This window comes from Carassius gibelio, chromosome A17 (assembly GCF_023724105.1).
Source record: "Carassius gibelio isolate Cgi1373 ecotype wild population from Czech Republic chromosome A17, carGib1.2-hapl.c, whole genome shotgun sequence".
Lineage (NCBI taxonomy): Eukaryota > Metazoa > Chordata > Actinopteri > Cypriniformes > Cyprinidae > Carassius > Carassius gibelio.
Window position 1 is genome coordinate 2684802 of NC_068387.1, and position 114759 is coordinate 2799560.

Genomic DNA, 114759 nt, shown 5'->3' on the forward strand with positions numbered 1-114759 from the left:
TAAAGTTGTTAAATATCTTAAAATAAATAGAAAATAAAAAATGTTTTTATTTACTTTTTTAATTTTTTTTTAACTTTCAATCAATCGCATTTAAATCATTTCGCCAGTCATCTCATGTGTTTAAGAGTTTAAATATGATAGTTTAAATATAATGTCGTGGTAAAGCCCTACACGTCGCACTGACGATGTTGATCAAGCGCGCGATGTCTGGCGCAGTATACAGTGAAGTGATGTGTAGGGACGGGCTCTAGGACCTGAGTGAAACCAGCCACAGACAGAGAGAGAGAGAGAGAGAGAGAGAGAGAGAGAGAGAGAGAGAGAGAGAGAGAGAGAGAGAGAGAGAGAGAGAGAGAGAGAGAGAGGGGGTTCACTGCGCACGGCTTCATCATCATCATCATCCTCCAGACAGCGCAGACACTCGCAGCGGCTCGCCGAGCGTTTAGAGCCGCTCATGATGCGCAGGATTCGGGCCAACGCCATCCTCATCCTCACCGTGGCCTGGATCCTCGGCACCTTCTATTACCTGTGGCAGGACAGCAAACCTTCCTCATCCTCCTCTTCCTCCTCCTCGTCGTCGGGCTCCCAGCTGAAGAACCACGGGCAGAAAGCGAGGCTGGAGGAGCGCACTCTTCCTCTGATCGTGAGTGATGATGATGATGATGATGATGATGATGGGCTGCATGCTGATCACTGCTGCAATGCACGCGTTTATCTGTGTTTCTATGATAATGTCTCGAGCTGATGTATGGAGCCTGTGTGTGTGTGTGTGTGTGTGTGTGCGTGTGTGTGTGTGTGTGTGTTTGTGTGTGTGTCAGCATGATGTCAGGTGCATGTAAGAGGCTTTTCCTTAATCCAGCTGCAGGTGTGTGTGCATGTGTGTGTGTGTGTGTGTGTGTGTGTGTGTGTGATTGAGTGTGTGTGATCCATGTTTCCTTTGTAAGGGTTTAACATACTCCAAACTGTTCAGGCTATCAATAACATCCTGTGTCCCTCATCTTATTTGCTCTGGATTCACATTGGGATTCAAATTTAAATTTGGAGAGTATTTTTATTCTAGATGCCAACATTCCAAAACGAATTTGGAACATAGCATTCACGGTATTTAGATTACTGCTCAAACTTAACCCCGTCTCTGACATATGAAATAATAGTCAGAATATGTGAGGGGAAAACAGAAAAGTACAAACTGAGCGAAAATATGCAAGTTGATGCAGACGCTGATATTTATGTGACTAAAAAGTAAGATGTAATTCTGAGAGCTTGTAAATCTAGATCTTTCTTTATAACAGTACAGCAGATACTAACATAAAATGATAAATCAGTCTTCACTCTCTAGAATATTTCTTAGTAAGATTCAAAACCTGATGATAAAGGATAAAGTATCAATTAGATGACAGAAGGCTTGAAGTAGATTGTGTGCAACAGATTTAAGAACGTTTTGATCATGTTTATCATTTAGATGCCTCAAATATGATACAGTAGGATATAATTAATTAATATAAAATGCCACCAAACCTGACTGATGCTATATAACCGGTGTTGATATGGTTGAGGAAGCTCTGCTTTATTATTTTCAGATGCATAACTCAGGTAATTTAAATAGACACAGCTAGGCTGGTGGAGTGGAATCATCAGGAGTTGTAGATATTTGCAGGTGATCGGAGTCATCTGTGCTCTACGGCTGTTTTCTGTTTGTTGTGCTTCTCACAGTTTGTCTCCACATTCATCAGGTCGAGAGAAAACACTCTGGTTTTACTCCTCAGACGTCTGCTGGCTTCCTAAAACGAATGCGTAATATGCAAAGTTTTGCGATTTGTTTTGAAATGATTCTACACATGCAGAAATACCACAGGGTCAATGCATGCATGTGAGCACTAGAAGAAGAAAAGAAGATCAAACATCAGGAGAGGAGTGCTGTGTCCTGAGCTCCATGGAAACAGCACAACCACATCAATATGTGTTTATCAGTGCTCTCGATTCAACCGTTATCCTGGAGGAAATATCAGACTTCTGTCTTTACACGTGTATTTACACCACTGGTTTCATAATGATTACAGATCATGGACAGATCTCTGTAATGTCACGAAGGCTAAAATATATATGTCTATTTATTTATATTGGCTAATGCAATTTAATTACAGCAAGTGTGATGTACAGATATGTGCTGAAATTTTATGAAAATGTTTTCATACAATATTTACAAAACAACTTTTTTAATTATGCGATATTTGACAAAAAAAAAGATTAGTAGTAGTAGTAGTAGTAAAAATATACATATTACTGAATAAACAAAACAAGAAAAATAATAAGAAGTAGTGGTAATGATAACAATAATTGTATTTTTACATTACAACAATAACATTAAAATACTACTATGTATGGCTATTTTAATTTCTTTGTTTTCCAATATTAAATCATCAAACTTTTATTTTGACTGAAAACTGTGGAAGCCTTTTTTTATTTGAAAAGAAAATGAAATAAAAAATAATTGGGTAACACTTTAGAATAGGTAACACCTATTAGTTGCTTATTAGCATGCATATTACTAGATTATTAGCCATGCATTAGTGCTCATTAAGAACATATTAATGAGTTATTCCACTTGACCTTATTCTAATCTTACCCAATACCTAACAACTACATTACTAACTATTAATAAACAGCTTATTATGAATTTATTGAGAAAAATGTCGTAGTTAATAGTTAACAAGTGTTACCTATTCTAAAGTGTAACTTTTTTTTATTTATCTCACATTTCAGACTATTTTTCTTCCAATTCGGAGAGCTAGGAATTGTGAGATATAAAGTCAGAATTGCAAAATATAGCATTCATTTCTATTCCATGGCAGAAGCGAGCTTCCATACTATAGTCAGTGAATAGTGGATTACTGTAAAGCCTCAGTTTTACGACAGAGAACATCTGGAAGGTGATTGGCCTAACATCTGAGGCGTGTGAGTTTGTAACCGACTCTAGAAAGCGCTAACACTACCATCAGTGAACGCTGATCACCTTAAAATGCTCAACTATTAGAGCCTTAAGCATTCAGCAGCGCTGGTCTTGTCCAGGCGTTCGCTGACCGCTGTGAACTGATAGTGATTCTCTACTGTAGCTCCAGTTATCCTGCTATCCATTAGCCTGCTCTGATATCTGATCTGCCCTTGTATTCGTGCCTCTGCCTGTAAAACAAGATGAAATGATTGTCCACTCTGCCCGTTCACTCTATCAATGACAGAAATGCATTTACAAGTCCTGAAAGAAAAGGATAGCCTATGTGGATAAATTAAATCAATTGGGGTGCTTTATCACAGCAGTAATTCAGGCGTTTTATGGCCAGTGTCTCTGGAGCATCGTTGCACGGCACATGTATTTATTTCTCTGAGCTAATGGCAGATCCTGTCTTTACTGAGGCCTGTTCGCAGAGCATCAGTCTCCGCTAATGTTCTTTTATAAGAGGAACAAACACTGAAATATCAGCGCAAGCATCTCTCTCTCATGCTCTCTTTGGATCTGTTTAGGAAGAGTTATTTGATCAGTGGATTTATTTGCTGTGCCTTTTAGGCAAAGCGGAGTGAGCAACATTTGCACATTTTTTCCCAGTATCGTTTGCATGGTGCTCCCAAGCGCAAACTGATTATGTTAGCGCTCTTCTGCTAATGGCCTGGTTTGATTTTGTTGTACTTTTCCAATTGATGCATGTAAACAGCCAGCCGCTTGGACACACACAACACAAACCAGATGTCTCATATCAGGGATATCTCGACTGAGGGCTTGATCGCTTCTTGTGTTGTTATACAATAAATCAAATCAGTGAGCATATTAACGTCTTTGTACAAATTATCTACAAAATCAAGCTTTCTGTAAGTAAAACTGAAACCATTTTTTCCTCAAAATTTCTCAAAATAAAAAAGTTTGATTAAAAAAGAAGGCAAACAGTTGTCACTGAATGATTATGTGGTATTTGAGAGGAAAAACCATGTCATTTGCAGGATACGTGATGTATCTCCTCCAGACTCAATGCACAAAGAACAAAGCAAATGTTTCAGAAAAAATGTTGTAGTTGCTGTTCATCAGCCTGAATAACAGATAGACAGTGTGCTGTGCATCTGTTGGCTTCCACCGCAGATGTGCTCTGTCATAGCCAGTGGCATGTGCATCTCATTAGCCCCGTTCAGAGCTGCTGATGGAATTAAACATGAGAACATGAGATTGAGGACACATTTAGAGCAGCCTGCAGCTTCATAGCAAGGTGATGGCTTTCACACCTGAGGAATGTGTGGGAAAAGCATAAACTAGCAGCTTCAGCAAAGGAAACTAAAGCACATGTCACTGACCATGACACAGTCTGCAGCGGTGAATGTGGAGATAAAAACTCACTGATATGTGACATTATTGCATCTGTTTTAGGGTGATTGCAATTTATACGAAAGCTTGTTTTGCGCCACTGAATAAAAATGCACAATTTTTACTTTTTTGCTTTTTTGCCTTTGCAAAACATCTCACAATTCTGAGAAAAAAATCCGAATTGCAAGATAAAAGTTGCAATTATCAAGCTTGGAAACAAGCTTCCACCGATTTAAATGCAAGTACATGTGATTTAAAACAAGTAGGGCAATTCAGCAAACATAATAATAATAATAACGAGCATTATTATTATTAGTCTGCAATTCGTTTTAATAATACTAATTATTATTTTTTATTATTATTTAAATAAAATGCAGCCTTTTTGATTTATTAATTGCTATAAACCATATTGCTAATCTGATAATAATAATAAATATTATTGTTAAAATGAAACTGAAGCCACTAAGCCATATCTCAATTTAAGTTTTAGATTAGATTAGATTACATTAGATTAAACTTTATTGTCACTGCACATATAAGGTAAAAGGCAACGAAATGCAGTTAGCATCTAACCAGAAGTGCTATAAACAGTAAGTACATAATATACAAGTTCTACAATATGTACAATAACTATGCAGATACATATTATGGACATAATTTGTAGATTATAAATACTATCAGCATGATATACAGATGCCAATCACTGTGGTGTCGTCTGCAAACTTAATGATGGAGTTGGATCCATGCACAGGCTTGCAGTCGTAGGTGTAGAGGGAGTAGAGGAATGGGCTCAACACACAGCCCTGTGGTACGCCAGTGTTGAGTTTGATGGTGGTTTTATGCAGTCCTAAATCTGTCAAATGAATGCAATTAATGCTGAAGTGGAAGAACCATTGCAGACGTAAGAATTTAGCTTCTACCAAGACAAATTGCAACAGCAAGTGCTAGAACTCATGCAGATTCAAATGTCTATCCTTCCATCAAATGTCAATAAATACAGATGCGTTCTCAACTGTGCATACTGGTGCCTTTTCTGCCCTTTCTGAAGTGAAGTCACAGCAGGTGTCTGAACAGAGGTTTGGATAGAGCAGATTATCCTCCGAGTGCATTATATAGCATCTGCTGCTCTTTCTGAGTGTTTAAGGAGTGTAGAGGGATTTCCACCTCTGTTTCCGCCTCTCTCTCTCAGGACATGAATGCTTCACACTGTATCTCCGGCTCACATCTTGAGTCTCTTCTTCTTTGAGCCCCATTTTGTTGAAACAATTCTTAAAAGAGATGCAATCATGATTCTACATATCATCTAGATATCATCTTTCAAGGTGATCTCTACCTGAGCATCATACATAATACAGTATATGACTCATTAAAATGGACTGGAAACAAACACTGGTAAACTATTAATCGTCTTATTGGAAAGAATGTACAAAAAAATTATTGTGGCTTTTAAGACTCAGTTTTCTTTTGCATCATCCATAGAGAACTCCGTTTCTCAGTATTTCAGCAATGTCTGAAAATCTTTCAGCAGTTGTTTTTGGTTGTTGTGTTTTTGAATCTCAATTATTAGACTGTGGCAGAATTGAAAATTCAACTAAAAGTGTTCAACTAATTTTAAACAAAATATATGTAGGCCAAACTGAACAAGGGGTACAAAGGGATGTTTTTGCAACACAAAGTTAATAATTTTTTTACATTTTACAAATGAAATGCTATGTGATATGTACATTTAGAAAATGTAGGAGATTTTTTTCACTGATGTTATTACTAATAGCACACCACTAATCAACAAATTGCATGATTTGATCATTACAACAAACGGTGCAGTCAGGTTATCTGCTGAGTTTACTACTTCATTACAATTTGTTTTAATACACACACACACATGCATATATATATATATATATATATATATATATATATATATATATATATATATATATATATATATATATATATGCATCAGCCCAGCTAACCCAGTTTGCCTGAACAACCTTGAAGTTAAAAATTGGTGATTTGTGTGACTGAGGTTTTATGTTTTTAAATGACTTCACCCATTTTTTCTTTTTCTTTTCTTCTCTTTTCTTCACCCCAAACGAACACAAACTAACAATGAACAATATTTATTTTCCACTTAAAAAAATATAGATTCTATTGACTATTTCATATGTCAGTCTTAACAGGGTTAATAATATGGTAGTACAATTATGTTTTATTATAGTACTATATTTCATCTCAGTTAGCACTCTGCAAGTGAGACATTTATTTAACAGCAGCATCACCAGTGGATAATCCAGCATGTGTGTGTGTGTGTGTGTGTGTGTGTCAGGTGACTCATGCACCAAAGCTGGAGCAGCAGGGTCAGCTCTTGGGCCAGTTTGATGAAAAGGCTTTTCTGTCCAGTAAGCAGCTGAAGACAGGTGAGGATCCGTACAGAGAGCATGCGTTCAACCTGCAGGAGAGCGACCGGCTGGGCAGCGAACGCGCCATCAGAGACACACGCCACTATAGGTAACATGTTGCCATTTGTTACATATTTTGGGCTGATTTAATTGAGCATTCAGCTACCAATAGGAGTGTAGTACTCTAAACTCTGTTTAACATATTTTACCATGTGCAAATCCATTCCTTATGGCTGTGTGGTGAGCTACAGTAGATTTAATATTGACAAAGAAAGCCCTGATTCACTCTGTGTGTTTGCTGCATTCACAGATGTGCTTCCATGACCTTTGACCCTGACCTGCCGCCCACCAGCATCATCATCACTTTTCACAATGAGGCGCGCTCCACCCTGCTGCGCACTATTAAAAGGTGACAGCCCACACTGCACTGAACACACAGAGTGACAGCTGCAACACATTCTTCAAGATAATCGATTAATCTAAGGATTATTTAATAACAAGATATATTAGCATACATGGCTGTGTGAAATACTCAATCTGACTGGTCAGTCGTGACATTCTGAGGGATGTTATGTAACAGATAATGCACATCCAGCCGGCTGTTATTGCAGAATAACCCCCTGACAGGGTGATCAGGATCTGGTATCGCCCTGAAGGGGGTTATTCTTCAATAACAAATGTCTGGATGTGCTTATTACACAGCTACCTGCCACATAAGTAGATAATTAGTCCTGAAATACTGATTTTGAGTTGAAATATTTGAATGCAAAGCGTGAGGAAGCCGCTAGTTCAAACTAGACGGACATTGAAGAAATACGTTGCAGTCAGAGCTGATCTCCCCATACACAAAATACGCAAGCTGCATAGGGCTCCTGAAACACCAGGGGACACGTGCTCTCAAAGCTGATTTAATTTCAGTTTCTTATATTTTTTCTGTACCACACGTTATCATATTAGCTTTATTATAGTGCATTTCTCTTTTTCTATCCTGTTGTTTTTGTTTCAGTGTACTGATGAGAAGCCCACCTCATTTGATACAGGAAATTATCCTTGTGGATGACTTTAGCTCCAACCGTAAGTAGAGCTTCATTTCATTGCAACACACACAAACACGTTGACAATGAGATAAGACCTCTCTGCAGTTGCCAAAGATGCTTCAAGTGTTCAAGTCTCATTTCTGAACTAAAACACTGGAAGACCTTTCATGAGCCAGTTCAGTTCTGGTTAGATTTGCTCATCTACAATACACTGTTATTATCGCATGCTGTTTTATAATGTACTACAAAACACTGAAATGCAATTAACATCTGCTGCTATTTGCACTAAGCCATTCTTTATACTAAAAGGTTTGGAGGGCTGTTGAGGATCGTGAATGGGTGTCCCTTATTTTGCCTCACTGAAGGTGGCAACCCTATAAACCGTCAAACAGAGATTTGGATCTGTGAAGGAAGGAAGTAGTTGTGCATAAAAGGGTTTTTAAAGAGACTCAGTTGTTGTTTTTCTTATATATTTACACACTTGTGCTGTCAAACTGGTGTATAAACACAATATCTCTCTCGTAGATGTGAGATATGGCTGGATATTGAGATAATGGCACACTGTGATTACCTAATATATATATATATATATATATATATATATATATATATATATATATATATATATATATATATATATGAAAGCACTTGATGTGCTCTTTCTACTGCCAAAAGGACACAAGTGAATTCAGTTCAAATTTAATTTGGAGCCAAAACACTTAACACTGACCAAACTAAGCCAACTGCATTTGTGTGTGTCTATGACACTGTGTATCTTCTGTATATTAGTATTTACCTCAGAATATGGAAAATATTCATCATGTGGCTTGATGGTCAGTGCAGGTTTAAGGATTTTGTTTTAAATGGTAAGATTTACAAGTTGTTTACTTGTTTACTGTATACCAGTTTTATTTAGTAAAAACAGATGGGTTTGTTTAACAGTGTATGGCTAAAAATGTAATGAATTATTAAATTGTTAAACTTTGATTAATTCAGTTGTTTAGACATCCTTTTTGATTATTATATTTTAATCAAGCCATTTAAACAGAACTGAGAAACTTTCAAACAGAAAACACTGGCAACCTCAAAAGCACCAGTCAGAGTCATCTTAGCAAGCGCACAGCCACATCCTGGCATCCAGCCACGATTACGATTCTGGAGATCCCTTTCTAATTAATACTGAATACACATTTCACACATTCCATTTCCTCCTTTCAAAACAAATCTCACACACACACACACACACACGTTTGTGAGACACATGCTAGCTGACAGCACAGTGTGAATCACGCTGACATCTGACATGAGAGAGAGTGTGACTTGACTTTTGTTCTGACGCTAATCTGTGCTTTATCCTCCCCTTCACCATCTGCCACGCTTCCTCTGCGGCTTCATTCTCCAGTTCTCCAACACACACACACACACACACACACACACACACACACACACACATTCTAAATTCTCATATCAAAAGAACCGCCCATATATGGATTGCAATTGCGCTTCTGATTCGACATAATTCTCTATCCTTAATGATTGCATAAGTATTTCTGACTTAACACATACTGTAAAAATGAGTTTTGTTGTTTATGTTCAGGGCTAGGTTATTATCGAGAACTAAAATAAATAAAACTAAACCTGTGAAAAATAATGTATTTTTTTATTATTATTAGAAATGATTTGTTACTTTAAATAAAATAAACATTAACTGAAATCAAATAAAATATAAAAAAGTAAGTTGCCAAGGCATCGTTTCTCTTTTTTATTTAAAGTTTAAGTACTAAAATATCTAAAACATAGAATAAAACTACTAAATAAAAGTGAAAACACAGTATAAAAATGAATGAAAATTATAACGAAATCTGTAATATTTATACTGCAATATTTTTTGTCTTGAATAAAACCAGTTATTTTAGATTTTACTTTTTTTTCAGGAGGAAATAGAGCTAATCTATACTAATTGGGTGGGACGTGTTAATCAAAAAATATAACTGTTTTCAACATTAATAATAATCAGAAATATTTCTCGAGCAGCAAATCATCATATTATTCTGATTTCTGAAGATCATGTAGACGCTGAAGACTGGAGGAATGATGCTGAAAATACAGCTAGAAATATATTACCATATATATTACCATTGACTTTTCTTTTCATGTAATAATATTTCAGAATATGAGTGTGGTTCTGTTATTAGTTGTGTGTTTCTGTCTGTTGTCTATAATCATATTCAGTTCAAGCTGCGAACTCAGCTAAAGCATCATTTGTGCTCTGCTGCTGAACCGTGTCCGTCCCACATCAGCAGGAGAATACAGATGTTCAATAACCATCAGTGCAGGAGAACATAATGAAAATCATTGAATTAAAAATTGAACCAGTTCTGTTTCTGAATTCCTGGCTCGTCGGAGGTTTTACTTCTCTCCGCGGTTCCTCTAGAGCTCTAGATTTACCTGATTTGTCAGCGTGATCCAGCTGTAATTAATCCTTCCTCCTCAAAGGTCAACCGCCGACACGCTTCCGTTGTGTGTGTGTGTGTGTGTGTGCTTGTTTCATTCATGGACTGTTTAAGTATATCTTGTGTGCTCCAGTCTAACTGTCCTATTAAAATGATCATGTTGATATGTTTATATGCACATTTGTGCTGCACACTATTTTGTTTGTGCATTCTGGGAAATCAGATTTTCTGATTATCTCTCTCTCTCTCTTTCTCTCTCTCTCTCTCTCTCTCTCTCTGTAGCTGAAGACTGTCGACTGCTCTCTCAGATCCCGAAGGTGCGCTGCCTGAGAAACGAGCGCCGGGAAGGTATGTGTGATTTCTGAAGATCATGTGACACTGAAGACTGGAGTAATGATGCTGAAAATACAGCTGCACATCACAGAAATAAATTACAATTTAATGTAATTGAATTGAAATTTTCTTCAAATTGTTGAAGAAAAAAATCATCAGCTTCATTTTAATAAAAAAAAAAAAACATGTTGTACATGCTATAATGACTAGGGCTGCCCTCGACTAAGGATTTTTCAGGTCAACTAGTAGTCATTCATTTTAAGCATTAAGGCCCCGATATTCTTCAAACTAAGTTTTTTTTTATTCTCTGTTTGAGGACAAAAAGAAGTTTGAAAAGGCTGAGTGATGGTATAATGTTTACGAACTTTCCAACACCCCGCGCTGCTAGAGGCGGGTGTAGATTAATGTAAACGTGTTGCGCGTATCACAACAACGATGAATTGAAGAAGTGTGGGCAATCTAGGTGTGAGACAGGCACCAATGGTCAGAATATTATAGACAAAAGAATAATGTAAGCAGCAGTTCAGAGTCAAGTATCATGTTTGCAATACAAAAGAACCATAATCAGTCCTTTCTGGGAAGTGTGAATGGCTCATAGTCAAAACACTTTAGCATGATATATATTGGAGTCAGTTTAGTGTTCATTTATTTTATTAAACTGGATAAATCGTTACACTTTTTTATAAAAAGAATAAATAATAATGAGTGGTGTCATTATTTACTTTTGATAAAAACAAATTATTTTTATTATATATTCATTTGGCCTATTTAATTTAAATGTGCTTATTGAAAGAACAACAACAGCAGCAGCAGTATGGTGTAACATTTATTTGAAACACATGTATTTGGTTCTTGCTACCTTATCTTTACTCTTTCCTTTCCTTTTTTCCATGGCTTTGAAAACTTGTCTCAGATGTTACTCTTTGTCGCGTTTTGCTTAGCTCCAGGTCATCAGCACCAAGCTTCCTTTAACATTCTAGGAATGAAATGCTTTCTTTGGTGCGGACACTCCAGTGTAATCAGGAGATGTTGTTCTATGCTCGGACCTCCATGGAACGAGAGATGAACCGGGGGGGGGGAAAGTTGCATGTCAAAGAAGGTGGAGTTTCAGAACTGGTCAGCTGTTTCGAGCTGCCGAAACTCAAAACGCCTGGTTTTGTTCGAAATGATGTCATATCAGTTTGTTCTTCGATTTAGTTAAGTAGATCTGGGCCTTTAATCGACGTTTAGTTAGTATGTTTATTAATAAACCATTTAAATCATTATAATTAGCCTTTAATTGTCTACATAGCCTAAGAAGCACTCAAGCACACGCATGATATTGTGTAATCAAGTACTCAGCTTCATGTTGTTCTAACCCCTTCGAGATTTTCGTTATCTGTGAAACAAAAACTGATGTATTTTGATGAAATCTAACAGATTTATGTCAGTCCTCTGAAAATTTTTCACCACCTCAAACATTGCAAAAGATTACATAAGCATGCCTAAGCTTAATAAGCTCAATAAGGTTTGTTTTTGTGCGTCACATGGTAAGATGAGCTTGTTTAAATTTAGGTACATAAAGTAAATAAGTCGTTTATTTATGCATATCTTTGGAAAAATTATTCATGATGCACTTTAAATGATACAATGTTGAAATGCTTTTGGAAAAATGGTTAGTTGTAGCCTATTACAATTCAAGTCATGTATTTAAAAGTGAAATAAAAATATAATTGTAGTACTGTATTAGTATTTTTTGACAAATACATACAAGTAGAACAATATATTGATTTATTACTAAGGCGTAGTTGACACAATTATATTTATAATATAAGTTGGTACAATGTCAGAATGCTTTTTCTTATTTTATAGATAATACTTTATGAAACATAATAATAATACTTTATGAAATATATTAAAATGTTAAAAACTGTTGTGTTTTTTATTTATTTTATATCTTCTTTCTGAAAAGCAGGTTGAAGCACATGCTCATCACAGAAATAGTTAAAAATATATTGCAGTATGTCTACTTTTAATGTACTTTAAAATCACTAAAACTGTATAATTTTACAATGTTCTTACACAAAGTAAACATAAAATATGCTTTAAGAGTAAAATAAGTATGTTTTCTGTAAATACACTAAAAAGTATGCTTGTGTTTACACATAATTCGTAAAAATCATAAGTAAGCATATATTTATTACCACTTTTGCACATTTTAACACACTTTAAGTAACCTTGTTAGGAGTACAACCGTAATATAAATATACTATCTGAATTTTAAGTACAGTATATTTTTAATACATTTAAGTGTACTTCTTTTTCACCTGGGTTAACACATGCTCAGCTGATAAGCTTCATCTATGTACTCAGTGAATGTATTATTTAGTGTGGTCGTAATTATTTTGTAATGAACATATGTTGGTGTTGATCAGGTCTGATCCGGTCTCGTGTCAGAGGGGCGTCCGCGGCTTCAGCCTCCATTCTCACCTTCCTGGACAGTCACTGTGAGGTCAACACAGACTGGCTGCAACCCATGATCCAGAGAGTCAAAGAGGTGCGTCTGCTCGCGTCTCTGTCGGACACACTAACACAACACATCTCATCATGAACACACCTCTGGTGGTGCAAAACCTCTTGCTTTTTGGTCAGATCACATGACCACCCCATGGAATTTCACTGCGCAATTACTACCAAAGAAATTCTATCAAAAGAGTTCCAATGCACAACCATTTATTTCTATCATTAAGGTTAAATATGATAAGGCTATTTAATAACAATGACTCAAAACATACAGATAAATCTAAAATGACAAAATATTTACAAATGATCAAATATTAAGCATAGCATTAGTTCTGGCTGGTCCTAGTCTACCTATAGGGAAACGACGCTTATCACAGCACAATAGCTAACTACCCTCCTCCATCCCCAGCTCCCCCTCTCGTTCAGTCAGGATTCGGCCTTCTGATTCCCCTTTGAATCAGACTCATTTCTCAAATCTGTACATTAAATTATTGATCCATAGAATTTGAGCAGATTTTTCATTTGAGATAGCTACTTGATCTGTATGTGCGCTCTCTGTCTGCGCGGCCACTGACGCTGCTTTAACATCGTGAGTGTGGAGAGTCAGTAGTGAGTCATAAAGTCATAGAGTCCAGTCTGGAGATTTTTCCAGAATCTGAGTGAGAGGAAGGCTTTTTGTCTTCTCACAGCTGCACTGTGTAGCCTCTCTTGTCCTAAATCATCAAGAGCAATTATCATCATCTCATCATCAACATCATTTTCGTCTTCTCAACCACTTTTCAGCAGCATACGAGCTTTGTTATGCAGCCAAGAGCCTAGTTGTTCTCAGTATACCTCGTGCTGCAGGCAGTGATTCAAAATGGTTGCTCAAATCTGCTGATTGTTGAAGAAATGAACTGTCTCATCAGGCACATTTTCCTCAGATGTAAATATGAAAATGTAGTTATGTATAATGTAGAATCAAGGCATCATTAAGTAGTTTAGACACTTTTATAATACTAAAACGCAGTGTAAAGTCCAGCTTTTGACTCAAGGGTCATTATTATTTGACACTTAATACGCATATCTGAATAATATGAGTGCTGTAAGAAATCTAATGATACACACTGAAAGGAACAAATGCTGTCTGCTCTTGTCAACACTTTGAAAAAGAATCTGGTGTCTGGAGCCTTGAGCAACAGTCGGCTTAAACAGAGAAACACTGCTTGAAATATATGGAGCGAGAAAACTATTTGAATTTTGTCATTTAAAATTCTTTATGGATTTTTATTTTTAAACAGCACATTTTTAGGTTTTTAAATGTGACATACTGAACATACATTATGCCATTGGCATCTAGGGCAGCAACAAAAGTCCTCCACTTCTGTCTTTTTGGGTCAGATGGTGTTTGTTAAAAAGAAAATGCCAACATCACACAGCCTTGCGTCACTCCAGTCTTCACATGGAAACAATGGTTGCTTGGATGTGAAGCTGTTGTAAAATCTTTTGATGAGAAGGACAATGTCTTGTGGAGTTCCATAAGAACGTAAGATACACCAGAGGCTTTCTCTGTGGATGCTATCAAAAGCTTTCTCAGAATCTACAAAGTTGATGTAAAATTGTCTCTGCCATTCCATGCACTGCTCAATGAAGTTCCACAGTACAAAAATCTGTACAGCCTCTTCCTTTCCGGAACCCTGTCTGTTTTTCTCTGAGATGTTGATGGATTATGATTTTCGCTAAGATTTTGCTTGGAATGAACAGAAGAGTTATTCCACACCAGTTGTTGCAGTTGCTAGATGTTACAGAGCTCTATCACTCTCTCTCCATTTTCATTCATAGTACCACAGCCCTCTCTTTCCATAGCTCTTTCATAGTTGGTGTTGTTGTTTCCAATCTCATGTCTTGGTGTTTCCTCCAGCACGTCTTGTAACTGCTCGTAAAATTTGTCTTTCAAATCTTCACCGTTGTTTGTAGGGGCATAACACTGTATGATAGTCATGTTAATTTGGGTGATGGAAAACAAGGACTCCATGAAACAGATAGAGACAGGCTGGTTTATATGGACAGGTGCAAACGATGAAAGTGCAGACAGCTGAGTGAAAGTTACAGGTGTGCAATTAACAGTGATGAATGGGACAAAGGCTTGTGGGAAATGTAGTGCCTGCAGTGGGGTGACTATGGGGAAGTGAGACCACTAGTGAACACCCAGGGACACACAGACCAGACACTGTGACATTACCCCCCCTCTAAGGAGCAGCTACCAGATGCTCCACCGAACACAAGAACAAACCAAGGAACACAGAGACCAGGAGGGAGGTGGACTGGTGGAGGGGCCCAGGGCAGAGCCAACAGGGCAGGAATCCAGGGTGGAGCAGGTGGAACTGGAGCCCACCGGCACAGAAGACCACCACAGGGGCATCGATGGCACAGGAGAGCAAGTCTGGTTAGGTAAGCCTGAAATAGAGAACATGAACAGGTTAAGGGTGGCCTCTGTGGCCTTGATGAGATGGTAGATGGTCTACATGGCCATGACAGGACAGGTGGTGAGTTCCTGGATGGCCTACATGGCCATGACAGGATAGGACGAGCGCTCAGGAAGTTCGGCTGAGACATGACGAGGCTCTGGAAGTTCAGCAGAGACCTGAAGAGGTTCTGGTAGTTCAGCAGAGATGTAAAGAGGCTCGGATAGGTCCGTAGTGATTTGACTGGGTTCAAGAAGATCAACTGTGGCTTGACTTCATTCAGGAAGATCAACTGTGGATTGACTTCGTTCAGGAAGATCAACGGTGATTTGCCTTTGCTCATGAAGATCAACGGTGACTTGACTTGACTCATGAGGTCTAACTGTGGTTGGGCTTGACTCATGAGCGTTAATGGCGACTTGACCTTGCCCATGAAGAACACTAGTGACTTGACCTTGCCCATGAAGATCATTGGTGACTTGATGTTGCCCATGAAGAAAACTGGGGACTTGACCTTGCCCATGAAGATCATTGGTGACTTGACTTGTCTAACGGTGGTTTTGCTTGACTCATGAGTGTTAATGGTGACTTGACTCTGGAGGGTCAACAGGGACCTGACTCGACTCTGGAGGAGACACGGGGACCTGACTCGACTAAGAAAAGAAACTGAAAAGCCATGGGCTTCGTCTGAGTGGAGTGTCCTGATGTCAAACACTGTATGAATCTGTGAATCTGCTGTAGGTGGGGTGTGTTACAGATGGATTTCTGGGCTTCAGAGTTCATCGTGTTTGTGTAAAGCACCAGCTATGATTGTAAACACTTGATTTTCCTAGGCAGTTGTAATATGAACTTTCCTGGCACTTTTTTTAATGAGACACTTGCATGTTTACATGCTTTTAATAGTTTTATGTAAGCACAAGTATACGCACAACAGCAAGCAAAGTTTCAGAGTAGCAAACCTTCCAAAGAACATGCAAAGATGATGCATTTCTGCAATAATTAAACACAATCTAGCCACATTTTTCATTTTTCAAATATTGAATATGCATTTATAATGCGGGGGGTTTGCTGTATATATCCTATATATAGGCTATTATATAGTATTATAGTGGTTCAACATATTATGTTGTGTTTTTTCTTAATTTGTTTTCTTTTGGAGTCACAGATCTGATTATTTTTTTCATGTAAGCAAGAAAAAAAATATTTAAAGCGCAATGACAATGCTATTAAGCATTTTTGACATAAGCTAATTTTATGTGTATATATAGGCTACCTTACTCTGTATTTCCGTGCTGTCTGAATTTTCCGTGCAATTTTTCCACGGCCCGGTAGAGGGTCACTACCCGGGGGTTGGGAACCTCTGCCCTAGTGTTTATATATGTGTCTTATCTTGTTTCAAATGTTTATTTTATCATCATTTGCTATATGCAGCAAAGTAAACCAAAATATTAAAAGGTGATTCTCAAAAAATTATCAGTATTTTCTGCAAGCTTTCTTCAAGATAAATGTTTTTAACAACAACATGAATGTACGGAAATGTCTGTGTCTATGCATAAATACAATGTGCGATCTGTGTGTCAAGAGCACTCATAGATGCATTATTATAATGGACTCATGCGTGCATGACTCCTGTATGCCACCGCAATCGTTTTTACCTTGATTGCAGTCTTCATCCATCAAAACGTTACTAGCGAGACTGGTTATCCAGTTGAGAAACCATAGTTTGCGTCTCATCTGGCAATACAGTGGTGGGATGTGTTGACAATCCATTCAGTCTGTACTTCACACAGTGCAATGTGTGAGGGCTCGCGCTCTTCAGAGACAATCACAGAGTATGCAAGAGCTTGTGTTTGAAAGAGAAACATACTGGAATTAATAATTGACTGAAAACGCAACGCAAGTCTCTGTTCTCTTTGATGTAATCAGCCTGGTTTCCTTTAAATTACCGCTGTTTTGGATGGATTGTTTAAACACATTCGCTCTGACTCATTTAGAGTTTAGCAGCTAAAACTGATCTGATCGCAAGTAGAGAAGCAAAATTGGGTTAAAAGGTTAGAATAGAAACTGTGCTTTAGTAATTTTTGTTATCTGCGTCAAATTATTTTAACGCGTTAAGGATTTTTAAAGTAATTGCATGCATTAATGCGTTAACGATGATAGCCCTAATATATACATAATAAATATACACAGTACACACACATATATTATTTAAACAAAATGTTTATTTTGGACGTGATTAATCGCAGTTAATCATTGCTCAGCACTAAAATTTATTTCAACAATTTAGTTTATATTATACTACTGTTTAAGCTGTTTTGATGGTTTTAGAGTAAAAAAAATAAATTTATAATATTAAATTAAACATTAGAAAAATGTTTACACATATGAGAACATTCTTTGTTAGACCGGTTTTGTCAGCCAAAAATTGTCTAAATAACCTTGGTTGGTGACGTCATTTGATTATGTGCACCTGAGAGTTATAAATAGACATGAAACGGACACACCTTCAGGTTTCTTTGTCTTCAGGGACCGTATTGTGTGTGTGTGTGTGTGTGTGTGTGTGTGTTTTGCGTTGTGCTGCATCATAGCTTGTCTTTTGAAAAGAAAAAGAAAGAAAATAGGAATTGTGGTTATGTTGGGGGTTTCTTCAGAATGGGCATAGGACACTTGTCTCTGCAGAGATGGAGATCAAGAGCACCACTCGAATTACTCGAATTACTAAGCTGGACTGGCCGCAGTAGCAGGGGACCAAATGCTCAAAGCTTGATGACAGATTTCTGTCAGGTGTCTAAGGGGATGGAACTCATTGATGGTCTCTTCTCTTTGGCGATCTCCATGATGAGTTAACTCATTCATGGAGTAAGCCTTATCCTATCCATGTCTTTATGCCTCGGATTCAATTTATTCAACCATCGTGGATGCAAAGGCACAAGGCTACACAATGATGCCCCGGGTGGAAGAGACGTTTGTGTCTCTTCCCTGGGAGCTCATCCGCTCAGCAAAAACAATGCTCCCACCAAGCCCTTTAGGTTGACATCCTCACTAGTGGGGTACTTGAGCATGAGTGGGGCCATTGTTCTCTGAACTTCACTGGGCCACAGGCTTGCACCACTGGCCATTCAATGGCAACTGTGGTCTTCACGGAGAGGCACCTGAGGTTGAACAGCTTTTCGCCATATTTCCGCTCTGTCAACACAGTCAGTACCTCAGAACACCGAAACTTAAAAATCCTGCCACAACACAGGAACTTTCTGAGGTTCGCTTTTGGGGGCAAAGTTTACCAGTATCTGGTTCTTCCATTCGGCCTAGCCTTGTCACCCCGTACATACACAAAATGCATGGATGCAGCACTGACTCCTCTTCGACTCCAGGGCATCCACATTTAAAATTAAATAGATGACTGGCTGATTTTGGCCCAGTCTCAAGAGCTTGCACTTTGACATCGGGATGTCATACTATCTCATCTTAATTCTCCTGTCCAGAGGATAACGTATTTTGGGGTTGTATGGGAGTTGTATGGGAGTCGATCACGATGCGAACACAGCTGTTTCCTGCACTTGTCAGATCCATTCTAAACACCTTAAAGTATATCAAGCTAAGCTAGAAAGTTGCCATCCATTATTTTGAAAGTGTTATAGGTCCCATGGATGCTGCATCCACGGTGATACCCTTGGGCCTCCTGCACATGAGACTGTTTTAGTTGTGCCTTAGAGCCACAGGATTTCATCTAAGGGCTAATCCCTGGAGGCAAATAAGGGTTACATGCCAGGGGCTTCATACCCTTTCTATGTGGTCCAGACCCTGGTTTATGACCTTGGGTCCCACTGTAGGTGTATGTTGTCATCACAAGATGCTAGCAACAGACGCTTTCTTCACAGGTTTGGGTGTGCTCTTATACGAGAGTCCAGCCCAAGATATCTGGAGAGGTTAACTTCTCGACTGGCACATCAGTTAGGCTACACAGCAGGTTCTGCTTTGGGCACAAGACAGGTTACTGTCCCTCAGGTCGATTTACATTCCCTGGCATATGAATGTGGGAGCAGACTTGCTTTCCAGACAAGCTGTGCCAAATGGGAAATGGAAACACCATGCCGAAGTAATCAGTCAAATCAGAGGAAAGATTTTAGAGGTAGACCTCTGCGTGCCAGGGCTCCCACCACTTGAATAAGTTATGCCCTCAGATGACGTATTGTTGAAAGTTGGTTTATGACAGTTCCATTCTAAAATGATACAGTTTAATGAAACACCTTAAATACAGTTTTTCTTGAAGCCTTCTGCCATCCGCCATTTATGACACCGGAGCAGGAAACACTTAAATTACTGTGTCTAATACGTGCTCTTCAGATTTACATCCAGTGCACTAGCCAGTTGTATAAGTCGGAGCAGCTTTTCCTATGCTATGGGGACCGCAACCGGGGGCGGCTGCCATTAGACAAATAATGTCACATTGGGTGAGGGATGCTGTTGACCTAGCCTATGAAGCTTTGCTTCTAGGAGATAGGGCCCATTCAACCAGGGGGATTGCACCCTCTATGCCTTTAGCATGAGATGTCCCCTTGCAGCAAGTGTGTGATGTGGCGATTTTACTGACTGTAACCCTGTTCTCTGAAATGGCGAGAACGAGATGCTGCACCTCAATGCTGCACTCTAGGCATGCCTGGACATCCCTTCAGACAAAGGTATAGCCTGAATGTGTGTCTGTTTCAGTTTGATTTATAACCCAGCAGGTGCACGTAATCAAATGACATCACCCACAGAAGTTATTGAATCCAATTCTTGGCATGTTTGAAGAATGTGCATCAAAACTAAACAAATAAAGAATGCTAATTTTCTTTAGATTATTACTAAAGAATGCATTATTGTAATGCAGCATCTCGTTCCACCTTTTTCAGGGAACAGGGTTACAGTCAAGTAACCCGAGACAAATCATTCATAATAAGATCAGTGAAATGTATTTAGAAAACAGATGAATTTCATTTCATGCATTAAAAAACTTAATCTGAGTTTAAATTTTATTTGTTATTTGTGGTTTGTGTTCTCTTGTAGGATCACACACGTGCAATCAGTCCCATCATTGATGTGATCAGTCTGGATAATTTTGCCTACCTGGCCGCTTCTGCAGACCTGAGAGGAGGTGAGAGAGATCTCTCTGCTGTAGCACACACAAAAAAACATCTCTTTAATGTATCAATTTAATAATTACTTTAACATTTGTTTCTGCCAGAATGCAGTATTTTTTAGTTTGCATTTAGTTTGGTCTTTTTTTTTTATTTTGATTGATATTGTTTGTAAAAACAACAAATTGACTTGTTTGTGTATATTTTGTTGTTATCAAGGAAATATTAGGGGATAAACATCTGAAGCAACTTTTGAGTTGATAAAGCACAACTCAACATTTGTTTATAAAACACTTTCGAAACCATGAAAATTGCCCAAAGTGCTGTACATAGACTCATGAAACCAATATAAATTGTACAATGAAATCACTCACATTAATCCAACCCACTCAAACGGCAAAAGCCTGATGAAATAAGTCAAGTTTTGACTTTTTAAAATTTCAATAGTTTTCGAAAATTTTATGAATAGCAGAAAGGCATTCCAGAGTGTAGGAAAAGGCATGATATGATGTGACATGACATACAGCCAAGTATGGTGACCCATATTCAGAATTCGTGCTCTGCATTTAACCCATCCAAAGTGAACACGCACACCGTGAACACACACACACACACACACACTGTGAACACACACCCGGAGCAGTGGCCAGCCGTTTGTGCTGCGGCGCCCGGGGAACAGTCGGGGGCTCAGTGCCTTGCTCAAAGGCACCTCAGTTGTGGTATTGTTAGCCTGAGACTCAAACCCACAACCTTAGTGTTAGGGGTCAAACTCTCTAACCACTAGGCCACAACTTCCACTACACCCACTACAATTTAATGATCTTAATGATCCCATTTTCTGGTATTAGTTAAGTCTCACAGCAGCATTTTGAACATACTGAAGATGAATATCCAGAGATTCAACTAAATATAGGACTAAATATAAAGCATTGCAATAATCCACTCTTGTGGAAATGAAAGAATTCATAACAGTTTCTAGATCCTTGATGGAAAAGATAGGTTTCAATTCGGATAACTTTCTCAACTGAAAAAAAGATCCTTTCATAACACTGTTTACTTGGCAATCAAAGCGGATATCTGAGTCCTAATTACTCCTACATTCTTCCCAAAACCATGCATGTTGTTTGACATTAGACCATAACTCTCGACCAGTTCTTTGTCAGAGAGTCAAATCCCAAATGTAATAAACTCTGTCGTATCCTGATTTAATTGTAGGGAATTATTTGTTAACAATACCTTTACCTCAGTCAAACACATAGAAAAAGTGGCAAATGATGTACAGTCATCTCACTCAAAAGGAAGGTACAGTTGTAAATCATCTGCATGCAAATTATAATTTATATTGTACTGCCCAAAAATCCACCGTAAAGGCAACATGTATAACAAAAACAGGTTTGGGCCAAGAATTGATCCCTGTGGAACAACCCAAGAGATAGGTGCAGGTCCAGAAAAAAATTGACCGATGTTTACATGTCCTGTCCTGCAAATAAGAAGAAAACCACTGATGGGCAACATTATTTGTCCCTACATGGTCTCTAAGGCGTTCTATTAAAATGAATTGAATATGAAATAAGATCTAGCTGCTTTAACAGCAACTTGATATTGTAATAGAGATTCTCAGAGGTTATCATAAGATACTTAACTTACCTCTAAGCCACTTATGCTCTTGCACACCGACAAACTTACATAAGATTCAGAGGGACATCATTTAACCACAGATTATGTTCACATGCGAGAATATTAGATCTCCTCTGAGTTTGAAGGAGTCATACTTTAGCAGCAATCACAATAATCTGGTTCATTTATAAAGTCTGATATACCAGCAGATATTTGGATTTTTTGCTTGGCTGATAAGTGTCGTTAGCATTCTTATTTTTATTTTTATTTATGTATTTATTTTTGACAGTTGTGGTACTTTTATTTTGACATTGCTGAAAACGCCTGTATTCAGATTTTAAATGTTGGTGCACTATATCCCATTTGCTGCCATGTCATATTCATCTCATATGTAAAATTAGCGTTAACTGGTCTCTATTTGAGAAAATATGTTTCCCAGTGTGCATCGTGCTGTTAGCTTTTATTCAGGCTTTTAACTGTCTCTTTATATTATTAAATATACTATAACAGGATAACAGAATAAAGAAATCACTAAATTAATACTTTTATTTTCCAGGTTAATATTTTACAGTTAGTTATTTCAGTATAGTATGTGTAAAATAAATTAACAGCAATTGTTTTGCACATTGTTTAAATTACTTTATGCAGTACGTATGGCATCAGCCATCAAAAAAATCTGTCGATTGATTGTCTGATTGCTAAAAGATTAAAAATGACGTGTGTGTTGGCATGTGTTGATGCCAGAAATAACTGCCTCACTTTTCCCCTCTGACGTCAGGTTTCGACTGGAGTTTACACTTCAAATGGGAGCAGATTCCTATAGAACAGAAAATGGCTAGAAACGACCCAACACAACCAATCAGGTCTCTTCCTCTCTCTTTATTAAAGTCTGATGTAATTAAAAATCTAGAATCTTATTTTAACCTATTTATAATCTTGAACACCAAGAAAAGACTTAACACATTGACCCGTGTAAAATGGAAGCACTTTTGTAACAAAAGACCTACAAATTCAAACGCCAGAAGCTTTTATAAACCTAGAAGCATTGTATTACTGTAGTGGTCTCAGATGCTTGCACCACATAACATGTCCATACTGACCGCTGTCGTTGCAGGACTCCTGTGATTGCTGGAGGAATCTTTGTCATGGATAAAGGCTGGTTTAATCACCTGGGCCAGTACGACACTCACATGGACATCTGGGGTGGGGAGAACTTTGGTAAGTGACGTTCCGATGTATGATTTCCCTCCTCTGCTGTGAATGTGTTCAGGTGTCAAACACCCGGTGAACAGTTTAGCGTCAGAGATCATATAGCACTGCTAGAGCTGACTAAAGAAAAGTGTGTGTTTTGAGTGTCCTTACTAATACAGTCAAGCTTTTTTTATTGCAGTGTTTTTCTTATTTCATGACAATTGTAATAATATTTTTTATTGTCTCTGATTTTACATCCATGCATAAATGCAGTTGTTTTCTATTTCTCTCTGGTTCTCTTCTGTTGTGATGCTGTAGAGCTGTCGTTCAGAGTGTGGATGTGTGGCGGCAGTCTTGAGATCCTGCCCTGCAGTCGCGTGGGCCACGTCTTCAGGAAACGCCATCCTTATGACTTCCCAGAGGGCAACGCACTCACCTACATCAAGTAAATCGGCCTTTATAACTTGTAATCATATGATTTGCTTGGCAGTGTATGAATGAATGGCTGTTATGTTTTCTGTGTGTGTTGTAGGAACACGCGGAGAGCTGCTGAGGTCTGGATGGATGAGTATAAACAGTATTACTATGCAGCAAGACCGTCAGCGCAGGGCAAGGCCTTCGGGAGGTCAGACGTCTCTCAAACCTTATGTTGATCTGGTTATAGTCGCGTGGTGGAATGCCTAATCTAAGGAAATAGTTGCATCTAAAACAAAATGTGTGTTGTTTGCTGGCCCTCGTGTCAGTCCAGAACTACAGTCCATCACTTTCTTGTATAGATGTTTAGAAGAATGATGTTATTTAAGATTTGTGTATTTGAATTGCATATAATTCCATATTATTTGGATTACACAGTTTTAAACTGATGAAGTTGATGTGATGTATATTTGTCAGTAAATAAATAAATAAAGCAGGTCAGATTTTTTATGATAGTACTAATAAACTAAATGGGTTTTAAATACACAATGACCAGGGATACAGTATATGATTATCATCAATAAATCTACTTTGTATCAGTCTAAATGAATATTGCTTGTTCCACGGCTTGTCATATTTAAACCACGTTAATATATTTTAACTGAATAAATATAATTGTTTAATAAATGCATTTTGAACTAAACTGGATAGATGCAGTAATAAATAATAAACTATGCCTTGAGTGCCAAAATCATTCATTTATGACTCAAAAATATGCATCACATGATTGATATTGTCATGTTTATTATTTTGTTAATGTTAAAACTGTATTCCAAATGGATGGACATTTTATATGCAATTCAAATACATCCATCTTAAATTTGGGCTTATATATATATATATATATATATATATACGTATATATATATATATATATATATATATATATATATATATATATATATATATATACTGTTCTCATATGAAATTTCATGATCAATACAGAGCTCAAAATGCCTATGCACTACTTCGATGGTTTTTGGAGCTTGATGGCCTCTGGTCACTAACTCAGTGAACACTCTACTAAATGTCTCTTTCTTTTATTTTTGGGTGAATCATCCCTTTAACTCTCTGTACAGTATTGCGGATCGGCTCGCACTGAGACGGAAGCTGAACTGTAACTCTTTCCGCTGGTATCTTGAGAATGTGTATCCTGAACTCAAGTGAGTCCCGTTCACTGGACTGTGTCTGGACTCTGATGGACTTTATATTTAACACTCTCAAGTCCCTCCTGAATGCGTTGCGTCTGTATTGCCTGTGTTTGTCAGAATCCCCGAGCAGGAAGTGGCGTACAGTCTCCTGAAGCAGGATGGCTTGTGTCTGGAGAGTCACGGTACGGACAGTCTGGGTTTGGCTGAGTGTAAGACCGCACCGAACATACCTGGCTCACAGGTGATGAGATGACTGACTGACAGTAGCTTTCTCGCTTACTTCAGAAACTACACTACAGCAGTAACCTCGTGTTAATAGTCATTCGTTACTTATCTTTTCACTGTTTGGCAATGCCACTGATGTCCTGATTATATTCTGATTCCCAAGATCTTTGTTTTGTTTACATTATTTTCACGTTTGCATATATATTCTGCAAGTTTTCATATATATTTGCCCGTCATTGTTTTGTTTTATTTACATTATTTTCAAGTTTGCATTTTTTCAAATATTTTGGCCACTGATTTCTTCATTTGATTGGGTTTGACTGAGGTAAAGTTTTGATATATTTACAGTAGGAAATTTACAAAATATCTTCATGGAACATGATCTTTAGTTAATATCCTAATGATTTTTGCATAAAATAAAAATGTATAATTTTGACCCATACAGTGTTTTTTTTTTTTCTTTTTGGCTATTGCTAAAAAATTTATTTTAATTTTAAATATACCCCAGCGGCCTAAGACTGGTTTTGTGCACCAGGGTCACAAATATATTTTTTATATATTTATTAAATGTAAATATTTATATTTAAATATATTATTAATTTTTCATATATTTTTGGCCATTAAAGGTTATTTTGTTTTGATTTGTGACTACTGCAAATAAAATATTCAATTTATTACATAATTGTTATTATTTAATTTATTACATAATTGCCTCATTAATACATGCATAATGTGCATTATAATTACAACACGCTCCATGTTCCATTGTTTTCACATTTGCATTTTTTTATATATAGTTTTATTTTCAAATACTTTTGGTCATTAAAGGACATTGTTTTGTTTTGAGTTACACTTTATTGTAAGGTGATTTTGTTACAGTATCAATTATATATGTAAGCATTGAGTAATATTAATTAACAACATGTACTTACTGTAAGATTAGAGTTCATATTAGGGTTTGGTTTAGGGTTAGTTGCATATAATTTAGCATAATTTACTGTTATTTTAGATTTTATTTTGTTTTAATTTTGGAAATTACATATATGTGACCCTGAAGCACAAAAGCATCTTTAAAGGAGATTTTCTCGATATTTAGATTTTTTTGCACCCTCAGATTCCAGATTTTCAAATAGTTGTATCTCGGTTATTTATTATTTATTATTGATTATTTATTTAGCTTTCAAATTATGTATACATCTCAATTTTAAAAAGAAAAATGACCCTTATGACTGGTTTTGTGGTCCAGGGTCACATACGTCATCAGATATATTTTCAGTTACATAATCATACATTACATAACAATTCACGTTATTTTAATGTTTGCATTTTTTAATTTTTTTATTTTATTTTTGGCCATTAAAGGTTTATATACCTGTACAAGTGTAATGTAATGCAGTAGGAGTTGTTTTGGAATGAGATATACAGTATAAATGTTATAAAGTCCTTGAGAAGTAATAAACTAAAATAACTAAAAATGCAAATAAATAAACGAAGCCCAGTATTGTGTGACTTTGAGTGTGATTGCTGAACGAACTGTGATTTGTTACATATGTCTAGCAGCTCTCTAAACCTGCGTTTCTCTCTCAATCATTGGTCCGTCCTGTTTCCTCAGAAGTGGACCCTGATTGAGCCTCAGATCCGTCAGCATGACCTGTGTCTGGCCATCACAGCCTTCACCGCAGGGTCAAAGGTCAGACTGGAGCCCTGCAACATCAAAGAGTCCAGACAGGTGTGTAATCTGATCAGCGACTGAGACTGGGTCATATTTAGTCTCGATGTCTGCTGGTTTCAGCTCTATTCTCAGTTCTATTCTAATTCAATATCTTCACATAAGCCCACTGCATATGGTTCCACTCACAAACTTAGTTAGCTTTGCTGAATAGGCTTTTATCTTTTCTTTCTTTCTTCTTCTCCATTTTTCATCAGCCTGACCTCTGCTCCTGTCCACTCATTCATGCTCGGCTCATTTGTGATTATCTCCTGAAGTCTGAACATCCCTCACAATCAGATCATGGTCAATTAGTGATTAATTAGATTAATTAGATCAGATTTGAATCTAATAACAACCCTTATATATATATTTGTTTAAATAAACAACTCATTTTCATTTAGTTTACCTTGATAACTATTGAAAATAACAAACACAAAACTTCAACTAATACACTGTTATAGTTTTTGTTAATATTTTGAAAGAGAGTTTATTTTAATATTATTTTCCCTTTAATTTTGTTGTGTTTTTGTCATTTTTATTAGTTTTAGTTTTTCTTAAAAAATTTGATAAATGTTTTCTTTAAAAATTTGTCAGTATTCATTTTTATTTTATTAGTTTTAATTTATATAGTTTAATTTAGTTCTCCAGTCTACACTAGACAGCTAGGCATTTGGCAGCTAGTTGAAAAAAATAAATAATAAATAAATATTCACTGAAAAAAACAATATATATATATATATATATATATATATATATATATATATATATAATTTTTTTTTTTTTTCAGTGAATATTTATTTTTATTTCAAGAAAGTAATTTGTTTGTTTGTTTTAGTTAATGATAATAAACCTAGTTGAAAATTCTATTCAGACATGCCTCAGATTCTGGTAACAGGGTTGCAAAACCTGCAAATAACATTCAAAATAAATGTAATATGAAACCTGATTAATAGTTTGTCCTTTAGATGACTTCTGTTTTCTTTCACTGATCATTTCATGAAGAGGAAGAAGAGCGATTCTAATGCACTTTTCTGTGCTTTATTTGTGGGATGTTTGTCTTCAGTGTGTGAATGTAGATCTGCTTCACTATAAAAGGAATTAACTCTTCGTTTCCCTCCGTCTCTCTGTAGAAGTGGAAGCCCAGAGGTCCAGCGCTGCAGCACATGATCAGCGGCTTGTGTCTGGACAGCCAGCCTCCTTCAGGCCCTCCGCTGGTCACACAGTGCCGCCCACAGGTGTCCAGCCAATCCTGGGAGCCGCAGCTGGTCACCTGACTCTGACAGCTGCAGGGAGGGCGGGGAAAGGGGAGGAGTTTAGTCAGGTCGCTGCGCTCGAGCTGTAGGAGCCAAAGGAAAACATTTGCACACTGTTTTAGTTGAAGGTGCTGCTCTCAAACCAATCGAACACGACCCCGTCCAAAACATCTGACCTCATATCTTTAGCATGGAACAGCTGGAGAGGGAGAAGCAACATTTCGGACATGTCCATGAAGTTCACACTGCATGCTTTTGTCAGTTGACAGGAGGGCTTTGTGATATCTTGGGTTATCTTTCTGAGTGTTGTGTAAAGGACTCAAATGCCAGAAAAAAAAGATATGTATATAAACGCCTTTAACTAGCTTTCAGACCCATAAGCTGTATATTCCCTCTGAGACTGTGGTGTGTGCAGCGTAGGCTTCAGTAGCTGTTCTCATCAAGCTCTGAGCTCTTATTCTATCACTGTGGAAGTTTACGGTTGATTTGTTCAGTATTAATTGGGATGAAGTGCAATGCCTTGAGATGAATCCCCGTATACTGTGGACAGAAGTCAGAGATTAGCAGTCGACTCAAGTGCTGGCTTTACTTGAAGATGATGGAGAAGAGCTGTAAGCAGGAAGATCCACTGAACAATAGAATAACCCAATGTTTTATCAGAAAAGCATTGTGATGTCACATTAGATGTGGTGTAAAGCGCTGTTATTCTGCATACTGTACATCAGCTCAATGAAAAGGCATCTGCGAGCATGTCAAGCCCAAAGACTGTTTTTCCTCTGTCTTATTGGTTTGCCTTTTGAAACTTTGTATTTACTTGAAGCAAAACCATTTTTCATGCGCTAGAAAGCAGTTACATTGTTTGAAAAATAAAGATTAAGACCAAAAAAAATAAAAATAAAAAATCTAAGAAATGTAGAGTTTGTTTGCTTTGAATGGCACAGTAAAAGAGTCACAAACTGCAGACTGTGAGACGTTTAAAACATTAGATTAAATCTACATTATTTTACACATCAGAATAAACAGAAAATAGTACAAACTTATGAAACGTGTATAAACACAACTAAAATTTGTGCATATATTCATTTTATTTATTAAACTTGTTTAGTTGATTTTCTATAATTATTTCAATTTCCAAAACACTTCAGGAAAACATGTCTTCAATCACAGCAAAGCGCTGGATCACAAACTGTCTTTGTGGCAGCTTTCAGTTTATATAAGAAGGTTTGACTGATTTGCATGTAAAGTAGGTATGCAGTTCAGTATGAGTTACAAGGATTTGCTGTAAAAGAGATTTGTGTGGAAAAAAATAACCAATAATAATAATAAAAAAAAGCCTATATGTTTTGTTTATGTTGAAAAACTTCAGATTTAATCATATTTAATATATTTATTAAATAAAAGTGTTCATGTGAACAAGGCAGTAGTAAAAGTGTTGTAAAATGTCACGAGGATATAAACTGCATCCTGCATGAATGACGTCAGTCTGCTGTGATGCACTGAGTGACCAGCAGAGGTCAGGCCTTCATCACAAACACACAGCACACGTCATCAAACTCGGCGTGACGTCAACTGATTCAAGTTTCATGACCAGACATTTATAGATTACAAACATTTTAGGAACCAGCCCTGAAAACAGAAAGGAAAACACGTGTTTAATACTTGCATGGACACTTCCACTAAGTACAGTCAGCTAATATATTCACAAATATGTTCAAGGAAATTGTTTTTATAATAACCTACCAATAACATAACACACACACACACACACACACACACACAATGACTCAACTGATGCCTATGTCATATATTCCAGTCAGTGTTTTAGCAACTGTGTCCCTCCCTACAGTTCTTCCAGTCGGTCAGCATCAGATGTTGATAGTTTAAGGTCAGCACCAGGGCATTGTGAGCGATGGATCACATGTGCCTCACCAGCTGCTCACTGATACATATTTACATGTACAGACACATTAGCGTTGTGTTCCTCACACCTTCTCTGGTCATAATCGACTGAAGGCAGTGAATGAGCTCAGTCAGCGGGTGAGAGACAGGTGAGATAGACGGGCACGACAGGCTCGACAGCTTTAGAGAGATGTGTGTGCATTCCATGCATTCCTGTGCTCTGCTGCACCGTGAAGACCAGGCGTATACTGAAGAACCTTCATGTTATACTGCCACATCTTCTTTTCTTTCAATGACAAACCTTGGCTTGATAGGTTGTGCCGGTCTACCTGGAAGTCCAGCTGATTTGCTGTTGTACAGTCACAGGGATGCACAATGTGTGTGTGTGACTGTAGAAGTATCTGCAAATCTTTGCATTGTTATTATCTGGCTGATATTGGAAGCAGATGACAAACGGACTCATCTTCAGTTCAGATTATATATTAATTTTCTATGCCAGGAGACAGAGGTGTTTAACTTTTATCCATCTGATCTCCAGCAAATTCTGATGTTTTGATGCTTGATTTTGAAACATGATATTCTGGACTGGAGCTTTACCGTGAACACTGTGAGAAAAACAGAGAAGAGATAGATTTATGTCATCCAGCCAGTTATTGGCCATCACAAATTATTGTTAAAATACAATAAATGTTTTAAAACAAATAAAACATTTGATATTGAAAGAAGTTAGTTTTGTTTTTACTTGTAAATCAACAAAAAAGTCAAGTAATTCAATACATTTGTTATTTCATATTCACTCCTGTTCATTAAGGTTGTAGAAATTGTCACCATAGGTATCTATAAGGTTATTTTTTCCACAATTATACAGTCTGCCATATTTTTAACTATAGCTTACTTTAATTAGTTTTTTTATTTTGCTTTATTTCTACTTAACGCAATTTGTCCTTTTTACATTCACAGTCTCTTTAAGTTGCAGCCATGTATATATATATATATTGCAGACACATATAATTGGACGGGGCTGTGGATGCTCCGCCCAGGCGGATTGTTTATGTTATGAATAATTAATGAGCGCTCGTGTCAGACTGTGACCCGCCCAGCAGCGCAGATCAGCGGCTGACGGCTGCCTGAACCCAACGGCCACTCACTCACACATACACAGGTGAAGAGTTACACTAGGATCCATCCATATCTTGAGGAATATAATATTTTATTTTCCCGGTCGTGTAAATCTCCGAATCCCTCTGATCTTCTGTGGATACGAGCAGCTCATCTACCCGCCGCTGAACAGGTGAGTCGACGCACCTTTACCTTTCTGTCTGAACGGAGACTCTGTGAGGAGTGTGAGGATGTTACAGTAATAAAACTGATGATGATGATTATTAAAACGACGGCTGAAGATGTTGCTGTTAGCCAGCTAACGAGCTAACTGACTGTTTGACTTTGACTTCATAACGTAGCATCCGGCTAAGTCAGCTGCTAAAACCGGCCACTAGCGAGATAAAATGACTCAAACTAGTGTTTCGTACGAAGAACACGGTTTCCCGGGTGTTTAGTGTGTTTCGTGTGGAGGGTTAAGCTTGGGTTAACCGGTTTGTTGGGTCGGGCAGTTTGTTGAAGAGTTGCTAGCGCAGCTAGCCGGTTAGCAGCTCACCTGCCGCTGATTCACAACACTGACTCCTCTATTACTCTCTCAGGTACTGTGTTATTATCAACACATGAGCACAGCGAGATCCTTCTGTTAGGAGTTCATTAGCTGCCTGTTGACACGTACAGGACTGTAATTTACTCTAAATATATCGTGGGTTGGTGCTGCTGGAGTTATTGAGCTTAGGGTGACATAAGTCAGGAACTTAAGCTCTTTTTATGTCTCTGTGATCCTCGGTTTGCTGCTCCATCACAGACAGCCGTGTGTGTGTGTGTGTCTGTCACACTCCAGAAGGATGGTTTGGTGTGAGAGTCGTGATTATATCTTAGTCTACAGCACAACTAATTAGTCAGGGAGTCACTTCTATCTCCTAGCAGCATCATGGGTCAGCCTGGGACATACCTTTCAGAAGAATCACACTTTTTATTTAATCTTTAGCCAAAATATTAAAAAAGATCTATATAAAAAAATCCATATGTTGTTTGTCTTGCATAGTGTTTGACACAACAGGCTTTTATGGCTCATAGTAAGATACAGTAAGAATATGGAGGAAAAAAACACCCCAGTTTCATTCAAATAACCAAATAAACATTTATCAAAAATCCTGATGATCTAAGACTCTAAAAAGAAAGATGTCTGGAGAATCAAGTAAAGCTGAAGTGTCCTTGAAATAATACTCATGATATCAAAGTAATTACCTTTATTTTATAAACGTCCATTAAGATTTGACAGCAAAAAGACACGTAAAGCTGAGCTGAAGGGCAACGTTTCTACAATTATACAAAAATAAATTTTGCTAAAAAAAACAGTCTAAACTCCCAATCAGTCGACAGATGGCATGTAGTAGAAGTTTGGATCATTAAGAGGCCGTATATCTGTGTATTAAATATGATACAGTAGTCTTTAGAGGTCATGACCTGTGGTCTTAGTCCTGGTCTCTGCTGCCTTCTGCTTATATTTCAACGTTGATTGTGCACTTAATGTGCTAATTACACAAGGATTAATGACTTACTGCCACATCAGTTCTGCCATAGTTCAAATTCCTAGATGGATCTACACGAATACCAACCAGCCAGTGTTGGATTTCCATTGAAAACGAGCAGGTTTTGTTGTAACCGAGACTGGTTACGAGGGTTTGGCTTTACCCGAGGTGTGATGGCATTCAGAAATCAGTGCATGCAGTTGGTGAGTCATCTGAATGAGAGTCGCTGTCAAACGACACACTTAAGAAGGGTTTTTGTGGGATGAAGTCATTGGTCATTTCCTTATACAGGTTACGCTGTCAAGATAGAAATCTGATCGTATCTGTTTACTAGCTTTGGTTCCAGCAGTCCTGGGCAGCTCAGCGGTTAATCATTAGCACATCCGAAACTCTGTACTCTGGTCGGGTTATGTTTGATATGATTGTGCTCAAGGTTGTACAGTTTTGCATGTGTAACCCTAATAAAAGGACTCATGATTTATGCAGTCATGAAAATGTTACGTTGTTTTTTTTTTGAAGAAGGCTGTAGATCGCTCTCCTTTCTGTTGTGGATGATCAGGTCTTGGCTCCATTCTCAGATTCTCTGTTGTAAAGCCACGGCGCGGGTCGAATGGATGTGAGTTATTACTGCTGTTTCTGCACATGGACTTTGGCCTGGGATAGGTCCAGTTTTCGGACTTAGTGCTGACATCACTTTCAATGACAGCACATTTATGAAATGTTAGCTGGGAATCCAGCCATACCTCTTTTTAAAGCAAAACGGTGCTGGTGTTTGCTCGGGGGATCTGCGAATCTCCTCCAGAACCAGATCACTTCAACTTTTTAAGTAATTTATTTAACCCCGTCTATTTGATGACAGTCAGAAGTTATTAAAATCAGGATGGAACAGATGCAGTGACAGATGATTCCTACCGTATTGTGATGCAAAACAGGAAAAGGGAAAAAAATTGGTTTAAGCCATTGGTTGTTGATTGGATGAGGCAGATGTGAATGAGATTTAAGATATGAGGTTTAAGATAACTATATGATTCAAGTCTTGATAATAAATACTGCATGTTGGCCCGGGGCCGGCCTGAAATACTCTCTGTTCAGTTGAAGGATTTGTCACTGCTGTGTCGGCACATATGTTTATCATTAGCCTTGCCAGTTTAAACATTCAATTGATTTTATAGCTTTTAAGCGCAAGAAGACGCGCCAGAGAACTGAATTCAGTACTCTTGCGCTGTGTGAACCCTGAATAAAGCTCTCTCTCACAACTTCTTGCACTTTAACAGACAATTACACCTGGCCAGTTTTGAGTAGTGTTGAGCACATTGATTGGAGAAGCCATTTAACAGGAAGAGCCAGTTATGAAATTTTGATTAAAAATGACGAGGTCCAAAACAGTGACGCATTCATAAAACCTTTATGATAAGATCAATGATTGTCAATGATTTTCATTTAATGTCGACTTTAAATACTCCACATATCCACTAAAAACCAATGTCTTTGCTAAAAAAATAAAAAAAGTTTATTTACTCCAAAATTGTTGTTGTGAATTTTATGAGTGGTGGCTCTCAATCAGTTTCATTTCAAATTAGCAAGCATTACACATACTAAATGTAACTTATTCTGCTCTTTCTCATGATCCACTCCTATCAAAAGCATGATGGGAACTTTAACTCCACTGCCCAAGAGTTTCATGAAGATTTATCTATAACTTAGAAAATTCATCAGGCTGTTTTAGGCCTCTTAGTTGGCGTTTTTCCCTTCAATGCATGACTTTGAAAGACATTCTTAAGGACTCATGATGTAGCCTTGAAATGAACCTTCATCAGACTTATCAGCATGCAGAATAATGCTCATCATAATTAAGTCCTAATCATCATTAATGCCTTGCTAACAGAGACATCTGTATCTTTAGGTATTATGCAGACTATCTGCACTCGTTTTACATGAACAGTGCTGGTGTTAATGAGAGCTCTTGACTTTAATAGCGTGTTGAAATCTGCCTGTAGCCTCACCCATCAGCATGTCGCAAGAGGAAGAACGATCCGCTCGCTCACATTGAGACATTCCTGCGAAACTGGTCATTGCTGATGTCATTACAAACCAATTCATGTTGCAGAAACTGTACCTGACGTCTGAAACTTCAGCATTGATCTCTTGACACCAGACGTCTGCAGATGCTTTCCCAGTTCCCACAGGATTTTGTGAGTCTGTGGGATGAACCTCAGCCTGTCTAGGGCGGCACAGAAGACAATTCTGTACATTTACAATTGAAATTTAGATTGGACCTTTTTTAGTTGTGATCATGTCAGCCTCTACGCCACAATCTATTATATTGTGAGCAATGTACAAACTTTTTCTTACATTTTTGAAAAAATTTACACACATATCTACTTATATATATATATACATACCCACACGTATAAAAATTGTGAACTCTCACTAAATTTGAATTAATGGACATAAAAGGAATATTTAAAATCATATTTACTTAAAGGTATATAAAAATTATATATAAACGGTATGAAAATTATACAAAAATTTGAAAAGAAACATTTGTCACTCTTCCCAGAGAGCTCACACACGTTACTCCTATCAGCTTCTGAGAGGTGAGTGAATCTGGCTTATTGTCTTTTAAAGGGGTCACATGACGTTGCTAAAAAAACATTATTTTGTGTATTTGGTGTAATGCAGTGTGTTTATGCTGTTTAAGGTTAAAAAAAACACACATTATTTTCCACATAATGTACATTATTGTTGCTCCTCTATGCCACATCTTTCTGAAACGCGTTGTATTTTACAAAGCTCATCGTTCTGAAATGCGTGGTGTGCTCTGATTGGCCAGCTATCCAGTGCGTTGTGATTGGCCGAATACCTGAAGTGTGTGACTGCAATGTTACGTACCTCACCATACTGTGGAGAGAAAACCAATAAAACCCATTACAAAAGAGGCATTTGTTGCATCCAGTGGGGACATGATTACTGATTATAATATTTTAATGCATTGCGTTGCGTATCAAGCCATGTAAACATAAAACTATTTGTCTGCATTTGTGATTGGAGAAACAACAAACAACATGTGCTACTCTCTACTGCTCAAAACTCATAAAAACGTACCTACAGACTGTGAGTCTGAACAGCCCGCATTGTAGGTTCAGGAAACACTCCTCTGTTAAATGTGTTGCACACTCACAAATATTTGGGTTGTAAATACAACTTAACCACTGATTTCTAGTTTTGACCTCTATTAGAAGGCCAAACAAAGTAGTTTCGCTTTCACAATGAAACACACAGCGTCTCCACATCATGGCAGCAGCAGCAACAATACTACAGCGAGAACCAAAGTCACTTCTTCTTTCTTTGTGTGAACATTTAGCTATGCAAATCTTTCCACACAGTGACGTAGACTTGTGGGGGCGTATTTAAACGAAGCATTTTAGGATGGCGTGGACATGTCTTATATGTTCTAAAGAATATCTCTTTGGGTTTGAGATTTTATTTTAGTAGGTAACTTTTGTAAATATATATTTTTTACATATTTGTTAAACCTGTCATTATGTCGTGACAGTAGAATATGAGACAGATAATCTGTGAAAAAATCAATCTCCTCTGGCTCCTCCCAGTGGTCCTTTTGCCATTTGCAGTTACGGCCCGCTCCCGGTAAGAAACAACCAATCAGAGCTGCGGTCCGTAACTTAGTTTGTAGAATGTAGAAAAATGTATATAATAAGCGAGTACACCATGAATCCATTTTCCAAACCGTGTTTTTGGCTTGTCCTGAATCACTAGGGTGCACCTATAATAAGTGTTTATATTCAGACTATTTTAGATTGCTTCGGGGGTACTGCGGCGGAGTAACCCTGTGCCTTTGTGATTCTTCATAGACATAAACAGAGAGAAGTAGTTCCGGCTACGATGTTCTTCCGCAAGACGCAAGCAGTTCTGTTTATTAACCGCTAGAGCGTCAAAAGTTCCCTACCGCAGCTTTAAGGAGATCTGTGCACAAACAGCTTGTAACACTCTAAAGAGAAAGGAGAACTTGAAATCGCATCATATGACATCTTTAACATTATCACGATATACAAAACATTCTCTCATTTTCTGTTGTGAGCAAATATATTGCAAATATATCCCAGTCCTACTTTTATGGAGCTTTTTTGTCCTTGTTTTGTTGTGTGGAAAAGAGCAACCTGAACATTCTACTAAACATCTCCTTTGTGTTCTGCAGAGAAAGTAAGTTTCATTTTGGGGTGAACTGTGCCTTTTCATATGGAGTTCTTATATAAGAGACCTTTGTGAATGTGTTAAATGTGAAAGGGATGATTCGGTGCTGTAAGCTTCTCGATAGTGAAGCTAATTATCACCATAAGAGTGTTAATCAGCTGTGTTAAAGCAGGCTCTGCAGTTTTAAGAGCGCAGTGCTCTGTTCTCTGCATGATTATCATCAGCCTCACGCTCAAGGACAGCCGCGTGCTAATCTGCAACCTGTGGCACACCGTGATATCTTCTCAATAACCTGCACACGTAACGTCCTGTGGCTCGCAGCTTTGACGCTGCTATCCTCGTCAGCATCAGCAGTGACGGGGTACGAGAGCACGGATGCATGCAGGGAAGCCTCCTCAGCCGGTGCACTCAGATTTTGGCTGGGTGTCAGAAGCAGGCTTGATCGTGGCGGAGGCCAGAGAGCTTACTGAAGGCTCCTCGCTGTCATGAAATCTGTTCTGTTTGCTGCATCACGGTCCGCTAGCAATCTCCACACCGCCTGTCGCAGGACGGGTTGTGTAACACGAGGCCTGTTGCGCTGTGCTGCTTTCGCTAGCATCGCTGTTGTCATTACTGCTTTTGCAACTGAGGTGAAGTCAGGATGTTTCCTGTGGTTTGTTTACCGGCAGAGCGTTTCTATTTACAGGTTTTGTCATGCATCGTTTGAGCTTCCTTTAGTCGATCTCAGTTTAGTCACAATTATTGCAAAACATGCAGTTTTTTTATTTATTCTAGGCTATATTGAAAAAATGCAGCTGTGCGTTGTTGGCTGAAGATTGCTGATGTAGACGTTTGTTTCAACACTGATGATTCAAACACACACACAAGCACATACTGTGATTTCCAAGAGCTCGCTCACTCCTCCCCTCCCTCAGATAAGACGAGAGTAACGTGGGAAGAATGTGCATTCCTTTCCTTAGGAGGAGGAGGACGAGGAGGAGGGGACGGCAGTCTGGAGAGGAGTGTGTTTCCTCTGCCTCTCATCAGTGGACTGCCTTCAGCCGATCCGGCTTTTATCAGATCCAGGCCTGTGAGATGAGTCACATCGTACAGTCCATGTCTGCGTGTTCCTCTCACACCCTTCCCATTGAAAGGGTGACGGTGACTAGAAACAGCAGGCGCTCTGCTGGTAGAAGAGGGTGCACGGGACCTGATCGAGTCAACTGGACGCACCTGTCCTCGGTTAGTGATCAGTGTTCGGCTGGAGTCCCTGAGACGCCACTGAGACTGATCAGAGCTTCATCCAGCAGCAGAGCTCCCGGCTCGCACGCTTTTTAATGAGCGCATTGCTTCAAAGCAATCAAAACTCTACGGTCTGTGCCGCTGGGTAATTTTCCATTATTTGGACTTCTTTTGCTCCACTGGACGCATTTGTCCGTGATCTCTCACTGGCTTCTCATGCAGTACAGTCTCCATTGTCTTGGACGACAGACAATGAGTTCTTTGAGTTTGTTCAGAGGTTGTGGGCCTGGAGGGAGAGAGATGGCCAGATTGGTGGCTTCAGGTGTCACTCAGGCGCGCCGCAGTCACCCAGAAGGAGAAGGTGGATACCACAGGCCTCATCGGGCCTCCTTGAGCGGTCAGACTGGTTGGACGGGGTGTGATGAAATTCTCTCTCTGGTTTGAACGAGTGTGCTATGAGTCACACAGGCTTCTGTTACCTGTTCTTCTTATAGCAGCATTTATTTTCTGCTTTGGTTGTGTTCGAATGAAGCTTTTACAAACGCTTATTGCTTACACCAGTGGTCCCCAATCCTGGTCCTGGAGGACCCCAACACTGCACATTTGAGATGTCTCTCTATTCAAACACACCTGATTCAACTCATCAGTGAAGACTCCAAGACCTCAAATGTGTGTGACAGATAAGAGAAACAGTGAAAGCGTGCAGTTTTGGGGTCCTCCAGGTCCAGGGTTGAAAAATGACTTTGTGAACCTGTAGCTGTTGAAGTCATAGGACAATCTCACTGCTTTACTAATTATATAATTATTCATACAATATAATTATTTTATAACTTTTTTTTTTAAGATGTATCACATTTTTCTTCCATGTTTTAATTTTAACTGTGAACTTCTGTCATGCAGCATGTTGTTTGCCAAAACTAAAAGGAATTACAATTTTCATATTAAAAGATTATTAAAATTGTTAATGTGTTATGCCTTCATTTCATTACCACAGTTTTTGATAATAATTGAACATTTCAGAAAACATAATACCAAAAGTTTTATTAAATTGCAAGTAGACAATTAAAATGGAATCTAGAAATATTAAAATGATTTTTTTTTTATACATTTAGGAAAAATAAAAAATTTCATAAGGCTCTAAAAATGTATTTTGGATTTAAACATTTAAAAGTTTTTGCATTATTTTAATTATGACAGTTATACCCCCCCTATATGATTTTTTCCTACTGGTGCAAAATATATTGTCTCTTTCCTTAAATGTATTTTGTGAAAGATGACCCACACATGTACTTGGCAGTTTGTGTGTGTGTGTGTGTGTGAATCTCACCCATGTGCAATTAGAATATTAGGGTTTTCAATCTGGTCAATGGTCTTTTGTTATCTGAAGGATTTGGTGCAGGCATAAGAATGGGTTGCTGGTTTCAATCAGGATGGATGGGTTGTCTGATTTTAGTCCCAGGTTTCAGATGTATTTGTTGCTGGACTGGCAGAGCCTGAATAAAACATGAGTCGAGCCATCGGAGAGGCTCTGGTTTCAGTAGGACAGACCTGCTTGAGCTCCTTTAAGATCATCGACATAACCTTTGGCTGATGGGGCAGACTACTACTGTACATCAGACGCAGGGCTCACACTGTACATGGGTCCACGTCACCACATGTCCACTCTCTTCTTTATTCAGTGAAGGGTTTGGGGTGTTTAAATAGGACAGACTTTAATGGCATTTGAAGTTTATAATGTGAAATCACAGCATGTAAGTGAATGGCATCACAAAAACTAAAACTCATCTGGAGTTACTTACGAAGAGGAATTTTATTGGTGGCACTTAAAGCATTCAAATCCCTCGGACTTTCATTTTTCATTGTCACCACATGGAATCAGGACGTGTTGAACTGAGAATCCATGTAGCTTTGTTTAATCTGGGCCTGTGGCATATTTTTACTGCAATTCTTTTTCTAACAATGTTCTTCTTCAGGTTTAAATACTATTTTTATGTTTGTTTGTGTAGTTTCAGTTGTGACCCCATCATTTTATCTTGAATGATGTGTTGCATGTGTTAAATTTGGTGATAACTTGCACTTTTGTCAACACAATTATGATGGGAGCATTGTGTAAATTATTCATTAGTCTCTTTCTCACATACTGATATAATTGTAAAATGAATAGAACTTTTCTATTTGGAGACATCAGGGAGATTTCACTGGATATTCAGTGATATTCAGTCGATAAAGTTCACTGCGAACACATTCGGCTGCCTGTTCCAATACATCATTTATTAACTGCGGTGCACTTATTAACATTACGCAGGAATGTGGCCTTGTGCTTCAAACTTTATATTTCTGTACTAAACATTTTCATGTTGTATGGTTTTAATGAAACTGTACGTTGAAGCGTATTACATTTAAATTGAGATGTAGAACAGGAGCTGCATATCCTTGATTACATTGTATATCGGAGTCAACTTCCTGTTGTTTGACGTCCTGAGGAGTCGTGGTGTCTGTCCGAGGGCTTTATCAAGTGAAGGTGAGCAGACCTGCCCTTCACAGATAACACTGAACCCTGACAGAGCCATAAACGGGCCTACTTTCATCTAGAAATGCAAATGGTTGTGCCTTTTGTGTGCGTTTCTGCTCTGCTCTCATTAATGGCTTATCTGCGGTCCCATACACTTCAGAGTGGGTATAAAACACCTTCCTGAGCGGGCATTAGGACCCAGGGAGGTAGTCTCAGCCTCAGTCCTCATTATTGTTATTGTGGTGACATTTCCACACCCTGAAACGCAGCGATGAGCGAAACGAACTGTGATTGGTTGTTTGACATGTCAGTCAAACGCTCTCATGGGCGGGTCTTTGGTCAATGAAAGCTGCCATGAATTCCAGACCTTCGGCCGTGAGTCTGAAACTACGGAGGAGGCTGTGGCTGCACGTGCTATTAGTGTTTACTCTACCACATGCTGAATGCTTCTTTCTCTTCATCAATTCTCCGTTTAAATGCAGTGATTCAAAACGGTGAATCCCATCACATAAAGACAGAACTTATACTGACGTGATCTAATCGATAGCACACCCTGTAGGGCTGTCAAGATGACTAAAAATTATTTTTTGAATTCTCTATTTAAATATTATAAAAATCTTAATTATATTCTAATTTAATGCATGATTTCAGTTAGGGGGAAAAAAGCTTTTGTCTTCTCTCCTGAGACCATGAGAGGGTGATCAATATTATGTACGTTTCTTCATAGCGTAATAAAATAACACGACTATCTTTAAAGAAAATGCATAATGTTTAAAATAATGTTTGAAAGCATATATAATAAAGTTGCTAAACAACAGCATGCATGCATGTATATCTGATCCACTTTTGATTCAAGGAGCAACGGTTTGATTTCAGAATAATGATACCTACCTGTGTAAGCATCAGAGTGTATGCACAGTTCAACTCAATTTTCTTTTTTTTTTTTACATTTGACGATCTGTTGTTGACATACATTGAATCTTCAGGATTCAAAATATAACGTCTTTGCAATACTGCACTTTCTTTCACAGACATTGATGTCCAGTAATGTTGTCTCCGTAGACACCTCACTTGGTTCAGTTTCAGATGACACTGCATCTCACTGAGCATTATTCCAGTGTGAGACTGACGCCACTGGAGAGCGTGGAGAGATTTGCTTCTCCACCTGCCCGTGTGTGATTCTCTCATGCAGCGGTGACTGCACACAGACGCACAGTTTGTTCACATGAAGTGTCAGTCAGTTTCTTTGTGTTCATCAGAGTCATTAGAGGAATTAACCTTGCTCAGAGCCCCACTGATTCTCTCTCGCTCTGGCATTTTCTCTGGTTCTCTGCCTTTTAATTCATCCTTCCTGCTCTTTCACTTGGTGCTTTTTTTTGTCCATTCTGGAATGGAGTTTTTCAAGGTGACGTTGCCCCATAAAAGGCATATCTGAACTCCTGGAGCCATTCTCTGTTGCACTATTAATAGCTTATTTAGTCATTTCTAGTATTACATCCAGCGTTTTTAGACTGTATGATTTAGGTCTTGGCTAAGACTTTGCCCATGATATTACATGAGCAGGTTGAAAAGTCAACATCTGGAAATTTAGATATTTTAGGATTTTCACAGTTTCAACTTTTGAGAAGCTCTTTTTTTGTCACTTTAGAAATGAAAAGTGTTAATGTTTTTGCTTGGATGGAGTTTGTCTTTGTATATTGCATCTTATATATCATGTTATATATATATATATATATATATATATATATATATACATACTGTTATATATCATGAGTGTGTTGGTGAAATTCAGCTCTAGTTTACACTAGCGTTTAGATATCTCAATATTTTCTACATTATTATTATTTTTTTTAAATATGCTTTATTTTTTGATTGTTCCAATAGTCACTCTACTTTATTAACTGAGAAGATGCGCAAATCCACTTCATTTTCAGCGTTTTTTGGCTCTGTGTGAAATCACGCACCTGATGGAATTTACCGCTGATTAGAGAACCGGCTTTACTGACGAGATGCGCATAACGATCGGCCGATCGTGATCGGAGCAGCCCTACGTTGCATTTAAAAATAAAAATATTTTTTCTAAAAAAGGAAACTTAGCTGTTCATTTTAAGAGACCCAGGAGTCTTATTTTCTCTTGCATAATTAAGATTACACTTTAATTAAGCAAAAACACATTTTATCCAATTACTCGATTAATCGACGGAATTTTTGGTAAGATTACTCGATTACTGAAATATTCAATAGCTACAGCCCTAGTTGTTACGATGAATCTGGTACATACTCGTTTTGATTATACGTGTTTTGATGTGTACTGATTACACAAATTTAACAAATACATTCTTTATAAGCTTTCCACTGACAACAGTGATCTGTCGATGATGCTTGAGGCTTAGACTTTCATAATGATATATAGTTAGGATTGATGAATTTTGTCCAGTTTCATTTAATCCATTCGTAAACATTGACATCTGCAAACAAAGAGCGTTCAGGTGTGGGTTAACAGGTTTAGGTGGTCACACACCGGATGAGAAGCGCATCACGAGAGTCACTCAAGTGGCCTTAATTATGCAGAACTTTAAGGCTTGATATAATTTAAATGGTTGAATTATAAATATATATATATATACATATATTACCCCCTCACAGTTGTCACAAAAGGCGAAATTAGCTATATAGACTGAAACCTTTTTGCACCAGGCTGTAAACACATTTTTTTCTGCTGTAAAGGTGGGAATTTTTTAAACATGGGAGTCTATTGGACTGACTCACTTTTGGAGCCAGATGAATTGCAGTTTTAGTCACTTGTGTGTTAGTTTAATGAGCGAGACCGGAAGGTTGCCACTTGATTAGAACCCATTCATATTTGAATTAATGTCAAATTTCGATTTTGGACAAGAACCATAGCAACGGATGGGACAAAGAAACCTGATATCATGTAGGGTGTTTGTTTCTATGTTTTTCGGTTTCCCTACCTTTACATTTACCTCAGTTGTTGGATCTGACAGTTGAGGTTCTCTGTTTCCTGAGCAGGGTGAGAACCACAGCCTGGTTTCTGGAAAACCCACAGGTGGAAAAGGGGGAACAGTTTAGTTATAAACAATGAGGACAACCACATCTTTTTCAGTTTTGTCTGTATTCTGAGACAGAGCTTGGTAAAGCTGTGCCGTGTGAACAGAACCGAGTGTGTCAGGTCTGACTGCACATGCACTGCTCTTGTGTGTGTGTGTGTGTGTGTGTGTGTGTGTTTTAATGTGGGGTTTTGGTTACTCACAGAGATGGTGATATCAGCAGCGTGTCATCTGAAGGGTTTGGATGTAATCTCTGTCTGACAGCAGCGCTGATCGCATCAGTTTTGTGGTCTGTGTATGTACACACAGTTACACACAAGAGCTGTCAGTTGGGTCAGGTGTGATGGATAAATTCAGGCCTCCACTGTGCTTCTTTATTACATAACATCATGTCAACTATGACTAGCCTTTCTGTGGTATGGACAATGCCAACTTTGATATTTGCCTTGATAATTACTTTAGTCGCTCTTACTATGGCTACAGGCATTAGTCACAGCAATAGCAAAAAATAAAAGGAAAAGATTCAAGCTAAAATTCTGAGTTAAATTACATTTAGAAATGATCTAATTATTACAATTATTGTTATTAAAAATTAAACCTATAATTGTAGTGTATAAATGTAGTATAATAATATTAATAATAATAATAATAATAATAATAATAATAATAATAATAATGTTTTAGCATTTAATTTGGTTACCACAGATTTGTAATTGTTTGTAAAAGAAAAATAACTTTTTAATACTTGGATTAAAAACAAACATGATTTACTGAAACGATTAGCCTTGACTGATGCTGAAGTCTTGTCAGTGACATTCTGTGTAATCTGAATGTGATGAGAACAAAATATTTGCTCAGATATTGCCAGTAATATCAGCTGAATTAAGGGCATTGGGGTTTTTCTTCTGTTCTTAGTGTTTTGTGATTGGCTGCGATATTTCTAGTGAAGGTTATCGTTCTGTCCTCTGTTCTGGCTGCTCCTCTGTGCGACGCTCTGTGCATTTCAATAGATTTGCTTTACTAGGCTGTAATCGGCTGTTTCTAAAACCGGCTGTTTGTCAAGGCTGAGAAAGAAATGAATCCGCAGTTACACAACATTCTAGATCCAGAAGAGGGTTCCCTTCCTTCCCAGCCCTTTTCACTTCCTGTTTAACTGTTTCCTCTTGTGTAAGAACATTGACTCACTACAGTAGGCATTAATCAGCAACAAGCATCTCATTACCTCATTACTTAAAATTTTTATAATGAAAAGTGTTAGGTTTAGCTTGTGTTGTAGTATTTTTGTTAACACTTTACAGGCAAAAGGAGCCCCAACTAAGTATTGAGTGCTGTACATGCTCATACTTTCCAGTTTCCATGTTCATACTTTTCAAAAAATCCTTTCTTTGTATTGGTATTATAATTAATTTGCTTCGCAACAATTTCATAGCGCATCACCGTATGACGGACATGCTGTGACTCACAGCCTGTGAGGAAATTAGGGCTGCAACTAATGATTATTTTGATAATCGATTAATCTGACGATTATTTTTACGATTAATCGATTAATCTGTTTATGTACTTATATTTTAGTTTTTTCCATTTTTTCCCCCAAGTAAATTATTTATAAAGGGTCTTTATCATTCAGCATAGATTTTTAAGAGATTTTAACCATGTTGCATTGCCATATCCTCATCAAAAATATACCTGGAGTTGTTTTATTATGCATTGTATTTTATTATTTACTGGGAAACAGCTTTATAGCTTATGCTGTGAAATTGTAAACAATCCTTCGAAAAAAGTGCCAATGGCATGAAACCTGAATGGAACTCACATTTTAAAGTAAAATCCATCAGAAGGTTGTCCAGAAAAAAAAATTGGACACATAAAAAACCTGCTGTGTGAAAAAGAGCAGTGAATACTTAGAAAAAAAAGTGCATTTCAAATACATTTAAACATTTACCTCTCTCATTCAGTCATAATTAGGCTGAACGACTGAATTTTGAACTGGTAAACGACAAACTGATCACAGAACATGTTTGTAAAGCTTTAAATGTTAACTGTTAAAAAGCAATGTTATCAGCTTTTACGACTAAACATTTGCAAACAACACTGTACTGGAGAATCTGCACAAATAAAAGTATTAGGGAACGTTCACATATCGCGCCTAAAAATGCGTGGAAAATGCTAGGCGCGCCGCTTTCTCCTTCTTTCCAAAGCGCTCGGGCAGAAGCGCCCCTGAGGCGTCTGTCTTTGCTAAGCAACCATGACATGCGCTCTCCATGAAGATGCGGAAATTTCAGCAAAGGATAAATGAATTTGCAGCTCTAAAAATCGCTTGCAAGTAGCTCTGCTACTAAATTTATTTCAAAACGGAAATCCATATACAACTATGAACAGCTGTTCCTTCATCTTGGCTGAGTTTTCAACGTTGTTACAGGAAAGGATGAAGCTAATTGGTTAGTTCTTGTCACATGACCCGCGGTGCGCTTGCGGCATTCTGAAAATTCGAAATGTTTTTAACTCGATGCGGTGCGGACAAAATGGGCGCGTCGTTTCCATTGTGAGTGCGCATACCGCGCGCCTATATTGGAAATAACGAACTTGAGCGCGCAAAAGACGCAATATGTGAACGGCCCCTTAAACAGTTCAGTAGTGCAGAGTTTACAGGTTACTCTTCTTTTTTGAAGGCTCAAAGTAAAGTGCTCCCACATCACGCTGAATGCTGCAGATTCACTGTTCGGGAAGCACGTGACATAAAACGAGGCCAGCTATTGGCTATTCGCTACTTCTCCTGCTGCAGTGGCTGAGTAAAACCTCCGGTGGCTCATTATTGCCACACTTTGGTCACCGCAGATTTAAAATATGCACGAAATGAGACGCTTATGGCAAATAAAAGTTATTTAGCAACGAATCGATGACTAAATTAGTTGACAACTATTTTAATAATCGATTTTAATCGATTAAATCGATTCGTTGTTTCAGCTCTAGAGGAAATACAAAAAATTAGGCTGTTAGCTTAGGCTACTCCTCAATGATGTCTTTTAAAACAGGTTTCAAAATCATGTTACAAAATGTTTTCAGTCATGAATTATAAAAATTTAGGTTTGTATAATGCACATTCAAGTATATCTTCAAAAACGTGAGTGGCAGTTAAGGGGTTAAAAATGTGTTTTGCAGATTTTCCGAGGTTGTCTATTTGCGTCTTTGCATTGACTTAACATTGAATTCACTCGTGCCAGACGCTCTATACATAAGACTTGGATAGTGTTTATCGTGCAGTAACTTTAGGCCTTATATACAGTTAGAGATTTGCAGTAATGGCTAGGTTTCCGTTTGTTTCTTTTTACCCAAGTGTAAATTGTTTGTCTTAATTTTGTACTTGAATTTTATTTTCAATATTTATTTTCTATGCATATCATAGGGCCAGGCTGCAATCTATTGAGTTCAAATAAATACAACATTTTCTAAAATACTTATAGTGTTTTATTCTTCAAACCTTTAATATAAACATCTTATATATTAAAGATGTTAAAGGACGTTATAGCATTATAGAACATAAAAAATAACATCACAGTTACTTTGCTGAGTAACTAATTACTTCTTGTGGTAACTGTGTTACTAACTCAGTTACATTTTGGGAGAAGTAATTTGTAACTGTAACTAATTACTTTTTTCAAGTAAGATGATCAACACTGGACTTCAGTACCACTTTATCAAAATGTGGATGCACTCTTGGCTCTTCCCGCAACAACGCGCTGAAACACGGAAACCAAACTGAAATAATTCATAACGTTTTATTATAATAGTGTTCTCATTATAATGTTTTATATATATGACAATTTCAGTCATAGTTATTAATGTTATAAGCTGCTGTTAGCGCTGAGCTAAAGATGATCACCAGCAAACTGATGCGCTCCATTAACCCTCATAGCTTAACCAAACAGATTCTGTTTGAGAAAAATCTGATTTATATGCATAAAATAAACACAATATTACAACTTACAATTGCACAAAAGACTGTAAATGCACAAGCGAACTTAACTGTGCTAGTCGTGTGAATCCGTTGTGGATGCGCTCTTCTCTAAACAATGCGCTAAAACACAGGCGAACAAAGATTTCCTTACATTATTTTACAGTAGCTTGCCCTGCACGTTGCAGTTCACTGTATTTTCCTTTTCGAAGTGTTTCCAATGATATTTCAAGCAATTAAAAACCATCATGGAGAACAGTGCGCATCTAAAGGATCTCTGCAAGAAATGATGCATTATTTATCGGCTCTAAGGTCTAAGATGTCCCGTAAGTGTAACTCTATACTGATATTAATCTTTGTTAACGTTAATTAATAATAATACAGCTGTTCATTGTTAGTCCATGTTAACCCATATCATGGAAAATATGATTAATAAATGCTTTAGATTGTTAGTTTATGTAACTAAGGTTAACAAATGGGACCGTATTATAATGTGTTACTATGATTATTATTATTAGTAAGCGTTTGCCACACGTTAGGGGAAACATGTAGCTCCGCCCCTAAACCAAACCTTTGGTTAAGTCAGTAGCTAGGTTTCAATCTCTCTGCTTTATGTGCATTTTGTAGTATCGCATCAGAATCAAGTGATGGAAACACTGAATTTTTTATTAAACTGCCTGAATTCCCCAAAACGTTTTTACACTCGCTTGAGGTGGTTTTTCACTTGTGCGAAAAAGGGTTAATGTGAATAATGGGATATGGAAATGCATTTTGCTAATAAATTTTTCCAAGTGCTTCAAAAAAGTCATGTGAAGTTGCGTTATGGGACAGTAAATCCTGACTAACCAGCAGAACGATCATGTTCCACCGCATCTGAAATGTTGTTATGGTCATTTGCAAATGCCCGAGCAAAGTCTGTCATCAAAGTATTTCTGTATAATTGCATTCCAGAACTGTTAAACGACTGCGTTCCCAAACAGGCATCCATCTCCGAAAGCAATAACCGCATTCATTGTGTTTCGTCTGCTTGTTTTGAGGTACAGGTCATTTATTATGTAGGAAAATTATTATATAGTTTCTCCTACTTTTCTTAGTGATGTACAGTGCCACTTTATCAGGAAGTGATGAGTTTGTTCTCTTTGACTCGTTGGATGCAAATGTGGCTTGTTCGAAAATGTTTTGTGTGATAATCAAATCTTGTTAAATTTGCAAATTTTGGATTGAAATCAGCTAATGTTGCGGTGTCTGGCTGGGCAAGATCTTGACACAAAGCAAGCAGGGTTTCAATACAGATCCACATTGTTATTTTTTTATTTATTTTTTTAAAAAATTTAGAAATTTGTCTTATTTATAGTTGTCTCTAATCAGCGCTGTCTGATTAATAGTAACTTTTCAGTATTTCAGGCTTTATGGAATGTTTTTTTCCGAACATTACATAAGCTTTCAGTGACGCCCAAAAATGCTTTTTCCGGCTTTCCGGAGTTTTCATTCATAAGACGTCTGACATGGAGCAGAGCCACGTGTTGTTCTGTGGAAGGAGTGCTTTTCAGAGAGCGTCTCTTTGCCGTCTATCTCTGTCTGTCTAAAAGCTCTTTTGTCTTCCTCTCCAGGTTCCTTTTGCAGGAATTAATAAGTGTTTTCCGATCCTGGAGAGATGATTTAAATAGGTTCTCTCTGTGTGTGCTCTGTGAGCCACGTGACTGAGGCTCAACTTAATGCTCTTCTGCTGCACAAATGGCCTCATTAACACACACACAGAGACACAACAGACTGAGAGAGGCTCCTCTGAGTCCTTCACACACTCTACTCACTTCATTTGTTCACTTTTGGTTATTTGTTCTTTCGTTCACTCAAACTGTTCACACGAACATAGTTTACTCATTCAGTCAGTCAGTCATTCTCTTACTGTTGTATTCACTTAGTCATTTGTTTACTTCATGGGCATTTTTATGTGTGTTTTGAGATTTAATTGAACTGAATTTTTCTGTTTAACTGGGTTTCTGCGTTCTCACTGTTATACGCCCGGGGGTGCCTTTACGCATCTCCTGAATGAGTCCAGAAGGTAGGGCTGTCACTTTTGTGAAAAAATCATTTTCAAATTTTAAGACATAAGTGTTCATTGAATCGATTGTAAAATCGATTTACCATGTCTAAAAAAAAAAGACGTTTCCTTTTTCAACGTCAAATAACGGACGAACCTAAAGAGAGTGCTGGAAACGCACAAGTCAGCAATAGTTCTTATTTATTGGCATGAAGTTTCGTGTAGAATAACAAACCGCAACAGGAGTGCAACATTCTCGAAAAAAATATATGTGCAGAGGGGACGGCTGCCATAACAAAAGAAAAACATCACTGCAGGCTTCATTTATGATTTAGGCAATTCAAAAATCTCCAAGATTATTTTAAATAATGATTCAATCCATTTCAAACAACTGTTCAAAAAAATGAAACTTTAAATTGACTTTTTTTTTCTTTCTTTTTTTATTGAACGTAACCGACACAATTACAAATTTATTGGACAGGAAAACAAGTCGATCAACATTTTCGGGGTCCAGAGCAGAGCGTTTTTTATTCACCATATGTCCAGCTGTTGAGAAGACAAGCTCCAACTTAACATTGAAATAATTCGCGCCAGACGCTCTATTTGTGTTTGGTGTGAACGCTGCATAAGAGGTCGCTTTCGACGTCACTGGGTCTTAAAGGCGCGTACAATTGCTGGTATTTTCTGTCTAGCTTTTGCAACGCATACTGAACTTTCGGAATTCTTTGTTTTCTTTTTCTGCTTGTTTGTGAGTTTTGTTACATCTATATTTTTTAATTGTTTAATTCTTTTAAAATTAATAGTGTACATATTTGGTTAAAATCGATTCCCTATTTTAATTTTCGAAACTTTTTTTTGCTTGGTCAGATCGATTGTGCAGTCGATTTTCGAACTAAAAGTGACAGCCCTACCAGAAGGTGCCGATCAAAAACACATGCGAGGAAGACACAGAAATGAGCGATCTCGTATGTATGCACATGCATTTGAAAAACTATGTGATCATCGACAATAAACAGCATATCGATGAAAACTGCCAAATGTTACAGAGTGAAATGTTGATCCAAGAAGTTTCTTAATTTTTGTTAAAATGTTGCTTTTTTTATTTATATAAAACTTGAACCTACATTCAAGTGTTGATTAAAAATGAAGGAATGCTTGAAGCTAGAATAAAACAGATTTCTGTTTAAAAGTAGAGGTTCTGTTCTATATTTTGATGTATTGCATGTTCAGATATTCCTAAAACAAAATATTCTGGGGCCATTGATTTTTTTGTGAAAATCATAAAAAATGGTTGCTTCAAACCATGGACATGGAAAAACAACCGTAGATTTTGCAACACTGGTTCAGGTACTACACCGAGCCATAGTCCACCAACAAGCTACACAAAATCACTTTCAAAATCAACAAAGAATCTCCTGTGATGATAAAATCGATTCTGTGTAGATTGTCAGTGAATTACGGCTCTGTGTAGTAAATGCCAACCAGTGTTGCCAAGTCTGAGGTTGTTTTTCATGTCCGCGGTTTGAAGCAACCCCAATACCAGTAGCGTGATATTTAACCCCTCAAATGTGAATTTTACCAAGGCAACCCTGCCAAAAAACTTATATTTTAACCCCGGGAAGCAATTTTTATCGGGGAACCTCCTATGGAGTCAGATTAATTCAGTCATTGAATGAATTTAGTTTTCTTTTTCTGGTTAAGTCTCCTTATGTGACTCTCTGCTGTCTCTCACACCTACTTTCTCTTTCATTGGCTCTTATTTCTCCCACACACCGCACACAGACACAGCAAAAAGAGTAAAGGCTGTTCACACTGTCACCCAGATGCAGTGGCAAAGTAACAGGAAGTCTGTCTTGACGTCATGCAGCTTCAGTCGTCATCCGGTGTGATATTATAAACATAGGGCCCTAAAAACTACATTTTTACAAGTAAATTGTGTAGAATTTATGATTTCTGTCAATTTGAATACATTTTTGATTACTAAAATTAATTTCAACCATTAGAATAAAACCCCAATTTTAAAGCAAGAAAAAAATTAATTTGTGCAGATCATGCAGATCAGAAACGTATCGGGGCATCACCATGAGTGGTGACAGAAAGCACGGAGAGAGTAATGTCAGCAGAGAGGAGACTTCAGTGATGGGTAGTGGCAGAAATCTGTGGAGTGGTGTTTTTCATCATGTGACGGAGCTTTGCCCGCGGCCTGCAGTCGATCTGACCTAAATAACCAAGAGCAGAGGAAAGCTGCTGAACTTGAGCTACATGTAGGATTCTCTCTCTCTCTCTCTCTCTCTCTCTCTCTCTCTCTCTCTCTCTCTCTCTCTCTCTCTCTCTCTCTCTCCTCTTCCTCTTCCTCTGTGCTGCTTTCTTCTGTGTTTCTCACAGTTTCTGTCCTCTGACAGTAAATCAACTCATTGGCACAGGTCTCACCGTTTGATCACACGTACACACACACACACACACACACACATCTCTTCTGCTTCTTAAAATGTTTTTCTTCATATTCTCCTGTAGCTCTGTATTTTAACACTGGGAAAGAGGAGCTGCTGCTTACAAAGTCACGGTTTATATACAATACCATTCAACAGTTTACAAAGAGGTCTCTTCTGCTCACCAACACTGCATTTATTTAATAAAAAAATTCAGTAAATATTGGCAAATAATATTTACATTTAAAGTAAGTGTTTTCTATTTTAAAAAGGTAATTTTTTTAAAGGTAATTTATTTCTGTGATGCTCCGCTGTATTTTCAGCATCATTCCTCCAGTCTTCAGTGTCACATGATCTTCAGAAATCAGAATAATATGATGATTTATTGCCCAAGAAACATTTGATAAGTTTTTGCTGCCCTCTATTTTTGAAGAAAATATCTTTGAGAAGTGGGAGGTTGAAGCATTTGTAACTTATAATAAACACATCACATCAATATAATGCAATCTTGCTGAATAGAATAATTATAAAAATCCTATTAATCAAATATGGCATACATATATCTGTATAGCTGTATTTGGTTAAGAGTTGCAAACCTGTGTGTGTGCGCGTGTGTGTGTGCGCATGCGTGTGTGTGTGTGTGTGTGTGTGTGTGTGTGTGTGTGGTGTGTGTGTGTTATTTCTATCACTCACACTTCACACACAAGCTGAGCTCTGTACTCACTTCTCATGCTAATGTGCTATTGTGTTTTCCAAGCTGTTTGTCTGTCTGCGTGTGTATGGTGTATCTCTCCTGTCTCATTCAAATGAGCGTCACGTTATTCTGTTGAAATCTGAGCTTCCTGTTTCAGTGCTGCTCTCTTTGAAACTGTGAGCGTGTCTCACTGCAGTCGCTCGGATGTGACTCGGCACTCTGCGCTCGCAGCTTGTTCACTTTTGTGTTAGCGAGAGAGAATTATCGTGTGTGTGTGTGTGTGAGATATAAATAGACAGAGAAATGTTACAACTACAATGAACACTTCTAGTATTCATCTCAGAAGAACAGCGACTTCTGTACTAAGCATATTTTAATTATCACCATTGGCCAGTTATTTTATTTATTTATTTGTTTGTTGACCATGCAACTTTTATTTTGACAGCGCCATTCCCTGAATCCATGCAGATCCTCTGCATCTGAAGCTTGTGTAAAGACGCATACTGTTTGTGTGTTTTGTGACCATCCATCGATCCAAACGTTATCTTTGATTTGAAACTGTACTGTGTTTTAACCAGATGGATGCATTCTCATATTCACTGGATGTGCTGTATACTTGGTCTTTATATGAGAAAATATGATTCCCAGTTACTACTTATTGTGTGCACTTACTGGTGATTACTTCCTTTTTAATTCATGTTTTTATACCTTTCTTTATTTGTGAAAAACACTATTATAGGATAACAAAATCGAGACGTTTCTTAAAGGGATAGTTCACCCAAAAATGAACATTTAGTCATCATTTATAACCTCATGTTGTTCCAAACCAATGTGAATTTCTTTCAGCGGTTGAACACACACACTCACACACACACACACACACACACACACACACACACACACACACACAGTGTGTTCATCCCATAGGTGTAATGGTTTTTACACTGTACAAACTGTATATTCTATGGCCCTACACCTAACCCTAACCCTCACAGAAAACATTGTGCACTTTCTCAAAAAAAAAACGAATAATGGGTTATGTCCTCATAAGTCGCCCTCTCCTTGTAATACCTGTGTCATACCAGAGACTATTTATGCTTTTTTGAGAGAGACATGTCACTTCCTCAATCCTCAATACAACTAAATAAGGAAAACCCTTAACGGCAAAGATGGCGGATGTGTGCACATGTCCCGCCCCTCCCGCTGGGAAGCCAATCATCTGCTTTTAACAGTCAAGCCGGGAAACATTTAAGCCTATCTTGTATTGTATAGCAATATTATGGAACTGAATGGCTACCATCAACTGTTTGGTTACCAACACTCTCCAAAATCATTCAGTTTTGGAACAACTTGAGGATGATTAAAAAATATATATTTTGTTGAACTGTCCCTTTAAGTATTCATTTATTTCACTTTTTTTTTCTTCCTGTTGAATAATTCTCTAGTGAATATTATTTTCAAATAAAGGTCAACTTAATTGCAGCATGTGTTACTTAATATCTTTCAATAGTAAGGTTTATATCACTGTTCTCTCCAAAATATCAGCATTGGCCATCGAAAAGACCCTTATTGGTTGAGCACAATCCAGTACCAAGCAGAAACTAAAGTTGTGGGGTAACAGTGCCAGTGTTTCTGTATGAGTATTAATCACTCGATGTGGTGTCAGAGAAGGAGCCGCTGGTATTGAGGTGTTTATATTTGAGGTGGTATTGTATTGGTGTTGGGGTCTGTCTGAAATGACTCTCTCTCTGTCTGTCTGCAGGAGGAGGCTGAGCGATGAATAAGCTACGGCAGAGTTTCCGGAGAAAGAAAGACGTTTATGTGCCAGAGTCCAGCCGGCCGCACCAGTGGCAGACAGACGAGGAGGCCGTACGCGGGGCCAAATGCAGCTTCGCCGTCAAGGTATTGGACACATGCACACCTGTGCTGAAGCAGCTGTCAATCATTCTCATGCTGTTCATGCTGGAGATCACTAGAGCTCTGAGGGACTGGTGGAGCGCCGGTGTGCCTCGTCTCTGACACTGATCACGCCATGCTAGAACCTCAGAGTGTGTGTGTGTGTGTGTGTGTGTGTGTGTGTGTGTGTGAATGAGACCCATTTTTGGAATTAAATTAAGCAGGAAAGTTGAATTTGATGTTGTCTTTCAAAAGTTATTAAACTAGGAATGGGTAAAGATGGTTGTTTAGCAAGTTTATTATATCTTTTTTTTTTTGTTGATTTTTGGAGTTGCAAGGAGATGCAAATCTTAAATAATTTATATGCAACTTGAGAGCGTTTTTTGTTTTGTTGGCCGTTCACAGCCGTGTGATTGGCTGTGATCTTTAGAGGTGCTGCTCGGCCCGCGCCGTCCTTAACCTGCTTCTGATCTGTCTCTAATTTGCCGCATTTACCCACAATCCCACAGAGACGGAGCAGCCTGAATCTACAGACTGCTGTTCATTCTGGCCATCAGCGCTCCTCTTCTCCTGTAGAGTTTCTTACTCGCCTCTGTGCTTTCAGTCCGCTCTTTCATATCATAGCGTAAGGTCACGGTAAATTGGTGGCCTGTGCTGGGTTGGTGTCTTTATGTGTGTTTGTGTTTTGTGTCGTGTCCTAGATTCTCTCTCTCATCATCTGAGCTCTTATTTCTCCACCTGCTGATCATAAATATCCTCCATAGAGCTCACTATGTGAAATGTGTGTGTGTGTGTGTGTGCACAGTGGCGAGTCGGTGTTTTGTGTGGTTTGTGCTTTAGTTCAGATGAGGAGTATGACATCAGCGGTTGTTTTGGTCTTTGATCATTTTGTTGGCACAGACTGGAGAAGAGCAGCTCTATGAATAACTCTGTGCCCATTTCCAGCTAAATCACTGCTCTGTTGTGTTACACGCTCTGGAAGATGGCTGCTCTGGTGGGGACAGACAGCTCTTTTCTCACTCATGCTCAATAACTGGTTCAGAGCCAGGTTAGAAGCCATGTCAGATAAAGACCAGACCTCAGAAGCTATCAGAATTTCATCTTGCTTTCTGGCCACATATAAACATCTGCACCAAATGATATATTTTTGACTTTGACCTTATTTATTTTTTATTTTTTATATATATATATATAATTTAATTTCTGAAACTGTAAAATGTTTATTTTTATCTAAATTCTTTGCAGGTTCTTAATTCATATGTCAGGCTTCACAGGGTTAACAAGCAGGTGCACTCGTGGTTCTCTAGCTGCTCTCTGCTGATGTCACAAACTGACAATAGCAGCTCCTGAGCTCTGTGTGTTTTACTAGGGGAACGGGAAGGTTTTCCTGTCAGGACAATAGCTGCCCTCCCGGTGGCTCGACCTCAGTCCCAGGAGTCTTGAAGGCGAGACGCAGCGATGTCTTCTAGCAGAGCGGTCTGTGGGAGGTGGAGGAGGGCGCCGCTGTTTCCGCACATTGAGTGTCAGCGCTCGTTCCAACAGGACTACATGGGACAGCTTGACAGGAAACACTGAGTCACCGTTTCAAAGCTAAACTACTGTTTGTCTGTGTTTGTCTAGTATCTGGGGCACGTGGAGGTCGAGGAGTCTCGAGGCATGCACATCTGTGAAGATGCAGTCAAGAGATTGAAGACGGTAGGTGTAGCTTCATCCGTCACATCTCCAGCGCTGGGACAACATCTCCTGTTCTTCATCTGAACACTCTGCTCAGTCCCTGTCTGTCGACACCAAGTGGTCTATTTCAAGCGTGTCTGTCTCCTCCTGCTGTTCTCTTCCTCTTCCGCTGGTCTCGCTTATGCTGTCAAGCATCAGAAAAAAACTGTTGAATATAAGTTGAGCTCAGTCTACAGCAATACACGGAAAAAATATTATCAGTTTGTCCCTTAACAGAAAGTTTAGCATTTATTAAAAAAAATACAAAATAAATGGAAAGAAATGAATGCTTTTATTCAGCAAGGGTGAGTTAAATGGATAAAAGGTGATGGTAAAGAGACTTGTGTTATTAAGAAAGATCTGTTTTGAATAAATGCTGTTCTTTTTAACTTTTAATTCATCAAAGATTCCTGAAAAAAAGTTAACAATATTAAGCAGCACAACTGTCTCCAACATTGATGATAAATCAGCATAATCATGTGACTCTGAAGACTGGAGAAATGATGCTGAAAATACAGCTACACATCACAGAAATACATTAGATCTTACACTATATTCACATAGAAAACATTTTAAATTGTAATAATATTTCACAGGATTAGTGTTTCTTTCTGTATATTTGATCGAATAAATACTGCCTTGATGAGCATGAAATACTTCCCTCGTTCAGGAGGATTTTTGAACCACTGCGCTTCCACAGACATCGACCCCTGATTGTGTTTCTGCATAACCTGCCCACAAACCAACAAGCCTCCGCAGTCTTCCTTTACTAGCTTTTCTAGTTTTGATAACATGCTTAGCATTCAAAGCTGTTTAACAGCATCATATTTGAGGGGAATAAAATCATTTTAGTGACTGAAAAATTGAATTTGATGTGCTGGCTACTGATTTCAGCCTGTAACACAGGAAGCCGGTGCACAGCTTTGTTAAAAATATATATTTGAATCTGTATCTTTAAGGTACCAATATGTCACAAAGGTGTGTCTTTTGAAAAGGTACCGCCCCAGTGACAGCTTTTGTACCTGAGAGTGTGGGAGTGATGTGGTTCGTGTAGTCTAGACTTCCTGCTGATTGTTTGAAAGCATGATTCTTTGTGAAGGCATTATTCTGCATGCAGAGGACAGGTAGCGTATCATCCGTCCAGACCCCAGCACGTAAGCACACGGTCCGGCCGGAGAGGGACAGGCGTCAGTTTCCTGTCTCAGCAGCGTCCAGCAGAACACATTCCATTCTTCAGGGAAAAGGAAATCCAGTGCTCTGTCTATTTTCCACATTGACACGGCGTCGCACGCCTCCACCCAGGTTACACTCTGGAGACGTAGAGGCGTGATGTTCGCATATCATCTTCTCCTCCTGACCTGCTGTTAGAAAAGAGTGCTGTAGAATGTATTTATTTCTCATTCCAGTCGATAGACCCGACGGTTTCATTGTTGACCGATGTCTGCGTGCGCTGTGAATAAACTCCCATTCGTCTGGAAATGCTACTGTAGTCTCCCATACACCTGCTTTCACAGAGTAAGAGAAGAAGAATTCACCTACAGTACAAATTAAAATCGCGTCATTTAATCTACTCATTTTCAAAACCCATATGATCTTAACCCAGAGTGTCTACGCTACATTTACATTTAAAAATAAAATAAAATGATGTAATAATATTTATAACTAATAAAATGTGTTTTTATTTCGAATAGTCTTGCATCTCTAGTCCGAGTCTTATGGCTGTTGCATGAAGTCCCAAACACCCTGAACATAACTAATGACATACAGAGCAAGCTTTAACAGGGAAGTCATCTCTCGTGACCCTGCAACCTGCTCAAACCCTCGCTCGGACAGTGCAAACCTCTTTATCCAGAACTGATCCGCACTAATTCAGTTACCTTCACTGTAACCCAGAACGCCAAATTAAATGGCTGGACCTGTGTGTGTGTGTGTGAGGACCGTCCTCTAATGTAATAAGATTTCCTGTCACTGAAAGCTTTCCATCCGTGTCCAGGAAGTGCTTGTGTCTCTGCAGAGGCTCCTCTTTATTGATGTCATCCACTTGTGTTTATTTATTGTTGCTGTGCTGGTTGCACTTAACATGATAAATGTGTGTATAACGTACGAGCTGTTCATCTTACCGTCAAGGAATATCGGCATAATCTCCGAAATTGGCCAATGGTTACATTTTAAGCCTTTATCGTCCAATTCTGATAACGTTCCGATAATATTCTACATCCCTAGTTATTTTTACATTTTAATTTTGCCATTTTAATTTAGTTACTACTAATATATATATATATAAAATTTTTTTTTTTTTTTTTTTTTTTTTTATCTGATCTTAGAAGTACTCTAAACTCTGTTTTATGTGTGAGACAATAATAATGTACAGTTATTATTTGTTTTCACAAGTTTTAGTAATATTTTTGATATTGAATATTTTTCTGTACCTAAACTAAATGAACATGATAAATGCTGATTTGGCAGCTAGCTGAAATAAAATATGTTTAAATAGTAACTCCTTTAAACTGCTGGCCGAGAAGCAGACACTGCTGATGTCATTTTTCTCAAAGCTTTCGAAGCAAAAACTCAGTTCTGCTTTCGGCTGAGAGAACAGATGCTAAATGCAGTGCAGGCGTAATGTGCGTTCAGTTTACTCAGTCTTGTTTTGTCATGCTGCATGGCTACCTCAAACTTCTTCTGAAAGTAAATAATGAACAAATATGAGCTGTGAATCATGTTCGTTTGTTATCATCTTCTACATGTTCTTTCACAGCCAGCTCATGATGGTGTGGAGAAATGAATTCAATGACTTGGAAAGTTATAACGTATTCACGGACGTAACCCAGACTGTGTTTGTGGGCCGGTTATGTTCATGTAGTAACCGTTATAACAACATTCAGATTTCAAACAGTGGAAATGCAGGCTAGTTTTGAGAGAAAGGACAAGGACGAGACATTTTAGTTTCTTTCCTCTAGTCTTTCCTGTTTCTATTCACTTCCAGCTCCTATATTTCTATCTGTCTACAGTCTACGGTTCCTGCACGTTCTCCCGTCCCCCTCCGTCTGTTTGCATATGTACTAAAGTGAATGCATTACGATGTTCTCTTTCTCTGAGCAGGTTTGTTGACATGAGCCATTAAGAGCATCTCGATCCTCTCTGACCCCTCAAACCTCTTTTTTTAACCCAATGAGCATCGCTTTTCCTTCTACTGAACTTACATGTGTGGAAACAAACAGTAATTTTAAACCTCCACCTCTTTCTGTGCCTTAACTGAAGATGTGGGCTCAGTATATAATGGTTTTGCTGGTCATTGTTACTTGAACTGAAACCCAAAACCTCAGTTAAGGGACATGAAGCCAGTGTAGATGAGAGGAACTGAGTCCTTGACTTGGTGAATGATGCACTTCTTGTTTTACAGAGGCCACATACACACTGTAAGGTTTTGGGAATGACGACACATTCCTGCACTTAGCATTCCACATGTACAGTATAAGATCTATATATATAGCAGTCAGTGCTACTTCCTCACATTCCCGATTGTTTCTACAGTGATAGCCGAGTTGTAAACAAGAAACATGACACCGGCTGTCCGTGAATTCAGTAGTAGATGCCATCACCATACCCAGAAATATCCAAACACTGTGTGTACACTCTTAAAAAGAAAGGTCTTTGGTTCCCCAAAGATTCCATGGATGTTACAAATTCTTCAGGGACCCATCAATACTAATAAAGAAGTTAATAAAGTAAGCCTGGTGTGTATGTGGTTGAGTGATTTTGAAATCTTCACACTCTTTCTCTCTTAGCTGGGGTGTGTGTTTGTAGTGATTCAGGATCGGTTCTTTCCCTCGGACTCTTTTGATGTCATGTGACGTCATCAGAAGCAATGCTAATCAACTACTGCTCAAACCATCACTAACATCATAACACGATTCATTTAAAAGAACAGTTCACCCGACAATCTGAATTCTGCCATGATTTACTCACCCTCACCAAAACCTGTACGGCCCTTTCATTAAGAGAAACACACGAGAGGAAGCCGTAGATGTGTTCATGCTGCTCTTTTCCAAATGAAGAAAGTGATCGAGACTGAAGCTGTTGAGCTCAGAAAAAAAATTAATTAAAAGCACCATGAATCAGTGCTTATTATAAGTGTGGCCTTCACTAATAATATTTATTTTGCTCACAAATTAAAATCACTATTAATAATTTAGGTTTTTCTAAGTTCAGAAATTTCTTTATCAAATTTCATTAAAAGAAAATAGTAATTATACAATAACACACTCTCTACTTTATATAAACTGGTAAATAAGCTTCTCTCAAAAGCTAAAAACATGCAATTCCAAATATCAATTGATATAATTACAAATTATATTCATGTTTTTCTAGACACTGAGATTAATCATACTCGACACTATTCATGATAACTAATAGAGGTTGGATTATTTGTTTATTGCTTTATTAACTGATCAAAACATAAGCAGTAACTTAAACAAAAACAAAAAAAATAATAATTGTTTACATCTTTGATTTATGATTTTTGTAGCTCAACATCATCCACCAGCTGTTATTGTATGGAAAAGAGCAGCGTAAACCTTGTACCTAACACCTGTTAGAAGATCATGAGGAGAGTACATGATCAGTTACTGGTGGGTGAACTGTTCCTTCAAGAATAGTGAAGTACTCAAACTCACATAGTGGAGTAATAATACTAGAACTGTAACCGCACCAGTAACACTGACACACATGCACACGTGGTGAGTCTGAACTACAGGTGTGATTCCCCCTCCTCTCCTCTCCACCCCTCACAACTTTCTCATTCTTTAACCATCAAACCCCATTAAACCAAACTCCGTCCTGACACAAACTCACAGGACGTTGTGTCTGAGTTCATTTGTAACCCTCTCCTGCCTTTTCCTCCCACCAACATCCCCTTACCAACCTCCATTCCAGGACAGAAAGTTCTTCAAGGGCTTCTTTGCAAAAGTAAGTTCTGCTGTGTGCATTTACGTACTGTCCTGAACATACTCTATGCAAGTATTCAATCTTGAATTTATGTTGTTGCTTCAGTCCTCCATTTATATAAATATAATGCAAACTCCTGCTGGATTTTCAGTGTTGCAGCAAGGGTCTTTAGAGTCCCCTTCTTCAGTTGGTTTTCTCTTTCAGTTTAGCTACATTCATGACGGAAGACAATCTTTCTGAGAAGGTTATTTGAAGTTATCTGAATAACAGCACCTCTGACATTTGATGGAAATACTCCTGCCACCCACTTGAGAGGAGGTGGATCAGTCCAAGGCTTTGTTTACATGACGACGATGTAGTCAATAACAGAAACGTTTTTAAAAGGTTTCAAGGATACACAGCAATGATTTCAGAACGATTCACGGTTTTTACATACCCGCAAAAATGGCCAAAAACGCTGTATTACATCTTCCAGGCCAGTAGTTGGCGCTGTCACCCTGTTAGTAAACAGTACCTGTCGGGAAGTGACGATTATATCTCTGCTGTTGGTTGTAATATTAAGCCGGCAAGGAAGTCGACCGGAAGTTGAAGTCGGATGCGTGCCGCCGCCTTGTAGCAGAACTTCACTTGCGTTAGCATCCCATTTACCTCCCATTCATTTTGGCGTCACTTTGACAGCGGATAACATTACATCTGAGGCGTTTAAAGACTCCATTTGTCCATTATTTATTTCTAAAGATACACAACAATGTATAAAGGGCTCCATTACCTTCTATGTTACATTATGGCCCCGTATAAACAGTTTTTGTAAAAATAGGCTAACGATTGCATCATAACCACTCGGCTCTCTGTCGCATTACCGTATAGACAGGTGGAGAAGCTCGCAGGCAATTAACTTAATATGGCGTACTGGCGTTACATTTTAAAATACTATACAAAATAATTAATCAGAATACTTACTCCTGCTCACTCACGCCAAAGAACTCCCCGCTCAAGCTCGCCGTCTCTGCAAGAGAGTTTGCACGCACAGCTACTAGAAGATTTACATCTGTCAGACAGGTTGCTGACGTCGTCAAGCTTAGTTTGAGTCTGCGCGTCAGAAACGGAAGTGCTAAAAAACGCTAAAAATGGGCTTCACTTGTCTCAGTTGAGTTCCAATGGGGTCGCTGTGTCCATTTCTTTTACTGTCTATGGTAATATTGGTGAATTAAATCCACACATTGCTGAAGAAGCGTTAGTAAACTCTTAAGCACTAACCACCGTACCATGTACTCCGCCATGGTTGTGTATGTTTGTTCGCACTTGCCTTTGAAATTGACATGTACTGCGCATTTCTACATACCTAACACATACTACAAATTTATATATTTTTTAAATAGCACGTACTACGCATGCGCACGACATCACCGTTTTCTGAGATTCCCGTTATTGGGTGTTTACATGGAAAAGGAAAACGGTGGCGTTTTCAAAAACCTGTACTTTGAAACCCGTTTTCAAAAACCTGTATTTTCAGTCCACAAAACGTCATTGTCATGTAATCAAACAGGCAAAATGCAAAAAGAGTTTCCCATTTTTGGCTGAAGACGTTGTGTGAAAATGGTAAATGTGTTCAAAAACTGATTACCATTCATAAAATTTCTGTATACTCCTTCAGTTTTCATTAAAAAAAAGAATATTAAGTTAGATAAGACTTGCTTAGTTCGAATTATAGTTTGAAAGAGTGTGACTATAAACACAATGAGCAGGGTTTAAAAAGTCTTACATTTAATTATAACAAATGTAAGGCCATGGTCCAAGAAAGTCTTAATTATGATTTCAAGAGAACAGAAAGACCAGAATTCCTGTGGTTTAATGTGACGATTAAACTTCAAAAGGCTATGGTTTATTAAATAAACATGAACGGTGCTGCAGTGTTTCAACTCATCCAGTTTCTTAAAACTGGTTTAAAGGCAGAGATGTGAAGTTTTTGTGATAACCTCAATCTGAACTGCAAATCATGCTTTTTAGAGTATGTTACCACAGACATTGCCCTACCCCTCATTTGGTGATCTTCACCTATTTGTGCAGGTCTTAAATTTGAGCCTAAAAATCCTGCAGAAGCCCTGACTGAGGCAGTGAAAGCAGCTGGGGAGCTCTTGTGAAGACGTTTAATGTCCCGACAACTGTGTAGTCCTATTGAGACACAAGTCACATTTTACAAAGTTCAGCTTGCTTCCAAAATATGACACCCCTGCAGTACTCCATTTTTAATTTGATTGTCCTAAATGGATGATTTATTATATCACGACTAAATGTAATGATAACTCCTACTGTATGGCTTTTCCTTAATACAAAGAGTAGTCTCCTGTCACAGCTGGTTTATGTCTCCTCTAGAGGGCACTCTATTACACTTGCAACTAAAATCTGTCATTATTGATTTAACCAGTTTTCCACAAAGCAACAATTGGTGCCAATTAATCTGTAAAAACATCACATCGATCGACCTCTGCTCTTGAGTCCTGAAGTCTGGTTACACTTCAGTCTCACAGTGAATGAATGACTGTGTTTGTGTACGTTTGCATAGAGTATGTTTGTGGCTCAAACGTGTGTGAATGTGTGTACACTTTTTTTCCCTCCACTGATAGATTAGTTTGCTCCTAAAACATGTCTGGAGCAGTAGACGAGTGGGTGCAAAGGGGCAAACGTGTGTGTGTGTGTGTGTGTGTGTGTGTGTGTGTGTGTGTGTGTGTGAGAGAGAAACAGTTAATGTCTGCACATGGGTAAGTGTGAACACTCAAGCTCCCTGAATCAGGATGTGTGTTTGTTTGAGTGCTTCACTTCTACTGTTTCTCCTTTATCGTGTCATATGCCAAGCCTGCTCCTAACACTGCTGTAACCTTTCTCAAAACTCAATGTTTTTGAACTTTTCTCTGTTTTCAGGTGTTGTTGGTAGATGAAAGTGCATTTGTATGAAAGTGGAAGAGGGTGAAGGGCCTCAACAGGGGGATCTTGTGGGGAGATCAGCTCTCTTCTCTTCTTTGTGCGTCTCTTTCCCCGTCGGTCTCTCACTGTGTGTGTTGTGTGTGTCCACACAGGCGGGTAAGAAGGCCGTGCGAGCCGTGCTCTGGGTGTCTGCGGATGGCCTGAGGGTCGTAGATGACAAGACAAAGGTACTGAAGGACTCTAAACTGACCGATGATGATCCACCAGATAACCACACGACAGATAAAGACAGATCCTGACCATAGAAAAGTGCACTTAAAGAGAATTCAGATGAAAATGTTGTCATCATTTACTCACATGACCTCCTTCAGTGGAGTGATCACTGTCTGATTTGTGAACAGTTAATTTTGAAATGATTATGTGAATCAGAGTCAACCTATTAAATTACAATTTCTGAGTCATAAGAATGATTTGTTCATTAAATCTTGTGAATGCAACAAGGAAAGCTAATGCAGACCATGGTTATTATAGTTAACTAAAACCATTAAAAACAGCTTTTTTCAGCTTGTTGGCATAAATATGAATAGAAAAAGCTAATATTATGAAATATGAAAATATTTCAATATGTAATAATAATATATAATACAAATGATTCTAAAATAACACACTGATGTTTAGTAAATGGCTTTAGCAGACTTTGGATATGGTGTGAATCATTCTGTCCACGTTCATGATGCTCTTGCATCACTGAACGCTTCAGTCCCATTCATTGCTAATGCCTAGAGAAGAGCATCTCTTCCGAATGTCTTTGTTGTGTTCCTGAGAGCGGTTTGGATGAATCAGTGCCTCCTGCTGGTGAGAGTCAGTCATTGCTCATCGGTACATGAAGGACTGCTGGGTTTACTCTGGAAGATGCTCCACTTAGTTGCATATGAATTCTGATCAGCTTTTACAAATCTACAGGCTTTTACTGATGCAGATGCCTGCAAAAGCAGAAATGGCTAAATAAACATCTCTGTTTTGTTCCCAGGATCTGATTCTGGACCAGACGATAGAGAAGGTTTCCTTCTGTGCGCCGGATCGTAACTTCGAGCACGCCTTCTCCTACATCTGCAGAGACGGGACGACGCGCCGCTGGATCTGCCACTGCTTCATGGCCGTCAAGGATTCGGTGAGATGCTCGTATCTGACCGAGAGGCTTCTGACCTTCAGTTTCCCTGTTTGCCTCTTTATATGAAATAGTGTTTTTGTCAGGTAGCTCGTAAAAATCTGATTGTTCTGCATCACATAATCTGGGTTGTACTACTTCAGTACTATCATTGTCAAGTTGTCATTTTTTAGAAAGACTAAATGTTGTCCAAACAGCCACATATATAAAATCAGATTTTATTAATGTCAAAATTGCAAAGTGTCCAAGAAAGAAATTAAATTGCAGATATAAGAAGTTCAGATGGGATTGTGAGACATTCAGTCACAATTATGAAAATAAACTCACTATGTGTGTAATACAGAGACGACAATACAGACTAGAATACAACATGAAAACTGGACTGAAGAGTTTATTACTTATATTAAACCAAAGAGTTTTAGGTTGCATCTGCGTCTGAATATAAAACCAGCAGTGATTGATTTTACTATTGTTATTTTTATTTTTGTTGAAAAATATCATCATATCAGATATCGGCATGCTGTAAAACGACTAGTATTTCTATAATGAGTAATTGATGATATGTATAGTTGATGTTTTGGTGTCGGTCTCAGGGCGAGCGTCTGAGTCACGCGGTGGGCTGTGCGTTTGCTGCGTGTCTGGAGCGCAAGCAGAAGAGGGAGAAGGAGTGCGGGGTCACGGCCACCTTCGATGCCAACCGCACCACCTTCACTCGCGAGGGATCCTTCCGCGTCACCACAGCCACGGAGCAGGCCGAGCGAGAGGAGGTCATGAGACAGCTGCAGGACGCCAAGAACGGTGTGTGTGTGTGTGTGTGTGTGAGAGAGATTTAATACAGCGGATCAAGTCCTAAGAAATGTCTGGATGTCGACTCGTCACACGAGCTCAGGGCTTCAGGGATGTGATGTTCATACAGTCAGCATTTCTTTGATGATGTATGCTTCCATGCAGAGGTTTGGGGTCAATACACTTTTTGTTTTTGTTTTTATAAAAAAGTCTCTTATGCTCACCAAGCCTGCATTTTTTTTTTAAATAACAAATACAATTAAACAGCAATTTTATGAATATTATCATTTAAAATGACTGTTTTCTATGTGAATCTATGTTCATATGTAATGTATTGCTGTGATCAAAGCTGAATTTACTCCAGTCTTCAGTGTCACACGATCCGTCAGACATCATTTGTGAAAACACGTGCGCTGCTTCATATTTTTTGGAAACTGTAAAAGATTTTTGTAAATGTCACTTTTGATCAATTTAATTCATCCTTACTAATTAGAAGTATTCATTTCTTAACATTTGATGTAGAGCACTGTTCTCTGTAAAACTGGTTGTGATTAAAAACAATAGCAAAGTTGATCACAAAAAAAGAGAAACATTTCTGATTATTATCAATGTTGAAAACAGTTTTACTGCTTCATATTTCTGTGGAAACTGTGACACATTTTTTCAGGATTCTTTGATGAACAGAAAGTTCAAACTCATTTTTTGATGAGCATAAAAGTTCAATACTTTTATTCATCAAGAATGTGTTAAATTGATCAAAAGTGACAGTGGGTTATATGTATATTAATGTTACAAAAGATTTATAATTAGAATAATTTCCAGTTCTTTTGAACTTTCTGTTCATCAAAGAATCCTGAAAAAATGTGTCACAGTTTCCACAGAAATATGAAGCAGTAAAACTGTTTTCAACATTGATAATAATCAGAAGTTTTTCTCTTTTTCTGTGTGTGTGTGTGTGATCAACTTTGTTTTTAATTCAACAAAACAACATCCATTTAAACAGACAAAACCAGTAAAGAAGAGCCACAGACATCAATATTTTTACTATATGAACTTTTTATGCTCATTCCTTAATATCGTCCAAAATAGAAAACCATTTCCATGCATCGATGTTACTAAGTTTATCTTTGTTCATTCGTGCTGTTTTACTTTCTCGAGTCGCTATTTTAATGTGTGGAGTATTAAGTGTTTTGATGGTGAGTGCGTGAGGGGGTCTAACCGTTCCTCTGTCTGCAGACTCTGAGGGGGTGTTGGGCGGCTCCTCTGTCGGCGTGTCTAACCCCGGGGTCACCCTCGCTGGACCCAATGGCTCTTCATCCTCTCCTCCTCTGCCCATGAGCACTCTGGCCCCTCAGGAAGCCAATCCTCACGCCATCCCTCGACGCCACGCCACCGTGGAGGCTCTGGCTCGCCAGGGCTCGTTCAGGGCCTTCCCTGCGCTCAGTCAGAAGACCTCTCCCTTCAAACGGCAGATGTCGCTGCGCATGAACGAGCTGCCCTCCACCATGCAGCGCAAGTCTGACTTCCCCATCAGAAACACCGGTGAGGCTCTGCAGTCTGCCTTTACCTGCCCTCTGGAAGTCTCCAGTCAGGGCTGGGTATTTATTTAGTTCAGTTAGATTCAAGAGCTTGCATTTCAATTTAATTTTGATCTCCATTCATTTGGATGCTGTATGTATCAGATTGGATACATGTCACAATGCCTCAAGAAATAAAAGATCGCTCGCAGAAATAATGCTGTGAACTATACAGAAAACCCTGTCAGCTACTACAGGGATCATGTCACATTAAAGAGCATCAAAACCACATTTATTTGAGTTTCATCATAGAACTGACACAATTTAATCGAGTCTTGTTTTAAGTCGAGACTTGTTTCATATCAAAAGTAGTGAAGTACAGTGCTTATTGTGATTATTGAATGGTAAGTTTGCTACAAATAATGCTTTGGCGAAGTTTTGTTCATGCATCAACTTATAACAGAACAGACTAAAAGATTGATTCTTGGGTTTTAAGAACTATGTGAACGGTGTTGTTCTGTTGCCTTCAGAGCCGCAGTGTTTGCTGCCGCAGGTGTGAGTAGTGAATGTTGTGCTGTGTGTTTGTGTTTGTTAGTGCCGGAGGTGGAGGGTGAGAGCGACAGCATCAGCTCTCTGTGCACTCAGATCACATCCACCTTCAGTGGGGCTCCAGAAGACCCGTTCTCCTCCGCACCGATGCCCAAACCCACCTCCTCCCCGCAGTCACCCTCAGCTCCAGGTCAGCTACACCCTCACACGCTCCGTCGTTCACACAGGAGTAGATCCTTGTTTTATGGCTATATTCTCTTTTTTTGTCAAAAATGATCAGAACTTGATATATAATGACATTCAAATGGTTGATTTATTTCAAAAGGTTGAATGTTTTTGAAAGAAGTCACTTCTGCTCAGCTAGACTGCATCTATTTAATCAAAAACATAGTAAAACATTAAAATTGTGAAATATTTCTACAATTGAAAAATTACTATATAAATTTGTAAAGTGTAATTTATTTCTGTGCAGCTGTATTTTCAGCATCATTCCTCCAGTCTTCAGTGTCACATGATCTTCAGAAATCATGAACATATGATGTTTTACTGCTCAAGAAACATTTCTGATTATTATCAGTGTTGAAAACAGTTGTGCTGCTTTGTTATTTTGTGGAAACCGTGATATATACAGTATACAAATAAACTCATCGACAGCTAGCTAGTAAATGTGTCAGCCATCTATATTACTAACACACAGCTTCTGACAACACAGGAATTTTCCTCCTGCTGTCACCATACTTTAACAAGCGCAACTAAAACCATGCGATTCAAGACTAGTCTCTATAGTCACAAAATCTTGATTAGAGGCAGAACTAATCAAATCGTCTTCGCACGCGTGTGTGTGTGTGTGTGTGTGTGTGTGTGCATTTCTATATGTTAGCACTCTGTCTGCTTGTGTCTCTAATCTTCACGTCCTGTCTGCTTCTGTAGTTAATGGTGCAGTTCCTGCCTTCAACCCTCCTAGTGTCACTGTAATTGCTGCAGCTAACTCACCCGTGCTGCCGCCCCCGCTGCCTGTTCGAGAGACTAACCCCTGGGCCAAGACCCCAAACACAGCCCCCACCCCAGCACACATAGGTAAGAGCTGGGCTTCCTGCCACAGGAAGTGCTGACCGTGCAGAATAGTTGCCAAGGAACTCATTTTGGTTATAATGTGAGGTTATACTACTGTGAGCAGCTGTTGCACAATTCGTAAAACTGTTTTGAATGACTTCACAAGTGAAGCACGCAACTTATTTGGTTTATTTTAGATGTTAATTGTAGTTTGCAACTGAGCAGTCAGTCATGGTCACAGCCTATTTATGCTGATGTATTTGGAAATGTAGGTTTAAATAAAAGTATATGGTTAAAAATGTTTTATTTAGTATTCACCATCCTGTTGGAATTATTGTATAAAAATCAAAGACTGTCTTGTCTGTAAAGCAATAGAAAGGAATAAGAAGAGAGAGAGAGTTATACAGTATTGTTCAAAATAATAGCAGTACAATGTGACTAACCAGAATAATCAAGGTTTTTCGTATATTTTTCAGTAGATTCTCAGAAAACAAACGAGACCCAGCATTCATGATATGCACGCTCTTAAGGCTGTGCAATTGGGCAATTAGTTGAATTAGTTGAAAGGGGTGTGTTCAAAAAAATAGCAGTGTGGCATTCAATCACTGAGGTCATCAATTTTGTGAAGAAACAGGTGTGAATCAGGTGGCCCCTATTTAAGGATGAAGCCAACACTTGTTGAACATGCATTTGAAAGCTGAGGAAAATGGGTCGTTCAAGACATTGTTCAGAAGAACAGCGTACTTTGATTAAAAAGTTGATTAGAGAGGGGAAAACCTATAAAGAGGTGCAAAAAATGATAGGCTGTTCAGCTAAAATGATCTCCAATGCCTTAAAATGGAGCAAAACCAGAGAGACGTGGAAGAAAACGGAAGACAACCATCAAAATGGATAGAAGAATAACCAGAATGGCAAAGGCTCAGCCAATGATCACCTCCAGGATGATCAAAGACAGTCTGGAGTTACCTGTAAGTACTGTGACAGTTAGAAGACGTCTGTGTGAAGCTAATCTATTTTCAAGAATCCCCCGCAAAGTCCCTCTGTTAAAAAAAAGGCATGTGCAGAAGAGGTTACAATTTGCCAAAGAACACATCAACTGGCCTAAAGAGAAATGGAGGAACATTTTGTGGACTGATGAGAGTAAAATTGTTCTTTTTGGGTCCAAGGGCCACAGAAAGTTTGTGAGACGACCCCCAAACTCTGAATTCAAGCCACAGTACACAGTCAAGACAGTGAAGCATGGAGGTGCAAGCATCATGATATGGGCATGTTTCTCCTACTATGGTGTTGGGCCTATTTATCGCATACCAGGGATCATGGATCAGTTTGCATATGTTAAAATACTTGAAGAGGTCATGTTGCCCTATGCTGAAGAGGACATGCCCTTGAAATGGTTGTTTCAACAAGACAATGACCCAAAACACACTAGTAAACGGGCAAAGTCTTGGTTCCAAACCAACAAAATTAATGTTATGGAGTGGCCAGCCCAATCTCCAGACCTTAATCCAATTGAGAACTTGTGGGGTGATATCAAAAATGCTGTTTCTGAAGCAAAACCAAGAAATGTGAATGAATTGTGGAATGTTGTTAAAGAATCATGGAGTGGAATAACAGCTGAGAGGTGCCACAAGTTGGTTGACTCCATGCCACACAGATGTCAAGCAGTTTTAAAAAACTGTGGTCATACAACTAAATATTAGTTTAGTGATTCACAGGATTGCTAAATCCCAGAAGAAAAAAAATGTTTGTACAAAATAGCTTTGAGTTTGTACAGTCAAAGGTAGACACTGCTATTTTTTTGAACACACCCCTTTCAACTAATTGCCCAATTGCACAGCCTTAAGAGCGTGCATATCATGAATGCTGGGTCTTGTTTGTTTTCTGACAATCTACTGAACCTACTGGTAACTTGTTTGCCACGTAGCAATAAAAAATATACTAAAAACCTTGATTATTCTGGTTAGTCACATTGTACTGCTATTATTTTGAACAATACTGTAGGTTTAAATAAAAGTATATGGTTAAAAATGTTTTATTTAGTATTCACCATCCTGTTGGAATTATTGCATAAAAATCAAAGACTATCTTGTCTGTAAAGCAATAGAAAGGAATAAGAAGAGAGAGAGAGTTATATATATTGCAGTAAACTGTGAAAGAGGACTCACTTACACTCTGTCTAGCAGGAGGTTTTTTGTGTCCTGGAGAACCACAAGCAATTTTTTTATGTCTCTCTTATCCGACTCACCCATTAGAGGTCTTGAGGTTTTGTGAGTTGATAATCTGATGAGTTGAAGTGCTGGGGGTAATCCAGGACTAGGATTGGGAACCAGTGAAATAGATGGACCTCGTTGACCATTGGCCACTTAAAAAACACTTAAAAATGCGTAAGAATGCATTCCATGTGCATGATGTATGGATTATCCTTTGGCAATAGCAAATTAACTGTTGTTGCATTGAATAAGGTTCTTCTGGGGACTCAATTCTCTGGAGCAGAATCGACTCCCAAAATTTGAAATAAGCACTCGATTCTGAATGTCTCAGAACTGGAAGCTTGATTCTTTATGGTGGGGCTGCTCCGATCACGATCGGCCGATCGTTAATGCGCAACTCGTCAGTAAAGCCGGTTCTCTAATCAGCGGTAAATTCCCTCAGGTACGTGATTTCACATAGAACAGCTGTTACTACACAGAGCCATTGTTAACTGAGAAGATTAACGTTAATTTTTAGCATTTATTTGCGCATCTCAGTTAACAACGGCTCCATTTAGTAACAGCTGCTCTATGTGAAATCATGCACCTGAGGGAATTTACCGTTGATTAGAGAACTGGCTTTACTGATGAGATGCGCATTAACGATCGGGCCGATCGTGATCGGAGCACCCCTACTTTTTGGAGTCCCAGCCCTAGAGAGAGAGTCTCTAAACAAGGGGAGTCCAGTACTGCTCCTGGAGGGCCACTGTCCTGCAGAGATCAGTTCCAACTCCAATTATTGCGCTTTTCCACTACGTGGTACATCTCGACTCGGCACGGCTCAGTATGGCACGGCTCGGTTTGCATTTCCACTGAAGTTTAGTATCGCTTTATAGTGGGTGGGATTATTCACATATCGTTATAGTTGCGCCGCAACTTCTTAATTTTTTTTTTTAATTCTGCGTCCCCCCATAAAGCAATCGCTGGATCCACGCCTCTGGTATCAACGAGAGGAACGTCTGTACCTCCTCAACAGACAATGAAACAGACACTTTTTGGTTGTTAAAAAAAGGTGTGCTCGTTCAAAACAGTTGCATTCGATCCTTCGCTGGCTGTGCTGATTTAAATCTAGCGGTTTTGTTGTATTTGTGTCACAAGTTCAGTGACGTGGGTAGTGATGATTCTCTTCAGCCAATCCCTGATCAGCAGAGTTTACACGTCATGTTTTGGTAATCGAGGTGGTACTAAAAAAAAAAAAGTACCAGGTAATGTACCCAGTGAACCGTACCGAGTTGTACCGTGCCATACCATGCAGTGGAAAAGCTTCATAAGACACACCTGAACCGGCTAATCAAGGTCTTACTTGGCATGTGTTTTGAGGCTAAACTCTGCAGGACACTGGCCCTCCAGGACCGAGTGTGGACACCCCGGCTCTAAATTGTTAATGGTTTACCAGAATAAATGGCATGCTTACTAAAAACTGTTCTTGTTCTGTCCTGTAGGGAGCGAGTGGGCAAATCCCGCACCCACCGCTGGAGCCTCACCTGCTGTCAGCGCAGCTTTTCCTACACCCCCCTCCTCTCACAAACGTACACCATCAGAAGCCGACCGTTGGCTGGAGGAGGTGACTAAGTCTGTGCGAGCCCAGCAACCCACCGTCATCACAAGAACCAACACGCCTCCCGCTCAGCAGCCCTTCCCAGCTCCCGTGCCTGTCCCTATGGCACCGGGCCCTTCTGCACCCTTCATGCCAGGCATCCCTCCATCTGCGGTCCCTACCGTACCCCCACGCCAGCCAGCATTCCACGCTCAGGCGCCAGCGTCCTTCCCAGTGTCCAACGGGATCCCTTTTGTGCAACCAGCCTTTCCGGTGGTTGGCATTACTCCTTCGCAGATGGTGGCCAACGTGTTCGGTTCTGCCACGCAGACTCAGCCCATCCCGGTACCTGTTCAGGTGCCCCAGGCACTTCTCCAGTCTTCACCTTTCTCCACACCACCCACAGGCCAGTTTGACACCCAGGCTGTGTGCAGCCCCTTCGGCAAACCACTCCTACCTCCGGTGACAAACGCCACAGTCCTGCAGCCACCGAAAGTCAATGCCACATTTAATGGGGCTAACAGCTGGGCAGCAGTGTCATCACCTGGGCAGTCTGTGGCAGTGCAGCAACCAGCCGATCCCTTCGAGGCCCAGTGGGCCGCACTGGAGAGCCGCTCACAGCAACGCACCGCTCCTTCACCCACAAACCCCTTCTCCACCGAGCTCCACAAGACATTTGAGATCCAACTCTAAAGACAGAAAACCACATTGAAGGACAATGCGATGGACGACTTTAGCCCGCAAACCACTTCAGCTCCATGTCTCCGTCTTCGATTTCTTTGTCTGTACATCCGTGTCTGGTTTTTGCTTGTGACATGAACAAATGGAGACAAGGGGGTTAATGAAGGTGCCCCCAGAAACGCAGCGAGTACAACTTCCGGCATTTATGGCGCAGTTATGTCCAAGACGAATAAGAGTGACAAGATGATGGTAAAAGAAACTTTAGATGCTCTAACATTGACCCCGTAATGTTCAGTGCTCCCTCTACCCCGACTAACCCATCTCACAGCGCCCCCTAGCAGGCTGGATGACTGCTCTCTACCTGAAGGACGAGGCACTTCACAGACCTTCCGGGTTCACCAGGTTCTTGTAGAACTTCGCAAACAGAAAAAAGACAGAATTGAAAAAAAGAAGAGGAAGAGGAAGAAGCATGAGAATGCCAAAATCTTTATTTTTATGCATTAAGTATATTTTAAATAGTTTTGAAATTTAACTGAAGAGCTGTAAATAATCTTTCCAAAGGTGCAGGCTTATTTTGTGTGCAAACAGGCATGAAGGGATGGTTTTCATTTCTCGTCTCTATTAAATTTAAATCTTCTGGTCACCATGCATAGTTTGGATGCCCATATTTTGTAAATAGATGATCCATTTGTAACCAGGCCGGGTTTGAGGGTCTTTAAATCACACAGGTTCCAGACAATGTTATCAATCATGCTATCATTTTAACCCTTTTTTTTATTTTATTTTGTTTTTTTTTAACACTATAGTATGAGTACTTTGATTTCTATTGCATACATATCATTATCATTTTAATTATTTTTTTTTATGAATTTTAACACTATTGACAATGTCATCGGTCAAGCCACTTTTATTTTATTCCTTTAAAAAAAGATTTTCATTTTAGCACAAGCACTGTTCTAATCGATCATTTGGCCACTTATGGTTCATGGCATTAGTGAGCTATGATTTCCACTTTCTTGAAATTACCTGTGGTTTCAAATCTACAATGATTGCGGTGAATATTTTTATTTCCATGCTTTTCACGCAATCCCATCAACCCTTTTGTTTTATCAGACGTAAAGATGATTTGTCCTGTTTTTAGTTTTTGATTCCATTTTGTAAGTATTGCATTGTATTATTCTAATTCTTTACGGAAAATTGAATCTAAAAGATTGAATAAAACGTTGGTGGTAGAGGAAAGCGGTTCTGTGTGCTTCTGTTCCACATACAGTACAAGATTCATGATTTAGTGTATCTAAAAATCTGCTCAAGGATCTCACAGTGAGCTCGAAGGAGTCAAAAGAGATGCTGCCGCCTCTGAAATGATTCCCAAGTGTCACATTTGGACAGCGTCACCTTAAAAAATTGCAGTGTACAGGGAAGGCAAGTCCATATCAAGTGTTCGTCATTTAGGACATGGACCGTTAGCCACATCCCTCCAAATATTAATATGCCTACATATGAAATGGATAAATGGAGGAACTTGTCTTAATTATCTATTATTGTTTCCGGTATGATGAGTCGGAATAATAATTATTTTATTTTCTCTTGTGTATCACTGTGTATTTTCAGTTAAGTGACTAATATTTTTTTTTCCATTTTAAATTAATTGTAAAGAGGTTGCTGGGATAAATATCTAGTTGCAGGTGGTAATCCTTGGAATTGGGATTATTATCATTAACTAAAACTAAAACCACTTTTACATTTATTATAAATAAATAAATAAAAATAAATGTTATTTCTTTTGATTGTTTATTTCAACTTTTGTGCACTGAAGTAATTAAGACCGAAATAAAAATAAAAATTAATTATATATAGTAATTTAAAAAATATATATGTTGAAAATAAGGTAAAAAGATGGCAATATAAAAATAAAATCTAAATCAAATTATTAATAAATTCTTTGATGGTATAAATACTTTGCGAGTCCTAGCAGTCCGTCAGAATGAGTGCTACATCTCTGACATGAACACAAACACTGCTGTTAAAGTGTTTGGTTCGTGTAATTAGATGTTGATTTATTTCTGAACTCCTTGCGAGAACACATCAAGACACATCTTCAGTCATAGTTATGTTTAAATAAAGCTTACTGCTGGTTTACACGAAGAGAAGTAAAGTGACAGATTTATGAGTTCACGCTTTTTCATTAGTAAGGTTAAATCATGCTGGACTGATATGTTTAATTTCGTTCTTTGGCCCATATTCAGACACTTTTTCATACCATTTTCAGCATCAAATGATATAAACGGGGCTTAAGGCAAAATCCAAGAACGTTTTTTGTTATTTTTTTTTTTATTATGATCATGATTTAAACGCGAGCAAGAGTGCCGTTTTCTCTGAATATCAGAACAATTGCATATGTTTTTTGTTTGTGTAACCCAGTGGCAATACAGGGTTAAATTACTTTAAAATTGTATTAAAATAGTGAAATATCCCTTAGAAAGAAATCAGCCAATCAGGAGTGATAGTTCCTCCCCTAGCTGAACATGATTGACAGAACACAAGGCAAATTGCGCGATTCAACCATGTGCGCGAGTATGTGAGAGAAAGAGGGAAGACGAACACCATTGATGGCGATGGGAAACAAAAGGAAATTAACAGATATAAAGTTAACACAGTGATAAAAGTGAGTGTATTAGCAAGCTAAAGAACCAACACAGAAGACAGAATAAGGAGGAGCAACTGAGAGTTTGGAAAACCACCTGTATTTGTCTTGGTCAGGTCTTATGAACAGAGTGAAAACGACTTGGAAGATCCTTCTCTATGGATGGCGAGCCTCCCAGTGTGATCGTGAAGAGATGCAGACCAACTCCTCGAACGTTTCCCCTGGTGGTAGGAAAGTATCAGTCGCCTGAGCTGGTACCCACTTTCATCCAAGTGCAAACTTCCTTTTAAAAGGAGGAACTGTCACAGAACTGGTGACACACACTTTTGACACTGTTTACTATTTACAGGATTGACTAACACAGAAAGTGATCACAAAACAGACTTTTAACGACTACAAAAGGAAAAAATTAGAGACTAATTTATTTTAAAGGGCTTTTTTTTCATATACATGTTATGCAATCGTGTTTCAACTGTTATTTGCAACTTAATGTGAGTAAAAGTTACTGGTTACTACTTACCTGGTCTGATATTTCCTTTTATGGGTACAGTTTATATCACTTAGCTCCTTTCGTACCTAGCACAGTGTAAGCTTACGTTTAGTGTGTATCACGGTTACATGAACTTGGCGAGCCAACCAGGAGCTTTGTGAGTAGACTGTTGCAAAAAAGGAAAGCCAGTTAGAGCGCCACCTGCAGATAACACTTTGAATTGCATTTTTTTTTAGTTAAAAGTTTGCAAATTTCAGGGTTGAGTGTTACACCTGTAAAATGGAGATTGTTGAGAACGAAAATATCAAAGTACCAAATTCAGGCATAGTAAGTGGGTTATCCTATACCCCTGTAGATGATGAGATTTTCGATTACTTAAAGCAATGGGGGTCAATCAGTAGGATCTTTAAGATTGAGAATCCTGAGTCTGAATATCACAAACAAGCCATCATTGAGTTTAAATCAGGTGCAACACTGCAGTCACTTGAAACTATACTGCCGCTAGATAGACCCAGTTCTGAGGACTCCAATGTCATACACCACATAAAAACACTAGCTAGTGTTCACAGCAGCAAACTAGGCACTGAAGTCACTCACAATTTTCTGTCTGGACTTAGAAACATAGCTAGATTAAGTGGTGTGTCATTTGAGGACATGTTGCGAGGGGAGTTGACAAGGATTACAGAAACTATTGGAGCACAGGCCCCAGTGGAAGAAGTAGAGACAGTTCATGAGCCAACTCCGCCAGTGAGTGAAAGGATAGAGCCCATCTTACTTACGACTCAAGCTCAGCCCAGACCCACATCAGCTCAACTGAGACAGCATCATAACTCCACTGAAACTCCACTTAACCCTCACTCCACTGGTGAATTAAGTCAAACTGTTGGTGAAAGACAGTCTTACATTGAACCAATGCCTACATTCACTCCTACTGTTATGAGGGATCCCATGCCTAAATTTACCTTATCTCCTGATCACCTCAGCACACCTGAAGTTCAGCGAGTAGTGGTGAAACACATTGTGAAAAGTGCAGAAATTTCTTCTCAATGGCACTCACCGGCCAGATTGAGGATTTTCTCAGGAAAAGTCCCTTGCCCGAACTATGAGGTGGATTATGAAACCTGGCGAACCAGTGTTGACTTCTACTTGACTGATCCAACTGTTTCTCATTCACAGTTGGTGATAAGAATTGTTGATAGCCTTTTACCCCCTGCTGCTAATGTAGTGAAGCCTTTAGATCGTCATGCTACTCCACAAGATTACCTGAGTTTGCTTGACTCTGCATATGCAACTGTAGAGGATGGTGATGAGTTATTTGCAAAATTTCTTAACACTCACCAGAATTCAGGTGAGAAACCATCTACCTACCTTCATAGACTGCAGTCATCCTTGAGTGCTGTTGTGGAAAAAGGGCTGTAAGTGACATTGATACAGACAGACAGCTTCTCAAACAGTTCTGTAGAGGGTGTTGGGACAATACAGTGATCGCAACTCCAGCTGGAACAGAGACAAAATAAACCACCCACCTTCTCAGAGTTTTTTTTGTTGTTGCAGACTGAAGAGGATAAGCGAGCCGCCATGGCAAGTTGAATGAAGCAGCACCTCGGATTCACAAAAACAAAAGCCCAGTCTAATGCACAAGCTGTGGAATCCCTGATTATGACATGAAAATCCAAGATAACAGTATACCTTCGACCGTGAAACTGATTCAAAAACAGATAGCTGACCTCCAAGCTCAGATTGCTGCTTTCACAGTTTCCAAGGGAGAGAAAGCAGTGAGAAATAAAGTGCCCAATGCTCAGAGGGCTAAGCCAAAAGAGAGCCAGCCTGTGTTAGAGGTTGAAGGAGCTAATGGCGAACCTGTTCCTTACGCTGGATATGTGGCGATAAGTCTGAAGTTTCCTAAAGAGTTTATCGCTTCAGAACCAGAAGTAGAAACTCTAGCTTTGATAGTACCAGACACTCGCTCAAACAGCAGTATACCAGTACTCATTGGGACGAACACTCTGGACCCTCTTTATGAAGAATACTGTGATTACAACACTCTCAGATCTACCACATTTTGTGGTTATGCCCAAGTACTCAGAACCCTGCAGCTACGACACCAGCAACCCTTCGGTGGTAGACTTGGACTAGTAAAACTCAGAGGCAGTACACCTGCCACAATCCCTGCTGGTGAAAAGGTCATACTACAAGGAGTTGCTGGTGCAAGCACCGTTACCAATGAGTCATGGGTGTTGTTGGAGCCTCCATCGATGTCATCCTTACCTGGTGGAATCTTCACAGACTGTTGTCTTATCACCATGCCAACTCAACATCCTTACAAGGTGCCTGTAATACTGAGAAACGAAATGGAACATGATATAATACTACCAACTAACTGTATCATTGCTGAGCCAGCAGTAGTTCAAGACATTTTGCAAGATACTCATCACTTTCTGAAAAACATACTAACCCAGATGAAGAATCATTTCCTCATGATAATCAGCGAGATGCAGCCACTTCTAGTCAAAAACAGAAAAAACTGGAGCTTGACTTTGGCGATTCACCACTTTCTGAGGAGTAGAAGACAACAATAATCGAGAAGCTAAATAACTACTCTGATGTTGTCGCTCATCATGACCTTGACTTCGGTCAAACAACAAAAGTCAAACATCACATTCTTCTGAAAGATGAAACGCCATTCAAACAGCGACCTCGCCAAATACATCCACAAAATTTTGTAGCAGTGCGCCACCATCTCAAAACCCTTCTTGATGCTGGAGTTATTAGGGAATCTGAGTCTCCTTTTTCATCACCAATTATAGTCGTAAAAAGAAGAATGGTGATATCAGACTGTGTGTGGACTACAGAAAGCTAAATATACAAACTATCAGGGACGCATATGCTCTACCTAATTTAGAGGAGTCGTTTTCTGCACTCAGTGGGTCTCAATGGTTTTCTGTATGGATCTAAAATCTGGATACTACGAGATCGAGATGGAGGATTAAGGATTAAGCGATGCTTAAAGTGTATAAACAATTACACACTGGCTGAATGAAGCCCAAGGAACCAAGGTTTAATCATCCCAAAAAAGGGAACGAGGCAAAGCGCGTAAACCTTACTGTACAGGATTATAGAAAGTGCGCAAGTCTTGCGTGCCCACTTTCCACAGAGCTCAGCATGTGTACCTAAGGTTCCTAAGCATCACAGAGGCGCTGAACTGCACGGAAGAGGCAAGCTCAAATTTTACAAACCTCTGGTGAGGGGAGCATCACCTGAGGCAGCATATAAAAGAAGACTTCTGTAACTGCCACCTCCTCTTCCCACTGGATGCCACAGCACAACTAAGCAGCCAGGAGACCCCTCAGGGTGACCTGGCCGGACATCCATGAAATTCCCTGCAGTGCTGTGCCAGGCCTTATGATCAAAAAAGGTCTCTATCCAGGTCTCTTATCAGATCAGACTGATATCATCAAGGCAGCCTCACGGCGTCACCTTGTTAGCGCACTTTCATGGCAAGTCCAACTTTGCTGTGGCACGATCCATAACCTCCAACAGCTCTAGTATCAGAAAGTGTTAAAGATATAACATCATCCTCCCGAGGCTCTCTCTCGTCCACCGCCATTACGAGGGTGATATAAAGAGTCCCTCTTTAAACCCTTCAGACAGATCCACCTGTATTCACAAGCTCATTCTCCTCCGTGCCTCAGCAGTGGCAGATCCTGAACCGCGGGACGCATAAGGCTGCCTTTTTTTCCTCTGAAAGAGAGACGAATGAGAATGGAGCTTTTGCATTGAAAAATAAGCTCACAATGCACCCCGATTACCTTCTCAAAGACATTGCGTGCGTGTAGAGACAGTTCAAATGACGCAAAGATCATGTGTGTCATCGGGTGTCAAATAATGCCGATACAGATGCACACATTGTCTCGAAGTACGCAGTTCAAAGTTCCCTTTTAAGGGAAGCCAAATGGTACCTGGGTAAGGGTATAGGAGGTACACGATGAGTTCATAATGTTGTCCAAATTAGGACTTTTTAAAAGCATATTTGAAATGAATTGTTGTGCAGTATGTTCATGATACAGTTTGCTCATAAAAGCTGTAACACCAATTTTCAATTTATAATACTATAATACTGAAGTGGGCGAGGACCCCAAAAAAATAATTACCAGGGATATTATAGTCAAGTAAAATAGTTTTCATTGCTTGAAATAAAATAAGTGTATGCTGAAATAAAATATAAACAAACTTATTTTTTTTTCAGTTGGTTGCTAAAGAAACATCTCAGTTTTTAATTTGATTAACTGAGATAAAAATGAATAGAAACTGTATAGACGTTAAAAATTACAAAGCACAACAAAACCAAAATATGAACAGAAACTTAAATGAAAACCTAAATGTAAATGTAATTTTTTTTTACAAGTTTTTAAGTTGGTTTTATATGCTTAGATATGCTTATGCTTTAGAGCAGTGGACACACACACACACACACTGTGAACACACACCGGGAGCAGTGGGCAGCCATTTATGCTGTGGTGCCGGTGATCATTTGGGGGTTCGATGCCTTGCTAAAGGGCACCTAAGTCGTGTTATTGCCGGCCCGAGATTCGAACCCACAACCCTAGGGTTAGGAGTCAAACTCTCTAACCACTAGGTACTTTCCATTGCGTGCTCTTAGATTTGATTAAACTGCATCACATCTGGTCAGACACAAAACTTCAGATCTCTGAGGTTTGTCAGAGTGAAATGACAGATGTATAAGAGTGGTTTATTGACCGAACAGGGCTCTAATGTATCTAATATAATAGTTGTAAGTAAAATATGATCTGTAATCTCAGAATTGGTCCGTGAACATCCCTTCGTGGTCTGGCTGCTGTTTCAGCCATCAGGCCGTCCAGACTCCCAGAAAGACTACTACCTCACAGCCGAAGCGAACATGTGCATGGTGTGCGGGAAAACTGACTCTTACATCAGGTGTGTCTCGTGCTTCCTTTGATTACTCGAGTTTGTTACTCGCCAAAATCATCTCAACTACTGTCTTTCCTCCTTTAGCATACACGAAGAACATTTTCCACACATTTCTCTTCACATTAGTTATGTACCAACTGAAACTGAAGAAAATGTGAGTGGTGTAGAACTAAATTATTTTAGTAGTTTGTTAATAGTTTAATTACATTTTAGTAGTCAGAAAGCATTTCTAATTGAAATCATGAAACTTATTCAATTTAAAAGTTTAACTAGGAATTTTTTTTTTCCAAATTCAGTTTAGTTTTACCCCAAATTCTGTTTTCAGTTTAGGTTTTTCTGTATTCTAATCATTTTAATTACATAAATCATAATTACAAAGCATGCCTAATTGATTGAATTCATAAAACTTGTTTATGATTTAGAACAAATGTATTATAATTTTTTTTTTTAGACATATGGTGATAATCAAATAAAGGCATGAACCATTAGCAATTTAACTTTTAAAATGTATTCAAATTCAAGTGTAACAATTCATGTTTTTTGGTCAAACAAAGGGCTGAACTACAGAGGTTTAGTTTTAAAATTAAAACATCAAAGAAACGTTAATGTTTTTTTTTATGTTACAGGCTGAGTGATAGGATATTTTGAATCAAAAATAATTTAGCAGATATTGCCTAAAGTATAACAACACCAACAACCAGGTGGTTGACAACTTCTGCAGGTTACATCGTTCATCCATAGAATTATTATTAAAGTCATTGCATGTTGTGATTTAAAATAATCTTTTTTTATTGGGAAGTTAATGCGTACTTTAATGCGTAACTATCCTATATCACTAGCAGTAGAAAACAGGCTCATATGCATGCATATAATACATTTATTACAGAATGTTATGTATTTTAACAATATTGTTCAATAAAACCAAAAGATTATTTATTTTTGATACTTTATTGATCCAATTATTAATTACAAAAAAAAAAAAAAAAGAAAAAGAATCTGATTGCTTGATTGATCATCAAAATTATTTTTTGGATGCTCAGTTAACAAAATGTCCCTAATACGGTTTTTCTTAACTTATGGGGTTCATTGGAAGCAGAACTTGCTCTCTAGATGTGAATCGGTCCAGTCTATGGAATATTTGCCTGTTTTATTTTGCACCAGGAGTCAGATTGCTTGGAAGTTAAAGTAACAGCACAAACAGTTACTGTTAAGTTTCTTGTTAAAATCTAATACTTAAAGTCAAGGGCTTTCTCCGGTCCCCTCAGGTGGAGGAAATATAATTGATACGAATAATTGGTATGCATGATTAGAGGAACTGAACAGCTGATAGATATTTTTGTTGGCATTCATATTTTAACGTGCAGTTCTGATTTGTGTAAGGTTAAGGTTGACGTCTATTTCAACCTTTGCAGGATCTTTAACGAGAGTTATGTGCCACATGGACTGATAGTGCAGGTGTATGCCGAGCGCAGTCTGCGGGGCCTGATGGACTTGGAGCGCTGCTGGCGACAACACTTCCTGACCAGCATGCAGCCACGCCATTTTCCCCCTCTCTGGTCCGTCAACCACAACCATAACAAATATCTGCGCAAGTACGGTGAGGACCTGCAAATCCATCTCAACTGAGCCCCTCGTTACTCAAACAGAAAAAGACTTTGTGCAACAACAGATGGGATAGGAAGGTTTCCACCGCGTGTGCGACACCTTGGTGTCCTTGTCTAATGTTGTTTGAAGTGTGTACCAGAGACCGACTTGCCCTCATTATAGCTAAGGCCTGGTGTTGACTTTCAAATGAGAAAAAACTCAGACTAAACTGCTGGCCCAGATTGACTGGGCTCTAAGGGACCAGATGGAGATTGGGTAAGAGACTCTTTGGGGATTGAAAGCCACTGTAGTGAAAAGCAGAATGTTAAACTCAAGGATGGTGCAAGAACAGAAATGGTGATAGGTAAAATAACAAAACGGCGTAATGTGCACACTTTTTAATGTTTAAAATGTTGAAAAGCATTCTCATTTCCCTGTGAAAAATAGATGCTACTGTATTTTAACTAGCCCAAACCTGCTCTTAATTCTTAATTATGAAATGAATAAAAGATTCATAGCTTACAATTCTTGCAGGTTTGGAACCATATTAAATGTTTTGGTATGTTAAATCAGTTTGCTTTTTGATACTATATAAAATAGCCATTCTTACTTCTATTGGAGCTTTATCATTTCTATTTAATTTCAGGCAGTTATTTGGTTTTGAGGAAAACTCCATTTATCTTTGTAAGTCTGGACCAAATCGAGCATTGCTTGGTACATCATGTCTGTATTATGAAATTATCATTCTTAAATGCTTTTGTGTTTCCTTAATGTAAAATTAATGTTTTTTAAAATAAAAAATGAATAATTTTCATATGTTCAGACTGGATGATTTTTTTTTTTTTTTTTTTTTTTGTCTTTATACTGCAGTTTCACATCCTGAAAAATAGCAGTTCATAAAACAGTCCAACATTCAGTTTTACTGTTTATTACTTTTAAAAAAAAATCCTGTTTCAATAAATAGTCTATAGAAATGTAAGAAAAGAAAAAAGCTTGGTGTTTTTGTCACTTGTCGTATTGGGTTTAAGTGGGGATTCACGTCAGTAGTGACTTTAGCGATTCTGACAATCTTGTACAGCAGATTTAAGGCCTCGGACCCCGAACAATCTGTTTGTCAAATGTCCGTTTTGGATCAGTGTCGAATATGCTACATTTCACAGTATAGTACATAAGTTTAAATCAAACAAAATGGTTTGTTACAAACATCTTGTCACATTTAGGGCCAGTCACAGTATTTAGTTTGGCGGCTAAGTATTCTTTAAGAGTGCATAGCATTTGTCAGGGAAGCAATACATAAAAAGTTTACTTGAACATACAACTTGAGCACAATATTTGTAATGTAAATCGAGTGACTAACAGGACAAAGAAACAACTATAAAATGCCTTCCCTTACTACTCTATTATATAATTAGGAAGTAATCATCGCTGGCATAACATTAGCATGACATAGTAGTAGATTGTCAAGAAAAAAACATTAAAATAAATAATCCTATAGCCTATAATCCTATTTCTAACTATAGACTGGATGTCAATAGTTACTGTTTTAGGTTTTGGTGAACACTCTGGAATGTTATTAACAATATTAAGTGTGTTGAACATCAGGAGTGACAGCCACCATCTGCTGCTTATTGCTTTTGCATTTTTGTATCCTTTCTTAAAGCACAACTGGAATAGTACAGTTCATTGCAGAGGCAGAATAAGGCATACTTTGCATCTGCCAGTTGATCAAATGAGATTGTTTCATTTATATTTTCAGTCTGTTAAGTTAACACGTTTATAAAATTACACTGGTGCTTAAATTGGTTTTGCTGGTGATTTTAGAATGAAATTGGGTGTATTTTCTTTCGGGGTAAACAAGCGGGAACCAACATCATTCTCTGAACTGTCTGCGTATACAACACATGGGCTGCTTTCAAACAAGAGATACAAGTCTGCTTGATGTCAGTTGGCTGGTGTTTTCTGAACTTGAGTTAGGACCAATTGAGTTAGGACCTTGGTACATTTTCACGATTGCTGTATAAGGCAGTTTTCACAGGTTAAGGCTGTTAGGCCAGTTTACGTCCACATGAACTGTACCCAAGCTGCCATTTTCAAATGTACTCTGGTTTGCTTCCTCAGGAGCCCCAGAGTTTGGTAAAGAGCTATTAAAAACAACCAAATGATGTCAAGTGAACCAAAGTCCCCAACAAAAGAGCAATAACCTTGTTATAGACACATTCACATCAAAATGGCATTAACATATTGCCAAACTGCACTTGTGTTTTTGAATTATTCTTAAACTGATAGAAGACTATCAATTAGAATAATGTTCAGACAAAAAGGTTCAGGAGATTCAAGAAATGTCCCAGATTCTACAGTATTGTTCAAAATAATAGCAGTACAATGTGACTAACCAGAATAATCAAGGTTTTTCGTATATTTTTTTATTGCTACGTGGCAAACAAGTTACCAGTAGGTTCAGTAGATTCTCAGAAAACAAATGAGACCCAGCATTCATGATATGCACGCTCTTAAGGCTGTGCAATTGGGCAATTAGTTGAAAGGGGTGTGTTCAAAAAAATAGCAGTGTGGCATTCAGTCACTGAGGTCATCAATTTTGTGAAGAAACAGGTGTGAATCAGGTGGCCCCTATTTAAGGATGAAGCCAACACTTGTTGAACATGCATTTGAAAGCTGAGGAAAATGGGTCGTTCAAGACATTGTTCAGAAGAACAGCGTACTTTGATTACAAAGTTGATTATAGAGGGGAAAACCTATAAAGAGGTGCAAAAAATGATAGGCTGTTCAGCTAAAATGATCTCCAATGCCTTAAAATGGAGAGCAAAACCAGAGAGACGTGGAAGAAAACGGAAGACAACCATCAAAATGGATAGAAGAATAACCAGAATGGCAAAGGCTCAGCCAATGATCACCTCCAGGATGATCAAAGACAGTCTGGAGTAACCTGTAAGTACTGTGACAGTTAGAAGACGTCTGTGTGAAGCTAATCTATTTTCAAGAATCCCCCGCAAAGTCCCTCTGTTAAAAAAAAAGGCATGTGCAGAAGAGGTTACAATTTGCCAAAGAACACATCAACTGGCCTAAAGAGAAATGGAGGAACATTTTGTGGACTGATGAGAGTAAAATTGTTCTTTTTGGGTCCAAGGGCCACAGGCAGTTTGTGAGACGACCCCCAAACTCTGAATTCAAGCCACAGTACACAGTGAAGACAGTGAAGCATGGAGGTGCAAGCATCATGATATGGGCATGTTTCTCCTACTATGGTGTTGGACCTATTTATCGCATACCAGGGATCATGGATCAGTTTGCATATGTTAAAATACTTGAAGAGGTCATGTTGCCCTATGCTGAAGAGGACATGCCCTTGAAATGGTTGTTTCAACAAGACAATGACCCAAAACACACTAGTAAAGGGGCAAAGTCTTGGTTCCAAACCAACAAAATTAATGTTATGGAGTGGCCAGCCCAATCTCCAGACCTTAATCCAATTGAGAACTTGTGGGGTGATATCAAAAATGCTGTTTCTGAAGCAAAACCAAAAAATGTGAATGAATTGTGGAATGTTGTTAAAGAATCATGGAGTGGAATAACAGCTGAGAGGTGCCACAAGTTGGTTGACTCCATGCCACACAGATGTCAAGCAGTTTTAAAAAACTGTGGTCATACAACTAAATATTAGTTTAGTGATTCACAGGATTGCTAAATCCCAGAAAAAAAAAAATGTTTGTACAAAATAGTTTTGAGTTTGTACAGTCAAAGGTAGACACTGCTATTTTTTTGAACACACCCCTTTCAACTAATTGCCCAATTGCACAACCTTAAGAGCGTGCATATCATGAATGCTGGGTCTTGTTTGTTTTCTGACAATCTACTGAACCTACTGGTAACTTGTTTGCCACGTAGCAATAAAAAATATACTAAAAACCTTGATTATTCTGGTTAGTCACATTGTACTGCTATTATTTTGAACAATACTGTATTTACTCTATTTACACAATAATAATAATGATTAATAAGACATTCTTCCTCGGGAAAAAATAAATAAATATTAGTCTCTGCTGGATATGGATTGCAGGATGTGAAAACCAAACCAAGCTTTTCCTTCCACACACACTCTTAAAAATGCTGGGTTGTTTCAACCCAACTTTGGGTCAAATATGGACTAACCCAACTTTTGGGTTAAAAATGTAATTACAAAATTTAACCCATCAGTTGGCTTAGTCCATAATTGACCCAAAGTTGGGTTGAAACAACCCAGCATTTTTTAGAGTGTAGCTCTTCTGTCTCAAAATTGTCCTTCTGGCATGCAGCTGATGGCCTGCTCCAGTGCACAAGACTGTTGAATCTTGGGTTTAAGAACCCTGCAACCTTTGCAGCTCCAAGATACTGTCCAAAGCACTTTGCAGGTGTTCACTCAGTTCCCCGTCTTCCACCAATGCAGGCAAACTGGGAGACACTGTTGCTGAAGTAGCCAGCTTGTTCCTTTTAACCACTGGAGTGCACTGCTCTGGGAGCAAGCCTTGCACCCTTGGAGCTACATAGTCTTGACTGGACACAGAATCTGAGAGGTTCTGCGAATCGCTACCTGTCCTTAGTGTTTCCATGTCAAGGTACAATTTTAGCTTGTTCTGCAGATCTGACCTTTGATCATTTTCATTCTCTGCAACATTTGACAAAGGAGGCTCAAGAGATTCATCTTTCCTGTGAATGGCACCTCCCTTAGTTAACTGGCCGCTGTAGTTTCGTTTAATCCCAGAGATGGTATGCGAGGCGCCACATGAGTTGTGGATAACTTTGCGGGATCCTGACTCATGTTTTATAGTGAGACGTATTGCTCCTTTGCTGCTGGAGCGATATGTCTTGAGGCCAGGAGGTCTGTCAGATTGCAAGGTCCATGATGGTGGAGATGCAAGGCCAGTGTGGACTGATGAGACTTGGTTGTGCTGAGATAAATTCTTGGTCCGGGATTTGAGGAAGGACTCTGCTGAACCACCAAAATAATGAAACCTGTTCACATTTCACTGTTTCAAGTAAGAGTTTGTGTAATCTTTGGCTGTAATTGCAGTACCTCTGTCCTCTTTGTAGCAGAATTTCTCAAATCCAACCCTGGAGGGCCACCGACCTGCAGAGTTTAGCTCTAACCCTAATCAAAGACACCTAAGCAAGCTAATCAAGAGTTATTGTTCAGGGTTTGGACTATATGCTACAGGGCAGTGGCCCTCCAGGGTTTGATTTGAGGAACCTTGCTTCACTAGTTAGAAACAAAAGCACACAAAATAATCTTGTGCCTTGTTACCTGGTTCTCTTCTGGCTCTGCGTCTGTCCTCTGCCAGAGAGACTCTCTCTGATTGGAGAAACAAACGCTCTAGCATCACCATCTCTGCTGATGGGCTCTCCTGCTGAAGAAAGCAATAACAACTCAGACCTGCCACCTTTTATATTTCAAAGAACCAAAATGATGTTTAGAGTTTCAGAACATTGACTTTGGTCAGTGAATCTGAATTAGTAAGTAGCAAGTTTTTTTTTTTTTAAATATATAAATGACACAATTTGTTACCTGGGATTCAGCCAGAAGTTGTTTCCTGTACTTGTTCAGCATGTCTTTGATTCGTTTCAGCAGAACAACTGAAACACACTCAAACTGCTTGTCCACTGCACAAAGAATGACAGATATTTTTTCATGTTTAGTTTACTGTTGAGTCTATTATAGGACAACAATTTTATTAAATATTGCCAAATTCAAACTTCCTGACTGAGTCAAACCTGAGTGAAAGTCAGCCTGGCTGGGCAGAGATCTAGCACAAGAATGGTATGGCAACAAATGTCTCAACGCATCCTCCACTGAAACAAACGGAGCTGAAGTGTTTGGGTTGAGAACAGCATTGTGGTCCAAAAGCATCTGCTGTTTGAACCTGCAAATGCACACACCAAATAAAAATGATAAAATAGTTTTTTCTGTACATTAAATAGCTACTTTGTGATTAGTTGTATTTGTTAATTTGTTTTGTCTTTCAAACATTTGTTTGGTGTCTCTCTATGGTGTCCTAGACAAAGCAAAAGAATGCCATATCTTGCTCTTACTTCACTGCTAGTGGAGTCTCACCTTACATGAAGATGATAATGATGCTATCCTCCCAAACAGACATTCAGGCAAAACCCCTCCTATTGCAGTTTTCAGTCTTATTGTATTAGTATGTAGATTAGCTCATTATCAAATGGTCAGCTTGTCCATGGGCCTAGCTGGATTTTTATTTACAAAGGTAAGAGACTCTAATCCAGTGTTTCTCACCCTCACCCGAGGTCACTGTAGCCACCAGATCCAGTCTGTATCCAGATCAGATGGTCACGGCAGTCACCCGGATCCAGTACGTATCCAGACCAGATGGTGGATCGGCACCTAGAAAGGACCTCTACAGCCCTGAATGTCAGCGGAGACCAGGACAACTAGATGAGCCCCAGATACAGATCCCCTGTAAAGACCTTGTCTCAGAGGACCACCAGGACAAGACCACAGGAAACAGATGATTCTTCTGCACAATCTGACTTTGCTGCAGCCGGGAATTGAGCTGCTGGTTTCGTCTGGTCAGAACCTGGTTTCTCCCAAGGTTTTTTCTCCATTCTGTCAACGATGGAGTTTTGGTTCCTTGCTGCTGTCGCCTCTGGATTGCTTAGTTGGGGACACTAAATTTCCAGCGATTTTGTCGACTTGATTGTACAGATACCATTTAACCTCTTAAGCTGCACCCCCCGACGCGGGTGAACTGAACTGAGCTGGATGATGACATCCCTGAATTCAATGATGAACTGCAGTTTTCCATTATTGACTATGGACTATTTTCCTAGTTAATGCTGTTCAGTTGTTTTGTCACAATCTGCATTGTTAAAAGCTCTTTGTAAATAAAGGTGACCTGACTTTTTCCTGGAGGCATACCAAAAGTACACATTTTCAAACTCTTCCTAATGCTTCCTAATCAAACAAATGATTATCTGCTTACCTTTGTCTAACACACCAAATACCGGACTTGGAGTCTTTACTAAAGACTCGATAAGTTGCAATACATGCAATTTCGGGGGAACTGTGAGTTTGGAACCATTGATATTGAGGGCTCATATTCCCACTGTACCCTTGTCCCCTAAAAGTGTAGCCTAATCTTAAATATTCAGCAGATACTTATATTTAAAGTAACTTATAAAGTAAAATATGTTTTGAGTAACCATAATAGTGATAGCTCATTGTTCCTTACAAGGATTGCAACCTCAACCTTTTTTGATGTTATCAGCCTTGAGCTTTAACCACCATATCATATTCAATCTCTAATCCATTTTTATTTATAGTATTTATGCTGCCCAAAGTTAACATGCTTAGTTTATGTTTTAAAGCAATGCTTACAAGCTTCTCATGGTGCCATTTGGACTCAGTATTGCACCTTTATATTGTCAATGATTGTATAAAAGCTGCTGTTACTCTTCTGTTTTCTCCAACAAGTTAGCAGGCAGACTGAGACATCTTTATTCTGGTTGTCCAGTCATGTCTTGTATTGATTTCTTGACTTTGCAGTGCCTCTCATTGTAATACAGAAAAAGAGCTGTCTTGTTCAGGACTTACCTCCACCTATTAGGCCTAATGGCCTTGCACTTGGTGGTGGTTTCATTGTTCTTTCTTAAAGTTTGTCTTTCATTATTGGGAGTTGTACTGGAAAGATCTAAATGGTATTGATGAAATGAATGGAGGCATTCCTTTGGTAAGAGGGATCCAGTTGTTCTCAAAACCAGCAAAAAAATACTGACAACAAATGTATGGTTTGGGGTATGACTCGGAGACAAATAGTTCCTTTTTTGTGAAAGAACAAATAGCAGTTCCTCAAATTGTTCCTGAAACAGGAACTAGTTCCTGAAGTGGGATCTATACACTGATGTTCTCTCTAGGGCATGGGGTGTCAAACTCAGCCTTTCAGTAAAAATGTGTGTAGTTTACAAATAATCCCAAAGGACTTGATTAGTTGGATCTGGTGTGTTTAATTAGGATTGAAGTTGAGATCTTAAAGACTGTGGTCCTCCAGGAGCTGAGTTTGGCACCCCTACTCTAGGGAAAATCTTTTGTGTTAAGAATGCACTTACTCTGGCTGCATTTACACTTGGTATAACCCTGCAAAACCCCACCCTACTTTCTCCTGAACTGTCAGAAGAAAGATAGAGGACACCAGGCCACGGAGCGCTAGTGAGACCCGTACTACTAACACCGTGTCTACACCAGATGTGACAGTTGTTGCACTGCAACAGCTTGGGGCCCTTCCCAATGGACTTGATAAAGTGACTGATTTGAACTTTGTGTCAGTACGTCATAAACAGAACAAGGCTATACTATACTGCCTGGGATTTGTTGTATCGCGATGCGCCACAATTAGTGTAGACAGCATCCCTGACTATAATGGGTTCTATGGTCTGTCGTCTCACTGTGCCGTGTTGCTCACGTCTGGTGTAGACATGGTTTAAGACTTAATTAAATATTGCTTGGGAAAGAGAGATCCAATCAGTTAACCAGAAAGAGAAGTCTCTTGATGTTGCCAAGTGTAAATTTGCTTTTGTATGTAAGGCAGGAGTCTTTACACCTGTTCCTTGAGATTGACCAACCTACAAAGTTTAGCCCCAACCCTAACTAATACACCTGAATTAGATTTAAGGAACACTTGATACTTACAGAAACGTGTGTTGATGCAGGACAGGAACTGAATTTAGTGGAAAAGTAGCTATCTGGGAATGGGATTGAGCATTCCTAATGTAAGGTGTCTTGAAATGTGTCTTTTATTCCCCAATCATCTGGTCTGTTCCAGGGTGCCAGTATCTAGTCCCCATTCCCCCAATTTCAACCGGAAAGTGATTTTAAATTACACAGTTTCCTGCATACCCTAACTACAGCCCTGTCTACGGCTTTTTCCGGCATTCATACTGATGTCTACATAGAATTAGTATCTTACTGAATAAATCTATTTTTACTTACCTGTGTTGCCTCTTTGCTAGTCTCAGCTTCTCCTCTTTTGGATCCACGCTTGCAGTAGAAGTCTGAGACACGGAAGGAATTTTAATAATGGAATACTTAGAATCTGGAATTACTTTGTTTTCAGAATCTCTTTGAAATATCACATCTTCCTGAAATGTAGCATGATTTGACTAAGCCTTAATTTTTCATTTAAAATATTTGCACCTGGACCTGGTTCTTCTGGAGTGCCGAGTAGGTCTCCTTGTCCTGGGCAAGCAGTCTGGGCCCGAGATGTACCTTCTCCTGTGACTGATGCTGATCCAAAGAGATTATCCCACTGTTCCTAAGGACTGTGAGCTCTAATCAGGGGAGGTATACATTTGAAGCCAAATGAGTGAGTGATTATAAAAATGTTTCTGTCAAATACGTTTCTGTCTACTGTTTCTGGGTAATTGAATATGCTTTCTAACAAATACAGCAAGAATATCATTGCAGATGAAGAATTTACCTGTGTCATGTTCATAATACTGCTGCTTGTACACATGGGCTGTTGACTCTGGGGTTCTGCTAAGTTCAGTTAACACATGGCTTCGGCCCAATTGCTCTGGATACATAAACAACTTCTCTGAGGAAGAGGAAGTTCTCTTACTCTTTACTGGCACCTCCTGACACTTGGGTTCAGCATCAAGACCAATCAACATAGAGGAATCCTGCTCATCTGAGACTGGGGGTGTTGTGCCCTTCATGTTGTCTGTGTCTGAGGTCTGGCCAATAGGAGTTTGCAATAGAATATCAGTGTGTTCTGAACCATGGTATGCTGGCATAAGGATATCTTCACTCTTACAAAGTGAAGATAAAGTCTCAGATGTAGTCAAGGATGTGAGCAAATCCTCAGCTTCACCTACAGCAGAAGAGATGTGGTTGTCCATTTGCATAAGTAGAGTTGCAGCTAACGAATCTTGGCTGGCTGACAGTTTTAATGGACACTGCAGGAAAAGACATATATTGTGTATTTACTGAATAAATATGAAATACATTCCTAACATGTTCTTACAGTTCATGTCTGTGTTTGAATGAAATTGACAGAGCACAATTTAATTTACCTGTTGTTGAGGATGTACTAAAGCCTGATTGTGATGCAATAGATTATGTTCTCCTTCAGTAAATTGTTCTTCTCCTGTCTGAGTGATCAGTTGTGGGGATAATGACAAAACTGTGTCAGGGTCACAACTAATATCTGGTGATGACTGTAGTAGAGTTGATACTGGAGAGGGCAGAGAGTGAGTCTCAGTAAGGGGTGCTTCCACTGAAGTTGGCAGAAGCAATCTGCTCTCCTGAAGTGAATAAACACAGTGAACAAATGTATCAAGCTACACGTATGTTATGAAATGCAACAGTGCTTTCAAAATTGAATGATAAATAAGACGTAAAATTCTCTTTGAGAATATAAAGTCCATTTGTAAAGTCTAACATTGTTACAACAGAATGTGACAGAAACTCACTTGAAACGGTTTGTTGACATTCTCCTGTTGATGATCTGTTGTTCTCTCAGGCAAGAGAAGCACGGAATTCTGGGTACGACACACCTTTCCCTCAGGTCCCCCTATTAGAGCACTTTGAGGCACCAAAGGCAGACTTTGCATCACTGACTGACCATTTACTGTTGGTATGGTGGTCATATCAGGAATAAGCATACTGGCATTATTAATCAGTGTGATTTGGTTTGCAACATTGTTTTGAACTACCGCATCATGCTGCCCCTGCACTTGAGGTGCATAGGTCCCTGCTAGCTGTGTTGGCATCTGGAAGACTGTAGGAGGTGTTGACCGAATTGGTAAGGACCCTGTCAGAAGAGACCCTTGTTTGAGGGTGAGTTGTCCAGGTGGGGAGGTGAAAATCGGGCTGAAGTTGATTTGCCTTGGTCGTACAGTCACTATATGAGAACTGTCAACATTGAGTTTGTTTGACACCTGATTGCTTGGTGTTTTAAGAATACACCTTGGTATGCTGGGAGATTGGGACACAGTTGTAGGTGTTTGGCTTGGCAGAAAGAATTGTCTCTGGCCCTGATAAGGATCCTGGGGCTGAATGACAATTGGGCCTCTCTGACCAACCAGATTGAAGCTAACAGGTTTGCTGACACTTGGTGTGGACTGTTCTTGTAAGGACTGTTTTGAGCCAACAGACGGGGATAACAAGACACTCTGTGATGTATTTGTTGAGATGAAGGCAAATCCTGGCCTGGGACTGAGCTGAACAAATCTGGGTTGGAAGTTGACTGGGAACTTAGGCTGAATGGGTAGAGGAGTTTTTTGTAACATGACCCCTGATGGGGTAATTGTTCTAACGGTGGAGGCCAACACCTGGTGATTTGTGAGGCTTGGTATGGTCTTTTGGATAATCATGCTGGTGCTTTGTGCTGAATTAATAGAAAAGGATGCCTCAAGTGGAGGTGTGGGGAATACATTCCCAGGGAGTAGATTCATTAACTGGGTTCCTGGAGGCTTGAGTGAGGGACAGCCTGGGCCAACAGCTAATAAAGATGGCTGAGGAGGCTCCACTGCAGGTTGAGTGGCCTTTGGTAAAGAGATCAAGCCAGGAGCGGTCAGTGGTTTGGAGAAATATTGCATTGCAGGCAAAGGAAGGGATGTGCCAGACAAACCAAGCTGGAGAGTTTCTGCTGTCTGGGCAAGTCCTGCTTCAAAAGCGAGAGTGTCCTCAGTGATGTCAGCCTCCTGGAGACTCTGCTGGAGAATGTCACAGAACTCTTCTGACTCTTTCTGCTGTTCCACTAGTTGGACATTGGGATCTTCTTGCGCCTCTGGACCTCCACTTCCCAGAGAGGATCCCGGTGATGCCAGCAGTGCCTCCTCCAGAAAGGAGAGATCCACACAGCCAGAGACAGGAGTGTCCTGAGAACTAGCATCATCTGCTAACAGAGATGCAGGGCTCTGCAGAATGGTCACAACAATCATGTTAAAGATTTGTTAATCTGTTAAAAGAATTCAAACAATATTTAAAGCTTATAGTCACAAATCCATTCTTTTGGTACTAAATAAGTGGGGTTTGTTAGGCAGACGGGCATGTTCTGGGAGGTCCCAGCTGAAACAAATCTAAATGCTCCCTCTTCCATGGGGAGAGAGGTCTAGACTCACTGGAGTGTCTGTGAAGAGTGACGGCTCTCCAGAGGATGAATTAATGAGTAAGTCTCCACTTGGCAGCTGTTTGAACAGAAGGGAGGAGGGACAGTTAATTGCATGTGGTAATGTTATAGAACTTGTATTTGCACGCAAAAATGTATACAAACAAACACAAGTGCTAAGGTTCTTCTAAGTTATCAATCTCTCTATGACCGTCTAAAGTGCGGTAAGGTTCCAAAATGACCACAACTGAAACAAGTTTTGAAAAAAGAAAATACTGTAACAGGTAGTCACTAATGTTATTAACATTAAAAATTAAATCCACACGGTAATATTATGATAACACCATACCTCATTTGTCCCATGAAGAAAGTCATTGAGGGCTTGAGGGTCACTGTTTTAATGTAAACATTTAGAAATTAACATATTATCAGAATATCTTCTGGTGTGACTGCTTTAAATATAAGACATACAAACAAAGAGAATGTAATCTATTGGATGAAACAAGACTTACCATAAAACATCAAGTAAACAAGTACCATCTTCTTCCTCCATTTCAACTAAACAAGAAGTTGGATTGGAATTACAAAGTTATGATAAAACTAATTGAATTTTTCTTTGAGGAAAAATGCTTTCATTATTTAATATTGAATCTAATATGTCAATACTGTGTTCATATAGTATTTCATGTACAGTTCTTTATAAATGAACTCAAATCCACTTATAAAAGGTAGGCTATACAACTACTATGATGCCAAATCTCTAGTACATCACTATTATTGCAATGTATCATTGAGATTAAACCACATGGTTCATATGTAATAATCTGGGTTTTGTGAAGTAACCTAACCTTTTATTAGGGTGGCTCCATTCAAAGCAGGGAGAGAGAGTTTCTGTGGACTTCAATGACTGGATTTCGATGATTGGCTGTGAAGGAACCAGAAATTTGGACACATGCTTTTGAGCGGGGACATTATTGAGTTAGTAATTGTGAGATGTACAAATAGTTAAATAGTCGTTGGAAGTGTATGGATGTTGAAAATTAAATGGCTTGACTGAAAATGAGCAATCATACTAGAGATTTTTGGTCAAATAATCTACAAAATGTAACACCTAAATTAACTGTTAATTTAGTAAATATGACTGGATCAGCCTGAAAATATTGCAGCAATGCAAGTTGTTTTATTAAAAGTAAGATTATCTAATGTTTTGGTCAATTATAATGTTAAATTTCAACTACAAATCCAATTCCAAAGTAAGTGGGCTGGTTGAAAAGATGGAATCATATTAATAATGTTGCACACTGCTATGCCCAAACCTTAAAACAAGTTCCAACTATGTCCAAATCGACTTGGGTGCTAGAACTTACTATCCTAAAATATATTAGAGTATACTTTTTTTTTTTAAATTCAGTGTCATACTGTCAACTTGAAATTCCACTGTTAATTTGCATATAGATACATAAACATTTTCCATCAAATTTCAATAATATCTATTGAATAGCCCGTGAAAAAAATAATAATACACATTTACAGTGCAACAGTTTCTTTATAGCCAATATTATAATAGGCTACATTTTATACAGACTCCAAGAATATAATTGCATATAAAAAATAAAAAAAAAGCAACCAGAATATTTAATATGCACTACGCATGGACTGTGGTCAAATGCACATCATCCGCGCGCTTTCGCATGTTCAGTATCCGTTCATTGCGCAGGGTACAAATCGACACCTTTGCCTCGGTCGAAATCCATCTCTAGTAAAAAATAAAATAACAAAAAAATTGTCAGACACTTCCAGACACTTAGATCTCCTGCAAAGACACTTCGGTCTTATTTTTTCTTTACCTACATCCACATACTCGCTGCACATACTGGATATAATAATTCCAGACTGACAGACTGTTTTAGAAACGAATCCTACATTTAGCTGTTCATACTCAGAAATGGCATGTACGGTCACGTCTGAGTCTCAGTGTGAGACGGAAACAGCTGAGGTTTAAAGGGATGCTGCTCAGGACGCGGCTCGCAGGAGGTGATGCGGACGCAAAAGCTCTTCACCTGAACACACAGCTGCACATGTATCTCATCATATCTCCTGTGCCGCGCTATAACGAGCAGATTCTGATGCAGTATTTTGCAGAGGAAAAAGAAGAACTCACCAGCGTCTTTGTGCTTTATTGTCCTTTCAGACGGGCCTGTGCGCCATCCATCCGTACCCACATGCTCAGGGAGGAGGGGGAGACGTGCTCGCGCGGGTGGGTGACAAACACGGAGGTAGCAGACACAGAAAGCGCGTGTGCATGTGCTGCTCTTCACTCTGTAGCGACACTGGAACCCAGTGAGGGACCTTCACGGAAGCGCGCTGCTTTTCACATGCTTTGATGCATTTGGAAACACTGTACATAATGGTAATATTGACCTTGACAGATCTTATTCTGAGATCAGCTGACTGAAAATGTCAATCTCTCTTTTTACCAATATAGGTTATTCTGCTCCAGAGACTAATGTATAGGGTTGTGACTATGAGGTGCCGTTTGGTCAAAAATTCTGCATTTAACTACCAAAACAAATACATTTTGCGAGATTTATTAAGTTATACTATATTAAAATAAAAGACCTATCTATATATATTTACATTTGGATTTAAGGTTCGAATTTATTTGTATATATTTAACATTTAGATTTAAATTCAAGATGTCAATTTAGAAAAAAAAAACATTTAGATTTAACTTTGGTCTTTTATTTTGATATAGTAATAAAAAATGCATAGCGTTTCTTTAGATAAATCTTGCAAAATGTGTTAATGGTTGTTGAAACCTGACAGAATTTTTTTTTTTCCTATATATATATATATATATATGTGTGTGTGTGTGTGTGTATATGTGTGTGTGTATATATATATATATATATATATATATATATATATGTTTTGTGGTCTAAATATTCTTTAATGAATTCTGATGTTAAACTCATGTAAACTTTTAGAAAAAGATTAGATTTTGATTTGAAATTTATTGCAAATATCTCATGGAAATAATGGCTCCCCCAATAGTCCATATGTTTACATGCATACATATACAGTATATACTGTATAACACATAATTTACATTATATTAACCCATAAAAGTAACACACACACACACATATATATATATATATATATATATATATATATATATATATATATATATATATATATATATATATATATATATATATATATATATATAAATAAAGCGTGAAGAGTAGCGGCCCTAGTACTGAGCCTTGAGGTACTCCATACTGCACTTGTGATCGATATGATACATCTTCATTCACTGCTATGAACTGATGGCGGTCATATAAGTACGATTTAAACCATGTTAATGCACTTCCATTAATGCCAACAAAGTGTCAATACCCAGGGTTCCCTTTAAATTGTGTTGAACTTTCTACTCCGTCCATTTGAAATGTTTGTTTGAGCTGCGGCCTCTACTATACATGACATGAATTTGTTTCATTCAGCCAGGTTTATTCGTTTCACTTTTGGTGTGAGAGTACTTTTAAATTTACATTTACATAATAACACCATTGCCCTTCATAGTACTTTATTGTATGTGACATGTAAAATGTGTTGTGAACAGTATTGGTGAGTTGATCTTTGGAAATTTGTCCATCTATGTTCACCATCATAGTGGCCTGAGGGTTTTCATTTTTGAGGCAATTTTAATTTTCTGGATAAAATATTCCTTTAATATCAATTCATCATTAATCGCATATTAGATTCCTAACTGTGTAAAGAGCAGCATAATGAAAAACATAGCAATAAAATGTAAACCTGGGCTAGTTCCTAATCACATAGGAAAATTGACAAAGGGCAAAAACACAGTAAAGGGATTTCAGTCTAATTATACAAATGTGTTTTGCTCTAGCAGTTTTTTTTTTTACTTGTAGATATTGTATGATAGTTCTTCTTCTTCAAAAAGAAAAGAAATCACAATTTAGGTGGTTGAAACATCCAGTAATTAATACAATGGCAACCTTTTAGCTTGATCTTAATTTGGCCAAATTAATGTGTGATTTTGTAATGCTTAATTGCACTTATAGTTTTCTTTCATCATCTTGTGTTAGAGATCCACCTATAGGAGGGGCATCCATGCCTGACCTCTGCAGATACATCCAATTGCTGGCTTGACAGACAGAAGTGTGTCTGCCCATTGACAGGTAAGGGGCTGCCCCTGAAACGAGTGCACAAAGCTCCTGCCCACGCTACCTTTCCTTAGCTGACATTCACTTCTCACGATCTCTGCACTTACTCAGCTTGGTTGGATTCACTTCTGTTTCTTCAGAAGGACATGTTCCCATATCAGACCAGACATGACAGTCTTTTTATTCAGCCTTAGGTTAGTTGTGTTTCGCATCCTGAGCCACCCAAGGTCTCGTCTTCAGGCTGCCCACCTTTTTTCTTTATCTCACCTGCTCCCCTTTCCACAGATGCCCTCCACAGATTTTTCTCAGTTTTCCGCTGGTATGACACTCTCTAAAACTGCTGCTTCTCCCGGGGATAGCTTATCAAACTCCTGCCAAGCGATGTGTAGCATGACTGAGGACCCTCACCTGTTCTGCGTAGTCTGCTTTGGCAATGTCTCTTGACTGGGCTGACCAGCCCAATCCTGCATCCCCCAAAAGAGAATACCAACGAGGGCAACCTGCTGTTCGCTAATGAACTGGCTGGTTTCGGCGACAATGATGTTGCGGGATCTCTTGGGGTCTCAGAGGATGAGGAGGCCATCCCACCCTCTGGCCTTCCCCAGGCTAATGCCCTCGCATCCTTACCCCAGTCCATCGTCCTGGACTTGTGAACGAGTGGCTGCTCACCTCAGCATTGAGTGGCCAGCTCCACAGAGTACCTCTGACCAGAAGAGGGATGCTTATTACTGGAAGCTGCTGGGACACCCTCCCGACCAGAGGAAACCCATCCTTTTCCCCATCCTTTCAGAATACACAGAGCACATGAAGCATTACTGGGGCAATCCACTCAACCTCAAACACGGTGTCACGGGCCTCAATGTAAAGGATATGCCAGCGCTCGACATAGGTGATCACCCTGTTATCTAGCCATCAATCGCCAGACACCTTACTCTCGTAGCCGGGCTTGCCATACAAAATTGACCATTTTTCTGCCTCAGTTCACCAGGCCACCTACAAGTCCTTGGCCTTGGCTGTCAGGACACTTTGTTTTGAACAAACATTTCAGAAAATACAATTTCAGAATGAAACCGATGGTTCTCTCTTTTGTTCAGTATTCAGTTCTCATCGATCGATCTCAGAGATGCTTTTTCTACATAAGCATTTATCCTCCGTTTCCAAGGCATGTGTCTCACAAGTCAAGGAAGGACCGAGGGTACAGTACATGTTTCAGACTACAGGGTCTCATGTCCTGCCTCTGGGCCTACTGCGAATGTGATTGTTCATGAAGTGTGTTTTATCTCTTCATTTCAGCCCCTTACGTGGTCTCTGCAGCTATGTCACAGTGACGCGCTCATGCACAGCACCGGTACGCCACTGGAATGCAGAGTTTTACACTCATGGGACCCCCTTGAAGCCTTCAGTTGCAGAAAGTTGTAATGACATAATAATCTTTAACGGGATAGTTGATGCATCAATCTTTTTGCCTCACGCGAATACGGCCATTGTCCTATGTTCATCAGTGTGGATGCACTGGCCCATCTATGTTGCTGTACACACTTCCTCTAATCTGCCTAATATCTCCTACTCTGGTCAGGGTGGAAGAACAGAGCACCCATGTGGCCCATAAAATTCCTCTTCTGTATGCCCAGCCGTTGCCCCTCCATTACTCGTGGACCTCATGTCCCAAGTGAATGGGGAAATCTACCATCCTAACCCAGACTGGGTGGCCCTCGGGGCTTGGCCCGTGACAGGGCAAACTTAAACACACTGTGGATCCCATAATTTAAGATATTTTGGATGAAAACTGGAAGGCTTTGGACTGTCCCTTAGACTGCCAAGTAAATTACATTGTCAAGGTCCAGAAAAGTATGAGAAGCATCATAATAGTCCGCCATCAGTGGTTCAACCGTAACATTATGAAGCGACGAGAATTAGTTTCCACCTAATTGTTGAATAAAGTCGTTATTTTTATTTTCTTCACGTTCAAATCTTATAAAAATTGAGTCATCCTACTTTTAAAATCACTTGCTATGACAACTAATAAAAAGCTTAGTATCAAAAAAAATTTCAAAACTTTAAAAAAAAAAAACATTACTGAAAGAAAAATGGGACATTTCATATCATAATAAAATAAATTATTACACAATTATGGTCTCCTGTCTGAAAAAAAAACCTGCATGTGATCTGGCATTTCTTTATATTTACACGGTTTACTAAAGCTGCTTAAATATGCCATTAATGTACAGACACAAAAAATATATAGTGTATTTTATAGCCTACAAATACAACTGATGTAAATGACAAAAACAATGTTTAAAAGGGTCATATAATGTTGCTAAAAATAACATTATTTTGTGTATTATTTGCCTCATTATACATTATTCTATCTCCTCTATGCCCCATATTTCTGAAACATGTAGATTTTTATAAAACTCTTTGGTCTGAAAAGCAAGGTGTGCTCTGATTGGCCAGCTATCCAGTACATTGTGATTGGACGAATGCCTCAAGCATGTGACGGAAATGTTACGCCCCTCACCTTACTGTGATGCTTGTCCCGGTCAGAACACTGGTGAAACAGGAAAATAATAATAAAACCCATTACAAAAGAGCCATTTGTTGCATCCAGTGGGCACGTAATTATGGATTATAATGAATTTTACAGTCTTTTTAAACGTTGTGTTGCATCTCGCTGCGTAAACATAAAACCATGTCTATATTTTATGATCTGAGAAATAACAAACAAGTGCTACTCTTCTGTTCAAAACTGGCGTTTGAATCATCAGTGGCAAATCATTTAAATATGAAAAAGTTCTTACAGACTGTGAGTCAAAACCGAGCGCCAACAAAGATGTGACTAAAACTGCAATTCATCGACTGACCGCTTGAGGATGGCTGCAAAAGGGAGGTAGCCTCATAGACTTCCCATGTTAAAACATCTGCTGGTGGTTACAGCCTAGTTATAAATAATTATTTATGTCTATATAGCTAATTTTGCCCTTCATGACAACTGTGAGGGAGATGAATTTATTCATCCATTTAAATTATATTAAGCTTTAAAGTTCTGCATAATTAAGGGCGTGGCCACTTGAGTGACAGGTGCTGTCACCTCAGCCGAGCTAGGTGGGCGTGGCTTCAGCAACCAGCTCCCGCCTTTTTGCCCATCGTTCATTATCCGAGGGTGACGCGCTGCCGAGATGGCGAAGGCCGTTATACGTTAACTTTGAGCTTTAAAAAAACGCTCTTCAGAAATCTGCGTGTGACGTCACGGACACTACGTCCATGTTTTTATACAGTCTATGGTCAAAACAACTGGCATTGTAGTCTTGAGATTTTAGTCTCTGCAACTTTAGGGATCTTATCTGTGCACGAACAGCTTCTAACACTCCAAAAAGAAAGGAGAACTTGAAATCGCATCATATGACCCCTTTAAGGCTGATGTCTCTATTCATTTTCACAGAAGCAAAGCTGTAGATGTTATAAATAAAAACAGTCAACAATGTTATTGAATAGAATATATTACAATTGTTATTGCATGACCTACACAGATAAAACAGTCTGAGATGCGTCTATTTTTTTTTTTTTTTTTTTTGCATTAGTAGTAAATCAAGACTTTTCAAGTTCTCTTATATATATATATATATATATATATATATATATATATATATATATATATATATATATATATATATATATACAAATAAGTCAGCTAGTGTCCGCTATGGCAGTTGTTCCCAACCTCGTTGCTGAAGACCCCCCAAAACTGCACATTTTGCATCTGTCCTTTGTCTGACACCCACTTCAGATCTGGGAGTCTCTACTAATGAGCTGATGAACTGAATCAGGTGTGTTTGATTAAGGAGACATGAAAAACATGCAGTGTTTGCCTCCAGGAACCACTGCACTATGGCATGCATGAGGAAGCAATCATCATCAGAGAGCGTGTGCGGAGGCTGAGCGGACATCCACGTGCCTCCCATTTTTTGTGGTCAGTAGGCTTCAAAAGCAACAATTGCACATGCGCAGGATGTGTGAAACCCATTGGTACTCGCAGGGCAGAAACAGCTCTGTTTCCATAAGTAGTAAATAAATTGTGATCATGGGCGAGGCTAGCCCCTTTTTAGGGGTGCTTCAGCACCCCTAAAAAGAAGCTCAGCACCCCTAAAACTTGGAGTAAGAAATGTTGTTATTCAAAAAAATGTGTTCATCTTTTACAAGGTTAAATAATGTCCAAAACATACTACATAGTTTGTGGTTTAAAATGTATGTGTTAAGGATGAAAATGAAAACATCCCCGCTTGGCAAATGTTGTCATCCTCTTCTCTTCTTCTACTTCTCCTCTGTACCTGCACCACTCAGCACGACCGTCATCCAGCGCCAAACACACGCACAGTGAGAACCCGTTGTGTAGTTGCTCCAAAGCTGTGTCTCACACTTCTTTCCTTTAACCTAGAGTTGTTCCGATTCCGAAACCATATCGGTGAGTACTGGAGTCAGTATCCTGAATCACAATGGTACACCTATAATGAGTGTTTATTTTCGGACTATTTTAGTCCAGCGGGTCGCCGCCGCTGTGGAAGAGCACAGCACCCGGGTGACTCGTCCATAGTCATAAACGGAGAGAAGTAGCGCCGGTTACAATGTTCTTCCGCAAGACGCATGCAGTTCTGTTTATTAACTGCTAGAGCCTGAAACAAAAATAGTAGCGCGACAAATAAACTGCGTACCTGTGTAGTGCGTACGTGTATCTCTGTTGTTAAAGTTTATCGTTAATTTGATTCTCATTTTAACAATCGGGAGTCATGTAAACATAATTTACAGAAGATTAATTACATTTTGTTGTCCAAGTACCTGTTACTTTGTTCAGTGACAATAAAGTTGAATCTAATCTAACCAATCTGATGACTATTGATACAAAAGGAGGCACATGTAGTTAACGGTCAGGAAAACCAGCTGAGTGAAGAAAGTTGTGTGTTTGTTACCGGGAGCTGTCTGTGTGAACCCTCACAATTAAGCTGTTGTTCTGAAAAGGTTAAAAAGAAAAAAAATCTGGATTTTGGAGTTAGTTGAATCAATGTTAAAATGATAAAGTTATTTTTCAATAGACATATTTTTTGTTTTTGTGCGAAAAGCGGGTGGGTGGTGGCAGTGGGGCTCATTGGGTGCTCAGCACCCCTAAAGTTCTGACCCTAGAATCGCCCCTGATTGTGATACTAAATAAATGGAGATGTTGAAGTGCCATGTTAGTATTTTATGAGGGAATCTGTTAAAATAGTCTATTGAAGAGACCATGAGCTACTCCCACAACTGATAAGTACTTATTACAACACAGAGAAATATGAGCAATATGAAATGCCTAAAGTAGTCTAACAGCAAAGGCATTAAAATTTAGTATTTTATTTATACGTCAGCTAGCTAGTTAATCTAATTAACATACTCATAACGCTACCTGTCATTTCAATTCTTTGCATATGTACAGTGGAAAATGACTGACTTAAACTTTTTTTCATTTTTTAAATGCTGGATTATCGTCATAGTCATGGTTTTTTTCAATAGACATTAAGACACTTGGTGAATTAAAAGCAAGCCGTAATGTAACTGATGAAAAAAAAAAAAAAAAAAAAACATCACAAAAGCTTAAATTTATTTGAAAGAAAATGAAGTAAAATTAAATAAGCAGTTAACTCAAGCAAGAACATTCCACGGTGTCCGTGTCACAGTGAAGATGTTTCTAAAAAACACTTTTCTTCAAAATACTACATAAACATCACGGGCTAATACACTCATTGATGAGTGGTTTTTTATCTCTATATTGACATGTTTTCTTCTCTTCTTTGTGTCGCTTCCTGCCTTTTGACAATAATCATTTAATTTTTTCACTATTTTAAATGCATGCACCATGCATAGTTTATGCGTTATGATGATGTATTATAATTATGTCATGATGCAGAAAGTGTTTAAATTAGTCCAAATCTTATGATTTTTCGTTGATGTCAATTTTGTTTTATTATAACATTATTTTAATCCGTTTGATGATAGATCAGTACTAAAATTGTTATCTGTCAGAAATTATCTTATCATTTGGATATTTTTTATGTTTGGGAAAATTTTGTGATTAAACAGGTTGTCATTAGTAACCCTTTGAAATAATCAATTCTTCTTATTTAATAATTTTTTTTAATTGTGTTAAAAATAGTTATATGTTCAGTCACAATTCGCTCATCGTTATTCCAGCGGACCACTGGTTTATTAATGTTTAACCAAAGTGTCCTTTCACACAGAAATGGATCAAAAACATGTAAAATCACAATTGCAAATTTATTAATATTTTCAGTAAGCAGATTAAGTATACGAATACATTTACAGTACATTTATAAGATGGTTTTATTTGATCCAATGTGACTTTCAGATCAACATCACAAATGTCTGGTGGTCTGTTTGTTGTAGATCCATATTAACTGGTCTTACTACAGAATAACAGCAAACCAGATCTTAAAGGGGTTTGCATCATTATTTTGTGTTTATGTTAGAATCAACTCTGCAGACCTAGAAATTACTCCAAAATTAAAACTAAATACACTTTATATTTCTTGTTAAGAATTATTTTTATTAGGGTATGTACATGTATTTCCAAGGAAATGCTATAAACGGGGTCTTTCCTTTAAAGCTGGATGTATTAAAAATAAAAAGGATTTCATGACATGGTCAGTTTGAGTCTATTGACAGGCATTATGAGGTCTATACCCAGCAGGCACCTTGATATCAAACTGACAGCAAATATTAGTCATGAAGTCTTGCTCAAGATGCTGTAACCTCATAAATTCAGTTTGAACGGCAATTCAAATTAGTTTAATGTACATGCAGGCCAGTATGTTGGATATTCAATTGACATCAAATCAGTGTCATGGTTTTTGACGTCAGATTAATTTGCATATTTTACCTGTAGTTTGATCATTCGCCCACTGGGTATCCCACAATGCCAAGAGCTCAACCCTCCATTTTTATTTGAAAAGGCACGTCCATGAAAATGTATTCAGTGAAATGACTCAAATGACCACTGGATGGCGCTATAGTCGTGTTTAATGTAAATGTTTGTACAGCTGAATGTACAGAAGCTCATTATGTGAGGAGCTCTACAGATATAATCTTGATTTGTGCAAGTCTTTGAGCACATGTTAATACATTCTCAAGCTCTGAAATACTGCTATTGGAAATGAAAAGCAAATCAAAAACGTTTTTAACGACTACTTTTATTTTTATAAAAATACAAAACTTAAAATAAAAAAAAGTTTCCATAGGAAAGCAATACAGATGCAGTCCCATCTTTAATATCCATTTCAAATGCATCAGTGGCATACATGGCAGGTCAATAATAATTAATATTAACTTACTAGTCAAGTATAAAAGGGAAATGGTCACTGAGGAGGAGGAAGTCTGTTTGAGTCTGTGTGAAGGGCAAGATTTCATTTTCAAAGACTGAAAAGCAGCCATTTGAGGAAATATTCAAACAATCTCAATGCTCCTCAACAGAGAGAGTAGCAAGAGCTTCGGTTTAAACCTTCCTCTAACACACAGAAAACTGGACATCCATTAAAAACCTACCTCAAATCCCCCAGTCAAGTATCTGGCCTCATTTTACAAGTGTATATGTATATTAAAAAAGAAAAAGGCAAAAAATACACCGCCACAGGACTGTGAGCGTTTCTGTGCGTCTTTCAGATTTGAGCTTTTGTAACTTCTACAAATGGAGAAAAAACAGCTGCATTTAGAAGAGAAATGTAGCCGTTGTTATTCAGCAGCACATATCTGGAAACGGTGGACCTGAAGACTCGCTGGCTCTCGCTCTGGTCACAGCACTTGAGTAGGGCACGGTTTGGCTGGCACGTCCAGTGTGCTCTGGCGTCCGCAGTGGGACGGCACGCTTCCAGCACAGAGATCCTCCGCAGGAAGAGGAGGCCCCTGAGCACGGATCTGCTGCATACACTGCCTGCAATCACACAGTCACAACTTATTAAAGTTACACATTGAATGTTATTTACTGTACAAGTTTAGATTTTGTATAGTTCGGTATTTTCGGTCTTCGTTTTAATTATCTTTAAGTTTTACTAATATTCTTGCATTTTGTCCTTTTTTAAAATGGGCTCCCAATCCTACTCACCAGGCTGTGCGGGACATGATGTAATGGATATCAGGTTTCTGGAAGCCATTGAAGGTGGAGGACGCGGCCACCGTGTAGGCTCCCATGTTCTCAAACAGCAGCCAGTCGCCCACCTGCATGTCCGGCAGGCCGCACTGCTCCACGATACGGTCCAGCCCATCACAGGTCGGGCCCCAAATACTGCACGGGTACATGCGCTCGTCAGGCTTGGGTTTCTGCAAGACATTACGGGTTACAGGTTAGTCTCGGGGAAGAAACGCCTAACAAACAGGAAGCTGATGGACTCGTCGCTGTACCTTGTGCAGAGTTGGCAGGACGTGCGCATGATCATACAGAATACAGTTGAAGGAACCATAAACACCATCGTTCACGTAGTACATCAGGGTTCGGTCACTGGCCCCATCCTCTTCTTCTGTTAACATTAAAAAGAAATGAAGTTTTTAAATGAAATGCTACACTACAGATGGCTTCAAAGCAGTGTGTAGAAACAGAACAATAAGTGTTATTAACTGATAACAGTGTCTGGTTACTGACTGTGGTCATTTGATTTCAATTCTGATAATGAGCATTAAGAGCACGTCAGAAACTTATGCCTTATGAAATACAATGTTTTCTAGAAATGCTGTAAGAAAGTTTTTAATGTGTTAGAAGTTATATGCACAAAAACTTCTGTTAGGACTTCAATGATCAAGATTGTCAGTTTACAGCTTTCTGAGTCCAGTAATGTTGAAATAGTGCAAATCATGGTTTTGAATGTTTGCGTTTACCGTCTGAGGACGATTGCTCCTTCATGATGACCTTTTTGGCGATGATGTTGACTGCCAGCGTGTACGCGGACGCTACATAATAGCGGCCAGGTTCAGCAATGATCCTCACGCCGCAGTCAACAGGGAAATACTTATCCAGTGCAGGGTTAATCACAGCAGCGATCTGCCAAAACAAACAAAAACCAGAAGTTAACTTGTGTAACCTAAACATCTTTAGTTTGGTCACTTGAAGTTAAGATGGTGTTTAAGAATAAATACCTCTTCAAATTTCAGTTTGGTGTCATCAGAGCCCGGAAAGCCTCCTCCAATATCAAGCAGGGTCATGTTATATCCCAGCTCCGCCTGGTGGACGACAATTTTCAGGCTAAGCAAAATCCAAAATCCAAATGAATGCGTTTTTTATTTTTTAGTAGTATAAGGCCACTCACCCCCATGTCAAAAACATAGCGTGCATCAGAGATAGCCTGGCTGTACGTCTCCGGATCAGTGCAACCGCTGCCCACATGGAAACTGACTCCAATCACGTCCAGCCCGAGCTCCTTCGCCCGCTCCAGCAACAGACGACTGCTCTTTAACGTGGCGCCAAACTTCACACTTAACCTGCACACGGCCTTGGAGTCATCAGTGGCGATACGGAGAACCAGTCTGCAGAAACACAAGATGCGTTTACATGACAGGAAAATCATCAAAGCACAAAATCATGTGGTTTACACTTTTTAGTGATTTAAATGGTTTGATATCACATACAAACAGATTAGAACAGCTAGTAATCATCTATATGGGTGAGACCAGTTTTGTAGTGAAGTTACTCACTTGGCGTTCTCATGGCATCGTGCCACCTTCATGAGCTCCACTTCGCTGTCAAACGTCATCATCTGCACTCCGTGAGCAGAGGCGTACTTGATCTGAGACACCTGCTTGCAGGGATTGGCGTAGATGATCCTGCTCGGCTCCACACCCACAGACTGAATGATCTGGATCTCAGTCTAACGGAGGAGACGAGGATTAGAAGTCAGGTTAATACAGGATTAACAATGCTACATTCTTACAGCTAGGTGCTGCTGTCATGCACTCATTGAGACACATGGAGAAGTCACGTTTGTGATTTAGGGAACTGAGAAGATCTTCCACATACCTTGCTTGCACAGTCGAACCCGGCTCCCAGAGACGCCAGAGTCGTGAGCACAGCCCTGCTGTCATTGCACTTCACTGCGTAGAACGGTGTGACACGGGGCAACACACGCAACCAGCGCAGGTGCTTCTTCAGGACGTCTCCCAGGTCAGCCACATAGAAGGCATCTTTGTCATCCTAAAAGAAGAAGAGTTGGGATCAGAACAGAGGACGGCATATGCAATTATGATCTAAATGTAGGCATGACAAAATGCTGACTTACTGATAGTGATGACTCGTTGATCTTCTGCTCCACGATATCACGTGCACAGAATCCCTCCTCCAGGAAGGTGAAGTCAAAGTCTGATCCAGTCATAGAGGTCATGATGTTTGTTCAAGATTTGTTTGCAAAAGAAACTGTTAAAGAAAATGACAGGACGGTTATAAAAATGTCAACTCGAAAAGGTAAACACTCAGTGGCCGTTCAAGACAAGGAAAGCCCTTATGAAGTACCTTATCTTTGCATCAAGAAAAGATTAGAGACCGTACAATAGCAACACACTGACAGCCACCTGTGCATTACACATGCTATACATCAGTGTTAATGTAGTTATACTGAGATACTATTATAGTTATTACATCATCCATTTAGTTTGTTTTATATGTTTAGGTTTTCCAGTCATTTTAAATTCAGTTGCTTTAAGTTTAATTCTTATAATTTGCACTCCCACTGGTAAGACTTGAATTTAAAGGGTATAAAGTTAGACTGATTAAGGGGTTTGAGTGTGCATGTCACTTCACTGTATGCTCTCACCAGATGAACAGAAGAGATGGAGATGATGTGCTAACAGCTGTCGGACAGCCAAGGAGGTTCACCAGTGAAGTTGAATCCTTTCAGATACGCCTCAAGGCCAGGGCCAGTGTGTACTTCTCCCAAGCAAGAATTCTGCAAGGAATGACAAGAAATTATTACGTCGACCCCTTTACAGCCTGAAGTACAGGGAACAAATCATTCAAATATAGAATCTTTCAATAACTCAATGCGTTTAAAGCTTGCGTTGCATTTATCAAAGTTAGGACACACAATCTGTTCTTTATCGTAACGGTCCATTTCATGTAAAATAGTTTCTCAATGAAGCTGGAACGCGCGCACACGTGGGACACATATGATGCCGGGCAGCAACTTCGCGAAGACAGTACAATAAGTCCCTCCCCTGCGAACAGCGCTTCAGCAGTTACCCAATAAGGAGAAGTACTACTGGACAAATTATAACAGGCATCTCCGTCAGCCAATCGTGCCGGCTTCTGCTTTCGGCTCAGCCAATAGAAAGCGTTCATTCAAGCTAACGTTAGCGAGGCTCCGCAGCATGATGAGACTTCTGACGGACTTCATTCCTTGAGCTTAAAAATAACTGATAGCATTAACCAACGATTCTAGTAAACATTTCAACAACTCCACGTTTGTCAACATAGCTGGCTCCAACAATAAAGGTCTACATTACGCTTAAAGTCGTAGTTCAGCCGCACAGGAAACTGTGACACACCGGCCACGTTGACTCAGAGGCCACCGCGTCATAACATACGATGCGACTAAACGAGCCACACGCATTAAACTGATTCGAAAAACATTTTTTAACGGACTTATTTTAGGATTATCGGCCAGTTACTTGATTTTTGATTAGATTATACTGAAAGCTTATCCCGGGATACCGGATGAGACGTTAATTTCGCTTAGGTGTATCGCATAACTTACCTTAAAACGCATTTACAAAGAGTTTTCCCATTAGACCAGAGTGCTGGAAATGAAGAAAGTCCGTTGACCAACACAAGAGCAGCTGAGACGATCTGACTCACGAGCGCTGAAGAGCAGCTCTTTATATAGTTTCCAAGGCGACGCGCCAGCTGAAACCGGCTTCCTCCGCGCGCACGAACCGGTTTGTTCTTGTTTGCGCGTGAGCGTCTGGGAGTGAAGAAAGAAGAGACTTCCGGCGTCTGACTGAACCAAAGTTACACTCTTATCTGATATAAAATTAATAACAATCATCAAAATCAAACCTGTTAATGATACCAAACCCTACAACGAACAACGGGGTAAACCACGACTTTCCTAAGCATCTATAAACTCCCAACTAAACTGTTATCTCTAATGAGGAGTTTAATATTAAAACACACTTTATTAATAATAAAGTTATTAGTTATGTTTTATTATTATTGTTATAAATATCGTGTTTTTTTCACTAAACACGAACTTCTTGAATAAAATAAAAAATAAAATAATAGTTCAAAACTTTTAGTCTTAAAATATCTCGGGTGAATTGTAAAAGTGTTATTTATGAAAACTATGGAATTCCTTTTTAGTACACCAAAAATATTCAAAGTTAAATGAAAGCTAAAAAAAAAAAAGAAGCTAATTCCAAGTATCAATAAATACTACTATACAAATATTACTATCTAATATTTATTTCGAGGACATATTGAGGAAAAAGCAGGTACATTACAGTTCTTTACTTCTTTTTTCAGATTTTTTTTGTTTAAATTAAAGTTTTAGTATTGTGCCAGTGTGGATGATGTCATACGGAGGAGAGTTTCTGTGCCTTTCTAACTTTTCCTTCCTTGTAATTGGTCCATCTGGTTCCAGTTACCTCACTTTCACGACAGTCAGCATGCTGCAAGACCTTCCTGAAGATTTCCCCACCTTTTGCACAAACGTCCACTTCCTTCTTCTGTCTTTGCACTGCCCACTTTGTTGTCACCCTGCCAGATATGGTGAATTAAATTAATAATCAGTCCTAAACCTCCCAGTAATAAAAGCAGTGGACTAATTATGGTTTTATCCTGTGCATCTGGTGCCGGAAACAAATAGGCCTACATTCACCACTCTTCTAATCAGTTCATGAAAAATCACACATCACGTTTGTGAATGTACACAGAGTTGAACTTAGAGAGACTTTTAGAACCGAAAAAGCCATATCTCTGTATTTCCATCCATATTCTCACACACTCGCTGTGGCTTTAGCCCCGATCTCGAGACACTCTATGATCCATTACGAGTACATTGCTGTGGTCGGGAATACGTTTCCCAGATGCAAATAATCCTAGAGCTTTTCTAATTCATGGTGATGCAGAATCCAGACCGAGCCTTTCCAGATCTCTGATTTTCCCTTCAGAGGTCATCTAGACCATGAGGTCATTGTTTATGACTGTCCTCAAACACCACAAGCCATATCAATTTTCATGCACGCAATAATATTAAACGGGGAAGGTTCCTATTTCAGTTTCTTCCCCTTCTTTTACTATTTTAAGGCGCCATACACTTTTTGAAAGTGGCAACATTTTCCACCCTCATCAAGAGGTTGAGATGTCAGTCGGATTTCCTAATCTGTCAATCATGCAATATCCTCAGAATGCACAGAGAGGCATCGTGGGAATGAGTTAAGGACTGGCTTACTTCATGATGTCTCTCTTTTTCACTGGATGTGCAGTCGACAGTGCTCTGGTGTGTGCAGCTGGGTGTGTTTGTTTGGATAGAGAATATAAATGGCACGTGCACAATATCATCTATGTATTTGTGTTTCCGAAATACATTACACACAGGCTATTCTACCTTGTTCGGTGTACAGTACACACAGTCATGAACCTACGACCTCAAAAGCTTTACTTCTAGCAGCACGGATAGTTTCGAACCTAAGCGGTTTGAAGGATGTGCTTCAACACAAACACATAAACACAGAGAACATGAGGGGTAAATACCTGCGTAAGGGAGTTTTTGTTTCACTTATCAATATAATCATGGATAGAAACATCTCAAGAGTCCTCAAACACAACTACAAAACTAAATCTTCAAGACATTGCTATTGCAGTCATCTAGCAACCACTTAGCCATACGCTGAAAACTTGAATTTTGAGATGTCACAAAAAAAAAAAAAAATGCTGGCTGCACATAAAAACACGCTCAATTAAGACAGTTTTTTTTTTCATTAAAAACATGCATAAACTAGAATGGAAACACATTTATTTATTAATTTTCTGGATGTGCAACTCAAACATTGTTTGAGTCATTTTGAGCCAAAAATGATTTGTTATAATCACGTCCCAGAACTGTCTCACATGACTGTGTTTCCTAACATCATGTACCCGGATGAAAGATAACATGATAACTTCTGCGTGCTCCGAGGCACTGGTCATTTATTAAGTAGAGTCACAAGCTTTACTCTTTGCAACTTTTTAATATTTCATTCTTGATACTTTTTTGGCCAGTTTCCAAGGAACTGAATATCATGTCCTCTGGACCAAATGGGATGGAAGACACAAATGTTTTATCCGGTATTCCACATTTTTGCACAACTTTGGATGAAAACTTAGCCAGTGACAAGCTCTTGTACAGCGAAAGATCCCATTGTATCACTTTTCCTGAGCGTGTGTCATGTGTGTCGTGACAGTGATCAGAGGAAGGAGGTTTGTGTGTCACAGTCATCAGTGAGGGTCACCTGTAAGTCTGCTGTATTTACCAGGACTCAGCAGGTCAGTGTTATTCACAGACAGCATCTGTGATGGATACAGACCTATAAGAGCATTTAGACACAGATTATGTGTGTCACCATCAATGACGCATTCACACACAAACAGAAATCTTACCTGTTTCATTAATGTATAATTGACAAATATGCATCGTATTTGTTTGACGAATTTGTTAAATGGATAGAAATTCCATTAGTAGTCCAAAAACATAAATCTTATTTTTTTTTTAAGTTCTTTTATGTTTACATTTTGTCACTTGCCTTGTACAAAATCCATAAGTTCATGAAAATGTGTAAAAGGGATAGTTCACTCATAAATGAAAATGTC

General features: G+C 38.8%; 4 protein-coding genes across 9 annotated transcripts; 2 read left to right on the top strand and 2 right to left on the bottom strand.

The window, feature by feature from the left end:
• Window positions 1-353: 353 nt before the first annotated feature.
• On the top strand, window positions 354-29164 carry LOC128031453 (polypeptide N-acetylgalactosaminyltransferase 16-like). Its single transcript, XM_052619724.1, has 15 exons — window positions 354-640; window positions 6669-6850; window positions 7052-7150; window positions 7748-7815; window positions 10514-10579; window positions 12979-13100; window positions 20557-20644; window positions 23023-23107; window positions 23359-23462; window positions 23754-23880; window positions 23968-24060; window positions 24989-25072; window positions 25178-25301; window positions 26898-27014; window positions 28127-29164. The coding sequence occupies exons 1-15, from the start codon at window positions 452-454 to the stop codon at window positions 28268-28270; spliced, it is 1692 nt and encodes a 563-aa protein (XP_052475684.1). The 5' UTR covers window positions 354-451; the 3' UTR covers window positions 28271-29164.
• Window positions 29165-31235: 2071 nt separating this feature from the next.
• Window positions 31236-75161, top strand: LOC128031382 (protein numb homolog). 4 transcript variants are annotated; one of them, XM_052619608.1, is made up of 11 exons: window positions 31236-31439; window positions 54670-54809; window positions 56424-56498; window positions 61449-61481; window positions 64535-64609; window positions 65413-65553; window positions 66144-66348; window positions 67573-67878; window positions 68449-68592; window positions 69333-69479; window positions 73147-75161. In XM_052619608.1, the coding sequence occupies exons 2-11, from the start codon at window positions 54684-54686 to the stop codon at window positions 73932-73934; spliced, it is 2040 nt and encodes a 679-aa protein (XP_052475568.1). In that variant the 5' UTR covers window positions 31236-31439; window positions 54670-54683; the 3' UTR covers window positions 73935-75161. The 4 variants fall into 4 exon arrangements, with proteins under 4 accessions (XP_052475568.1, XP_052475570.1, XP_052475569.1 ...); XM_052619610.1 differs by lacking the exon at window positions 69333-69479; XM_052619609.1 differs by lacking the exon at window positions 61449-61481.
• LOC128031375 (BRD4-interacting chromatin-remodeling complex-associated protein-like) lies at window positions 69936-97952 on the bottom strand. Of its 3 annotated transcripts, XR_008188082.1 has the most exons (15): window positions 97871-97952; window positions 96558-96634; window positions 96222-96267; window positions 96059-96101; window positions 95723-95788; window positions 94070-95518; window positions 93671-93901; window positions 93076-93553; window positions 92793-92926; window positions 92589-92650; window positions 89354-89502; window positions 89148-89242; window positions 88887-88989; window positions 86535-88574; window positions 69936-70421 (listed from the first exon to the last, which is right to left on the bottom strand). XR_008188082.1 is itself a non-coding variant. In XM_052619592.1 (14 exons), the coding sequence occupies exons 3-14, from the start codon at window positions 96260-96262 to the stop codon at window positions 87943-87945; spliced, it is 3480 nt and encodes a 1159-aa protein (XP_052475552.1). In that variant the 5' UTR covers window positions 96263-96267; window positions 96558-96634; window positions 97871-97952; the 3' UTR covers window positions 86123-87942. The 3 variants fall into 3 exon arrangements, 2 of the variants coding, with proteins under 2 accessions (XP_052475552.1, XP_052475551.1); XM_052619592.1 differs by lacking the exon at window positions 69936-70421 and having other exon boundaries at window positions 86123-88571; XM_052619591.1 differs by lacking the exon at window positions 69936-70421 and having other exon boundaries at window positions 86123-88574.
• Window positions 97953-106177: 8225 nt separating this feature from the next.
• LOC128031383 (ornithine decarboxylase) lies at window positions 106178-111884 on the bottom strand. The gene is made up of 11 exons (XM_052619613.1): window positions 111668-111884; window positions 110729-110860; window positions 110198-110331; window positions 109939-110112; window positions 109617-109789; window positions 109232-109448; window positions 109062-109145; window positions 108804-108966; window positions 108333-108448; window positions 108037-108251; window positions 106178-107865 (listed from the first exon to the last, which is right to left on the bottom strand). Exons 3-11 carry the CDS (start codon window positions 110297-110299, stop codon window positions 107727-107729), a joined length of 1383 nt encoding a protein of 460 aa, XP_052475573.1. The 5' UTR covers window positions 110300-110331; window positions 110729-110860; window positions 111668-111884; the 3' UTR covers window positions 106178-107726.
• Between the last annotated feature and the right edge of the window lie 2875 nt (window positions 111885-114759).

Coding starts and splice junctions, on each gene's coding strand:
- LOC128031453 (XM_052619724.1), top strand. CDS start 452: ATGATGCGCAGGATTCGGGCCAACGCCATCCTCATCCTCACCGTGGCC. Junction 6,851..7,051: donor AGAGACACACGCCACTATAG/GTAACATGTTGC, acceptor CTGCATTCACAG/ATGTGCTTCCATGACCTTTG. Junction 23,463..23,753: donor CTGGGGTGGGGAGAACTTTG/GTAAGTGACGTT, acceptor GTGATGCTGTAG/AGCTGTCGTTCAGAGTGTGG.
- LOC128031382 (XM_052619608.1), top strand. CDS start 54,684: ATGAATAAGCTACGGCAGAGTTTCCGGAGAAAGAAAGACGTTTATGTG. Junction 64,610..65,412: donor TCGTAGATGACAAGACAAAG/GTACTGAAGGAC, acceptor TTTTGTTCCCAG/GATCTGATTCTGGACCAGAC. Junction 69,480..73,146: donor CCCCACCCCAGCACACATAG/GTAAGAGCTGGG, acceptor TCTGTCCTGTAG/GGAGCGAGTGGGCAAATCCC.
- LOC128031375 (XM_052619591.1), bottom strand. CDS start 96,262: ATGGAGGAAGAAGATGGTACTTGTTTACTTGATGTTTTATG. Junction 95,519..95,722: donor CACTCTTCACAGACACTCCA/GTGAGTCTAGAC, acceptor ACCATTCTGCAG/AGCCCTGCATCTCTGTTAGC. Junction 89,243..89,353: donor CCAGGCTGACTTTCACTCAG/GTTTGACTCAGT, acceptor TTCTTTGTGCAG/TGGACAAGCAGTTTGAGTGT.
- LOC128031383 (XM_052619613.1), bottom strand. CDS start 110,299: ATGACCTCTATGACTGGATCAGACTTTGACTTCACCTTCCTGGAGGAG. Junction 109,790..109,938: donor GGTTCGACTGTGCAAGCAAG/GTATGTGGAAGA, acceptor CTCCTCCGTTAG/ACTGAGATCCAGATCATTCA. Junction 108,449..108,803: donor GGAGCAATCGTCCTCAGACG/GTAAACGCAAAC, acceptor TAATGTTAACAG/AAGAAGAGGATGGGGCCAGT.